The 122,277-nt window shown below is 43.8% G+C and overlaps 3 protein-coding genes across 5 annotated transcripts; 2 read left to right on the top strand and 1 right to left on the bottom strand.

The window, feature by feature from the left end:
- The first annotated feature begins 972 nt into the window (after positions 1 to 972).
- On the top strand, positions 973 to 68,603 carry LOC106590644 (rho GTPase-activating protein 29). 2 transcript variants are annotated; one of them, XM_045710914.1, is made up of 23 exons: positions 973 to 1,177; positions 5,173 to 5,614; positions 28,753 to 28,896; positions 37,408 to 37,504; positions 40,521 to 40,596; positions 40,948 to 41,008; positions 43,461 to 43,616; positions 44,787 to 44,851; positions 45,004 to 45,114; positions 45,267 to 45,347; positions 50,384 to 50,545; positions 51,175 to 51,312; positions 51,557 to 51,759; positions 52,788 to 52,951; positions 54,183 to 54,311; positions 55,968 to 56,066; positions 57,741 to 57,904; positions 60,328 to 60,516; positions 60,697 to 60,834; positions 61,258 to 61,493; positions 66,139 to 66,463; positions 66,628 to 66,736; positions 66,823 to 68,603. In XM_045710914.1, the coding sequence occupies exons 2-23, from the start codon at positions 5,269 to 5,271 to the stop codon at positions 67,731 to 67,733; spliced, it is 4,104 nt and encodes a 1,367-aa protein (XP_045566870.1). In that variant the 5' UTR covers positions 973 to 1,177; positions 5,173 to 5,268; the 3' UTR covers positions 67,734 to 68,603. The 2 variants fall into 2 exon arrangements, with proteins under 2 accessions (XP_045566870.1, XP_045566869.1); XM_045710913.1 differs by having other exon boundaries at positions 973 to 1,261.
- An 18,630-nt stretch (positions 68,604 to 87,233) lies between these two features.
- LOC106590656 (very-long-chain enoyl-CoA reductase) lies at positions 87,234 to 101,553 on the bottom strand. 2 transcript variants are annotated; one of them, XM_014181795.2, is made up of 14 exons: positions 101,449 to 101,553; positions 98,623 to 98,640; positions 98,143 to 98,163; positions 93,969 to 94,019; positions 93,794 to 93,845; positions 93,361 to 93,405; positions 90,927 to 91,030; positions 90,646 to 90,761; positions 89,750 to 89,855; positions 89,055 to 89,205; positions 88,935 to 88,978; positions 88,674 to 88,823; positions 88,499 to 88,544; positions 87,234 to 88,308 (listed from the first exon to the last, which is right to left on the bottom strand). In XM_014181795.2, exons 1-14 carry the CDS (start codon positions 101,470 to 101,472, stop codon positions 88,181 to 88,183), a joined length of 1,056 nt encoding a protein of 351 aa, XP_014037270.1. In that variant the 5' UTR covers positions 101,473 to 101,553; the 3' UTR covers positions 87,234 to 88,180. The 2 variants fall into 2 exon arrangements, with proteins under 2 accessions (XP_014037270.1, XP_014037273.1); XM_014181798.2 differs by having other exon boundaries at positions 89,133 to 89,205; positions 101,449 to 101,533.
- A 1,027-nt stretch (positions 101,554 to 102,580) lies between these two features.
- On the top strand, positions 102,581 to 105,352 carry LOC123731546 (histidine-rich glycoprotein-like). The gene is made up of 3 exons (XM_045710822.1): positions 102,581 to 102,591; positions 104,267 to 104,393; positions 104,435 to 105,352. Exons 1-3 carry the CDS (start codon positions 102,581 to 102,583, stop codon positions 105,350 to 105,352), a joined length of 1,056 nt encoding a protein of 351 aa, XP_045566778.1.
- The last annotated feature ends 16,925 nt before the right edge of the window (positions 105,353 to 122,277 follow it).

The raw sequence follows: 122,277 nt of genomic DNA, 5'->3' as shown, positions 1-122,277 counted from the left end.
TCACAATTTACCCATGATACATTACAGCTTTGATGCTCTCTAACACACAGTAGGCTGTCGTTGTAAATAAGAACTTGTGCTTAACTGACTTGTCTAGTTAAATAAAGGATAAATAAATACAATAAAAAATAAAAAAAACACGCCTATTTTTATATGAGTGCAGTGTGTCAGCACACGTCTACCACTGGGTGGATTAAAAGGCTACTATGGCATTCATTGGGTCAGGAAAAACTCAACCAATATTTCAACTGTTTATTCTGCTCACTAGGTGTCATTCTGAGACAATACTGGCTAGACCAAGACCACGCTGTTAAACAGTCCACACTGTAGCTTCTTCAATTCTTCTTCTTTTAACTGAATGGAATGGGCATTAGACTATTTCATGATCTAAATGCATTAGGCCTATCACACCAATAACAATGTTTTTATTTTTTTATTAGCCAATTCATACAACAATAATTTATTGTAGCCCTGCACCATGTAACTGAATAAAAATTATAATTTTGCATAATAACTTTAAATATATAGTTATATACCAGATAACAATGTGTTGATTTCTGAATCATTCACCATATAGGGCTGTATCAGGGTTTCCCAAACTTGGTCTTGCCCCCCTCAAATAATCAAAGCTTGATGATGAGTTAGATCTATGAATGAGCTGTGTAGTGCTAGAGCAAAAACCAAAATGTTCACCCAGGGGTGGTCCCAGGACTGTGTTTGGGAAACCCTGGGCTGTTGGAGTGTAGGTTATATAGGCTACATGAATGGTTTTTATTTGGGGAAATTCAACAATGCCTCTTTCTCCCTTCATCCGTACTGTTCAGTTTAATTAGACACTTAATGAAACACTAGTTAGACGAGACCAATTGAGTCCCGACACACCAAAACATAAGACAGCTGATGTTAAAACCTCTTCTTCACAAGTCCCCTAGACCAACCAATCACAAGTTGCCCACGGAGTCACGTGAGAAGAGGAGGAGGAGGATATTGGTGCCCGGAGAGTGAGTGGAGAGGCGGAGAGGTGGACGTCCGAACAAAATCACAATTTAGGGAAGTTTTAGTAGCGGCTCAGACAGAGAGGCTTTAGGAACGAAACATTGATTCTGTTGTGCATTTGAAGAGTAATCTAGGACAGCGGGGACTTTCCAAGGTGCCATGTTTCAGGACCGTACAGCAGTTGAGTGGACGAGGCTGCTCTAACAATTTGATGGAACAGTTCTGACTGACGGCGACTCTTAGATTGACTGAACCGTCGCTCGAGGTGAACAAGTGGATACTTCTATATAAAACTGATTTTTTTTTTTTTTGGTTAAATATTGGAGGAAAAAAATACAAAGGAAATGCATTTTATCTCAGCAGTGGAATTACTTTTTGTCTGCATGATGCAGACATTTCTGTACAGTTAGGTCAGATCTTTTGGATGAGGAGATCCAGGAGAATTTGTGTAAAATGTTATAACCAGAAAAGTGTTTATAAAACATAAACGTGTTCATATTACCGTAATAACTCATACAAATTAGATACAATGTTCCCTTTAACAATAATGCAGCCTATCAAGACATTGCTAGGCTATAATTCTACTGTTGTCATTTGCAAGGTGTTACAGCGTTAGAAAGTGTGATATCAACAAAAATAAGACATGTCTGCGTATTGAATAATAATAATTATAACTTTATTTGATTGTCAAAGATAAGGTGTCGCCCGAGTGGCACAGCGGTCTAAGGCACTGCATCTCAGTGCTGGAGGTGTCGCCTCAGACCCTGGTTCGATTCCAGGCTGTATCACAACCGGCCGTGATTGGGAGACCCAAAGCGTGGCGCCACAATTGGCCCAGCGTCGTCCGGGTTAGGGTTTGGCCTGGGTAGGCCGTCATTGTAAATAAGAATTTGTTCTTAACTGACTTGCCTAGTTAAAGGTTAAATAAAACATTTGAAAATTAAAAATGCATTATTATGAACAAAACACTTTCCTTAGTTATATGATCATCTTTATGCGTTTAAAAAAAAAAATCTTTATACGGGACAGATTGAAAATTACTTGGAGGGGCTAGTCCAATTTACTGGGGGGGGGCTGATCCAACTCAAATATTCACCCTCATCAACTTTAAAAATATTTTCACATGACCCTCATCTTGTACTGTCAAATAAATTGAACACCCTCCCCCCTCACATAATTAACTGAAAATAATGTTTATGATCAACAAATAATAACTAGCGTCCCTGTGTTTATAAACGTGGATAACAACTTTGCCACTTCAGCGTTCTTTTGTGGCACAGTCGATCCCACGGAGGGCTACGGGCCAGAAGGTTGAGGGTTCGCCAACCACCATGGGCGAGCTCAGTCTCAGATTTTCAACATTTTGATGCCATATTTATAATTACAGTATATTCGGAAAGTATTCAGACCCCTTAACTTTTTACACATTTTGCGACATGCTACAATGCCGATTTTTTTATTATTTGTTTTATTTTATTATTATTATTATTTTTTTTTATATATATTTGTAATAATGACAATTACAACAATACTGAATGAACAATGAACACTTTTATTTTAACTTAATACATCAATAAAATCAATTTAGTCTCAAATAAATAATGAAACGTGTTCAATTTGGTTTAAATAATGCAAAAACTAAGTGTTGGAGAAGAAGGTAAAAGTGCAATATGTGACGTGTAAAAAAGCTAATGCTTAAGTTCCTTGCTTAGAACATGAGAACATATGAAAGCTGGTGGTTCCTTTTATCATGAGTCTTCAATATTCCCAGGTAAGAAGTTTTAGGTTGTAGTTATTATAGGACTATTTCTCTCTATACCATTTGTATTTCATATACCTTTGACTATTGGATGTTCTAATAGGTACTTTATTATTGCCAGCCTAATCTCGGAAGTTGATAGGCTTGAAGTCATAAACAGCGCAATGCTTGAAGCATTGCGAAGAGCTGCTGGCAAACGCAGTAAAGTGCTGTTTGAATGAATGCTTATGAGCCTGCTGCTGCCTACCACCGCTCAGTCTGACTGCTCTATCAAATCTTAGACTTAATTATAATATAACACACAGAAATACGAGCCTTAGGTCATTAATATGGTCAAATCCGTAAACTATCATTTCGAAAACAAAACGTTTATTATTTCAGTGAAATACGGAACTGTTTCGTATTTTATCTAATGGGTGGCATCCATAAGTCTAAATATTGCTGTTACATTGCACAACCTTCAATGTTAAGTCATAATTGCGTACAATTCTGGAAAATTAGTTCGCAACGAGCCAGGCGGCCCAAACTGTTGCATATACCCTGACTCTGCGTGCAATGAACGCAAGATAAGTGACACAATTTCCCTAGTTTAATATTGCCTGCTAACATGAATTTCTTTTAACTAAATATGCAGGTTTAAAAATAAATACTTCTGTGTATTGATTTTAAGAAAGGCATTGATGTTTATGGTTAGGTACATTCGTGCAACGATTGTGCATTTTTCACAAATGCGCTTTTGTTAAATCATCCCCCGTTTGGCGAAGTTGGCTGTCTTTGTTAGGAAGAAATAGTCTTCACACAGTTCTCAATGAGCCAGGCGGCCCAAACTGCTGCATATACCCTGACTCTGTTGCACAGAACGCAAGAGAAGTGACACAATTTCCCTAGTTAAAAGAAAATCATGTTAGCAGGCAATATTAACTAAATATGCAGGTTTAAAAATATACTGTACTTAATATATACTTGTGTATTGATTTTAAGAAAGGCGTTGATGTTTATGGGTAGGTACACATTGGTGCAACGACAGTGCTTTTTTTCGCGAATGCGCTTGTTAAATCACCCATTTGGCGAAGTAGGCTGTGATTCAATGATAAACTAACAGGCACCGCATCGATTATATGCAACGCAGGACAAGCTCGATAAACTAGTAATATCATCAACCATGTGTAGTTAACTAGTGATTATGTTAAGATTGATTGTTTTTTATAAGATACGTTTAATGCAAGCTAGCACCTTACCTTGGCTCCTTGCTGCACTCGAATAACAGGTAGTCAGCCTGCCACGCAGTCTCCTCGTGGAGTGCAATGTAATCGGCCATGATCATCGGTGTCCAAAAATGCCGATTACCGATTGTTATGAAAATTTGAAATCGGCCCTAATTAATCGTCCATTCTGATTAATCGGTCGACCTCTAGTCTACAGACCCCAGTCAAGCTCAGTCAGTCAGTCAGACAGGGTCTCCAGACCTCAGTCAGTCAGACAGGGTCTCCAGACCCCAGTCAGGCTCAGTCAGTCAGTCAGTCAGTCACACAGGGTATCCAGACCTCAGTCAGTCACACAGGGTATCCAGACCTCAGTCAGTCACACAGGGTATCCAGACCTCAGTCAGTCACACAGGGTATCCAGACCTCAGTCAGTCACACAGGGTATCCAGACCTCAGTCAGTCACACAGGGTATCCAGACCTCAGTCAGTCACACAGGGTATCCAGACCTCAGTCAGTCACACAGGGTCTCCAGACCTCAGTCAGTCACACAGGGTCTCCAGACCTCAGTCAGACATCCCCTAGTCAGACAGGGTCTCCAGACCCCACCTCAGTCAGTCACACAGGGTATCCAGACCTCAGTCAGTCACACAGGGTATCCAGACCTCAGTCAGTCACACAGGGTATCCAGACCTCAGTCAGTCACACAGGGTATCCAGACCTCAGTCAGTCACACAGGGTCTCCAGACCTCAGTCAGTCACACAGGGTCTCCAGACCTCAGTCAGTCACACAGGGTCTCCAGACCTCAGTCAGTCACACAGGGTCTCCAGACCTCAGTCAGACAGGGTCTCCAGACCTCAGTCAGACAGGGTCTCCAGACCTCAGTCAGGCTCAGTCAGACAGACAGACAGACAGACAGTCAATCAGTCAGTCTGTCAGTCAGACAGGGTATCCAGACCTCAGACAGACAGACAGACAGGGCCTCTAAAAGACCCTGGTTGCCTTGTTACTGAGCACATTCTCTCGGCTGTTGATTCGTTGTTAGAGAAGTGATCACATGATGTTTAGCTGCAGTATGAAAGTCTATTCATGGTGCCTAGATAATAGATTCTATATATATTATTAACCACAACAAGGGTGATAATGAGTCATGATCCTTCTTCTTGCTTAATCCTGGTGGTCTTTCTAAACACATATCTCTCTCTCTGCACAGGATCATCCATCCGTGCTCTGAAGCAGCGTGGAATCTAAGTAGGAGAGCCAGGCAGACTACAGGTACACGGCCAGGGGGCTACTTGGACTGGAGGGCATGCTGGCTGCGGTTGGGATGTTGAGGCAGAGCAGTGGTGGAGGAAGTGGTGGAGGCAGTGGAGGGAACAAACGATCGCTGGGCATCTCACGCATCTCCAACTTCCACTTCTTCCCCTTGTCCACTGGCATGGGCACTAGTATGGGCACTACGGCGACTTTTGGGACAGGGGGCAGACGAGCTAAGAGCAGCTCCCTGAGCTCCATCAGCTCTGGATCGGACAGCCTGGATGCCCCTGCTCCCCCTGCCGGGACCACCAACCCAGACTACATCATGCAGCTGGTCAACGACGTGCGCAAGTTTGCTGACGTCCTCCTTCATTTCAAGGAATCTTTTCACTCCAAAGGTGAGTTCAGAGTTCAAAGTTTGGACTGGGGAAACAAAAGGGTAATTGGGATGATAATGAGTGGTTACAATGCTTGCCTGGATGTGGATGTTTTCTCTGGTGTATCATGGGAAATGTAGTGTAATGGAACTCCAGGTTTAGCTTAGGTGTCAGTCAAAGGCAGTGTACACAATTTGTCCCAGTCCACCTGTTTTTCTTCCGTCGTGGTCTGTCCTTGACTGTGCGGTCACTCACCCTTTTTTTCTCTCTCTCATGGGGTGAATGTCCTTGTTGGTTGTTTTCTAATCTTTTGTATGGGAGCGCTGGTTACTTAAAGTCCACATTGTAGTCTTTCACACCCATGTACTAGAGGGGAATGTTTGCAATGTGTTTTAAGCCTTAAAATCTGTGGCTTTTATCACTCACATGTGATTTAATGTGTCTTTTTGCATAGAAAAATTTGACCAATTTCCTAATATATCTTGTAATTCTAGATGTTCTACTCCACATTATATTTTAGGGGGCTGGGATAAAGGGAGGGTATGGGGAAGATAGACATGAAAGTGGGTGACATCTGAAGGAATTTTGTTTCTCCCACTGAGTCTATCATCGTATATATTCTATACGGTCTTCCTTGTAGGTCCTTTAAAAAACAAACACTTCCTCCTCAGATTAAACACAGAGTGAACAAAACATTAGGAACACCTGCTCTTTCCATGACATAGACTGACCAGGTGAATCCAGGTGAAAGCTATGATCCCTTATTGCTGTCACTTGTTAAATCCACTTCACTATCAGCATATTGTTTTTATTTACTTTCCTGCTCTTTTGCACACCAGTATCTCTACATGCACATCATCATCTGCTCATCTATCACTCCAGTGTTAATCTGCTAAATTGTAATTACTTCGCTACTATGGCCTATTTATTGCCTTACCTCCTCACGCCATTTGCACACACTGTATATAGACTTTCTTTTTTTCTATTGTGTTATTGACTGTACGCTTGTTTATTCCATGTAACTCTGTGTTGTTGTTGTTTGTGTTGCACTGCTTTGCTTTATCTTGGCCAGGTCGCAGTTGTAAATGAGAACTTGTTCTCAACTAGTTTACCTGGTTAAATAAAGGTAAAATAGATGAAGGGGAGGAGACAGGTTAAAGAAGGATTTTTAAGCCTTGTGACAATTGAGACATAGATTGTGTATGTGTGCCATTAAGAGGTTGAATGGGCGAGATAAAATATTGAAGTGCATTTGAACAGGGTATGGTAGTAGGTGCCAGGCTCACCGGTTTGAGTGTGTCAAGAACTCCAACGCTGCTGGCTTTTTCAAGCTCAACTGTTTCCAGTGTGTATCAAGAATGGTCCACCACCACAAAGGACATCCAGCCAACGTGACACAACTGTGGGAAGCATTGGAGTCAACATGGACCAACATCCCTGTGGAACGCTTTCGAGACCTAGTAGAGTCCATGTCCTGATGAATTGAGGCTGTTCTGAGGGAAAACGGGTGGGGGGGTGTGTAACTCAATATTAGGAAGGTGTTCCAAATGTTTTGTACATTCAGTGTATTTGATAGTGAAAGTCAGCATCAGTGTTTCAAAGGGCCCATTTTCACACCAGCTTCCATCCAGACTATAATACACTCCTTCAGTAATGTATGGTCTTTCCTCCTCAACCCATCAGTGATGTATGGTCTTTCCTCCTCAACCCATCAGTGATGTATGGTCTTTCCTCCTCAACCCATCAGTAATGTATGGTCTTTCCTCCTCAACCCATCAGTAATGTATGGTCTTTCCTCCTCAACCCATCAGTAATGTATGGTCTTTCCTCCTCAACCCATCAGTAATGTATGGTCTTTCCTCCTCAACCCATCAGTAATGTATGGTCTTTCCTCCTCAACCCATCAGTAATGTATGGTCTTTCCTCCTCAACCCATCAGTAATGTATGGTCTTTCCTCCTCAACCCATCAGTAATGTATGGTCTTTCCTCCTCAACCCATCAGTAATGTATGGTCTTTCCTCCTCAACCCATCAGTAATGTATGGTCTTTCCTCCTCCTCAAGCCATCAGTTATTAATGGTCTTTCTTCCTCCTCAAGCCATCAGTTATTATTCTTTTTTTTTTCCCAAGATGGCGTAGCAGTTCAGACGTCCTCTACCCTCCTCTTGTCGTGTCCCGTGTATGTATATATATATATTTACATATTTTTTTTCTTCACTTATCTTTTTATATATATATATATATATATTTTTTAATTCTAAAAACTCAACCTCAAAGCACTCTCCTGCAACCCGCCTCACCAATTTAAAAAAGAAAGTATTATTTACCTCATCTGAATTCCACAACAGAAGCTAGCAAGTGTTTAGCCATTTTCACTGGCTAACGTTGAAGTTCAGCTAGCCACGGTTAGCTGTCCTCAGCTATCCATTAGCTCGAAAAGCTATCGCCAGTTTTTGTACAGCGCGACTCAGACCAGAGCATACCGGACCTATTCTCTCTCCTTTCCCCGATTTCTACCGCAGGCTCTGGACATTTACACCTGGATCTTGCAGCTAACTAGCTGCTACCTGAGTGACTATTGGCAACGTTGGTCACGGAATTAACACACATTATTACGGAGCTAGCCAGCTAGCCAGCTGAAGAGTTCCGTCAGCCACTCCTGGGCTATTCCTGAGCTAGCCAGCTGAAGTGTCTCCTGGGCTACAACTCACCTATCCTGACCCGTTTTACTGCCGATGCGGAGCCCCATCGGGTCTTCACGACTGGACCACCGACGTTATCTGCCCGAGGGAGTTATCCAACTGGCCCCTCCGTCGCGACGTAACCTGATCGCCCATCTGCGGCCCGCTAATCGTTAGCTGTCTTTTCGGCTGCGATCTGAATAGGTCTATCGGACACTTTTCTTGGGCCACTATAACTAACTATTTTGCCAACTTGGACTGGTCCCCCCTTCCACACGGAACCCCACTAACCCACAGACGGAAACGCACGAGGTGGCTAAAAACAGACCTCCCTCCCATCTTCCACCAGCTTGCTACCTATGGCCCGGCTAGCTGTCTGAATCTCACTGGACCCTTTGATCACTCGGCTAAGCATGCCTCTCCTTAATGTCAATATGCCTTCTCCATTGCTGTTCTGGTTAGTGTTTATTGGCTTAATTCACTGTAGAGCCTCTAGCCCTGCTCATTATACCTTATCCAACCTCTCAGTTCCTCCACCCACACATGCTATGACATCTTCTGGTTTCAATGATGTTTCTAGAGACAATATCTCTCTCATAATCACTAAATGCCTAGGTTTACCTCCTCTGTACTCACATCCCACCATACCTTTGTCTGTACATTATACCTTGAAGCTATTTTATCGCCCCCAGAAACCTGCTCCTTTTTCTCTCTATTCTGGACGTCACAGACGACCAATTCTTATAGCTTTTAGCCGTACCCTCATACTTATTCTTCTCTGCTCCTCTGGGGATGTAGAGGTGAATCCAGGCCCTGCAGTGCCTGGCTCCACTCCTACTCCCCAGGCGCTCTCTTTTGATGACTTCTGTAACCGTAATAACCTTGGTTTCATGTATGTTAACATTAGAAGCCTCCTCCCTAAGTTTGTTTTATTCACTGCTTTAGCACACTCTGCCAACCCGGATGTCCTAGCTGTGTCTGAATCTTGGCTTAGGAAGTCCACCAAAAACTCTGAAATCTTCATCCCTAACTACAACGTTTTCAGACAAGATAGAACGACCAAAGGGGGCGGTGTTGCAATCTACTGCAGAGAGAGCCTGCAGAGTTCTGTCCTGCTATCCAGGTCTGTACCCAAACAATTTGAACTTCTACTTTTAAAAATCCACCTCTCCAAAAACAAGTCTCTCACCGTTGCCGCCTACTATAGACCCCCCCTCGGCCCCTAGTTGTGCTCTGGACACCATATGTGAACTGATTGCCCCCCATCTATCTTCAGAGCTCGTGCTACTAGGTGACCTAAACTGGGACATGCTTAACACCCCAGCCATCCTACAATCCAAGCTTGATGCCCTCAATCTCACACAAATTATTAATGAACCCACCAGGTACAACCCCAAAGCCGCAAACACTGGCACCCTCATAGATATCATCCTAACGAACGTGCCCTCTAAATACACATCTGCTGTTTTCAACCAAGATCTCAGCGATCACTGCCTCATTGCCTGCACCCGTAATGGGTCAGCGGTCAAACGACCTCCACTCATCACTGTCAAACGCTCCCTGAAACATTTCAACGAGCAAGCCTTTCTATTCGACCTGGCCCTGGTATCCTGGAAGGATATTGACCTCATCCCGTCAGTAGAGGATGCCTGGTTATTTTTTAAAAATGCCTTCCTCTCCATCTTAAATAAGCATGCCCCTTACAAGAAATTTAGAACCAGGAACAGATATAGCCCTTGGTTCTCCCCAGACCTGACTGCCCTTAACCAACACAAAAATATCCTGTGGCGTTCTGCATTAGCATCGAACTGCCCCCGCGATATGCAACTTTTTAGGGAAGTTAGAAACCAATACACACAGGCAGTTAGAAACGCCAAGGCTAGCTTTTTCAAACAGAAATTCGCTTTGTGCAACTCCAACTCTAAAAAGTTCTGGGACATTGTAAAGTCCATGGAGAATAAGAACTCCTCCTCCCAACTGCCCACTGCACTGAGGATAGGAAACTCTGTCACCACCGATAAGCCCACTATAATTGAGAATTTCAATAAGCATTTTTCTACGGCTGGCCATGCTTTCCACCTAACTACCCCTACTGCATTCAACAGCACTGCACCCCCCACAGCTACTCGCCCAAGCCTCCCCCATTTCTCCTTCTCCCAAATCCATTCAGCTGATGTTCTGAAAGAGCTGCAAAATCTGGACCCCTACAAATCAGCTGGGCTTGACAATCTGGACCCTTTCTTTCTAAAATTATCTGCCGAAATGATTGCAACCCCTATTACTAGCCTGTTCAACCTCTCTTTCGTGTCGTCTGAGATTCCCATAGATTGGAAAGCAGCTGCTGTCATCCCCCCTCTTCAAAGGAGGTGACACTCTTGACCCAAATTGCTACAGACCTATATCCATCCTACCCTGCCTTTCTAAGGTCTTCGAAAGCCAAGTCAACAAACAGATTACCGACCATTTCGAATCCCACCGCACCCTCTCCGCTATGCAATCTGGTTTCAGAGCTGGTCATGGGTGCACCTCAGCCACGCTCAAGGTCCTAAACGACATCGTAACCGCCATCGATAAGAAACAATACTGTGCTGCCGTATTCATTGACCTGGCCAAAGCTTTTGACTCTGTTAATCACCACATCCTCATCGGCAGACTCAGTAGCCTTGGTTTCTCAAACGATTGCGTCGCCTGGTTCACCAACTACTTCTCTGACAGAGTTCAGTGTGTCAAATCGGAGGGCCTACTGTCTGGACCTCTGGCAGTCTCTATGGGGGTACCACAGGGTTCAATTCTTGGGCCAACTCTTTTCTCTGTATACATAAATGATGTCTCTCTTGCTGCTGGTGAATCTCTGATCCACCTCTACGCAGACGACACCATTCTGTACACTTCTGGCCCTTCTTTGGACACTGTGTTAACAACCCTCCAGACGAGCTTCAATGCCATTCAACTCTCCTTCCGTGGTCTCCAACTGCTCCTAAACACAAGTAAAACTAAATGCATGCTCTTCAACCGATCGCTGCCTGCACCTGCCCGCCTGTCCAGCATCACTTCTCTGGACGGTTCTAACTTAGAATTTGTGGACAACTACAAATACCTAGGTGTCTGGTTAGACTGTAAACTCTCCTTCCAGACTCACATCAATCATCTCCAATCCAAAGTGAAATCTCGAATTGGCTTCCTATTTCGCAACAAAGCATCCTTCACTCATGCTGCCAAACATACCCTCGTAAAACTGACCATCCTACCAATCCTCGACTTCGGCGATGTCATTTACAAAATAGCTTCCAATACCCTACTCAACAAGCTGGATGCAGTCTATCACAGTGCCATCCGTTTTGTCACCAAAGCCCCATATACTACCCACCACTGCGACCTGTACGCTCTCGTTGGCTGGCCTTCGCTTCATAATCATCGCCAAACACATTGGCTCCAGGTCATCTACAAGACCCTGCTAGGTAAAGTCCCCCCTTATCTCCGCTCACTGGTCACCATAGCAGCACCCACCTGTAGCACGCGCTCCAGCAGGTATATCTCTCTGGTCACCCCTAAAGCCAACTCCTCCTTTGGTCGTCTCTCCTTCCAGTTCTCTGCTGCCAATGACTGGAACGAACTACAAAAATCTCTGAAACTGGAAACACTTATCTCCCTCACTAGCTTTAAGCACCAGCTGTCAGAGCAGCTCACAGATCACTGCACCTGTACATAGCCCATCTATAATTTAGCCCAAACTACTACCTCTTCCCCTACTGTATTTATTTATTTTGCTCCTTTGCACCATATTATTTATATTTTATCTCTGAACTTTCTTCAAACTACAAATCTACCATTCCAGTGTTTTTCTTGCTATACTTTATTTACTTTGCCACCATGGCATTTTTTTGCCTTTACCTCCCTTATCTCACATCATTTGCTCACATTGTATATAGTCTTATTATTATTATTTTTTTTCTTCTACTGCATCATTGATTGTATGTTGTTTTACTCCATGTGTAACTCTGTGTTTTTGTATGTTGTCGAACTGCTTTGCTTTATCTTGGCCAGGTCGCAATTGTAAATGAGAACTTGTTCTCAACTTGCCTACCTGGTTAAATAAAGGTGAAATAAAATAAAAAATAAAATAAAAATTAATGGTCTTTCCTCCTCAAGCCATCAGTTATTAATGGTCTTTCCTCCTCCTCAAGCCATCTGAAGTGGATTGTTTGTAACCCATGGGGAAAACACTTTTAAAATGCAAGACTAAGTGCAGATTAAAAAGGGGAGGATTGCTCTTGCGTGTGGGATTATTGCATTCCTGTGCTGTTGGGTCGGGCCCTTGGCTTGGACCAGACCCAGGTTCACTTATCTCTCTCCTGGGTAAGGGTTGTCTGAGTTGGGGGGTTGGCTGAATGTGATGGTTCTCCTCTCCTCCCTTCCCAGTAGAGCAGTGCCATTTCATCCAGGCCTCTGGGGAATCTGAGCCTTTGTCTGGAGAGGAGAGAGGGAGGTCAGGCAGGGTGCTTGACCTGGCTGGATTGGCCGGGTGTTTGGAGAGGCAGGATTTGTGACTGGTGTTTCTCAGCTGGAGGGATTTCTGAGTGGGGCTTTCGGCAAGTTCACTGATCAAACTAATACATCAGCATGGTGAAGAGGAGTACATCTGTTTAGGATTGTGCTGCTTCATTTAACCCTAAGGCTACTACCAACATATTTCACAGATTAGTAACTGAGGTAGTTATGACATCTCAGAAATGACCTATTGAAAATTAATTTTTGTTTTCAGCGTAAGTAATTCACTAATAACTAAATAATAATAATGAGGTGTCCTCTACATATGGAACAGACTTGGTTTTTGTCTGTCTGAGGTGAACTTCCTGGTTTATGTCACTCATACAAATTAGTGTTAACAACAGATGCTCAGGCTGGCACTCAACTTTGTGACACGTTTGCATTGCTGACATAGTACACATTTGTGTCAGTCAGCAGCTTGCTTCATTGGTTTTACTGCATCAAGTTAGTCAGTTCATGGAACCAGTTCAGAATGCCTGTCTGTGCTACAAATACCAACCTATATAACCTGTCCAGTACCTGGGCTATTACAAACCTTTTTAAGTCGTATATCTTCAGTGAGTTAGCAAACCTTTATTTACGCTGCAGTGTTGAATTGAAACCCTCTGAGGCAATGTTCATGACCTGACTCTACCACTAATTGAACTACTTTTGCACGGTGCTTCCAGCCCAATATACACATCATTTTTTAAATATTGGGGTATTCCAGTAATCAACCACAGTTAGGCTACATACAGGACTGTGCAGATATGTGAAAGGAGACCAATTGCCCTGTAGGAACTTGAATACAGAGCAGTGGCGCGAGAGAAGGAAGCCCTGAAATCCATGTTACTTCAAACAAAGATGAACTCTTGAGTGAAGAGGAATGAGAAACTACAAGGAATGTATGACAGGAAAACGAGTAAAGTTATTTCTGCGAAGTGACAATGAAGATGCAAACCACAACATGCTAAATATTTTGGATTGCATCCTCGGGGCGGCAAGTAGCCTAGTGGTTAGAGCGTTGGGCCAGTAACCGACTGTTCTGCCTGCGGCTATGGAACCCTGACCTGTTCACCGGACGTGCTACCTGTCCCAGACCTGCTGTTTTCAACTCTCTAGAGACAGCAGGAGCGGTAGAGATACTCTCAATGATCGGCTATGAAAAGCCAACTGACATTTACTCTTGAGGTGCTGACTTGTTGCACCCTCGACAACTACTGTGATTATTATTATTTGACCATGCTGGTAATTTATGAACCTTTGAACATCTTGGCCATGTTCTGTTATAATCTCCACCCGGTACAGCCAGAAGAGGACTGGCCACCCCTCATAGCCTGGTTCCTCTCTAGGTTTCTTCCTAGGTTTTGGCCTTTCTAGGGAGTTTTTCCTAGCCACCGTGCTTCTACACCTGCATTGCTTGCTGTTTGGGGTTTTAGCCTGGGTTTCTGTACAGCACTTTGAGATATCAGCTGATGTAAGAAGGGCTATATAAATACATTTGATTTGATCGAATACCCCGAGCTGACAAGGTAAAAAATCCGTTCTGCCCCTGAACAAGGCAGTTAACCCACTGTTCCCCAGTTTGCCGTCATTGTAAACAAGAATTTGTTCTTAACTGACTTGCCTAGTTAAATAAAGGTATTAAATTAATAAAACATTTAAATAAATATGAGGATGCAATCAAAAACATGCTAAATTAGACAACTTGTTTGGTAAATCTTTTCTATAAAATCTAGGTTTGGATGTGATACAGCCTGGATTCAAACCAGGTACTATAGTGATGCCTCTTGCACTGAGATGCAGTGCCTTAGACCGCTGCGCCACTCGGGCACAATGCAAGAATATTGACGTCTTGATTTTGTCCAAAGTAAAGGTAAGCAAAATCTGTTAAATTGACCTTCATGTCAACTTGTTTTGACATTGCATTGTTGTTTTTAGCTGTGTAGATTATATATTTGGATGTTTTCAGTGTATTTTGAACGCTTACAGACTGTGATTAATTGGGATAAAAATGTAAATTCCAAAAAGTTAAGTGATTAACTCTGACAGCTCTAATAAAATCATATCATTGTGGATGCTTGCTCTAACTCTGAAACAGAGTTAGAATTACAAAGTTGTGTCGTAGTGTCCAGATTTAGCTGTTGTTGAAGAAGTCAGATCAGTTTAATAATGGCCCTGACAGTTTGGCCATGTTAGCGGCCATGTTAGCGGCCATGTTAGCGGCCACATCCGAGTGAGTCACTGGCCACAGTTTGTCATTTGTACTCTCTACAAATAGAATTGAGGAAATGAACTTGCACAAAAGCGATCATATCAAAATGATTCGTGTTTCGTGTTTACTGACTGTCTCCAAAGTGTGATTGTTGGCGGTTGGGAGGGCAGGGTTGGGCTTTAGCGTAGTAACACGCTGCTGTTACGAATCACTGGTTTATGGTTAGAATGGAAGTGATTTGAATCCCTAATCCAATTTATGACTCTATTGTCTCTGCTACGTGTGACAACAGCTAGGCTTTCTCATTACCCTGGTCATTAATGAAGAGAGGGAATCCTCCTCTCCCTCTTTCTCTCTCCAGCTCCTTGCCACGCATAGCATAGCATAGCATTGCATAGCATAGCATTGCATAGCATAGCATAGCATAGCATAGCATTGCATAGCATAGCATAGCATTGCATAGCATAGCAGACCCAATAGTCAAGAGTTATGTTCAGGTCTGGACTCTTGTGACCTTGCCAACAGAGGGCTGTATTCACGATCTAATACCCTTTGTTTCAAGTAGAAGCTTCTTCAGACTAGCATGCTTGTAGCTAACTGGCAGTGTCGGATATATACTTTCCTATGTAAGAATAACAGTGGCCTTAGGACCGATCCCTGGGGAACCACACGGCAAGTTTCAGTTATTTTTTGTATTTATTTTTTTTATGCCGGTTTTCTTTTTTTTTTCTTTTCTGCATGTCACCTTAAATGGCGATTTATCAGTTGGTTGCAGACAGTTCCGATTTAGTTTGGATGGACTGGCGAGGGAAACCTACTTCTCTTTACAAATCTTTGTAAGCATTTGTCAGTGGGTGGGGGAGGGGTTGTTTTATCTTGTTTCGGTTGTCCAGGGTTTGAGTTGGTTTTCATAATGATGTGTTAACAATGTGGGGGGATTTGTTTTAAATATCCTGAGAGGTTATGACATTGTCCAATAGCCTCTTTTTGAAGGACATGTCAGTAATCGGTTGGGAGTACTTCTGTGGGGTTCGCCCAAGGGTCACAACAGCCATTTGGTGCTCTGGCCAGTCATGGAGGTCAGTGAGTGCAAATACTTTGTGGAATCACTGGTAAGAATGGAAATGTATTACGTGTTATCATCAATAGAATATTTTGCATGGTTAAAAACAATGTCTGTATGATCTGCCTTCTAGTGAGTGTGATCTAAGAACAGCTATATCGTGATATCTGTCCTTTCTTCTTGTTCTTCATCTTAGTAATGGACTGACTGTTCTCCCCAGAGGTTGACCCCATTCAGGGTCTCTGTTCTCCCCAGAGGTTGACCCCATTCAGGGTCTCTGTTTTGGAGGGAGCCTGATTTTATCTGGATTTTTTTAAAGACTGTGTGTCACGGAAATAACAATGCACAATTTTTTTTTTGTATCACTATTTAAAAAGTAAATGGAGAACAAGCTATGAAGGAAAAAATGCTGGAGTTTTGGTGCACGTACAGCCAACTAGCGTAAAAATAATATTGCACTAGTGTGTACTGTAATCTACTGTATTTGTGCTCTGCTGGACAGGACAGGTGTGTCACTAGTTATCTCATTCTCTCATAGCTCCCTGAGGCAGAATGATGGTTGTTTTGTGTGTCAGACATTTAAGAATGGAAAAACAACACCGACAGAAAATGACTTGCTCATGCTGAAGAGAACAGGGCGCTATGGGAGAAATAGAGGCATTAGACGTGCCTCAGCTATGACCATACAGTAACTGTTCACGTAGATACGACAGCTTTACATGTACAGACAAATATCCATATTCCATGCAAATCAGTTCTATATGTTGATGAATATCCTGTGTCAGGTTAGCTTGTTCAGAACTGTGTAACTCATGTTATTTATAGAATATTCATGTGCAGTGTTGTAGACCACTATGGCAGTGTGGAGGCTTGCTCCAATACGTGACCCTCCTGGCAGTGTGGAGGCTTGCTCCAATACGTGACCCTCCTGGCAGTGTGGAGGCTTGCTCCAAGACGTGACCCTCCTGGCAGTGTGGAGGCTTGCTCCAAGACGTGACCCTCCTGGCAGTACTGAGGCAGTGGAGGCTTGCTCCAAGACGTGACCCTCCTGGCAGTACTGACCCCTGGCAGTGTGGAGGCTTGCTCCACGACGTGACCCTCCTGGCAGTGTGGAGGCTTGCTCCAAGACGTGACCCTCCTGGCAGTACTGAGGCAGTGTGGAGGCTTGCTCCACGACGTGATCCTCCTGTCAGTACTGAGGCAGTGTGGAGGCTTGCTCCAAGACGTGACCCTCCTGGCAGTGTGGAGGCTTGCTCCACCCTGTGAGGGGCAGTGTGGAGGCTTGCTCCAAGCGCGCGAGCCAGCGTGACCCTCCTGGCAGTACTGAGGCAGTGTGGAGGCTTGCTCCACGACGTGACCCTCCTGTCAGTACTGAGGCAGTGTGGAGGCTTGCTCCACGACGTGATCCTCCTGGCAGTACTGAGGCAGTGTATGTATGGATAGCTAGGGCGAGGAAGTTTTTCCTGACCACCAGATATGTAAAGCCTCTCCTCCTGTCAGTGGTGTGATCCAGGCCTTCAGCATCACTCTGTCAGCGGCGTGATCCAGGCCTTCAGCATCACTCTGTCAGCGGTGTGATCCAGGCCTTCAGCAGCACTCAGAGGGGAGACAGGACAGTCTGTTAGTCTGGGTTGGTATGCCTTTGTACGCCCTGGCCAGGAGGGTCTGTCTGCCCGTCTTTGTTTAAACTCTTCAATCAGCCCATATGTGAACTACAGACAAGCTCTGGTCAACACAGTGTCACTTTTGGTAGTGTCTTACAGGCTGACCACACCATTCGCGTCACGTGCGCGAGCGTTGCAAAATAAATGTAGATTTGCAGACCACGCTGCAAGTCCTGCCTCTCCCATCTCCTCGTTGGTTTATAGAAGCAGGTACCCACGTGCCATCTCCTCATTGGTTATACCCACGTGGGTGACTGAAAGACGAACGAGGTCAGTGGCGGTAATGCACCTAATTTATGAAAGTTGCCAATCGCAATATAAAGTCAAGAGAAGAAAAAGCCTTGAAGGAGGAGAGATGACTAGAAACGATTCAGTTGACTGTTTTATGTGTGGATTAATTGGTGGAGTAGAGGACCTTGTGCATTTCAAGTAAAATATCAACTCAATGTTTATATCCCAGGACAAATTAGCTAGCAACAGCAAGCTAGCTAAATAGGACGAATTAATGGCAATGTTTTTGTCTTTTTTACTGTAGCACCTGCCTTATTACACTCTAAAGTTCATGTTGTTTTTAACTAAACACATGCAAGTGTTTTATCTCTCCTTCTCTTCTCATGTGACATATCTTCCTTATCGTGTGTTTTACAGTAGAAGTTGGAAGTTTATATACACTTAGCTTGGAGTCATCTACTTTGTGCATGACACAAGTCATTTTTACAGCAATTGTTTACAAACAGATTATTTCACTTATAATTCACTGTATCACAATTCCAGTGGGTCAGAAGTTTACATACACCAAGTTGACTGTGCCTTTTAAACAGCTTGGAAAATTCCCCAAAATTATGTAATGGTTTTAGAAGCTTCTGATAGGCTAATTGACATCATTTGAGTTAATTGGAGGTGTACCGGTGGATGTATTTCAAGGCCTACCTTCAAACTCAATAAATCTTTGCTTGACATCATGGGGAAATCAAAAGAAATCAGCCAAGACCTCAGACAAAAAATTGTAGACCTCCACAAGTCTGGTTCATCCTTGGGAGCAATTTCCAAACACCTGAAGGTACCACGTTCATCTGTACAAATAAAAGTATGCAAGTATAAACACCATGGGACCACGCAGCCGTCATACAGCTCAGGAAGGAGACGCATTCTGTCTCCTAGAGATGAACGTACTGTGGTGCGAAAAGTGATAGTCAATCCCATAACAACAGCAAAGGACCTTATGAATATGCTGGAGGAAACGTGTACAAAAGTATATATCCACAGTAAAACAAGTCCTATATCGACATAACCTGAAAGGCCGCTCAGCAAAGAAGCCACCGCTCCAAAACCACCATAAAAAGCCAGACTATGGTTTACAACTGCACATGGGATCAAAGATCATACTTTTTGGAGAAATGTCCTCTGATCTGATTAAACAAAAATAGAACTGTTTGGCCATAATGACCATCGTTATGTTTGGAGGAGAAAGGGGGAGGCTTACAAGCCGAAGCACACCATCCCAACCGTGTGGCACAGGGGTGGCAGCATCATGTTGTGGGGGTGCTTTGTTGCAGGAGGGACTGGTGCACTTCACAAAATATATGGCATCATGATGTAGGAAAATTACGTAGATATAGTGAAGCAACATTTCAAGACATCAGTCAGGAAGTTAAAGCTTGGTCGCAAATGGGTCTTCCAAATGGGCAATGATCAAGAATATTTCCAAAGTTGTGGCAAAATGGCTTAAGGACAACAAAGTCAAGGTACTGGAGTGGCCATCACAAAGCCCTGACCTTAATCGTATAGAAAATTTGTGGGCAGAACAGAAAAAGCGTGTGCGAGCAAGGAGGCCTACAAACCTGACTCAGTTACACCAGCTCTGTCAGGAGGAATGGGCCAAAATTCACCCAACTTATTGTGGTAAGCTTAAACAATTTAAAGGCAACGCTACCAAATACTAATTGAGTGTATGTAAACTTCTGACCCACTTGGAATGTGATGAAAGAAGTAAAAGCTGAAATAAATCATTCTCTTTACCAACTGTGGCTCTGTTGGTAGAGCATGGTGTTTGCAACGCCAGCATGGTGTGTGCAACGCCAGGGTTGTGGGTTCGATTCCCACGGGGGGCCAGTACCAAAAAAAAAAATGCATGAAATGAAATGTATGCATTCACTACTGTAAGTCGCTCTGGATAAGAGCGGCTGCTAAATGACTAAAATGTAAATTATTCCGACATTTCACATTCTTAAAATAAAGTGGTGATCCTAACTGACCTAAAACAGGGAATATTTTACTAGGATTAAATGTCAGGAATTGTGAAAAACGGAGTTTTTAAATGTATTTGGCTAAAGTGTATGCAAACTTCCCAACCGCAACTGTATGTGTTCACACTCTCGAAGAATCCTTTGTTATATTTTCAACCATTTTCATCTCCTGCTTGTCTGTCTGACAGGTACAGTAGCTCTCCCCCTCTCTGCCCGGTGAAAGCTACTGGTGGATTACCTGTGTGTATTTTTAACTGTTGTATCAATATTGACTTGTACCATGTCGGTCAGTGCCACAGGCACAGCTAATCATGTTGATAGTGGTGGAGGGGGGGAAAAATCTTTCTTTCTCGATACTGTAGGCAGCTCTTTCCTCTGCATGCCCTGCATTCCAGCAGAACAAATGCTCACTTGTTGCTTTAGTGCCTTAGATCAACAGTGGACAACAAAAAAATGGTGAATGTCTTTTGTGAAGTCTGTTCATTGCCAAATGGTAGTGCCTTGACCCGTTGATAAGTATGAATATTTTTTTTTTGCCATGGTTGGGGGTGTTGTGATGATGACATTAAGGAGTGGAGGGTCAATGGAGAGGGGTGAAAACCTCTATAGAAGCTGATGGTGTGACTGGTGTCCATACGGCTGACGGTTGCTTCACTCCTAATTTAAAATGGTTGCTGTCATCACACATTTTATGGTTGATTTATGGATGAAAGCTTATTTCCCTTGTCTATGTGTACATTGGGGTTCTGAGAGTGTGTGTGCAGTGTATGTGTTTGAGTGTTTGTCTTTTAAGAGGAGACACTCCACACACACTGTGGGTCACAGAGCAGACAGAATCGATGGAGAGGGATTGAAGACCTCCCCTACCCCAAGCTGCACCACGATATGCCATAGAGATGGGGTCCCGGTCCCTTTTCTGCTCCCCTGTGCAGAGTGTTTTGAGGAGTAGGTAGTGTTATAGCTTTACCTACTGTACATGCAGTACCTCACCATATGATCACACATTTACATGGTTGTTTTCGTTATCAGTTATGTCACAATATCCCCACTTTTGATGGATTTAAAGCGTGTATCCCTCATGACTTTGTGTTTTTAACTACTCGTGCTACTACGTAAGGATGTTTCTCAAAGTGGGAATGGTTGTTGAACAGGTACTGTAGCTAGCTGTTGAGAACAGCTATCAAGGTGAGGGTTGTTGAACAGGTATTGTAGCTAGCTGTTGAGAACAGCTATCAAGGTGAGGGTTGTTGAACAGGTATTGTAGCTAGCTGTTCTCAACAGCTATCAAGGTGAGGGGTTGTTGAACAGGTACTGTAGCTAGCTGTTGAGAAGCGTCTCCAGATGATTCCTCAGTTAAACATTTGTGGCCGCTGAGAGTGGATCCGTATTTAAAGCCATTATAAATGAACAGTCAGACAACCCCTTTTGAAGATTTAGTTGCAGTTACTCCACATTTGAAAACCACAAACGACCAGAACATGAGAAATAGTCCCATTCATTTCCAGCCTGTAAATGTTGTATTATTGTGTGATTTTTACCAACTTATTTTGAAGCATAACCTACTCTACACTCAACTTCATGGCTAATAAGCTGATTGAAATGTCTTAAATTAGCTTTTTTCCCCCAGTTTTGTATAAACCAGGGCCTTGGCCTAATTATCACGTATAACGGCTGTGCAAGATTCACTTCTCAGTAGGGGATGGAAGTTTGGACCGATGACTCAAAAATACATGCCTTCTGGGAGTACTTTAAATTCCCAAAGTTATGGGCAGAGTTAGAAAGTTGGCTGTCAGATATATAAGTTTACTTTTAATTCATCGATCTGCATATTTCAAAATAAAATCTAAAGTATTAAAAAAAATATTAGAAAAATAGAAGTGTGGGCGGAGTATTTATTTACATAGATGGAAACATGTTAAACAGAGGAAGCGGGGTCACATCTGCCTGTAGAAGAAGCAGCAGTGGGTTGACACCCCTGTTTTTGTTGGTTACGTCGTCGTAGTGTCTAGGAGGGCATATTTGAGAGGGAATGCTGTCACCTCCAGGTAGGTGTTTGTCCCCCTGTGTGCTAAAAGTGTCAGGTTCTTGTCCAGTTCTTGCATTTAGGTCCCAACAGACTAGTACATGTCCCTGAGCCTGGAAATGGTTGATCTCCCCCTCTAGGATAGAGAAGCTGTCATCGTTAAAGTATGGGGATCCTATTGGGGGGATATAGGTAGTCTAGGATAGAGAACATGCATCATTAAAGTATGGGGATCCTATTGGGGGGATATAGGTAGCACACATGAGGACATTTTTCTCTGTTGAGATCATTTCCTTATTAATTTCTAGCCAGATGTAACATTTTCCTGTTTTGATTAATTTAATAGAGTTAGGTCTGCTCTATACCAAATGAGCATACCCCCTGAGTCTCTTCCTTGTTTCACACTTAGTAGTTTGCTGTATGGGACTACCTGCTCTCTGTAACCTAGAGGGCAACTATTGGGTCTGTCTCCTTTGTACCATGTTTCTTGTTGGATGACCAATGTCTGTATTTCCAATTCATTTGATGAAGTCTGGGTTCCTGCTTTTTAAGGCTAAAGGCAGATGACCTCAGACCTTGTATATTCCAGGATGAGATGGTAAAAGCTTTGTGTTCCGTAGTGTCTAGTGTTGTTTGTGTTTGTGTGGTTTAGGCCTGGACCATCACAGTAGGTGTGAGTAGAGCATGTTGAGTGTCTGGTACATACAGTACGTCTTAGGTTGCAGGGTGGGATTGATTCCACCTGTTGAAAAAAGAAGGATTGTTTTTGGTTAGTTTAAAAAAAAAATACCTATTGATAAGCTATTGTCAGCCTAAATTGATAATTCAGTCAGATAAATGCTGTCAACTCCTGACGTTGAACCTCTGTAATTAGTTTGTTTGATTGATCGAACTCGAGCCTCGATACATGAGAACACTAACTAGATTTACTCTGCCACCACAGTGGACACATTGTGGTCGGGCGCAAACATGATTTGGTTTCTGCCTGACCAAGTGAGCCCATGTCTCCTGTAGTCAACAGAGTGAGCAGGGTGGTTGGAGCAGACAGCAGGATATCAATCTACCTGGCCAAACATTTAGTCACCTGTTGACTGTTACCCATCACAGTACTCCAGTTGATGAGTGTAGGAACGGATGCAGATCATACCTTATTCAGATCGTTCCCTTTTGAAACCGGACATGTTCAGATCATTCCCTTTTGAAACCGGACATGTTCAGATCATTCCCTTTTGAAATCGGACATGTTCAGATCATTCCCTTTTGAAACCGGACATGTTCAGATCATTCCCTTTTGAAACCGGACATGTTCAGATCATTCCCTTTTGAAACCGGACATGTTCAGATCATTCCCTTTTGAAACCGGACATGTTCAGATCATTCCCTTTTGAAACCGGACATGTTTTTGGTATTTGCAACACAGTTCTTTATTTATCCTGTTTTTAAAGCTGTAATCTGTAGCGATGAAACTGACACATCCGTTTGTTACTTTGTTGTTAATGTATTTTCACAAACAGTTTCTGCTTTGTCTCAGCTTTAACAATCATTTAATATCTTCATAACTATTATGTATGGACAAGGACAGTATAACATCTATTTACACAATCACACATTTACTACCGAAAACAAAGGATGGTCAATTTGACTCTTAGATTACATTCAACAGAAACCTTCCTTCAACCAACATATGACTTCCTGTATGCCTCCCATCTTGGATTAATGCCCCGGTCGTTGGCTATCGGAAACTCACAATCTCCGAGTTAAAATGAATGTAAGTTATTTGCGTAGAGCTTCTGATTTTAATTTCCAAGTGAGGAACTAAGGATCATCTTTCTACAAGTTAGTAAGTTGGATCATTTCCTGTTCCGACCGGAACCTGATCACGGCGTAAGGATTTGAAACCAACATGGCAAATGTATCCATTAGATTCAATTAAGAGACCCCTCCAATTTGCCACTCCCAGCACAATGCTGGATCAAAGGACCAGGCAGAATGAATCTGAATCTGACATCCTGCACTATGTGCCAACATGCATGACGGGAACCAGGAAGGGCTAATCTTTTCCTTATTAACTCTAAATACACGTGAGTGAATTGAGTCTGCTAGCCAAACAGTAGCTAGTGGTTAGCTCATTCAGTGGGATGTTATGTGTCCGGTATGATTGTAACATATACTCCGGAAGTCAGGAAGCAGGTGCAGAAGGTGAGTTTAATAATAATAATCATGAAGGGTGGTGATGGTCCAGGTTTGCATAACGACGGGGAGCAGGTGTGCGCAATGATGGTTGCCAGGTGGGCGCAATGTGGGTTGCCAGGTGGGCGCAATGTGGGTTGCCAGGACCGGTGGCTAGTAGACCAGCAACGTTGAATGCCGGTGTGGGGGAGCAGGAGACAATAGTAAGAAAGTGATGTTGGCATGTTACTGCGTACAGTACATGGTGTCTCTTAACTTGGTGCTCAAGTGTGTTTTATGATGTCCAGAATAATTAGCCTTGTTTAGCATCTAGGAAGCTTGCATGTGGTGAGAGAGGAGCCACGCTGTGAAGTACTCATAACTGGTTATCGTCAGGCAGACCTGAAGACTGGAGAGACTGGTGGGAGAACTGGGAGCTGTCATACTCCCTGGAGCCAATGGCAGGTGTTCTCCCTGGAGCCAATGGCAGGTGTTCTCCCTGGAGCCAATGGCAGGTGTTCTCCCAGGAGCCAATGGCAGGTGTTCTCCCAGGAGCCAATGGCAGGTGTTCTCCCAGGAGCCAATAGCAGGTGTTCTCCCTGGAGCCAATAGCAGGTGTTCTCCCAGGAGCCAATAGCAGGTGTTCTCCCTGGAGCCAATAGCAGGTGTTCTCCCTGGAGCCAATAGCAGGTGTTCTCCCAGGAGCCATTGTTGTGACAGTCTATTTAGCACAAAGAGGACTAATCTACATCATAACGGACTGTGAATGGAGACTGGCTGTGGTTGGTCTGTACTGTATGGAGTGGGGCGAACCTGATTCCCTTTACCATAAGCAGGGTAACCAGGGGCGACCCTGATTTCCTTTACCATAAGCAGGGTAACCAGGGGCGACCCTGATTTCCTTTACCATAAGCAGGGTAACCAGGGGCGACCCTGATTTCCTTTACCATAAGCAGGGTAACCAGGGGCGACACTGATCCCCTTTACCATAAGCAGGGTAACCAGGGGCGAACCTGATTTCCTTTACCATAAGCAGGGTAACCAGGGGCAACCCTGATTTCCTTTACCATAAGCAGGGTAACCAGGGGCGACACTGATCCCCTTTACCATAAGCAGGGTAACCAGGGGCGAACCTGATTTCCTTTACCATAAGCAGGGTAACCAGGGGCGACCCTGATTTCCTTTACCATAAGCAGGGTAACCAGGGGCGACCCTGATTTCCTTTACCATAAGCAGGGTAACCAGGGGCGACCCTGATTTCCTTTACCATAAGCAGGGTAACCAGGGGCGACACTGATTTCCTTTACCATAAGCAGGGTAACCAGGGACGACCCTGATCCCCTTAATAACCATAAGCAGGGTAACCAGGGGCGACCCTGATCCCCTTTACCATAAGCAGGGTAACCTGGGGCGACACTGATCCACTTTACCATAAGCAGGGTAACCAGGGGCGACCCTGATCCCCTTTACCATAAGCAGGGTAACCTGGGGCGACACTGATCCACTTTACCATAAGCAGGGTAACCAGGGGCGACACTGATCCCCTTTACCATAAGCAGGGTAACCAGGGACGACACTGATCCACTTTACCATAAGCAGGGTAACCAGGGCCACCGTCAGCACAAATGTGGCTTTGACAGGCCTGTGTGTTGGTGTGTGTGTTGACTCTGACCTTCTCTGTGGCGCACAGTTTCACTGGGTTCTGGGTAAAAAGCGTCATGGGTGTGTCCTACTAGGCTGTCAGCCGGTGTTACTATCCTATTGACTGGCCTGCAGTGGTGAATTAAAGCTTTGAGGGAGTTGTACAAGCATCTGGACACTGTTAGATCATTCTGTCCTCCCATTCAGCTGCTTTCTAATGAGCTCACCCTCTAACTATGTGATGTGTACATTATCAAGCTGGTTGAATACTAAAGTAGTCTTGTTCTTATCATCTATAGAGCCAGGCAGCACTGTAATTACTGAAGCATTAGTAATGGTCTGTTTTATTCTGGATGGGTGTACACACTACTACACATATAAGATAGGATGTCTAACTGACTAACCACTAGTTACAGAAAGACCACTCCAGGTCATGTGTGTTTATACATTAGTTATCAGGTAGTCACATTTACAGTCTCCACTGAGTTTGCTAAGGCCTCTAAAATCACAAAGGTGTCTCTACTTAATGTTCTGGTGGCCAAGCACATACCCTTCTATGTGGTCAGAAAGCAACTGTCTCTCAAATTAGTATGATTTATTTAACCCTTATTTTACCAGGTAAGTTGACTGAGAACACATTCTCATTTACAGTAACGACCTGGGGAATAGTTACAGGGGAGAGGAGGGGGGATGAATGAGCCAATTGGAAGCTGGGGATGATTAGGTGGCCATGATGGTATGAAGGCCAGATTGGGAATTTAACCAGGACACCAGGGGTTAACACCCTTTACTCTAATGATAAGTACCATGGGATCTTTAGTGACCACAGAGAGTCAGGACACCCGTGTAATCACCCATCCAAAAGACGGTACCCTACACAGGGCAATCACTGGCATTGGGATTTTTGGGGGGACCAGAGGAAAGAGTGCCTCCTACTGGTCCTCCAACATCACTTCCAGCAGCATCTGGTCTCCCATCTAGCAGTGGGATGCAGGGTGTCTCTCTCTAGGCAAGTCAAGCAAGAACAAATTCTTATTTACAATGACTGCCTACCCCGGCCAAACCCGGACGATGCTGGGCCAATTGTGTGCCGCCCTATGGGACTCCCAATCACGGTTGGATGTGATACAGCCTGGGGTATTGTGTGTAGTAGGGTATTGTGTGTGTGTGTGTAGATTGATGGGGGGAAAATCCATTTTAGAATAAGGCTGTAATGTAACAAAATGTGGAAAAAGTCAAGGGGTCTGAATACTTTCAGAATGCACTGTAAGTAGGCTCAGTCATTATTATAATTGGAATTAAACCAAAGTGCCTTAAAAACATGTAACACAGCCTACCAAGGTGCAGCCTGTATCCAAAACATTGTTTGGTCCAGTCATCAACGGTGATGGCCTTTAGCGTGTTTGGTCCAGTCATCAACGGTGATGGCCTTTACCGTGTTTGGTCCAGTCATCAACGGTGATGGCCTTTACCATGTTTGGTTCAGTCATCAACGGTGATGGCCTTTAGCGTGTTTGGTCCAGTCATCAACGGTGATGGCCTTTAGCGTGTTTGGTCCAGTCATCAACGGTGATGGCCTTTAGCGTGTTTGGTTTAGTCATCAACGGTGATGGCCTTTAGCGTGTTTGGTTCAGTCATCAACGGTGATGGCCTTTACCGTGTTTGGTTTAGTCATCAACGGTGATGGCCTTTACCGTGTTTGGTTCAGTCATCAACGGTGATGGCCTTTACCGTGTTTGGTTTAGTCATCAACGGTGATGGCCTTTAGCGTGTTTGGTCCAGTCATCAACGGTGATGGCCTTTACCGTGTTTGGTCCAGTCATCAACATGCACACTGATTGCTCCTCATTCAGGCCCCAGGCGGCTAAAGTTTCTCTCAACCCCAGAGACATGTTTTCTCCCTGTGATCTTCGGGCAACTAGCTTATGATGTCCTCAAGCACAAACCTTTCAGTTGAAACTCCTTATCAATACAGTGTACTGTCAAACTACTGTAGGGCTCTGTTGTTCTACTTGACCTTTCAACTCCCTTAATTGTGTTAAACAGTGTTGGGATGGCGACTTGGGAGAAATATCTGCGAGATGGAATCTTGTATCTCCTGTCCAGCTTGTTGATCATCTTCTTGAAGCAGTTTTTTTGCTGACTGTGTAAATAGGAACCAGGTCTTTGGCCTCGGTCATTTCTATGGGTCTGTGGGATGTTTTTTATGTAGGGAGTTACAATGAAAACACATCGGCGATCAATGCCTGTTTAATGTAGATGGCTGGTTGTCGCTGAGGGGCTTTTTTCACCTTGCAATCGTTGTAAAGTAGGGGATGGTTCTTCTTCAAATTGATTGAATAAATGTGTCGTGTTGCCTCTTGTCGTCGCCACAACTCTGAGACACTTTTTGCACAACACTTAAATTTGGTTGACATCGGTTTGCCTGTAGCCCGAAATAATGCCATACCACTAAAGATGCTCCCTTCTTCGGCACCAAATTGACTTTCTCGTGAGCACGAGCAGCACTCATTTTTCCGATCCTCACTGTGAAGCCCTTTCTCTCCTCACCAGCATCTAACTGAGCACTCTTAAGTGTAGACGATTTGTGATTGACCAGCACGTGCATGCCATGCAGAGAGTGAGAGAGCCCACTTGTGATTGGTCAGAATCCTCTGTGCATGTAGAGAATCTAGCCCATCTCATTGCAGGAGGCACCACAGTCTAGTTGTTGTTGTATTAACAGTGTCAAAGGGAGGATTTTGCACATGTCAATATCACAATTTAGACCTAAATTCAATAAGTCATGCAGCCCTAGGACAAACACCTGTTCTACAGTGTTACTGAGATGAGATGGGTCACTAACAGTCTCTGTGGTAGACAAACACCTGTTCACAGTGTTACTGAGATGAGATGGGTCACTAAAAGTATTGTGTCTGTTTGTCAACCAGATCACCAGGACTGTCTTCACCAGGTGGTCCATGAGCGTCTGGGGGAGCTTCTGCGTGTGCTGAAGGCCGTCATCAACAAACACCAGACCCTCAACTCTGTCGACATCCTCAGTGCTGCAGGCACCGTCATCGCACAGGTCAAAGGTGAGCAGCACTCGCTAGGGCATATAAACACGTTTCACGCACACCCTCCCGACTCCGTATCTCCCTATCTCCCTCTCTTACATGGCTCACACACCCTGTCTCCGTGTCTCCCTATCTCCCTCTCTTACATGGCTCACACACACCCTGTCTCTTGTCTCCTTGTCTCTCTGTCTCTCTAATTCTCTCTCTATTTCTGTCTCCCTGTCTCTCTCTTTCTGTCTCCCTGTCTCTCTCTTTCTGTCTCCCTGTCTCTCTCTTTCTGTCTCCCTGTCTCTCTCTTTCTGTCTCCCTGTCTCTCTCTTTCTGTCTCCCTGTCTCTCTCTTTCTGTCTCCCTGTCTCTCTCTTTCTGTCTCTTCTATTTCTGTCTCTCTGTCTCCCTGACACTGTCTCCCTATCTCTCTAATTCTGTCTCTCTAATTCTGTCTCCCTGACACTGTCTCCCTGTCTCTCTGTCTAACAGCTTACACTCTGCAGTCCTAACTCCCTCAGCTGGTCAGGTCTGGAAGAAGGTTTGTGCTCGAAGCATTACAGGGACAGCATTTATGTCTCTGTAGCACAACTAGGGGTTGTATTTGCAGCAGGCCTTTGGGGATGAATTGACTTTAAACTTTGCTCAAATATCACCCACAGCATGGATTCAAACCCCCGACTTATAAATACAGAACATTTTATTATTGTCATTTAAAAAAATCTGAATTCCTATAGGTCGTTATCAACAAAACGTCACAATAGCATTCAATGTAGCTGCTGGGGGGGGCATGGAGACCCCCAGCTCCGCTACAACCATTGTCAACTACTGTATGTGCCGTTTTCAAGGGATTGTTTTAATACATGTTGTAACTATTTTGGTTTTAATATCATCACCTCTTGAAGAGCAGAGTCAGAACTACACAGTTCAGATTATTCCACATTTAGATCTATCATCAGAGTTACACAGCAAGTCACTGCATGATTTATGATCTATCATCAGAGTTACACAGCAAGTCACTGCATAAATCAAGCAGTAACTTGCTGTGTAACTCTGATAGATCATAAATCATGCAGTGACTTGCTGTGTAACTCTGATGATAGATCATAAATCATGCAGTAACTTGCTGTGTAACTCTGATGATAGAGCTAAATGTGGAATAATATCACATGTGTAGTTCTGTACTATGTTCTTCAGTAGGTGATGGTATTACAACTGAAGAGTATATGTATTTTGTTAACAATGCCTTGAAAAACGGCACGTAGTTGTCATTAGTTTTAGCGGCGCTGCGGGTTTCCTTGCCCCCCAGCAGGCAAATCGAAAGCTCCTCACCTTATTGTGACATTATATTGATGATCTATTTAATCCACCCACACAGGAAAAAAAAAAATTAAAATATTTGAAATGTATATTAGTGCGTGACATACATTTGTAAATGTATTTGGAATACATACATTTGCATGGAAATATAATATTTGGCCATTTAAAAAAAAATAAGAATGTTCACATTTTTTTTGTGGTAGGAGGGGAGAGGAGTGTGTTTGACTCAAATACTCTTTAATAAGTCTTTGTGCTTTGTCTTTCTGTCCTGATGGAACATGAATAATTCCACTCCTCTCCTTCCTTCTCCCAGAGATTATGATCAGCCACGGAGGGCAATTCTTTACTTGGCCTGTGCACAAGAATCTCAGTGTAGAGTTTAACTTGGCTCAATTTGCATTGCAAAGCAGACTGGTTTGGCTGCATACTTTTGGCAGAGCAAAGTACGGTGACTCTGACCTGGGGAAAAAAGGCTGGGGAGGTGTGTGTGTGTGTGTGTGTTATCAATATCTCTTTTTTCCTTCCACTCTAAATCTATTCTTGTTGAACCCAAGTGGATCCCAAGGCTTGGTTTACACCTCGGTATGCAACCTGGGTTCATTTCAATTAGAACTGAAGGAACTATTGTGTGTTGGTACACAGAGACGGAGTGAATGTTAGGACCGAGTTTGGGAAACCCTGCCGTACGTAGTTATAATTGGCCAGTAAAGGTGTGGTTACAATGAGAAAATGAATTAAATGTATACAAAGAGAATACTTAGTCCATTATGCAAAGTCTAGTATCACCCATCAGCTAAGATATGTCCTTCTCAGATACCTTATCACATAACATCTATCATCACGACCTGAATGAAGACATGGCACATGAGGTGTCCTTTTCCCCTTTACATCTGTCCAATCTAGGATTGCAACATTCCAGTAGCTTTCCCAAAATGTCCAGAAATCCTGGTTGGCAGGAAATCTGGACATCTGGAAGGCTGTAACCAGGATTTCGGGAAAAACATGGACATTTTGAGATGGTACTGAAATTCTGCAACCATTGTCCAGTCACATCATGTATATGGGTCTCTGATGGATTCACAATCCCATGATGCCCCCTCTGTCCAGATGCCTCCTATAGCCCGATGCCTCCTATAGCCCGATGCCTCCTGTAGCCCGATGCCTCCTATAACCTGATGCCTGTGTGCTGGCTAAGTCATGTGTTGTATGTTTGCTCCCATCAATATCTGTTTTGTCAGCCAGCTTCCCCCTGCACCGGGCCGAGAGGTGGAGTTGATTAATGTTCGTTCAGTAGTGTTGTGCTTTCAAAGTGAAAACATTGTCGTTTTTGCCTGTAACATCCACGTTTGGACTGTGGTTGGACAGAGCGAGTGCTAGCATTGTTTTCTAGTGAGCTTCAGGATGTCCTGTGTTGGGGGCAGGAGAGGGGGGGGGGGAGGACGTAACTGCCAGATAGACGCATCGATAGCGTCCAATGTCATGTAGCTAGCTAGCTAGCTGGGTTCACAGACAGACCCTCCCGGGACCAAACTACCTGGAACCACTAACTGTACTGTGCTGTCTAAGAGGGTCACTCACATCGAAGCTTCTGGAACTAATGGAATCGCCTTAAACCCTGTATGGGAGACGCTTCACCACTCTTCCCTGGAAAGATGAGTTTTTGGATGCTCGAAAGGAGGTAAAGGAAGAGATGTCTGCTTCCTTTTCCCCTGTGGCCGTTGGAGAAAGCTTTAGCACATTAAACAGGCTGTAGATCAGCTTGACCACTAGAGGCAGTTCCCCTTTGGAACTTCTGAACCACAAAATACCTACTGACCAAGGAGTGGTTCTGGGGTCAAGGAGTGGTTCTGGGGTCAAGGAGTGGTTCTGGGGTCAAGGAGTGGTTCTGGGGTCAAGGAGTGGTTCTGGGGTCAAGGAGTGGTTCTGGGGTCAAGGAGTGGTTCTAGGGTCAAGGAGTGGTTCTAGCGTCAAGGAGTGGTCGTACCGTACAGCCAGGAATACCGACAGAGAAGAGCGAGAGAGAGAGAGAGAGAGAAGTTCTTGAAAGCAGACTGGATGCTAAGAGTTCAGCCACTGGAAGGGAAGCCTGGTTTTGTGTGTGTGACTGGAGAGTTCATCTTGTGGTAGACAGGAAGCCTGCACTGTGAGAGCATAGGGAGCTGCTGTTCTCTCTCTCTCTCTGGGTCTCCAAAATCCTTTATCGCTCGAAGAGAAATCTAAAATGGAAAACCATTTGTGACCTCTGAGGAAAACTTGTGGTTTATGTGGTGAGCTCTTGTGCTGCTGAATGTTTAAACTAATTGGAACTAAGTCTCCAACTAACTACAACATTCAACCTGGACTACCGATCGTTTAACTAGAGTGTTCAAATAACTTAGACGTTAACCTCTATGGGCTAGGTGGGACGCTTGCGTCCCACCTACTCAACAGCCAGTTGAATCCTGTGGCGCGTTATTCAAATACCTTAGAAATGCTATTACTTCAATTTTTTTTAAATATGACTATTTTACACCATTTTAAAGATAAGACTCTCGTTAATCTAACCACACTGTCCGATTTCAAAAAGGCTTTACAACGAAAGCAAAACATTAGATTATGTCAGCAGAGTACCCAGCCAGAAATAATCAGACACCCATTTTTCAAGCTAGCATATAATGTCACATAAACCCAAACCACAGCTAAATGCAGCACTAACCTTTGATGATCTTCATCAGATGACAACCCTAGGACATTATGTTATACAATACATGCATGTTTTGTTCAATCAAGTTCATATTTATATCAAAAACCAGCTTTTTACACTAGCATGTGACTAGCATTCCCACCGAACACTGCCGGTGAATTTACTAAATTACTCACGATAAACGTTCACAAAAAGCATAACAATTATTTTAAGAATTATAGATACAGAACTCCTCTATGCACTCGATATGTCCGATTTTTAAAATAGCTTTTCGGTGAAAGCACATTTTGCAATATTCTCAGTAGATAGCCCGGCATCACAGGGCTAGCTATTTAGACACCCAGCAAGTTTAGCACTCATCAAAGTCAGATTTACTATAAGAAAATTTTATTACCTTTGTTGTCTTCGTCAGAATGCACTCCCAGGACTTCTACTTCAATAACAAATGTTGGTTTGGTTCAAAATAATCCATAGTTATATCCAAACAGCGGCGTTTTGTTCGTGCGTTCAAGACACTATCCTAAACGGTAAATAAGGGTGGCGAGCATGGCGCAATTCGTGACAAAAAATTTCTAAATATTCCATTACCGTACTTCGAAGCATGTCAACCGCTGTTTAAAATGAATTTTTATGCCATTTTTCTCATAAAAAAGCGATAATATTCCGACCGGGAATCTGCGTTTAGGTAAACAGACAAAGGAAAAGAAAGCATTCGGTCGACGCGGGCACGCGCCTAAGCCCATAGTACTCTGAGTGGCCACTTGCCAAAAGCGATAAAGTGTTTCAGCCAGAGCCTGCCTCGATATCGTTCAGCTTTTTCCCGGGCTCTGAGAGCCTATAGAAGCCGTAGGAAGTGTCACGTTATTGCACAGATCCTGAGTCTTCAATTAAAAAGAGCCAAGATGAAACACTACTTCTCAGACAGGCCACTTCCTCCTTGAAATCTTCTCAGGTTTTGGCCTGCCATATGAGTTCTGTTATACTCAGACACCATTCAAACAGTTTTAGAAACTTTAGGGTGTTTTCTATCCTAAGCCAATAATTATATTCATATTCTAGTTACTGGGCAGGAGTAGTAACCAGATTAAATCGGGTACGTTTTTTATCCGGCTGTGTCAATACTGCCCCCTAGCCCTAACAGGTTAAGGAGGACAACTCAAAGAACTGTGTGGTAAGAAGAAGAACAAGAGGAAGTGCTTTCTAGGAGCCTCTTTCCTTGGATCATTCTCTTGATCTCCTGCTCTAGACATCTCCATTGTTAGGCAGAGAGGCCTCCTGGTCTATAGACATCTCCATTGTTAGGCAGAGAGGCCTCCTGGTCTGTAGACATCTCCATTGTTAGGCAGAGAGGCCTCCTGGTCTATAGACATCTCCATTGTTAGGCAGAGAGGCCTCCTGGTCTCTAGACATCTCCATTGTTAGGCAGAGAGGCCTCCTGGTCTATAGACATCTCCATTGTTAGGCAGAGAGGCCTCCTGGTCTATAGACATCTCCATTGTTAGGCAGAGAGGCCTCCTGGTCTGTAGACATCTCCATTGTTAGGCAGAGAGGCCTCCTGGTCTGTAGACATCTCCATTGTTAGGCAGAGAGGCCTCCTGGTCTATAGACATCTCCATTGTTAGGCAGAGAGGCCTCCTGGTCTATAGACATCTCCATTGTTAGGCAGAGAGGCCTCCTGGTCTCTAGACATCTCCATTGTTAGGCAGAGAGGCCTCCTGGTCTCTAGACATCTCCATTGTTAGGCAGAGAGGCCTCCTGGTCTATAGACATCTCCATTGTTAGGCAGAGGCCTCCTGGTCTATAGACATCTCCATTGTTAGGCAGAGAGGCCTCCTGGTCTATAGACATCTCCATTGTTAGGCAGAGAGGCCTCCTGGTCTATAGACATCTCCATTGTTAGGCAGAGAGGCCTCCTGGTCTATAGACATCTCCATTGTTAGGCCGAGAGGCCTCCTGGTCTATAGACATCTCCATTGTTAGGCAGAGAGGCCTCCTGGTCTGTAGACATCTCCATTGTTAGGCAGAGAGGCCTCCTGGTCTGTAGACATCTCCATTGTTAGGCAGAGAGGCCTCCTGGTCTATAGACATCTCCATTGTTAGGCAGAGAGGCCTCCTGGTCTGTAGACATCTCCATTGTTAGGCCGAGAGGCCTCCTGGTCTGTAGACATCTCCATTGTTAGGCCGAGAGGCCTCCTGGTCTGTAGACATCTCCATTGTTAGGCAGAGAGGCCTCCTGGTCTGTAGACATCTCCATTGTTAGGCAGAGAGGCCTCCTGGTCTGTAGACATCTCCATTGTTAGGCAGAGAGGCCTCCTGGTCTGTAGACATCTCCATTGTTAGGCAGAGAGGCCTCCTGGTCTGTAGACATCTCCATTGTTAGGTAGAGAGGCCTCCTGGTCTCTAGACATCTCCATTGTTAGGCAGAGAGGAGAGAGACCTGGTCTATAGACATCTCCATTGTTAGGCAGAAAGGAGAGAGACCTGGTCTATAGACATCTCCATTGTTAGGCAGAAAGGAGAGAGACCTGGTCTCTAGACATCTCCATTGTTAGGCAGAGAGGAGAGAGGACGTCGACAGCCTGGGGGAATGGCGTCACTGGGATTACATACCAAGGGCCCTTAGGGAGCTCCCATAGAACTTTGTTCAAAAGTAGTCTACTATATAGGGAATAGGGTGCCATTTCAGACGCTGGACAGCGCTGCCTGCTCTAATCCTGGTTTATTTTCTCTCCTCCCCAGTGGGACTGGGACAGGAAGTTTATTGTGGAGAATGATTATAGACCTATTTACATTGGTCTTTTTCCCCTTCTCTTTTTCTGTCATCACTCTGTTTAGACTCAAGGCAGGAAGGAAACTGTGTGCCTTTCCAGATTACACTTCAGTCAAATCGCTACTCTGTAAAATCTCTGCAGTTTCAGTCAAATATATACTGATTTAGTCAAATCTCTGCTTTTTCAGGCCTAACTACTCTGATTAAGTGTTTTAGGGATTAATGACCGTTGGTTTCTCATGACTCATGTTATGTAGACTCTCAATTTGTATTGAAACATATTTGGATAATGATGAGTATCATGTTCATGTTGGATATATACTGAACAAAAATATAAATGCAACATGTAAAATGTTGGTCCCATGTTTCATGAGCTGAAATAAAATATATTTTTTTGTAAATACTTACAAAAACCTTATTTCTCTAAAATGTTGTGCACAAATGTCTTTACTTCTCTGTTAGTGAGCATTTCCCGTTTGCCAAGATAATCCAGCCACCTGACAGGTGTGGAATATCAAGAAGCTGATTAAACAGCATGATCGTTACACAGGTGCACCTTGTGCTGGGGAAAATTAAATGCCCCTCTAAAATGTGCAATTAACATGCTGACTGCAGGAATGTTCACCAGGGCTGTTGCCAGAGAATTTAATGTTCATTTATCTTCCATAAGCCGCCTCTAACATCATTTTAGAGAATTTGGCTGTACGTCCAACCCGGCCTCACAACCGCAGACCACATGTAACCACGCCAGCCCAGGACCTACACATCCGGCTTCTTCACCTGCGGGATCGTCTGACATGCTGACCAGCGTTGCAAAATAAATGTACACATACATGTTATTCAATCATTGCACCTACACTTCTCAGGGGCGTCAACGAGCGTCTGCATGGCCAGGCGCTAAAATAGAAATTGGTCCTGCCTCTCCCATCTCCTCATTTGTTTTTTAGGAGCATACACTGACGTGCCATCTCCTCATTGGTTTTTTAGGAGCATACACTGACGTGCCATCTCCTCATTGGTTATACCCACGTGGGTGACTGAAAGATGAACTTAGGTCCACACTCCGGTCGGTTGTAGTAATGCTGTAAAGTTGGTTGACAACCACCATATAAAGTCCAAAGGAGAAAAAGAAGGAAGGAGCAGAGATGACGAGAAACAAATACAGTTTACTGTGGATTTTATCTGTGGATTAATTGTTGGAGTAGAGGACCTTGTGCATTTCAGGTAAAATAACAACCCAATGTTTATATACCAGGACAAATTAGCTAGCAACAGCAAGCTAGCTTGCTAAATTGCCATAAATGTTGAATGCTTTTTGACCTGTCCCCAAATTAATATAATTGGTTCAGAGTTTTGATATTTCAACCTGCATGTCCTGATCGCTTCTGGTGTGGGTGAACAAAATCAACTTGCGTGCAATGGCCCACGTGGACGGACGGACGCACGCGTGCAGTTTGGTTAGCATGTGAGACAGCCACCCAGACAGCTGATGAAACTGATGAATCTTTCAATCTGTAATAAATCCCTTTTGTGGGGAAAAACTGGTGTCTCCACCCATCGCTGCGCCCTTGCCCAGTCATATGAAATCCATAGATTAGGGCATAATGAATTTATATGAACTGTAAAATCGTTGAAATTATTACATATTGTGTTTTATATTTTTGTTCAGTATTCATGTATTCTTTTAACGTACATTTGACATCCGGAACATACTGTAGATAGCATGTCAGTTATTTAGTTTCACAGCCAAACTTTATCCCTTTTGACAGGTGTTAACTTCAAAGAAGTGAACGAAGAGAACAAGCAGAAGCTTTTCGGAGAGATATACACTTCTATCGACACACTGGCATTCACCTTTGGAAATATGTAAGTATTAGTGGTTTATTAGTGATTTATTAGTGGTATATTAGTGATATATTAGTATGTTAGTGGTATATTAGTATGTTAGTGATATTAATATATTAGTGATATATTAGTATGTTAGTGGTATGTTAGTGATATATTAGTATGTTAGTGGTATATTAGTGATATATTAATATATTAGTGATATATTAATATATTAGTGATATGTTAGGGGTATATTAGTGAGTTAGTGAAATTAGTATATTAGTGATGTTAGTGATATTAGTATATTAGTGATGTTAGTATATTAGTGGTATATTAGTGATATTAGTATATTAGTGGTATATTAGTGATATTAGTATATTAGTGGTATATTAGTGATATTAGTGGTATATTAGTGATATGTTAGTGATATTAGTGATATGCTAGTGATATTAGTATATTAGTTATATTAGTGGTATGTTAGTTATATTAGTGATATTAGTGATGTTAGTATATGAGGGATATTAGTATATTAGTGATATGTTAGTGATATTATTATATTAGTGATATGTTAGTGATATTAGTATATTAGTGATAAATGCAGGTGCTTTGTTTTTCTGACTCTTCAAACTATATTTGATATTGTCTTCATACCAAGTATTTCCATCACCATAATACATAAATGCAGTGATAACAGACGTCCTTGTCTTACACCCCTCGAAAATGTAATATTCTCAACCTTAAGACTATATATCATTACATAATGGCTGCCTGTGTTGGCTCTCACAGAGAGAGAGGTTTTTAGGTTTTATTTATTCGCACCAAAGAAAAGAAGTGAAAGACAAAACAGTACAGATACAACAACAAAAATGTTGTGAAAACGGTGTGCAGGTGAGTTTGGAATCCCAAAAGGGCTGATATGAAAACCACACCATAAATATAAGTTTAAAAAAAGTTTGTTCAATCAGTTAAGCAAACCGTCTGAATTATAATTGTACATAATATACTCAGTAAACAAGAAAAACCATGTTTGATTATGTGTGTGTGCGCACATGTGTGAGAGTTAGCCTACAATTCAGGCCTGGTCAACTCCAGTCCTCACAGATCTTCATTGTAAAGGGTTTAAACACTGTTTCCCACGCTGAACTATAAACAATTAATGAACATACACCTGTGGAACGGTCATTAAGACCTTAACAGCTTACAGACGGTAGGCAATTAAGGTCACAGTTATGAAAACTTAGGACACTAAAGAGGCCTTTCTACTGACTCTGAAAAAGGTGTGTTTGCTAGGGATGGGGGAAAAGTGACACCAATCAGGCCCCTGAGGACTGGAATAGCCCAGGCCTGGGCTACATGGAGGGGATTATTGGGTAGTTTGGTTCATCAGGCTGACCCCCAGTCTTCATGGAGGACATTACCGAGTAGTTTGGTTCATCAGGCTGACCCCCAGTCTTCATGGAGGACATTACTGAGTAGTTTGGTTCATCAGGCTGACTCCCAGTCTTCGCTTGAAGTTATTGAGGGATGATGATGATGTTTTGGCAATGTGAAGATAATAATTCCAGAGTATGGTACCTCTGTATCTGATAGAGTATCGACGATGTGATGTGTGGCAGTGGGGAGGGTGAAGGTTATCACAGCGTCTTGTGTTATATAGAGGATGTAGCCCACAACCATTGATCTAGGAACACAATCATTGATGTTTGCCCTACCCCGATTCATTCCCTAACCATTGTGCTAAATACAACACAACTGACCCCAGACCAGTGCTTAAAGGGTAGGAAGCATGAGTTTTTACTCACCAAATAACAACACAGTGTAGTCAAAGAATTAGTGACTTATTTGTAGTCATGATCTGGTTACCTATAACAACAAACATAGTTATGTTTTTGTGTTATTACATATTTATTAACTTATTTCCAGATATTTTCTAAATTACCCTCAATGCACTATTTCTCAAGGTCATATAGAGAATCTACTCTGTGATACCAAATTCGTATGCTAGCTCGGTAGCTATGTCAAGCTGGCTAACGTTAGCATCCTCATGCTCGTCATGGACTTTGTGGCTGTGTTATCTAGTGGGAACCTGTAAGCACAGCAGACTTGTGCTTTCTTGCTGTGGGCTCAAAACGTGAGAGAAAATCATAGCTGTTTGTTCTAATTGTGTAGTAGCTCATCTGTTCTCTTTTTTTTGTTTTGTCAACTTTTCGGCATGTTCTCTGTGAATTAGGCTACGGTAGTTTTGTAACTTTTTCCACCTTGGTGATGGCGCACTAGTTGCCTGACATCTGGAATCTTATCTATTTTGGATTTTAGCTAGCTATTAGATTTCCCCCACTGACTCTCCTTCAGCGCTGTGAGCGTCCCACCTCCCCTCGCTTTGGTAGCCAACTCAGCCTGCACTCTTTTTAAAAAGTTTTACCATCAGATGGGCCTCAGCCAACCATCTGTAAGTCTCTGCTCTCTTTTTGCTTTTGATCTGCAGTTATGTTTTAGTTGTGTTAGTTGTGTTCTAGCTAGTCATCAGTAGTTGGGCTCTAGCTTGCCAACCATAACCGTGGTGATTGGCTAGGCTGGCTAGGCTAATAGCTAGTTGTCTAAATAGCTAACATTAGCTTGCTGGCTAAGATAATTGCATATAGCTAACATTCTTTGATAACTGGTTAGATGGCATTATGTTTTTCCAAAACTTTGGTTTACTTTAATATAGGCTAGTTGGCTAGCAACCTTGCATGTTGATTTGTAACAAATTCATAAAGTATTTGCTTGTAAATTGGCTGAAAGATTACATTTAAACCAATAGTCATGAGTGCAAACGTTTTGGTTTAATTTGAAGTTATACTTTTGAAGTTATTCTGTTGGCGTTATAGGTCGGCTTGCCTGGTCCTTATTATATTACATCACACTCCTGATTTTTTTTCTTCAGAATTCTGGTCATTGTATACTAATGCAAATCCATATGTTACATGTAGTTATGTTTATGCTTCCTACCCGTTAAGAGTCATTCCCATAGTCTGTGTGTGCTTTTCATTGTCGTTGTGTGTTCGTCTTTCAGAGTGTCTGACTTCCTTATGGGAGATATAGACAATGGATCACCGTTGGTGCTGAACCCCCTGACTCCGAGAAGCAGGGTAAGACACACACACACACTTCCCCCTACACAACAACTGTCTGTCTGGACATTATGTATGTGTTTACAGTAAAGCCAGGCGATACACTGTCTGAAGATACCCCAGGATGGGGATGTCAAAGGTTATGCGGCTCTCAGGCAACAACATAACACTGTATGATGATTGTTTCCCGTTTGAAGTGGAGGCTACTCCTGAAATCTCTTCTAGTGATTAATTCATTACAGCGTGATTTAATGTGTTGTTTCTTACCACAAAGGGATATATTTTTTTATTATTTGTTAGCCATGTCATATACAGGACCCTCCTGTTCCTTATTCATCACCATGCTCTGTCTGTCTGTCTTGTTCCCAGTCGTTCGAGAACCTTTCTGGGGAGTCTGGAGGCTCCGATCTAGAGAAAGATGTTCCGCCAGGTAAGATGCACTAAAATCACCATGTCACTTTACTACTCCATCCACTTAACAACTGATAGCTCTTAACAAAAAAAAAAAAAAAAAAAAACAATAGAATATGTTAGCAGGTAGCCTAGTGGTTAGACCGTTGGACTAGTAACCGAAAGGTTGCAAGATCGAATCCCCGAGCTGACAAGGTAAAAATCTGTCGTTCTGCCATTTGAACAAGACAGTTAAACCACTGTTCCTAGGCCGTCATTGAAAATAAGAATTTGTCCTTAACTGACTTGCCTAGTTAGATAAAGGTGAAACAAATATATATATATAATTTACTCTTTGACTGCTTGGCTTGGAAGTCCCTTATAAAATCATTGCACAATGACATAAACCAGCCCTCCCTCTGTGAATGTTTTGGATTTTGTCTGTGGTGAGGTGTCATTGTGTTGAAGAGCTATTTGTCCCGGGGTTGACAGTAAAGATATTCACCAGCCAGTTTATTAGGTACACCATCTAGTACCTGGTCAGACTCCCCTTAGCCCCTAGAACAGCATGAGTTCTTCGGGACATGGATTCCAGAACAGCCCGAGTTCTTCGGGACATGGATTCCAGAACAGCCCGAGTTCTTCGGGACATGGATTCCAGAACAGCCCGAGTTCTTCGGGACATGCATTCCAGAACAGCCCGAGTTCTTCGGGGCATGCATTCCAGAACAGCCCGAGTTCTTCGGGGCATGCATTCCAGAACAGCCCGAGTTCTTCGGGGCATGGATTCTACAAGTCGGAAACATTCCACAGGGATGTTGGTCCATGCTGACGTGATGGCATCACGTAGTTGCTGCAGATTAGACGGCAGTACACCACTGCCACTAGCCTGTACCGTTGACACCAGGCAGGATGGGTCCATGGACTCATGCTGCTTACGCCAAATCCTGACTATGCCACCCGCATGACGCAACAGGAACTAGGATTCGTCGGACCAGGCAATGTTTTTCCACTCCTCGGGTTCCACTGTGTTGGTGATCGCGTTCCCACTGGAGCCGCTTCTTCTTGTTTTTAACTGATAGGAGTGGAACCCGGTGTGGTCGTCTGCTGCAATAGCCCATCCTTGACAAGGATCGACGAGTTGTGCGTTCCGAGATGCCATTCTGCACACCACTGTTGTATTATGCCATTATTTGTCTGTTTGGGGCCCTCCTGTTAGCTTGCATGGTTCATGCCATTCTCGTTCGACTTCACTCATCGCATCAACCAGCTTTTTTCGCCCACAGGACTGTTGCTGGCTGGATGTTTTTTGTTTGTTTGTCACACCATTCTCAGGAAACCCTAGACACTGTCGTACCTGGGACCGACGATCATACCACACTCAAAGCTACTTAGGTCACTTGTTTCGCCCATTCTAACATTCAATTGAACAGTTACTGAATGCCTCGATGCCTGTCTGCCGGCTTTATATTCCAAGCCATGGCCACGTGACTGACTGTCTGTAGGAGTGATCCATTTTCGTGAATGGGGTACCTAATAAACTGTCTGGTGACTGCATGTTGGTTTCTATGGCTAGGGTAATGGTTTCTATGGTTTCTACGGCTAGGCTATTTCTATGGTTTGTACAGTTTCATCTATCACTCCAGTGTTTAATTGGTAAATTGTAATTACTTTGACACCATGGGCTATTTATTGCCTTACCTCCCTTATCTTACCTCATTTGCACACACTGTATATAGACTTTTTTTCTACTGTATTATTGACTGTATGTTTGTTTATTCCATGTGTAACTCTGTTGTTGTATGTGTCGAACTGCTTTGCTTTATCTTGGCCAGGTCGCAGTTGTAAATGGGAACTAGTTCACAACTAGCCTACCTGGTTAAATAAAAATAAATAAAATAAATATGGAGTCTCTGTGGTATAGTTAGTGGGCCTATATAAGAGCTCCATTCACACAGTGAGTGACCTGTCGGCTTGGTCTAATTAATACATACAGGAGGCAATCCCTGTTCTGTCCAGTCTACTTAGTATTACAGTGTATTAATAACACATAACCCAAGGTCAACAATCTCTGTCCAGTCTACTTAGTATTACAGTGTATTAATAACACATAACCCAAGGTCAACAATCCTTGTCCAGTCTACTTAGTATTACAGTGTATTAACAACACATAACTCAAGGTCAACAAGCTCTGTCCAGTCTACTTAGTATTACAGTGTATTAATAACATGTAACTCAAGGGCAACAGGGACTTTACTCTCTGACAGATCTGACACACACGTTCACACACACGTACACACAAACACACACACACACAGTCATACACACTTGTACACAGACACACACACATACACACACATCTGATAGAGGGATCTTGTCCATAGCTAGTTGCCAGTTAGCCGTTAGCCAGTAGGTAGCGATGCTCAGTGTCAGGCCTAGGTCAACTGACTTCTTTTTCCCCAACCCATGGCTTGTTACCGTTACCATCACAGGTCCGTCGCTGCCGGCGAGGTTGGAGGAGGTGGACGGTGTGGACGTGGCGCTGCAGCGGAGTGAAGGCGGGGTGGAGTCGGCTCTGCTCTACACCAAGGCCTGGTCCATGTACACCAAGGAGTTACTGGCCTGGGTGGATAAACGAATCAGTATGGGTCAGTCGCTCTTTCTTTCTCCCTCCCCCCCTCGTCTAACACACATAGGATTCATACAGAGAAACACCTCATTACGGGTGAGTCGGAGCCACAGAATTAGATAGAACACTGTTATAAGATATTATACAACTAGTATTATATGGTATCTGTATGGTCTGAGCTACAGTCCTCTGACATACAGTGTTTATGCTGGGATCGGTGTATGCTGTGACACCGTTAGGGGTCTTTAAGGTTGCTAACCTTTAACTCCTTTTACCTCAGCTCGGGAAGTTTTTGTCTTGGCGTTAGTCTAGCCTTAGCTTTATTAGCCTAGTTTGTGTTAGCATTAGCCTTAGCTTTATTAGCTTAGTTTGTTCTAGCATTAGCCTAACCTTAGCTTTATTAGCTTAGTTTGTTCTAGCATTAGCTTTATTAGCTTAGTTTGTTCTAGCATTAGCTTAGTTTGTTCTAGCATTAGCCTAGCCTTAGCTTTATTAGCTTAGTTTGTTCTAGCATTAGCTTTATTAGCTTAGTTTGTTCTAGCATTAGCTTTATTAGCTTAGTTTGTTCTAGCATTAGCCTAGCATTAGCTTAGTTTGTTCTAGCATTAGGCTACTTGTAGACATTAATAGATAGTTTCACACCTGTGCTATTTTGCCGCAGATAAACACAAGGACAAACTTGCATGGGTTGAATATAACTCTGATAAGGGTTTGTCAATACAGTAAACTCGAAACTTACCTAAACACAGTGTAGAAGTGTGTTCAGTCATTTACCGTTAGCTCCTCTATTTGCATTAATAGGTTACTGGGCATTTGTAGTCTGTCCTGTACTTAATCACTGACTGTCATCATACTACACACAGTAGCTACTTAATCCTGCTGTATTGAACATATATGGTATCTATGGCAATCAGTGGAGCCTGCTGAGGGGAGGACGTCTCATAATAATGGCTTGGAATGGAGCGAATGGAATGACATCAAACACATGGAAACCATGTGTTTGATGTTGATCCCTTTCTGCCTATTCAGCTCCAGTCATTACCATGTGCCCGTCCTCCCAAATTAAGGTGCCACCAACCTCCTCTGATGACAACCAGGCTAGCCATTCCATTTGTTCAACACTTGCACTTTAGTGGACTGTTATGTCTTGCCTTCGGGACATGTCGTAACGTTGAGTGTCTGATTCCAGATATCGAGTGTGCGAGGAGCTACGCCAAAATGGCAGAATCAGCGAAGACAATCGCAAGTCATCAGGTGATTATGATTAAATATGTTTCTGCTCAGCTTGGTATAATAACTATTCACCAGTCAACCGTTATCTCAAGAGGACAGCTGTCATAACATAGTCATTTTAAAGCCTCATTTTGAATTGTGATTTGTAACTGTAGTTGTCTTCCCATCAAAAGGAGTTCATGCCATTCCGGGACATCTACATGTCTGCGTTCAAGAACGATATTGAGTACAGCCAGCTCCTACTGCACACAGCAGCTGCCCTTCAAACCAACAAATTCATGCAGGTATAGACATCTGTCTGTGACTTTTCTACAGTATGTCATGCTCTGATCTGCATAAACCAGACTGAGGTCGTTGATGGATATGTTAGCATTGACTCACTAGAGCGTGTGTATGTGTGTGTTTATGCGTGTGTTTTTTTTGGTTGGTTCTCTAGCCTCTCCTCGCGCGGAAGACCGAGCTGGACAAACTGAGGAAGGAGGTCAAGGAGCAGTGGCAGAGAGAACAGAAGAAAATGGTGGGTGGAACTTCAAAAGGTCACTTTAAAAGAAAATGTTGGGTGAAATGTCAATACTTCAAAAGGTCACTTTAAAAGAAAATGATGGGTGGAACTTCAATAGGTCACTTTAAAAGAAAATGGTGGATGGAATTACAATGCTTCAGAAGGTCATTTTAAAAGAAAATGTTGGGTGAAATGTCAATACTTCAAAAGGTCGCTAAAAGGAAATGGTGGGTGGAACTATAACACTTCAAAAGGTCGCTAGAAGGAAATGGTGGGTGAAACTTCAAAAGGACACTTTAAAAGAAAATGGTGGGTGGACCTTCAACACTTCAAAAGGTCAATTTAGTTTATAGTAGATTGACCATATGGTTCAAGTGAAAATAGCCTAATTAATGAAAGAAGCATCTAATCAACAATTATTTTCAATTAACTCTGCAACTCTACCAACTATTTACTTTTTTTGACAACAGCCACCATTTTGACGTCAACATTGACAACAAATACATATTGACATAATGAAATAAATATATAAAGGATATTTCATGCTGAAACCCTCATATTGAACTTGCCTACTATCCAGCAACTGACCCGTATAGTGTTGAGTCATCTGCATACATAGACACACTTTTACTCTTACTCAAAGCCAGTGGCATGTCATTAGTAAAGATTGAAAAAAGTACGGGGCCTAGACAGCTGCCCTGGGGAATTCCTGATTCTACCTGTATTATGTTGGAGTGGCTTCCATTAAAGAACCCCTTCTGTGTTCTGTTAGACAGGTAACTCTTTATCCACAATATAGCAGGGGTTGTAAAGAAATAACACATACGTTTTTACAGCAGCAGATTATGATCGATAATGTCAAAAGTCACACTGGAGTCTCACAAAACAGCCCCCACAATCTTTTTATCATCAATTTCTCTCAGCCAATCATCAGTCATTTGTGTAAGTCCTGTGCTTGTTGAATGTCCTTCCATATAACCGTGCTGAAAGTCTGTTGTCAGTTTGTACTGTAACATAGCATTGTATCTGGTCAAACACTATTGTTTCCAAAAGTTTACTAAAGGTTAGTAACATGCTGATTGGTCGGCTATTTGAGCCAGTAAAGGGGGCTTTACTATTCTTAGGCAGCGGAATGACTTTTGCTTCCTTGCAGGCCTTAGGGCAACACACTTTCTAGTAGGCTTAAATTGAAGATATGGCAAATAGGAGTGGCCATATCGTTTGCTATTATCCTCAGTAATTTTCCATCCAAGTTGGCAGACCCCGTTGGCTTGTCATTGTTGATAGACAACAATACTTTATTTACGTCTTCCACACTCACTCTACGGGAATTCAAAATGACAATCCTTGTCTTTCATAATTTGGTCAGATATGTACCTAAATTTGCTAATCTTACCAATGAAAAAATCATTGAAGTAGTTGGCAATATCAGTCGGTTTTGTAATGAATGGGCCATCTGATTCAATAAATGTTGGAGCTAAGTTGAATTATGGAGCTGAGTTTGCCTTTTTTTTTAAATGTAATTGAAGGTGCTCCAAAGCTTTTTACTATCATTCTTTGTCATTAATCTTTGTTTCATAGTGTAGTTTCTTCTTTTTATTTATATTCGTCGCATGATTTCTCAATTTGCAGTACGTTTGCCAATCGGTTGTGCAGTCAGACTTATTTGCCATTCCTTTAGCCTCATCCCGCTCAACCATAAAATGTTTCAATTCCTCATCAATCCACAGGGATTTAACAGTTTTTACAGTCATTTACATAATGCTGCATCCTTATCAGTAACTGGGATAAGCAATGTCATAAATGTATCAAGTGCAATGTCTGTTTGCTCCTCATTACAAACCACAGACCAACAAATATTGTTTACATCAACAACATAGGAATCACTACAAACTTCTTATATGACCCTCTTATACACTATATTAGGCCCAGTGTTTGGAACTTTGGTTCTTCTAGACATGGCTGCTATATTGTGATCACTACATCCAATGGATTTGGATACTGCTGTAAAGCAGTATCCAGCATTAGTAAAGATGCAGCATTAGTAAAGATGTGATCAATATATGTTGATGATTTAATTCCTGTGCTGTTTGTAACTACCCTGGTAGGTTGACTGATAACCTGAACCAGGTTGCAGGCACTGGTTACAGTTTGAAGCTTTTTCTTGAGTGGGGGAGCTTGATGAAAGCCAGTCAATATTTAAATCACCCAGAAAATATACCTCTATTTTGATATCACATACATTATCAAGAATTTCACACGTTGTCTAGATACTGACTGTTAGCACTTGGTGGTCTATAGCAGCTTCCCACAATAATCGGATTTAGGTGAGGCAGATGAATCTGTAGCCATACTACCTCAACAGTATTTAACATGAGATCCTCTAATCTTTACAGGAATGTGGTTCTGAATATAAACAGCCACACTTCCACCATTGGCATTTCTGTCTTTTCTATAAATTTTATAACCTTGTATTGATACCACTGTTTCATCAAAGGTATTGTCTAAGTGAGTTTCAGAGAAAATACGAGTCATCTGTTACTAGCAAGTTATTAACTTCATGAACCTTGTTTCTTAAGCTACATATGTTAATGTTGGCTTTTTTTTAGCATTTTTCTGGGATGCTTGCTTGTTTTCGTTGCTTTACTGGGAAGCTTAGCAGAAGTGGATATTCTCATGTTATTTATGTTAGTACCGGCCGGGAGAGCTGCACACAGTGTCATTGGCTTTGAGACTCTGATTGGTTAACGATTATCCAATCGCTGTTGCCTTTGTTTTGTACAACACCCCTCATTTTGACTTCATCACAAACGACTTCAATGATGTCAGTCTCAGACTGAGGTATGTAGCTAACATAGAGCAGTGGAAGAATTCAGTTTGAGTTGTCAGGCAAATATTAAACACCAACGCTATTCACTAAGTTGATGGTTTATATTTAGGATAATGTTTTACAGCTTTGTCATTCTATTTTTTTAATTTAGAAAATCTTCTTATTCTTATATTTTACACATGATAAGGCCACATAGAGGGCCAGAGATTATTTCAGACACTTGAGATAATCTGAAGTACTTAAAAGGGCCACTAGATGTCTTGTGAGAATTTACATAAAATCTTTGAAAGATACCAACATTCTTGTAGTTTACTGGTAAACTTAGGTTTCCAGTAATATCCACTCCTTATCAGTGATAGCTCTTCATCTGGAAGGCTGCACAGTTTAACACCTCTGCACAATGGAGCTCAGGATGTGAGTGAGTGAGTGAGTGAGTGAGTGAGTGAGTGAGTGAGTGAGTGAGTGAGTGAGTGAGTGAGTGAGTGAGTGAGTGAGTGAGTGAGTGAGTGAGTGTCTGGGCTGGCTAATGTACAGTTCCAGTCAAATGTTTGGACACACATACTCATTCAAGGGTTTTTATTTATTTTTACTATTTTCTACATTGTAGAATAATAGTGAAGACATCAAGTTGAGGTCGGGTGATTGTGGAGGCCAGGCAGCACTCCATCACTCCCCTTCTTGGTCAAATAGCCCTTACACAGCCTGGAGGTGTGTTTTTGGTCATTGTCCTGTTGAAAATCAAATGATAGTCCCACTAAACATAAACCAGATGGGATGGTGTAGCACTGCAGAATGCAGTGGTAGCCATGCTGTTTAAGTGTGCCTTGAATTCTAAATAAATCACTCAGTGTCACCAGCAAAGCACCCCCACACTATCACACCTCCTCCTCCATGCTTCACGGTGGGAACCACATATACGGAGATCATCCATTCACCTACTCTGCGTCTCACAAAGACACAGTGTTTGGAACCAAAATCTCAAATTTGGACTCATCAGACCAAAGGACAGATTTCTACCGGTCTAATGTCCATTGCTTGTGTTTCTTAGCCCAAGCAAGTCTCTTCTTCTTATTGGTGTACATTAGTAGTGCTTTCTTTGCACCAAGTCAACCATGAAGGTCTAATTCATGCCGTCTCCTCTGAACAGTTGATGTTGAGATGTGTCTGTTACTTGAACTCTGTGAAGCATTTATTTTGGCTGCAATTTCTGAGGCTGGTAACGCTAATGAACTTATCCTCTGCAGCAGAGGCAACTCTGGGTCTTCTTTTCCTGTGGCGGTCCTCATGAGAGCCAGTTTCATCATAGCGTTTGATGGTTTTTGTGACTGCACTTGAAGAAACTTTCAAAGTTCTTGACATTTTCCAGATTGACTAACCTTCATGCCTTGAGGTAATGATGGACTGTCGTTTATCTTTGCTTATTTGAGCTGTTCTTGCCATAATATGGACTTGGTCTTTTACCAAATAGGGCTATCTCCTGTAAACCACCCCTACCTTGTCACAACATAACTGATTTTAAGAAGGAAAGAAATTCCACAAATTAACTTCTAACAAGGCACACTTGTTAATTTAAATATATTCCAGGTGACTACCTCATGAAGCTGGTTGAGAGATTGACAAGAGTGCAAAGCTTTCATCAAGGCAAAGGGTGGCTACTTTGAAGAATCTGAAATATAAAATCTATTTTTACGTGTTTAAGACTTTTTTTTGGTTACTACATGATTCCATATGTGTTATTTCATAGTGTTGATGTCTTCACTATTATTCTACAATGTTGTAAATAGTAAAAATAAAGAAACTCTTGAGTAGGTGTGTCTAAACTTTTGACTGGTACTGTATGTCTCTCAGGATAGTTTCCATGTTTTTCCTTTGCAGTGTGAGAGAAAATTGAAGTTGAACCATGAACAATGATTAGGACTGATTCAGCACATGTTTGTCAGTGGGTTTTGAGTTTCAAGTTTTATTACTTGTATGTACAGGGTACACATGGCGTTCACCGCCCAACGAAATGCTCAATTGCAGTCGACTAGAAGGTATACTGCGTATGTCAGAATTGACATTTTGTAGCAGGTTAGGATAACTTATACAGCAGGTTAAGGTTAGGAAAAGGGTTAGGGTTAGCTAAAATGTCAATTTGACATCTGTATCCCATCTAGACATAACTGTTAGTGTGTTTGTTTGCCTTGTGTTTCTCTTGTGTTAATGCTGTGTGTGTTTTCAGTATGAAACGGATAGTGCCCTGAGGAAGGCCCATGTTCTGCAGGCCCAGAGACAGGAGGAGTATGAGAAGGCCCGAGTGTCCACCAGTCGAGTAGAGGAGGAGCAGCTGGGATCAGCCAAGCTGGAGAAGAGACGCAGGCTGGAGGAGGAGGCTCTGCAGAAGGTAAGACATCGTCCCTGAGGCCCATAGCTCGTCTATTATTTCATTACATTACATTATAGTCATTTAGCAGACGTTCTTATCCAGAGCGACTTACAGTAATTAGTGCAATACTTTTTTTCGTACTGGCCCATAGCTCGTCCCTGAGGCCCATAGCTCGTCCCTGAGGCCCATAGCTCGTCCCTGAGGCCCATAGCTCGTCCCTGAGGCCCATAGCTCGTCCCTGAGGCCCATAGCTCGTCCCTGAGGCCCATAGCTCGTCCCTGAGGCCCATAGCTCGTCCCTGAGGCCCATAGCTCGTCCCTGAGGCCCATAGCTCGTCCCTGAGGCCCATAGCTCGTCCCTGAGGCCCATACATCCTCCCTGAAACCCATAGCGTAGCCCATGAGGCCTTAGTTACTCACTGAGGCCTATAGCTTGTCCCTGAGGTTCAAATCTTACCTATGAGGCCCAAAACTAATCACCGAGGCCTAGTCTTCACTCAGATACACAATCAAACAACAGTTAATAACTTCTTAGCAACTAACCCTAAACTGCTAAATTAGAATCCACATTCACATACTGAAGATGTTACCATTTTGATCAGTGGATTGTAGTTGTGACATGTTACCCCCCCCTGCCTTGTTCCGTAGGCGGATGAGGCCAGAGACCACTGCAAGGCCTGTCTGACAGACGTAGGGGTGAAGAGAGTGGACCTGGCCAACACAAAGAGTGAGATCCTCACCCAGTTACGAAAGCTGGTCTTCCAGTGTGACCTCACTCTGAAAGCGGTATGTTGAGGAATACAGTATCCAAATATTTTCAGAAATGTAGTAGAATTGTGGACTGTATAGAGACGATTTAACTTCTGAGCTTATTTGACTATAAAACAAGTGTGTCATTGGTCCCTCAAAGTTTTTTTGTCAAGGTAGTTCCTAGATTTCCACTGGCCGTCTTTTAAACATGGTGTCTAGTTATTCTATTTCCATGGGTGCTGTATCTCAGGGGCTGTCTTGTGTCTGTCTGACTCCCCAGATGACTGTGAACTGGTTCCAACTGCAGCAGGCCCAGGTTGTGTCTCTGCCTGTCAATCACCAGTCTCTGTGTGAGAGCTCCAAGCTGTACGAACCGGGCCAACAATACATCGACTTCGTCAGGAGTCTTCCTGCCCATTTGGACAGACCCAGGGTGCAGTCCTACTCCTTCGATGTTACCGTCTCGCACTGTAACAATGCAGGGTGAGGGGGAACACTGGATGGATGCTGTGATTTTGATTATCCTACTACTGCGGCTTCAATTTATTTACACCTGAATAGCGTGTCTAAAAAAACATGTGACGCGTCATCCTACCTAAGAGTCATTATCAAAACAAATGAGTTATTCTCTGTGGGAGAGTAGGGAGATTTTAATAACAGAGAGCTACTGCTTTAGATGGAAAAAGGCTCGGAGAGAATAGTACTATATTTAGTGATTTGCTGAGAAGGAGTGACTGGGAGGGAGGGAGGGAGGGAGGGATTGTGTTAGAGAGGGTAACACTATTGAGTTTAGCCTGCAGGTCTTCCTGAGGAAATGACTGGTCATGGGGGAAAGAGGGAGAGAGAAAGAGGGGGTGGGTATAAGTGGAGAACTCTGGTTTTATATTTCTGTTTAGGCCATTTCTTCTGACTGAAACTCAAATCAAAGTTGTTAAGCTCTTTTGCTGATGCCACAGATATAAAATAGGCCCAAGATGGCCGTTCTTAACTCCACCTATTTTCGCCCTTACTTTCATGAGTGGTCGTCATAGACTCTGGTGTCGTGGTGTACTAGTGACAAAGACAGTGGATGACAGAGATGCTTTGTTGTTGGTTGGTTTACCTCTCCTCCCAATCCTTCCCCCTGATCAGAAGCAGCGACAGGGAGGGGAAGCGCAGGTTAAATATAGACCTATATCCTATAGACGGCCCATATGCACGTCCTTATAGCAGGGCCCATTGATTAGTATTACATCCTTTGATTATTAGTAGGCCATTATCAATTTCCACATGTATGCGAATGGACATGTTGATTGGGCTGTTCATTTCAGGTTTGTATTGATGTTAATGGGATTAGTCAATTTGCTCTTTCAGCTACGGAATTGGGCAATCATGTATGTAAATGCTATGGACCCATCCATGTGAGTTCATGTTGATTGATTACAGTACCCTCACCAGACACTAGATATCCTCTCTATGTTTAAAGCCTATGATGTGAGACGTCAGGTTAACTCTTCTCTCCCTCCTTCCAGGTTTCCTCTCGCCAAGCGGTCGTTGAGCAGCACCCACTGCAGTACCCACAGTTCCCACGGTAACCTGTCTCAGATGTCCGCCACCTCTGGAGACTTCCTGGGGACCGACAAGGTGGACAGCCCGTTCCACACGCGGCCCGCCAACAGCAGCACCGACATCCAAGGTAACCTAGTTTTGTGACGAGGGTGACCTGGTCGTTTACAGAGAAATACATAGGGGTTTCTGATGACGGTTGATTCTGTAATTCAGGTTAAAAGGGAAAACCTCAGCAATCCGTTTAGATCACAGTAGACTACAGCTAATTATCTCCTTGAAACACATTGACATTCTACTTTTCTTATGCATGCAGATGGGTTTTAGTCTGGCCTAACAGCTCTAGATGGTATCTGTTGATCTGACAAATGCTAGGTTCTCAGGGCCTGATAACTTTGTTTTTCATAGAGGTGAAAAGGCTACGTTGTGTGTGTGTGTGTGAAGCATCCAGATTGATCCAGTGCTTTGAGATTCATCCCTGTCCCCATATGACTGTCTGTCATTCAGGGAAACAGACATATCCTCACACTCATCCCAGCTCTTTCACATCAGCATATAAAGTTGTTTTTTTTGACAAAAATTAACTTGTCAAATTGTCACTTTTCCCCGAGGTTGGAGTAATACCATGTTCAACTACTTAAGACATTGGCTCGTATCTAAGTTGTAGATTTAGAGAAGATGAAGAATTTTTCACTTCTCTTATTGATTTTCCTGGCCTAGTCTGTTTGATCTGTTTCCCAAGCATTCCCAGAGGTTTTGTGATGTTGTGCCTCTGGGTTTAGGAACTCTGTGACAAGTAGTTTATTTTTTTGTCGGCATAATTTCACCATGTTTTAATCTGCGGAAAGAGTTCAATTACTATCTCAGTTTGGTAATCTCTGTCTATTTCATATCCAGGTCGTCAAAGGGATTGAAAAGAAAATCACATTTTGAATGTTAAATTCATGCTTTCATAATCAACCCATTCATGATAAATCATTGTTGTTTGTATTGATTTTATTGGAATGATATTGTTATTTTGTGATTCTCAAGTGTTTCAATGTGAACCACTTGATACTAAATGAATGTGCTCCTCTTTCCCACATGACCCACTCATTATGCTATCTAGGAAAAAATTAGCTATCTCGTTCAGTCTATGATTACTTTGGATGGTTACTGAATTTCTATGACAGAATTTGCATAAAATGAATTACTAGTCTATTATTTTTTTTCAAATCTTTTGATTTAAATATAAAATAAACATGCATTAAAAACTCAAGCAAATCCAAGTTCAGTATTCTACCATTGGATTATATCAATACTTATACATGTGTCTTCTGACAGTAACAAATGACATGACTTTTCCCTTTTGTTTGTTCCAGCTCTGAGGTTCCAGGGCCCGTTCCGAGCCTGGGGAACGGGTAGTCAGGGCAGGGAGATGTGCAGTGACTCAGAGAGCACCGGAGGCAGCAGTGAGTCCCGATCCATGGACTCCCCCACCGCCAGCCCAGGTAAGGCCTTGTCTACCCACCCTTCCTAGCCCAGGGCCCTATCTCCACACAACCTACACTACACTAGTCTGTGCAGGCCAGTCAAGTTCTTCCACATAGATCTCAACAAATCATTTCCGTATGGACCTCGCTTTGTGTCATGATGAAACAGGAAAGAGCCTTCCCTAAACTGTTGCCACAAAGTTTGAAGCACAGAATCGTCTAGAATGTCTTTGTATGTTGTAGTGTTAAGATTTCCCTTCACTGGAATTAAGGGGCCGAGCCCGAACCATGAAAAACAGCCCCAGACCATTATTCCTCCTCCACCAAACATACCTGGGGCAGGTAGCACCCTCTAGACATGACACAGACAGACAGCAGGATAGCAGACAGACAGACTCCTAGATGTGACGCAGGCAGGCAGGCAGGCAGGCAGGCAGGCAGGCAGGCAGGCAGGCAGGATAGCAGCCACCCTCCAAGACATGACACAGACAGACAGACAGCAGGATAGCAGCCACCCTCCTAGATGTGACACAGACAGACAGACAGCAGGATAGCAGACAGACAGCAGACAGCCTCCTAGATTTGACGCAGGCAGGCAGCAGGATAGCAGCCACCCTCCTAGACGACAGACAGACGCCACCCTCCTAGACGTGACACAGACAGCAGCCACCCTCCTAGACGTGACACAGACAGACAGACAGACAGCAGCCACCCTCCTAGACAGACAGACAGACAGACAGACAGACAGACAGACAGACAGACAGACAGACAGACAGACAGACAGCAGCCACCCTCCTAGACGTGACACAGACAGACAGACATTTGGATAGCAGGATCATGCCTGAGTCCTGATGGTGTGTCTATAATACCCCTGAAGGACTTCTGAACTACAGGCAGGTTTAACGGTGACATTCTCTGGAGTTTTGTGTTCTTCTGGTCGGTGTTTAACCATGTGTTGTATTCTGTGGATTATGTAACATGCTGATTCCTGTTGTTTTGGTTTTCATTACGTGTTATGATAGGTTTCCTTTAAATGACTTATAGTGTTACCGTTACTCTCATGTTGCTATCATACACAACAACAGTTCCTGAGTGAGATGTTTTAATTAACTAGTTACAATTAACTTAATTGGATTAATCAATCTGACTCATTAGAACCTTTGAACTCATACAAATCTAGAATGATTGGAATGAGTGTTTGCAATCTAGCCAGTCAGTTAATTCCTTCTTTCCCAAAGAGCCCCAATGTCTAGAGAAATGTGCCCTGTCACTGAGATGGGTCTCTTGTCCAGGCCATTATCAGAACAATAAGGGAATCAAGCAGAGGGATTGATCAGTGAATGGAGGTATGAATTGCCCAGAACGTCTTGTGAGTGGTCCCTTGCTGGTCTCCTGACCACTTGCCATTGGTGGGCCCAGGGGTGCCACGCCCCTCAGTCTCAACCATGTCTTATAATAAGTGGACTCTTTGTCAGTCACTCAGTTCATAACAATCAAGGCTTGAAGCTATGGCTAGAAAGGAGCAGACACTGAGATAACCTCCCAAACCAGGGATCTAGTACTATTACTAGACCAGGCCTCAGTTAGACAGGCCACGGTAGTAGTGAGTAGCTAGACAGTACTATTGATAAGATACAATGAGGATCTTTTGTGTGTTCACTGCCTCCTGCTCAGGTGACTTCAACAGGAGATTACGCAGAAGCCCGTCCACGGGGACCATGTCGTCAGCTGATGACCTGGATGAGAGAGAGCCACCCTCGTTGTCAGACAACGGTGAGTCAGATAGTTCATTCATTTGATATGGCGCTATATGTTTGCTTTGGAAAAGTATGTTGTCACACTTTTCATGTCAATAAAGTTTTGGGAATTTAAATTTGAGTTCAGAGAAGGTGTGTGTGCGTGTGTGCGTGTGTGTGTGTGTGTGTGTGTGTGTGTGTGTGTGTGTGTGTGTGTGTGTGTGTGTGTGTGTGTGTGTGTGTGTGTGGTAAAACTGTTGGTCATACTTGAATTGTCCTAAGAGTATATTGTAACAGTTCAGAATGTGTAATAACAGTCTAGTGGAGAGGTAATCTCTTCAGCGGCAATACAAAAGTAGCCTGGCGGCTAGAGCATCAGACCAGTAACCTAAATATTGCTATTTAGAATCCCAGAGCCGACAAGGTGAAAGAGAACTGTCTATGTGCCCTTGAGCTAGGCACTTAACCCTAATTGCTCCAGGGTTGCCATTGATAATGTCTGACTCTGGCTGTGACCCCAGTCCCAGGGGGTGTTGGAATATGTTTAAAAAAATATATAATATTGAAAAAAGATAAATATAAGCACCCAAGAAAAGTATCATCATAAGTACACTGACTGAGAAAAACACGGTTTGGAATAACAGCAGAACATACACATGACCAAAGTATGTGGACACCTGCTCGTCAAACATCTCATTCCAAAATCATGGACATTAATATGGAGTTGGTCCCCCCTTTTACTGCTATAACAGCCTCCACACTTCTGGGAAGGCTTTCCACTAGATGTTGGAACATTTTTGCGGGGACTTACTTCCATTCAACCACAAGAATATTAGTGAGGTAGGGCACTGATGTTGGGCGATTAGGCCTGGCTCGGGGTCGGTGTTCCAATTCATCCCAAAGGAGTTTGATGGAGTTGTGGTCAGGGCTCTGTGCAGGCCAGTCAAGTTCTTCCACACACCGATCTCGACAAACCATTTCTATATGGACCTTGCTTTGTGCTTGGGAGCATTGTCATGCTGAAACAGGAAAGGGCCTTCCCCAAACTGTTGCCATAAAGTTGGAAGCACAGAATGGTCTAGAATGTCATTGTATGCTGTAGCGGTCCAGCTTTACACCACTCTAGCCAACGCTTGGCATTGCGCATGGTGATCTTAGGCTTGTGTGCGGCTGCTCGGCCATGGAAACCCATTTAATGAAGCTCAGGGCAAACAGTTATTGTGCTGACGTTGCTTCCAGAGGCAGTTTGGGACTTGGTGAAGAGTGTTGCAACCGAAGACAGATGATTTTTACTCGCTTCAGCACTCGGCGGTCTCATTCTGTGAGCTTGTGTGGCCTACCACTTCGCGGCTGAGCTGTTGTTGTTCCTAGACGTTTCCACTTCACAATAACAGCACTTACAGTTGACCAGGGCAGCTCCAGCAGGGCAGAAATTTGACAAACTGACTTCTTGGAAAGGTGGCATCCTATGACGGTGCCACGTTGAAAGTCACTCAGCTCTTCAGTAAGGCCATTCTACTGCCAATGTTTGTCTATGGAGGTTGCATGGCTGTGTGCTCGATTGTATACACCTGTCAGCAACGTGTGTGGCTGAAATAGTCAAATCCACTCATTTGAAGGGTGGAAGCATACAATGACATTCTAGACCATTCTGTGCTTCCAACTTTATGGCAACAGTGTGTGTGTCTCTCTCAATGTATCGCCTCCCCAGGTCTGGATGAGATGGTGACAGAGACGGCCAGTTCCCCAGGTCCGTTCCATGACATCCAGATGTCCAAGGCAGCCCAGACACACAAGCTGAGGAAGCTGAGGGCCCTGTCCAAGTGCAGAGAGTGTGATAGTCTGGTGGTCTTCTATGGAGCTGAGTGTGAGGAGGTGAGTGCTCTGTCCAACACTGGTTCTTAATCTGGGCTATTATACCCGTGGAAGTATCTGGCCTATTCACAGGGGGTGATGATAGTACCTGGCCTAATCACAGGGGGGATGGAAGTCTACCTGGCCTAATCACAGGGGGGATGATGAAGTACCTGGCCTAATCACAGGGGGGATGGAAGTACCTGGCCTATCCACGGGGGGATGGAATAACCTGGCCTAATCACAGGGGGATGGAAGTACCTGGCCTAATCACAGGGGGGTGATGATAGTACCTGGCCTAATCACAGGGGGGATGGAAGTACCTGGCCTATCCACGGGGGGATGGAATAACCTGGCCTAATCACAGGGGGGATGGAAGTACCTGGCCTAATCACAGGGGGGGATGGAAGTACCTGGCCTATCCACGGGGGATGGAATAACCTGGCCTAATCACAGGGGGGATGGAAGTACCTGGCCTAATCACAGGGGGAACAGGGGGATGGAAGTACCTGGCCTATCCACGGGGGGATGGAAGTACCTGGCCTATCCACAGGGGGGATGGAAGTACCTGGCCTATCCACAGGGGTGATGGAAGTACCTGGCCTAATCACAGGGGGATATGGAAGTACCTGGCCTATCCACAGGGGAGATGGAAGTACCTGGCCTAATCACAGGGGGATGGAAGTACCTGGCCTAATCACAGGGGGAGATGGAAGTACCTGGCCTAATCACAGGGGGAGATGGAAGTACCTGGCCTAATCACAGGGGGATGGAAGTACCTGGCCTAATCACGTGGGGGATGGAAGTACCTGGCCTATCCACGGGGGGATGGAAGTACCTGGCCTAACCACGGGGGGATGGAAGTACCTGGCCTAATCACAGGGGGATGGAAGTACCTGGCCTATCCACGGGGGATGGAAGAACCTGGCCTAATCACGGGGGGATGGAAGTACCTGGCCTAATCACAGGGGGAGATGGAAGTACCTGGCCTATCCACGGGGGATATGGAAGTACCTGGCCTAATCACAGGGGGAGATGGAAGTACCTGGCCTATCCACTGGGGGGATGGAAGTACCTGGCCTATCCACGGGGGGATGGAAGTACCTGGCCTATCCACAGGGGGGATGGAAGTACCTGGCCTATCCACAGGGGGATGGAAGTACCTGGCCTAATCACAGGGGGAGATGGAAGTACCTGGCCTAATCACAGGGGGGTGGAAGTACCTGGCCTAATCACAGGGGGAGATGGAAGTACCTGGCCTAATCACAGGGGGATGGAAGTACCTGGCCTAATCACAGTGGGGGATGGAAGTACCTGGCCTATCCACGGGGGGTGGAAGTACCTGGCCTATCCACGGGGGTGGAAGTACCTGGCCTATCCACGGGGGGATGGAAGTACCTGGCCTATCCACGGGGAGATGGAAGTACCTGGCCTATCCACGGGGGATATGGAAGTACCTGGCCTAATCACAGGGGGAGATGGAAGTACCTGGCCTAATCACAGGGGGTGATGGAAGTACCTGGCCTTCCACGGGGGATGGAAGTACCTGGCCTAATCACAGGGGGAGATGGAAGTACCTGGCCTATCCACAGTGGGGAATAGGACTCACAGGAACATAGGCACAATAATCAGTTGCACATTAGGAGGCACTTCAGGTAGAGCAAAATGTGTTTGGGGGTACGGTAGGTAATTGTGTTTGGGGTACGGTAGGTAAATGTGTTTGGGGGTACGGTAGGTAAATGTGTTTGGGGTTACGGTAGGTACATGTGTTTGGGGGTACGGTAGGTACATGTGTTTGGGGTTACGGTAGGTACATGTGTTTGGGGGTACGGTAGGTACATGTGTTTTGGGGTACGGTAGGTACATGTGATTGGGGGTACGGTAGGTAAATGTGATTGGGGGTACGGTAGGTAAATGTGATTGGGGGTACGGTAGGTAAATGTGATTGGGGTACAGTTAATCATTAAAACAGGTTATGAAGTACTGTTCTAGTCCCAATAGGAAACAGTCTATAGACCACAGAACACCATCATCCACCACTGGATATTTGGGACTTTTTCTGGGAGCCTGTACTATCCTCCCACTAGAATCTTCTCTCCACTTTGCTTATTTTACACAGAGTTACATTACATATTTATTAAACATTGAGATAATATTTGGATACATTGGAACAGGACAGTGAAAGATGGTTACTTGAGGGGAAGGGTTATTATTATTATTATTATTCAGACGATTATTATTCAGACGATTATGTATTGCTGTGGCTCTGTGAGAGCGTGGCGCTAGCAACGCCAAGGTCGTGGGTTCAATTCCCACTGTCGATAGCATACACTCACTGTACTGTCAGTCACTTTGGATAAAAGCATATGCCAGGTGGATTATATACAGTAGTGTTGCTAGCTGACATGGATCTTAACTATTGGACTCCTCTGCTGTTTTCCCAGTGCTTCCTGGCCTGCCATAAGAAATGTCTGGAGACTCTGGCCATCCAGTGTGGTCATAGGAAGCTACACGGTAGACTGCACCTCTTTGGTGTTGACTTCACCCAGGCAGTTAGGAACAACCCAGATGGAATCCCTTTCATAATCAGGAAGTGTACCTCTGAGATCGAGAATAGAGCGCTGGACATGAAGGTAACATAATGCTAGCGTTTTCAAGGAACATTATATAGCCTAGCTTGTTTGGAAAATCTTCTCCATTGTTTCAGATGTCACCCACCCCTGAAGATGTTCTGTTTTTGCATGGAAATTATGCTTGTTAGGAGAATAAAATGGCCAAAATCTGAGCTGATGTGTTGTGTCTTGGTTGTCCAGGGGATCTACCGTGTGAACGGGGCCAAGTCCCGTGTGGAGAAGCTCTGTCAGGTATTTGAGAATGGCAAGGACCTCGTGGAGCTATCTGACCTTTACCCCCATGACATCAGCAACGTGCTCAAACTCTACCTGAGACAGGTGGGTCACACAGACAGACCAGACAGACAGACAGACTTCTTCATGACAAGATAGTTGTTATCCAGAACCTTAAAGTGTTCTTCGGCTGTCCCCATAGGAGAACCCTTTGAATAACAATTTTCGGTTCTAGTTCGAACCCTTTTGGTTCTAGATAGAACCAAAAAGGGTTCTACCTGCATCCAAAAAGTTTCTCCTATGGGGACAACCGAAAAACCCTTTTGAAACCCTTTTTTCTAAGAGTGTAATTACAGAGTACCCCAGGCAGACAAGATGGCACACTAGCCCAATAATATTGACTTATCTTCCTTGTCTTCATTCATTGCTAGTTTATAACTTTTCTCTTTGTCTCCATTCCTGTCTGTTGTATATTTGTCTTCATTCCAGTTTAAAATTAACTTCCTTGTTTATTTTCTCTCCCTGTAGCTTCCTGAGCCTCTCATCCTGTTCCGTTTCTACAATGACTTCATCGGCCTGGCCAAGGAGAGCCGGAACATCATCGTGGATGAGTTGGAAGCATCCAGGGTCAGCCCCGCCTCCATGACCCCGCCGCAGGTCAGTGTGGAGCTCAACCGGGTCCTGTTCAAGATCAAAGACCTTCTGAGACAGCTGCCACCGGCCCACTACAAGACCCTGCACTTCCTCATCCAACACCTGCACAGGTACCGACTCTATTCAGAGAATTTAGATGAGTTGACAAGTGCTGCACAATTCTGACTTTCATGTAAATAATGTATTGATGTCAATGGGAGACTTTGGGTTAAGTCAGTGGATCTCAAGGCAGAATACAACCCTATTAATACAGATACCCAGCTTAAAGGCCCAGTGTAGTCAAAAACATGATTTGGGGACAAAGATCATACTTTTTGTAAATGTCCTCTCGTCTGATGAAACAAAAATAGAACTGTTTGGCAATAATGACATCGTTATATTTGGAGGAAAAAGGGGGAGGCTTGCAAGCCGAAGAACACCATCCCAACCGTGAGGCACGGGGGTGGCAGCATCATGTTGTGGGGGTGCTTTGCTGAAGGAGGGACTGGTGCAATTCACAAAATATATGGCATCATGAGGTAGAAAAATTATGTAGATATATTGAAGCAACATCTCAAGACATCAGTCAGGAAGTTAAAGTTTGGTCGCAAATGGGTCTTCCAAATGGACAATGATCAAGCATACTTCCAAAGTTGTGGAAAAATGGCTTAAGGTCAACAAAGTCAAGGTATTGGAGTGGCCATCACAAAGCCCTGACCTCAATCCCATAGAAAATTTGTGGGCAGAACTGAAAAAGTGTGTGCGTGCAAGGAGGCCTACAACCCTGACTCAGTTACACCAGCTCTGTCAGGAGGAATGGGCCAAAATTCACCCAACTTATTGTGGTAAGCTTGTAGAAGGCTACCCTAAACGTTTGACCCAAGTTAAGCAATTTAAAGGCAATGCTACCAAATACTAATTAAGTGTATGTAAACTTCTGACCCACTGGGAATGTGAGGAAAGAATTAAAAGCTGAATGTGAAATGTCAGAATAATCGTAGAGAGAATGATTTATTTCAGCTTTTATTTCTTTCATCACATTCCCAGTGGGTCAGAAGTTTACATACACTCAATTCGTATTTGATAGAATTGCCTTGAAATGATTTAACTTGGGTCAAACGTTTCGGGTGGCCTTCCACAACCTTCCCACTATAAGTTCTATTTTTGTTTCATCAGACCAGAGGACATTTCTCCAAAAAGTACAATCTTTGTCCCCATGTGCAGTTGCAAACCGTAGTCTGGCATTTTATGGCGGTTTTGGAGCAGTGGCTTCTTCCTTGCTGAGCGGCCTTTCAGGTTATGTCGATATAGGACTCGTTTTACTGTGGATATAAATACTTTTGTACCTGTTTCCTCCAGCATCTGCACAAGGTCCTTTGCTGTTGTTCTGGGATTGATTTGCACTTTTCGCACCAAAGTACGTTCATCTCTAGGAGACAGAACGCGTCTCCTTCCTGAGCGGTATGACGGCTGCGTGGTCCCATGGTGTTTATACTTGGGTACTATTGTTTGTACAGATGAAGGTGGTACCTTCAGGCATTTGGAAATTGCTCCCAAGGAGGAACCAGACTTGTGGAGGTCTACAATGCTTTTTCTGATGTCTTGGCTGATTTCTTTTGATTTTCGCGTGATGCCAAGCAAAGAGGCACTGAGTTTGAAAGTAGGCCTTGAAAAACACCTACAGGTACACCTCCAATTGACTCAAATGATGTCAATTAGCCTATCAGAAGCTTCTAAAGCTATGACATTTTCTGGAATTTTCCATTCTGTTGAAAGGCACAGTCAACTTAGTGTATGTAAACTTCTGACCCCAGGAATTGTGATAAAGTGAGTTAAAAGTGAAGTAATCTGTCTGTAAACAATTGTTGGAAAAATGACTTGTGTCATGCACAAAGTAGATGTCCTAACCGACTTGCCAAAACTATATTTTGTTAACAAGAAATTTGTGGAGTGGTTGAAAAACGAGATTTAATGACTCCAACCTAAGTGTATGTTAACTACTGACTTCAACTGTACATGCACACACAGACACACAGCTCTGGAAAGAATTAAGAGACCACTGCAAAATGATCCGTTTCTCTGGTTTTACTATTTATAGGTATGTGTTCGGGTAAAATGAACATTTTTGTTTTATTCTATAAACTACTGACAACATTTCTCCCAAATTCCAAATAAAAATATCGTAATTTAGATAACAAAAAAAATGCAGTTTTGTCAGACCTCGAATAATGCAAAGAAAGTAAGTTCATATTCATTTTTAAACAACACAATACTAATGTTTTAACTTAGGAGGAATTCAGAAATCAATATTTGGTGGAATAACCCTGATTTTCAATCACAGCTTTCATGCGTCTTGGCATGCTCTCCACCAGTCTTTCACATTGATGTTAGGTGACTTTATGACACTCCTGGCTTTGTTTGATGGCTTGTGACCATCCATCTTCCTCTTGATCACATTCCAGAGGTTTTCAATGGGGTTCAGGTCTGGAGATTGGGCTGGCCATGACAGGGTCTTGATCTGGTGGTCCTCCAGCTACAATGGGGTTCCGGTCTGGAGATTGGGCTGGCCATGACAGGGTCTTGATCTGGTGGTCCTCCAGCTACAATGGGGTTCAGGTCTGGAGATTGGGCTGGCCATGACAGGGTCTTGATCTGGTGGTCCTCCATCCACACCTTGATTGACCTGGCTGTGTGGCATGGAGCATTGTCCTGCTGGAATAACCAATCCTCAGAGTCAGGGAACATTGTCAGAGCAGAAGGAAGCAAGTTTTCTTCCAGATCATCACCGATCCTCCACCAAATTTCACAGTGGGTGGAGACACTGTGGCTTGTAGGCTTCTCCAGGTCTCACACCCACTGTGAAATAACAATAGCGAGACTATATACGGGGTTACCGGTACAGAGTCAATATGCGGGACACCGGTTAGTCGAGGTAATTTGTACATTTTTTATTTGTTTTAAATGAATTTGACCTTTTATTTAACTAGGCAAGTCTTTTAAGAACAAATTCTTATTTTCAATGATGGCCTAGGAACAGTGGGTTAACTGCCTTGTTCAGTGGCAGAACGACAGATTTTACCTTGTCAGCTCGGGGATTTGATCTTGATAACTTTCGGTAACAAGTCCAACGCTCTAACCACTAGGCTACCTGCTGCCTCTACGCTCTAACCACTAGGCTACCTGCCGCCTCTACGCTCTAACCACTAGGCTACCTGCCACCTCTACACTCTAACCACTAGACTACCTGCCGCCTCTACGCTCTAACCACTAGGCTACCTGCTGCCTCTACGCTCTAACCACTAGGCTACCTGCCGCCTCTACGCTCTAACCACTAGGCTACCTGCCACCTCTACACTCTAACCACTAGACTACCTGCCGCCTCTACACTCTAACCACTAGGCTACCTGCCACCTCTACACTCTAACCACTAGGCTACCTGCCGCCTCTACACTCTAACCACTAGGCTACCTGCCACCTCTACACTCTAACCACTAGGCTACCTGCCGCCTCTACGCTCTAACCACTAGGCTACCTGCCGCCTCTACGCTCTAAACACTAGGCTACCTGCCACCTCTAAACTCTAACCACTAGGCTACCTGCCACCTCTAAACTCTAACCACTAGGCTACCTGCCACCTCTACACTCTAACCACTAGGCTACCTGCCGCCTCTACGCTCTAACCACTAGGCTACCTGCCACCTCTACACTCTAACCACTAGGCTACCTGCCGCCTCTACGCTCTAACCACTAGGCTACCTGCCACCTCTACACTCTAACCACTAGGCTACCTGCCGCCTCTACGCTCTAACCACTAGGCTACCTGCCGCCTCTACGCTCTAACCACTAGGCTACCTGCCGCCTCTACGCTCTAACCACTAGGCTACCTGCCACCTCTACACTCTAACCACTAGACTACCTGCCGCCTCTACAGTCTAACCACTAGGCTACCTGCCACCTCTACACTCTAACCACTAGGCTACCTGCCACCTCTACACTCTAACCACTAGGCTACCTGCCGCCTCTACGCTCTAACCACTAGGCTACCTGCCGCCTCTACGCTCTAAACACTAGGCTACATGTAGGTAGAGTTATTAAAAAGTGCCTATGCATAGATAATAACAGAGAGTAGCAGCGGTGTGAAGTGGGGGGGGGGCAATGCAAATAGTCTGGGTAGCCATTTGATCAGCTGTTCAGGAGTCTTATGGCTTGGGGGTAGAAGCTGTTTAGAAGCCTCTTGGACCTAGACTTGGATCTCCGGTACCACTTGCTGTGCGGTAGCAGAGGTAACAGTCTATGACTAGGGTGGCTGGAGTCTTTGACAATTTTTAGGGCCTTCTTCATGACCGATTCTGCGCTTGGTTAATGATTGTCTCTCATGAGACACTGTAGACATGGAAGTCTATTTCATTTCCTCAACATCCCCAGAATAAATCTAAGATAAATCTGTAATGAATTGTGATGTTGCTGCACGGCAGGTCTGTCTGTCTATTCATTTACCTGTTGTGACACACTGAGGTTCCAAACTCCATTTTTAGACAACACTGACTTTATGACCAAAATTATCCTATTTACACTTTGTGGTCAATGTTGACACTATAATCAAATGTTTCTGACTCATATCGATGCCACAGGCCATTTTCAGAGGGTATTCGTTACTTTTTAAAGGCATTCGCTCTTTAAAACTCACATCCCACAAAGTAACAACAAAAACCTGCAACAGCAGTAACAATGAACCAGAAGTCCACCTCCTTATTTCATCATTCCTCTCCCCTGTAGGGTGACCGAGCAAGCGGAGGAGAACAAGATGACAGCCAGTAACCTTGGCATTATCTTCGGCCCCACGCTCATCAAACCCAGACAGACGGACGCCGAGGTGTCCCTGTCCTCCCTGGTGGACTACCCCTACCAGGCCCTCATCGTGGAGCTCCTCATCAGACACTATCAGATGATCTTCGATGCCCCCGTCAGTCCCCTGCCACGGCCCCAGGGCCCCCCAGGCCCCTCTGAGGAGAGCTTCTCCCTAGAGGATCAGGACCCATACCCCTGCTTCACCACTCAGGAGAAGCAGCTCAGCAGACAGCCTCTTGTAGACATCAAGGAGGTGAGTGAGAAGTATGATGAAACCTGTGTTATGGATCTAGCTTCTACTGACTAGAACAGCAGTGATGACTCACTTTTCTCTCGCTCTCTCTCTCTCTTTTTGTCTCTCTTCTTTGTTTTTTCTCTCTCTCTGTTCCACTGTTTCCCATCCTTGGTCCATCGCAGCAGAGCTGTAAAGTCTTTAAGTGTCATTCCTCTATAGTCTCGTCCACCCATGCAATGAAGGGGGTCAGAGATGGGCACCCCACGTCTGATAGGAGGGACTCTACCCCTGGTCAGTATTACTCCACTATAGCCGTACAATAGTACACTGTATACACTGTTCACGTCCTGCTATTTTATCCTCTCTGTACTCTGTAGTAATTGACGAGGTCCCTGAGGTCCAGAGAGCAGGAGGAGAGAGGGGGGAAAGGAGGTTGACCCAGGCCCTCCACACCACCTCCCAGGTCCATCTCCGCCTCCCCCGCTCCAAGCTGGTCTCCCGGCCTGTCAGCATGCCCGCTGAACACCTCCTGAACCCGGCCCAAGGCGTGGACGAGAGGAACGCCAGGAACACCGCTGATCAAGACAACGGGAACGGTACCGGGAGCGTTACGCGGGACCAGTCGATCGAGGAGGTGTCGCAAGATGAGAAGCCAAAGTCGAGGGTGACCAGCCACTACCGGAACATGGACACAGGGACTCTACGCAGGACCTGGGACAGGCAGTACAAACCTTATGACATCACCCCCAGGACAGCTAAGATCAACCTGCCTACAGCAGACAAGGAGGAAGACTCGACCAGAAGCCTTTCCACATCTGTTCCATCCTCTTCCTTCGGGACGGGTGGCTGCACCGTCGCAGTGTGGCCGGGCAGGACTCTGAGAAGGGAGGAGAACGTCTGGGAGTATAGCCAAGTGCCCACTGTATTCAGACCCCCCCGCACTCTACAGCCACCCCCTGGAACCTTCTACAAACCCCCCACGGGGAGCATGGCCAATGCGCTAGGTGACGCGGGGCTAAAGAAGCACGCCACAGTAGCTAACAGCACTGAGGAGGAGGAAGATGATGAGGAAGATGAGATGGGTCTGGAGGTCTCTGTGGATGAGGACACTGTGGATGAGTACAGTGAGGCTCCGCAGCAGGCTGCAGGCCCCTCTCTGTCCCTGTCCCTGCCCCAGTCCCCCGGCTCCAGTCCTGAAGACCTCAGTCAGGAGGGCAAGCCTGTGTACCAGAGACTACGGCCCAGACGCTTGCAGGAGTTGGAGCACCGCGAGGCCCATTATGTGTGACCGTCTTTATCTCCATCACTCACTGGACGTCGTTACAAATCATCAAGTCATCTTTCTTCTATGACTTGAATTTAAATGTTCTTATCTGTATAATAGGTGCCATATTGTATAAGAAAACAACAGTAAATAATTTCATGAACTGTGAAATAAAATCCTCATGGAAGTGTAATATATTCCTTGTTGTCTGTTTTGGAGCCCCTTGTTGTCTGTCTGTTTTGGAGCCCCTTGTTGTCTGTTTGTTTTGGAGCCCCTTGTTGTCTGTCTGTTTTGGAGCCCCTTGTTGTCTGTCTGTTTTGGAGCCCCTTGTTGTCTGTCTGTTTTGGAGCCCCTTGTTGTCTGTCTGTTTTGGAGCCCCTTGTTGTCTGTCTGTTTTGGAGCCCCTTGTTGTCTGTCTGTTTTGGAGCCCCTTGTTGTCTGTCTGTTTTGGAGCCCCTTGTTGTCTGTCTGTTTTGGAGCCCCTTGTTGTCTGTCTGTTTTAGTGCTCCTTGTTGTCTGTCTGTTTTAGTGCTCCTTGTTATCTGTTGGAAGGAACTATTGTACTGCAGGTCTTCAAAATGAAGACAGGATGCACTTAGTTAACTACACAACAATGTGTGTTTGTAAGTTACTGTTGTAGGTTTCTCTGCAAAATGTCTGTATAAAGAAAGCCACAGAATCAAAACATGCTTCTTGTACCAATCACTACAACTGTTTTATGTACAACATTTGTTTCTATCTTTTAAACTGAGCAATTACTTTTACTCAAAAGACAGGTGGGTTGTTCCAGAAAAAGAGTGCCTTTTATGTCCCTTTGATATTGTATGTAGAAATTGTGCACCAATATGGAATTGTAAAAGCCTGTTATATTAAATGAAGTGTTGTTTTAATATAGACCACGGGGATAATTTAATCAGTCAAAATGTTGACATGTCCCTCCGTGCACCCTCTGGGACTTCTAGCAAGATGTTAACCCACTTAACCCCCAAAATGTCTCCTTGTTTTCACCATCATTGTAAAGCCTTATTTTGTTGCTTTGAAGATCATTATTTACATTGAGCTCCAAAAGTATTGGGAAAGTGGCACGTGCTGTTGTTGTTTTTTACTCCAGCACTTTGGATTTGAAATGATACAATGACGTTGAGGTTATAGTGCAGACTGTCAGCTTTAATTTGAGTTCAATTTCATCCATATCGGGTGAACCGTTTAGAAAGTACAGCACTTTTTGTACATAGTCCCCCCCCCCCATTTTAGGGGACTAAAAGTATTGGGACAAATTCACTTATGTCTATTAAAGTAGTCAAAAGTTTAGTATCTGGTCCCATATTCCAAGCACGCAATGATTACATCAAGCTTGTGACTACAGACTTGTTGGATGCATTTTCTGTTTGTTTTGGTGATGTTTCAGATTATTTTGTGTCCGATAGAAATGAATGGTAAAACATTTTTTTGTCACTTTTATTGTAAATAAGAATAGAATATGTTTCCAAACACTTCTACATTCATGTGGATGCTACCATGATTACGGATAGTCCTGAATCAATCATGAATAATGATGACTAAGACAGTTACAGACATTAATATCGTACCCTACAGGTCATGCTAACCTCTCACCATTACAATACCAGGGGAGGTTAGCATTTTATATCATACCCCACAGGTCATGCTAACCTCTCACTATTACAATAACAGGGGAGGTTAGCATTTTATATCATACCCTACAGGTCATGCTAACCTCTCACTATTACAATAACAGGGGAGGTTAGCATTTTATATCATACCCCACAGGTCATGCTAACCTCTCACTATTACAATAACAGGGGAGGTTAGCATTTTATATCATACCCCACAGGTCATGCTAACCTCTCACCATTACAATAACAGGGGAGATTAGCATTTTATATCATACCCCACAGGTCATGCTAACCTCTCACTATTACAATAACAGGGGAGGTTAGCATTTTATATCATACCCCACAGGTCATGCTAACCTCTCACTATTACAATAACAGGGGAGGTTAGCATTTTATATCATACCCCACAGGTCATGCTAACCTCTCACTATTACAATAACAGGGGAGGTTAGCATTTTTTGGGGGTATGATATTTATGCCTCTAACTTTCTCACAACAAATGTGCCACTGTCCCAATGCTTCTGGAGCTCACTGTATTTCATGTGATGAGCGATTCATTTACATCTGTCCCTCATGTTAAGGTCATCCCTGTTACGTGAAATAAACACTCATTTGAATATGGTGAAACTATTCCTTTTAAAATATTGAACATCTAACATGCTGATTACGCGATCAGGACACGCAGGTTGAAATATATATATCATTTTTTTTTTTTATCGAACCAACTATTTATTTGGGGACAGGTCGAAACACATGAAACATTCATGGACATTTAGATAGCTAGCTATTTATTTTGCAACGCGAGCGGTGTGGTCAGCATGTAATACTAAAATCACAGTGTAAAAGCAAGTGAGCTGGTTTAACTTTTTATGACCATTTTCTGATGTTTTGTAGTGGAAAACTGAAGCGGGTCAAGCATAACGCGTGAACCCTCTTACCCATATAGTTAGACAGGCTAGAAATGTTTTTACATTTGTTTGTCTTTTGTGAAGCTTGCATTTAATTGCCACTCCTTGTCGCAAACAACAAGCTTCCATTCCACCTGTCACAAAAGGTGATTTATGGCTGATTAAATAATCAATCCTGTTACTTTATTGTGCACTTTTAGTATTTTTTATTTATTTAACCTCTTGGGATGTTTTTCATAAAGTTGAACATGTGGTCTTTAAATGGTGGATGCACCCATATCGATGCACCCATATCTTAGGGTGCATCGACCCATATCATACAGTGGAACGACCCATATCATACGGTTGTCGTGTCTTTTGGCTATGCCGGATTAAGTGATATGACATGCTATTCTATAAAGTCATTTCTCTGTAATTAATATTACCTGATTTAAGCTAATCAGGTAAATGTAATTAACTAGAAAGTTTATAGAGCTGTTATCTTCCGAATACACTCTTAAAGACCTGGTAATCTTTTACCTCAATAGCAGTCAATATTTAATCGTCACTTTATTTAGTCTCATCTGAAAGTTGTAAATTCTTGGTCTTCTTTTGTAAATTCCTCACTTGGGCGGGGCCTCTGAGTGAGCAGAGTGGTGTTCTTATGACAAACCGTTCTCTCATTAAGAAGCTAAAAATTGCATTTAATCTTTTCACAAATAGTTTCATATTTAAACATTTTAAATTGCACAACAATTCCATGTGAATCTGATAACTAGAATGTGTCGACTTTCCCAGATACAGTTTATGTCATACTATCGTTAGTAGTAATGTCTCAGACAACAACTGATCTGATATCATATTCATTAAGTTCCAACGCATATTTTCAACTGGTTGGATTACTGAAATATAGTTCCGTTTCCCACCTTTTGATGTTCCCAGAATCTCTATGTTACAAAGGCTTTTCCTGAGTCAACTCTATAGAGTAGAGAGAGAGAAAAGGGGAAAGGTATTTATGGGGGTCATAAACCTCCCCAACAGGCGAACGTCATGACACGGTGTAACGACCCATATCATACAGTGGATCGACCCATATATGGTGGAACAACTCATATCATACGGTGGATCGACCCATATATGGTGGAACAACTCATATCATACGGTGGATCGACCCATATATGGTGGAACAACTCATATCATACGGTGGAATGACTCATATCATACGGTGGATTGACGCATATATGGTGGAATGACTCATATCATACGGTGGATCGACCCATATATGGTGGAATGACTCATATCATACGGTGGATCGATCCATATATGGTGGAATGACTCATATCATACGGTGGATCGACCCATATATGGTGGAATGACTCATATCATACGGTGGATCGACCCATATATGGTGGAATGACTCATATCATATGGTGGATCGACCCATATCATATGGTGGGTGGCGTGTATATGGTGGAACGACCCATATCATACGGTGGATTGACGTGTATATATGGTGGAACGACTCACATCATACGGTGGATTGACGTGTATATATGGTGGAACGACCCATATCATACGGTGGATTGACGTATATATGGTGGAACGACTCACATCATACGGTGGAATGACCCATATCATACGGTGGAACGACCCATATCATACGATGGATTGACGTATATATGGTGGAACGACTCATATCATACGGTGGAATGACCCATATCATACGGTGGAACGACTCATATCATACGGTGGATTGACGTGTATATATGGTGGAATGACCCATATCATACGGTGGATTGACGTATATATGGTGGAACGACCCATATCATACGGTGGATTGACGTGTATATATGGTGGATCGACTCTGTTCTATAAAGTGTTACAGTAGAGTGCATCGCCACTTTATCAAACATTTGTTTGATGTACTTACCTATGCTTAATCCAGACTTCCACAGATTTTGTGCATTACACATTTAGACTTTTTTGAAATGCAGTATTTTGTATACAGTATTACTTTTTGTATATAGTCATTTGAAAGGTTACATTGAATAATTGTACATGATGCTTTATCAAGCCTTTAACTGCTCGTGTTGCTTGTTTTAACGTGGATGAGTCCCTCGTCTTTATCTATAGCTTGATTGACATTTAGGCATTGTACTGTATAGGGAAGTGTCTGGATGTAAGTCAATGGAGGTGTGCTACAAACCTACACTTCAAACAAACATCAACCTTCTCCTTTTATGCATTTACCTGGAAGGTACTTGGTCAGGGAGGTGACCAAGAACCCGATGGTCACTCTGACAGAGGTCTAGATTTCCTCTGTGGAGATGGGAGAACCTTCCAGAAGGACAATAATTTCTGCAGCACTCCCCCAATCAGGCCTTTATGGTAGAGTGGCCAGACGGAAGCCACTCCTCAGTAAAAGGCACGTGACAGCCCACTTGGAGTTTGCCAAAAGGCACCGGATTTGACTCTCAGACCATGATAAACAAGATTCTCTGGTCTGATGAAACCAAGATTGAACTATTTGGCCTGAATGCCAAGCGTCATATCTGGAGGAAACCTGGCATTTATTTAATTGATTTTAGAATAAGGCTGTAACGTAACAAAATGTGGAAAAAGTCAAGGGGTCTGAATACTTTCCGAATGCACTGTAGTTTAGAAATGATCACATCTAAATCCTGAAATGGTGAAAGAAAATATGTTTTCAGATGTTAACAGAACGTGTAATTGATCCTATTAAACACAACAACTATGTTTCAAGTGAGGACTAGGAAGATCAGATTTTTTTTTTAAAGGACGTTCTTGCCTACTTCACCCATATTTTATTAAACAGAAAAAGTAGTGTATAGTTCCAGTTTTTAGCTGCAACACACACCAAAAAAAATATGTAATTAACCACTGAAAACACTACCAAGATAGGAATTTACGCTGCAAAAAATATACACGCAACATGTAAAGTGTTGGTCCCATGTTTCATGAGCAAAATAAAATAATCCAAAACATTTTCCATTGGCACCAAAAGTTTATTGATCTAAAATAGGTTTACATCCCTGTTAGTGAGCTTGTATCCTTTGCCAATATAAACCTTCCACCTGACAGGTGTGACAGGTGTATTCCTGTCTTTTAATAAAACCCTTTTGTAGTGAAACACTCATTCTGATTGGTTGGGTCTGGCTCCCCAGTGGGTAGGCCTGTGAAATCAATAGATAAGGTCCTATTGAATTTATTTCAATGGACTGATTTCCTTATATGAACTGTAACTCTGTCAGATCTTTGAAGTTGTTGCGTTTATATTTTTGTTCAGTATAGTACCACTACCACCATGCTACTGTAACATTCAGTTTGATTACTTGTTGAATTACATGTAGTTCACTACTCCCCAACACTGTAAGCAGCTTACTTTTACCACAGCAGAAGTGTTTATTTTGTGAGAAAACAATTCGAGTGTTTCCCTTCCTAACAGAACACATACTGTAAGCATGGTTCTATCTGGGACCCCACGCTAACATTCCCATGCTAATGGTTCTATCTGGGACCCAACGTTAACATTCCCATGCTAATGGTTCTATCTGGGACCCAACGCTAACATTCCTATACTAATGGTTCTATCTGGGACCCCACGTTAACATTCCCATGCTAATGGTTCTATCTGGGACCCAACGTTAACATTCCCATGCTAATGGTTCTATCTGGGACCCAACGCTAACATTCCCATACATTTAATTTTTTATTTAACCTCCATTTAACTAGGCAAGTCAGTTAAGAACAAATTCTTATTTACAATGACGGCCTGGGAACAGTGGGTTAACTGCCTTGTTCAGGGGGCAGAACAGCAGATTTTTACCTTGTCAGCTCAGGGATTCGATCCAGCAAACTTTCGGTTATTGGCCAAACGCTCTAACCACTAGGCTACCTGCCGCCCTTAATGATGCCTATACATTCTCATTCTGATCTGACAACTCCAACGACCACTCTGCTGGGAAAAAAAAAACCTTCCAAATGATGAATCTACTAACTAGAATGATGCTGAGGGCATTCCAGTTGGTGATTGATTGTGTAAGATCTGCCTCTCCCCGGCTTACCACCATACACACTGAGGACATTTCCCAGGGTTCAACCTTTATCCCGTCACTCCTCAGTGAGATGGACACTTCTGTCTTCCTTCATGTCTGGATGTTTCACATGTCAACGTCTCCCTCTTATAAGTCTCTTATTCTCTGGGTGTCAGTGTCTCCTCAAAGATTCAAAGGGATTATCTCGTAGTCTTCAATGTAAAGAAATACCGCTTCAATTTTCACTGAGGATTTTTCAAGTTTGTATCACCATCTCCCTGATATTATCAACTCAATGGTGCTTCCTTCTCCTCTTATCTGAGGTTTAAACTATTATTCTCTCTCTCTCTCTCTCTCTCTCTCTCTCTCTCTCTCTCTCTCTCTCTCTCTCTGTCCATTTTCAAATAAAAAATTTGCTTTATTGGCATGACGCATCGATACATATTGCCAAACACAATGTTACATTAGAAAATAGAACAATTAACAATATAAAATATATATACAGGTTATGGAAAACAACAAAATAATCAAATAATGCTTCTCTCTCACTCCTCTCTCTCTCACCCCCTTTCTCTCTCTCTCACCCCCTTTCTCTCTCTCACCCCCTTTCTCTCTCTCTCACCCCCTTTCTCTCTCTCTCACCCCCTTTCTCTCTCTCACCCCCTTTCTCTCTCTCACCCCCTTTCTCTCTCTCTCACCCCCTTTCTCTCTCTCTCACCCCCCTTTCTCTCTCTCTCTCACCCCTCTCTCTTTCACCCCTCTCTCTCTCTCTCTCACCCCTCTCTCTCTCACCCCTTCTCTCTCTCTCACCCCTTCTCTCTCTCTCCCCCCTTCTCTCTCTCTCCCCCTTCTCTCTCTCTCACCCCTTCTCTCTCTCTCCCCCCTTCTCTCTCTCTCACCCCTTCTCTCTCTCTCCCCTTCTCTCTCTCTCCCCCCTTCTCTCTCTCCTTTCTCTCTCTCTCACCCCTTTCTCTCTCTCTCACCCCCTTTCTCTCTCTCTCACCCCCTTTCTCTCTCTCTCACCCCCTTTCTCTCTCTCTCACCCCCTTTCTCTCTCTCACCCCCTTTCTCTCTCTCTCACCCCCTTTCTCTCTCTCACCCCCTTTCTCTCTCTCTCACCCCTCTCTCTCACCCCCCTTTCTCTCTCTCTCACCCCTTTCTCTCTCACCCCTCTCTCTCTCACCCCTCTCTCACCCCCTTTCTCTCTCTACCCCCTTTCTCTCTCACCCCTCTCTCTCTCACCCCTCTCTCTCACCCCCTTTCTCTCTCTCACCCCTCTCTCTCTCACCCCTCTCTCTCTCTCTCCCCCTTCTCTCTCTCTCCCCCTTTCTCTCTCTCCTTTCTCTCTCTCTCACCCTCTCTCTCTCTCACCCTTTCTCTCTCTCTCACCCTTTCTCTCTCTCACCCCCTTCTCTCTCTCACACCCCCCTTCTCTCTCTCTCACCCCCCTTCTCTCTCTCTCACCCCTTTCTCTCTCTCTCTCACCCCTTTCTTCTCTCTCTCTCTCTCTCACCCCCCTTCTCTCTCTCTCTCTCTCTCTCACCCCCCTTCTCTCTCTCTCTCTCACCCCCCTTCTCTCTCTCTCACCCCTTTTTCTCTCTCTCCAGGTCAAGGGCTGAAGGTAGAGGACATTCTGAAGGATGATGAGACTCTGACGTCCTTTCTTCTGAGGGACGTTCCTCTGTTAGTCTGTGTTCAATGAGCTGGTCAACACCAAGTTCAGGCCCAAGCTGGTGCGACTAGGCCTTACTGGACCAGGCTAGATATTAATGAGTGTTCTGCTCTGTTCCCATTTAGACAATCTGTAGCACACATTCCATCACCCTGACTTTCCCATCTGACTATTAGCTAAGGATTTATCCAGCCAGCACATTTTCCTGGCTGAATTACACAGCAGCCCTGAGAAAGACAGTTTGTGTTTATGAAAGTTCAGGACAGGATCTTTATTTTAAAGCTGTGGTCAAAAGGGGTATTGGGATACTGATGTCTATACACTGGGTTGTACTGTGAGCTTTGGGTTGGGATACTGATGTCATTACACACAGTAGTGGCACACCCTCAGGAGGCTGAAAAGATTTGTCATGGGCCCTCAGATCCTCAATAACTTTTTCAGCTGCACCATTGAGAGCATCTTGACTGGCTGCATCACCGCTTGGTATGGCAACTGCTTGCCATCCGACCGCAAGGTGAGCTCCCTGCCATCCAAGACCTTTATACCAGGTGGTGTCAGAGGAAGGCTCTAAAAAAATTGTCGAAGACTCCAGCCACCCAAGTAATAAACTGTTCTCTCTGCTACCGCACGGCAAGCAGTACTGATGCACCAAGTCTGGAGCTAACAGGACCCTGAACAGCTTCTACCCCTAAGCCATAAGACTGGTAAATAGTTAGTTAAATAGTTAACCAAATAGCTACCCGGACAATCTGCATTGACGCTTTTTGCACTAACATTTTAAAATCATGACATATGCTGTTACTGTTTATTATCTGTCACTTTATTCCTACCTATATGTACATATCTACCTCAATTACCTCGTACTCCTGCACATCCACTCACTACTGGTACCCTGTGTATATAGCCTAGTTATCATTGACTCAGTACTGGTACCCTGTGTATATAGCCTAGTTATCATTACTCAGTACTGGTACCCTGTGTATATAACCTAGTTATCATTACTCAGTACTGGTACCCTGTGTATATAACCTAGTTATCATTACTCAGTACTGGTACCCTGTGTATATAGCCTAGTTATCATTACTCAGTACTGTGGTACCCTGTGTATATAGCCTAGTTATCATTGACTCAGTACTGGTACCCTGTGTATATAGCCTAGTTATCATTGACTCAGTACTGGTACCCTGTGTATATAGCCTAGTTATCATTGACTCAGTACTGGTACCCTGTGTATATAGCCTAGTTATCATTGACTCAGTACTGGTACCCTGTGTATATAGCCTAGTTATCATTGACTCAGTACTGGTACCCTGTGTATATAGCCTAGTTATCATTACTCAGTACTGTGGTACCCTGTGTATATAGCCTAGTTATCATTGACTCAGTACTGGTACCCTGTGTGTATAGCCTAGTTATCATTACTCAGTACTGGTACCCTGTGTATATAACCTAGTTATCATTGACTCAGTACTGGTACCCTGTACTGAGCTGTCAGTCTCTTTTGTGCCCCTTCCCTGTCTCTCCTGGGACCCTTCATCTGAGTGGGCCTTCAGGGTGTGTGAGTGAGACCTCATGTCCCATGGCGTAGTAAGAAAGAGGTAAAAAGAGGGCACCCTGTTCCCCTCTCTCTCTGTGGATCTCATGCCCTCTCTGTGTTTGTCTCCTGTGAGGCTAACTGCGCTTCAGTGTGACAGAGGAAACCGGCCTGGTTGAGCCCGATTAGCTACAGGTGTCAGTGTGACCACCCTCCCTTTCAGCTCCGCTACAATGAATGCAGTCTACGGAATCCCATGGTGCTGGTGTACACAGGAACAGGAATGGGAGAACTGATTGAAGAGCTTAACACAAAATGTGTAATTGGATGCTACAATGTACTGTAGAGATGATGGTTTGCCAACTAATTAGTGTGTGTGATATGTTATGCAGTCTTATTGAGAGAATGTGTGTGTGTGTTCATCTCAGTTGTTCCCCCCTGGGCCCATTCATGGCCTCCACGGTGGTAATAGGCCGTGTTGAATGGCTCAATCGGGCACGCTGTGTCTGCAATAGGAAGCCTGATGGTGAGCTGTCAGAGGAGATGAGCCTGGGGCTGTTCCCATGTTCACATCCACACACACTTGGCCCCAAAAAGGACGTGGTGGTAGTGGTGGGGTGTGTGTAGACCATCGGGCCTAAGCAGGGTAGGCAGATGTACAGCTCAGCCCAGGATACTGACGGGCGGTGTATCTGCACGATGGTGGCACCTGAACAGAACCTCTGCTCCAGAGACGCCAAGGGAAGACAGCTCCGCCAGCTACTGGAGAAGGTCACACACAAAGCAATACAGACACATACAGTACATACTCTCTCTATCAGGGCCGGTTCCAGGCATAATCGACAGCTTAGGGCCCTGTGTCTGCTAGGGGGCCCCCAACCAATGCATGAGTGTGTGTCTCTCTGTCTGTTCTAGGATCAGTGTGTTTCATATAGAAAATATTACTCTTCCTCATAAAGAAACCAAAATGATATTGAAGTATACTGTTACTCCTTCCAGGTTCAAATATCTATTAATACCTACATGGCTTAGCAGCGAAATACCAAGGGTCTAGCTACAGACACTAATATATAAATACCAAGGGTCTAGCTACAGACACTAATATATAAATACCAAGGGTCTAGCTACAGACACTAATATATAAATACCAAGGGTCTAGCTACAGACACTAATATATAAATACCAAGGGTCTAGCTACAGACACTAATATATAAATACCAAGGGTCTAGCTACAGACACTAATATATAAATACCAAGGGTCTAGCTACAGACACTAATATATAAATACCAAGGGTCTAGCTACAGACACTAATATATAAATACCAAGGGTCTAGCTACAGACACTAATATATAAATACCAAGGGTCTAGCTACAGACACTAATATATAAATACCAAGGGTCTAGCTACAGACACTAATATATAAATACCAAGGGTCTAGCTACAGACACTAATATATAAATACCAAGGGTCTAGCTACAGACACTAATATATAAATACCAAGGGTCTAGCTACAGACACTAATATATAAATACCAAGGGTCTAGCTACAGACACTAATATATAAATACCAAGGGTCTAGCTATAGACACTAATATATAAATACCAAGGGTCTAGCTACAGACACTAATATATAAATACCAAGGGTCTAGCTACAGACACTAATATATAAATACCAAGGGTCTAGCTACAGACACTAATATATAAATACCAAGGGTCTAGCTACAGACACTAATATATAAATACCAAGGGTCTAGCTACAGACACTAATATATAAATACCAAGGGTCTAGCTACAGACACTAATATATAAATACCAAGGGTCTAGCTACAGACACTAATATATAAATACCAAGGGTCTAGCTACAGACACTAATATATAAATACCAAGGGTCTAGCTACAGACACTAATATATAAATACCAAGGGTCTAGCTACAGACACTAATATATAAATACCAAGGGTCTAGCTACAGACACTAATATATAAATACCAAGGGTCTAGCTACAGACACTAATATATAAATACCAAGGGTCTAGCTACAGACACTAATATATAAATACCAAGGGTCTAGCTACAGACACTAATATATAAATACCAAGGGTCTAGCTACAGACACTATATAAATACCAAGGGTCTAGCTACAGACACTAATATATAAATACCAAGGGTCTAGCTACAGACACTAATATATAAATACCAAGGGTCTAGCTACAGACACTAATATATAAATACCAAGGGTCTAGCTACAGACACTAATATATAAATACCAAGGGTCTAGCTACAGACACTAATATATAAATACCAAGGGTCTAGCTACAGACACTAATATATAAATACCAAGGGTCTAGCTACAGACACTAATATATAAATACCAAGGGTCTAGCTACAGACACTAATATATAAATACCAAGGGTCTAGCTACAGACACTAATATATAAATACCAAGGGTCTAGCTACAGACACTAATATATAAATACCAAGGGTCTAGCTACAGACACTAATATATAAATACCAAGGGTCTAGCTACAGACACTAATATATAAATACCAAGGGTCTAGCTACAGACACTAATATATAAATACCAAGGGTCTAGCTACAGACACTAATATATAAATACCAAGGGTCTAGCTACAGACACTAATATATAAATACCAAGGGTCTAGCTACAGACACTAATATATAAATACCAAGGGTCTAGCTACAGACACTAATATATAAATACCAAGGGTCTAGCTACAGACACTAATATATAAATACCAAGGGTCTAGCTACAGACACTAATATATAAATACCAAGGGTCTAGCTACAGACACTAATATATAAATACCAAGGGTCTAGCTACAGACACTAATATATAAATACCAAGGGTCTAGCTACAGACACTAATATATAAATACCAAGGGTCTAGCTACAGACACTAATATATAAATACCAAGGGTCTAGCTACAGACACTAATATATAAATACCAAGGGTCTAGCTACAGACACTAATATATAAATACCAAGGGTCTAGCTACAGACACTAATATATAAATACCAAGGGTCTAGCTACAGACACTAATATATAAATACCAAGGGTCTAGCTACAGACACTAATATATAAATACCAAGGGTCTAGCTACAGACACTATATAAATACCAAGGGTCTAGCTACAGACACTAATATATAAATACCAAGGGTCTAGCTACAGACACTAATATATAAATACCAAGGGTCTAGCTACAGACACTAATATATAAATACCAAGGGTCTAGCTACAGACACTAATATATAAATACCAAGGGTCTAGCTACAGACACTAATATATAAATACCAAGGGTCTAGCTACAGACACTAATATATAAATACCAAGGGTCTAGCTACAGACACTAATATATAAATACCAAGGGTCTGGCTAAGTGAAGGGTGAAGGGTCTACTGTGTGTCTAGGTGGGTGAAGGGTCTACTGTGTGTCTAGGTGGGTGAAGGGTCTACTGTGTGTCTAGGTGGGTGAAGGGTCTACTGTGTGTCTAGGTGGGTGAAGGGTCTACTGTGTGTCTAGGTGGGTGAAGGGTCTACTGTGTGTCTAGGTGGGTGAAGGGTCTACTGTGTGTCTAGGTGGGTGAAGGGTCTACTGTGTGTCTAGGTGGGTGAAGGGTCTACTGTGTGTCTAGGTGGGTGAAGGGTCTACTGTGTGTCTATGACGATGAAGGGTCTACTGTGTGTCTATGACGATGAAGGGTCTACTGTGTGTCTAGGTGGGTGAAGGGTCTACTGTGTGTCTAGGTGGATGAAGGGTCTACTGTGTGTCTATGACGATGAAGGGTCCACTGTGTGTCTAGGTGGGTGAAGGGTCTACTGTGTGTCTAGGTGGATAAAGTATCTACTGTGTGTCTAGGTGGGTGAAGAGAATCATCCTAGAGAAGGAGCTCATGCTCAAAGAGACTCTGAAGGCCATGGGGTCACCAACGGGCTCTTGGGGGTCACATGGTTCATAGACTCCTTCCTCGTGATGGCTTCCAGCACCTCCATGTCCACTGGGATCCTCATGGTGAGGAGAGAGGGAGGGAGGGAGGGAGGGATGGAAGTGTGGGATGGGAGAGATGGAGGTACCCCTGGTTCATAGCTTCCTTGTGATGTTTGCCAGCACCGCCCTTCTCACTGGGATCCTCACGGTGAGGAGAGAGGAAGGGACGGAGGGAAGGAAGGAAGGAAGGAAGGAAGGGAGGGAGGGAGGGAGGGAGGGAGGGAAGGAAGGAAGGAAGGAAGGAGAGAGAGGAAGGAAGGGAGGGAGGGAAGTGGGATGGGAGAGATGGAGGTACACCTGGTTCATAGCTTCCTTGTGATGTTTGCCAGCACCGCCCTTCTCACTGGGATCATCGTGGTCAGTCCTAGTTGTCCTCATGTTGTAAATGACCAAAATGACTAGTTGGTCAATGAGTTTCCTGCAGTCAAATTATCAAATATCCCTCCAGTGGCCTCATGGGTGGAATGTTATTTTTATTTACACCGAAAATCTGGTGTTTCTATGTCAAACAGTTTTGTTATTTTTCAGTCTTCTGTGATGTATATAAAGTGTAGTAATGGGATGAAAACTCAAAATGTAATACATTTCAACTCTATATCTGACACAGTACAGGTGTCTTCTTTTTGTAAGTCGTGTGTGTGTGTGAGGTGTATACTATTGTTTAAGACTACCAAGAAACACTCTGTGTGTCCCTGATTTAGCCCACTGAAGTAAAAGCTTGCGCAGCGGTCTAAGGCACTGCATCTCAGTGCAAGAAGCGTCACTACAGTCCCTGGTTCAAATCCAGGCTGTATCACATCTGGCCGTCATTGTAAATAATATTTTTTTCTTAACTGACTTGCCTAGTTAAATAAAAGTTCAATTAAAACATTTTTTATTTTTGTTTGACATTGCTTTACAGAGCAGAACCTTTTAGGTTGCAGTTTGGAGTGTACTGTTGTGACCTCTAGTGGAAGATTAGGGGAATGAAATGTTCAACTTTTGCCACCATAAATTTTTAATAATAACTGATGTGATGTCACCCTGTATATTCTTGTTTGTGAATCAAGTAAATAGGGACTAACTCTAAACACTAACAAAACCAATGGATTCTTTATTCTGTCGTCCAGGGTGCTAAGGTGTTGAACTACAGCAACCATCTGATCCCGTTCCTCTTCCTGCTAACAAACACCACGGCAACCATCATGCAGGGTTTCCCGCTGAGGACACTGAAGTACCAGCTGACGAGCCGCCATTACCAGGACCAACGAGAGAGGCTAGAGAAGGGGAAAACAGAGGAGGAAAAAGTAAATTGAGAAAAAGAGGGTAAATAACTTTCTTCAGGGAGTCAAACATTCAAATCATCCACTAAGTGGATTTATTTTTATGTACTGTACATATCAGGGCCATAGACTTTGACCCAGCATCTCAGATTCTCTCTCTCTCTCTCTCTCTCTCTCTCTCTCTCTCTCTCTCTCTCTCTCTCTCTCTCTCTCTCTCTCTCTCCGCAGCGAGTGTAGTGACTACTCTATCAGGTGACTATTAATCAGACCACTCTAGATCAGGTGACTGCTCTATCAGACCACACTAGATCAGGTGACCACTCTAGATCAGGTGACTATTAATCAGACCACACTAGATCAGGTGACTACTCTATCAGACCACACTAGATCAGGTGACTATTAATCAGACCACACTAGATCAGGTGACCACTCTATCAGACCACACTAGATCAGGTGACTATTAATCAGACCACACTAGATCAGGTGACTACTCTATCAGACCACTCTAGATCAGGTGACTATTAATCAGACCACTCTAGATCAGGTGACTATTAATCAGACCACTCTAGATCAGGTGACTATTAATCAGACTACACTTGATCAGGTGACTACTCTATCAGACCACACTAGATCAGGTGACTACACTATCAGACCACTCTAGATCAGGTGACTGCTCTATCAGACCACTCTAGATCAGGTGACTATTAATCAGACCACACTAGATCAGGTGACTACTCTATCAGACCACTCTAGATCAGGTGACTGCTCTATCAGATCACACTAGATCAGGTGACTATTAATCAGACCACACTAGATCAGGTGACTATTAATCAGACCACTCTAGATCAGGTGACTATTAATCAGACCACTCTAGATCAGGTGACTATTAGTCAGACCACTCTAGATCAGGTGACTACTCTATCAGACCACACTAGATCAGGTGACTACTCTATCAGACCACACTAGATCAGGTGACTACTCTATCAGACCACACTAGATCAGGTGACTACTCTATCAGACCACACTAGATCAGGTGACTACTCTATCAGACCACACTAGATCAGGTGACTGCTCTATCAGACCACTCTAGATCAGGTGACTACTCTATCAGACCACTCTAGATCAGGTGACTGCTCTATCAGACCACTCTAGATCAGGTGACTGCTCTATCAGACCACTCTAGATCAGGTGACTATTAATCAGACCACACTAGATCAGGTGACTGCTCTATCAGACCACTCTAGATCAGGTGACTATTAATCAGACCACTCTAGATCAGGTGACTGCTCTATCAGACCACACTAGATCAGGTGACCACTCTAGATCAGGTGACTATTAATCAGACCACACTAGATCAGGTGACTACTCTATCAGACCACACTAGATCAGGTGACTATTAATCAGACCACACTAGATCAGGTGACCACTCTATCAGACCACACTAGATCAGGTGACTATTAATCAGACCACACTAGATCAGGTGACTACTCTATCAGACCACTCTAGATCAGGTGACTATTAATCAGACCACTCTAGATCAGGTGACTATTAATCAGACCACTCTAGATCAGGTGACTATTAATCAGACCACACTTGATCAGGTGACTACTCTATCAGACCACACTAGATCAGGTGACTACACTATCAGACCACACTAGATCAGGTGACTACTCTATCAGACCACTCTAGATCAGGTGACTGCTCTATCAGACCACTCTAGATCAGGTGACTATTAATCAGACCACACTAGATCAGGTGACTACTCTATCAGACCACTCTAGATCAGGTGACTGCTCTATCAGACCACTCTAGATCAGGTGACTGCTCTATCAGACCACACTAGATCAGGTGACTATTAATCAGACCACACTAGATCAGGTGACTATTAATCAGACCACTCTAGATCAGGTGACTATTAGTCAGACCACTCTAGATCAGGTGACTATTAGTCAGACCACTCTAGATCAGGTGACTACACTATCAGACCACACTAGATCAGGTGACTACTCTATCAGACCACACTAGATCAGGTGACTGCTCTATCAGACCACTCTAGATCAGGTGACTGCTCTATCAGACCACTCTAGATCAGGTGACTGCTCTATCAGACCACTCTAGATCAGGTGACTGCTCTATCAGACCACTCTAGATCAGGTGACTATTAATCAGACCACACTAGATCAGGTGACTGCTCTATCAGACCACTCTAGATCAGGTGACTGTTAATCAGACCACTCTAGATCAGGTGACTGCTCTATCAGACCACACTAGATCAGGTGACTGCTCTATCAGACCACACTAGATCAGGTGACTACTCTATCAGACCACACTAGATCAGGTGACCGCTCTATCAGACCACTCTAGATCAGGTGACTGCTCTATCAGACCACTCTAGATCAGGTGACTGCTCTATCAGACCACTCTAGATCAGGTGACTACTCTATCAGACCACTGTAGATCAGGTGACTGCTCTATCAGACCACTACTCTATCAGACCACTGTAGATCAGGTGACTGCTCTATCAGATCACACTAGATCAGGTGACTATTAATCAGACCACTCTAGATCACGTGACTATTAATCAGACCACACTAGATCAGGTGACTGTTAATCAGACCACACTAGATCAGGTGACTACTCTATCAGACCACACTAGATCAGGTGACTGCTCTATCAGACCACTCTAGATCAGGTGACTATTAATCAGACCACTCTAGATCAGGTGACTACTCTTATATAAAAACTCACCTTGTTTCTCTTGCTCAACTTTATTGTTGAAAGTCTAGCTAGCAAGCCAGAGAATTTGGCTCATGAGATAATTACTAACCAGAAATTAATGGAAATATATTTTATGTTCTTTAATGATTTAAGTTTATTGACAAAAACCCCAGAACTCTATGGACTTAAGTAAACAATACAATTAAATAGAAAGAAGTATAAGCAGTTCAGAAAGGGGGAATTTGCACCGTGAAGAGCATGTGGTTGAGTAACTGATTATCCTTCCATTATTAACAAATACCCACCATAAAAGTTATTATGCACAGTAAATACAGCTGGAATTGAAACCATTGTATTCTGTCTCCTTAGCAAATTAACTCTTGCGTCACCCACATTCTCACACTTCAGCTGTGTGTCCAGTGTCATTTCAAAGGTTCAACGTTTAACAAGCGTCCATTTTTGCTCTTCATTCTGTGAAGAACATAGTGTTTATTCTCTGGTGAAACTGAGTCGTACCTGCTTTTCCAAACAGCTAGGCTGCCCACGACAGCTGAAACAGAGCAGTACCTCCTTTTCCAAACAGCTAGGCTGCCCACGACAGCTGAAACAGAGCAGTACCTCCTTTTCCAAACAGCTAGGCTGCCCACGACAGCTGAAACAGAGCAGTACCTCCTTTTCCAAACAGCTAGGCAGCCCACGACAGCTGAAACAGAGCAGTACCTCCTTTTCCAAACAGCTAGGCAGCCCATGACAGCTGAAACAGAGCAGTGCTTCCTTTTCCAAACATCTAGGCAGCCCACGACAGCTGAAACAGAGCAATACCTAGCCAACTGCTTTGCCCTAGTCTTTGGAAGGCCTGACCAAAAGTGTTCTTCTTGTTTTTAGCTGATAGGAGGAGAACCCGGTGTGGTCGTCTGCTCCCATCCGTGACAAGGGTTGACGAGTTCTGCATTTTGAAATGCCATTCTGCACACCACTGTTGTACTCCGCCGTTATTTGTCTGTTTGTGTTCCGCCTGTTAGCTTGCATGACTCTGGCCATTCTCCTTCGACCTTTCTCATCAACGAGCTGTTTTCACCCACAGGACTGCCGTTGACTGGATGTGTTTTGTTTGTCGCACACCATTTCCGGTAAACTCTACACCCCTCAAACTCAACTCTGGACCTGGAAGCCAGTTCCACTGCATTTTTTCATTGTTCTCTTCTAATCAGGGACCGAGTTAGACCTGGGACAATTCATTATCAGGTAGAACAGAAAACCAGCAGGCTCCGGATCTCGTAGGGTTGAGTACTCCTGCCCTAAACACTGTCGTGTGTGAAAAGCCAAGGAGGCCGGATGTTTCTGAGGTACTGGAACCGGTCAGCCTGGCACCGGCGATCATACCACGCTCAAAGTCGCTTCGGTCACTCGTCTTGTCCACTCTAACGTTCAATCAAACAGTAACTGAATGCCTCGATGCCTGTCTGTCTGTCTGCTTTATTTAGCAAGCCACGTGTTTCACTGTCTGTACAGTGAAATACACCGGCTAAATGACTGTTAAAAGCATTTGTTGTTATTGAATTCATGTTTAAATTATGATGTGATTTTGTAAGCCTATATGTACTGTTTAAACATGAAGCTTTCTTCTGTGCATACAATTTTGAGGTTTTATGCAAATGCAAGATAACGGATTTGTTTGCAAATGAGAGATTATTGAATTGTCTGAGATAATATTTTCTGTAACAATGATTGATTCTTTCTGAAATATGCACGACTCTTCTTTTAGATAAGACTAAGTGTCTTTTAAATGATCACAATTATTTATTTCATATGTACACTTTGTATACAAAACAAGTTTGTCTAAAAATGAGTTTGTCTAGAATTTGTACAGGATGCAACAGTACCGCTTACATCTAGTAACACCTGAGAATTTGACAGATTGTAGTTAGTTTGAACGATAGATAAGTAATGCATAACTAAATTAGCCTCAACTTTCTCCCAAAGTTAAAATCATCAGGTCGTTTTTGTTACTTTCAAACATATGCGGCTTCATTGTAGAGGTGAAAAATAATCAATTTGAGAACTTAGAACATCTGCTAAAGTTCCGTTTCTCTGCTTCTAGATCACTTCTTAGTCAACACATTCCATTTCCCCTTCTCTACTTACTCTGTAAACTGAAAATAACGCTGTTACACTTCAGCCGTAACAAATGTTGTTCCAAGAGGACTTCCTAAACAGGTATATCGTAACAAGTTACAAACAAGTTTCTTCTAGGAAATGCACAATAACTTATTACAAAATAATATGGTAGATTATATACACTCTAACACCAATCGTATATATTTCTAAATTCATAATTTCGGATGATTTCCACCTTCTGAAGAAGAAGAATGCCAACAGCATCTGATTTCTTCAGTAGCTGCATCGTAACAGTCAATCAATCATCCTGATCGGTTAAATAAATCATATAAATAACTTATCGTTATAGCTGCGTCTCAAAGATTGAATTAAACATAATCAATACACAATCCTTTCTGTGAATTCTGTCCTTGATAGTTGTTGAAAAGATAACAGACCAGATGCCATGACGCTAGATGAAGGAACAGCCAATGGGGTCTTGGTGCTTTGTGAGAAATACAGTAACCCATCAATCTCCAACAGCGTTTCAGGCAGGTTGATGCCTCTAATACTCCTCAGTCAGAATGGTAAACGTTTTCTCGTGTGGTCAGAGGAGGAGTGGGATAATTGGCATGCGTAGGTGTGGGTAGTCCTTGAACTCCCTGGTGTAGGCTTTATGCTTCCCATTGGCCCAGATGGTCATCTGGATCAAACCAAAGAAGGTGAACAAGGCCACTGTGGAGAGACGGATCAATAACAGATTGTACCTTAGTGGCAGCACAGTGCAACACACACACACACACACACACGTAGTGGGAATATAAATGCGTGAGTGAGTAAAATTGCCAAAGTATTCATTAAATAAAAAAAATAAATAAACCTGAAATGAGTGAAAATGTATAAAATAGGATCTGAATCAACGGACCTGGAAGACACTGGGTCATGACAGAGAAACTTGCCCAAGCTCCTACCTAAATGAATGAAATACCAATAACCTGTAACACCATCCATCATTTCAAAAAACCACAACCATATAGTCACAACATGTTGTAGCCATAGAAACGGGATCTATTTATATGGTTTATAGCCTTCATCCTTACCTCGTAGGTATAATTGGGGCAAGACACGAGGAAGAAGAGCCATGTGAATGGGTTCTTCGTCGGGCGAGGGAACTTTCTGCACTTGGGCCCACCTTCTGCCTTGAGGTTGTTGAGGGTCACGTGAATGGAGAAATTACCAGCCTCACAGAGCTGCAGTCAAAACACAAAACACATATCTCGTTTAACACACGTCAAAGTCATCTGTAATAATTATTTCTCGTGTTCATCACCCTCATCGGGTGTTTGTCAACCAATACATACCACAAATATAGCCAGTGCGTAGTTCACCTGCATGTCCCCATACGCTGTGGAGAGACATAAACCATTGGTTAGTTGGATGTTTGGTGGGAGATAAGTGATCTTGTTATTATTCAGATGTACCTGCGTATAAAGAGTTGAGGAGGGACTGTAAGTCTTGTTGAGGCACTGAGTGGTCGGTCTGAATGATAGAGGACTTACACGGAGGCGTGTACAGCGGATGGTTGATGTAGAAGGCCAACCATGCAGAGAAGGTCCAATAATACACACAGTTCTGACAGAAGAGAGGGAAACACCAGTAAGCACACTTTCAATTTGGTAGTGTTTCTTACCTTTATTTAACTAGGCAAGTCAGTTAAGAACAAATTCTGATTTACAATGACGGCCTACACCGGCCAAAACCCAGACGATGCTGGGCCAATTGTGCGCCGCCCTATGCGACTCTCAATCACAGCCGGTTGTGATACAGCCTGGATTCAAACCAGGGTGTTTGTAGTGACGCCTCAAGCACTGAGATGCAGTGCCTTAGACCGCTGTGCCACTCGGGAGCCCGATATACTGTATAAAATATTTCTATTGACATCTTGATGTTCTGCAGATAATACTGCAGTAGTAGCAGTGTATTAGAAACCTTTGATAGGACAAAGACAGAAGGTGACTGTATGTTTTGTATTGAGAATGTGAGGAGCAGTGGTTGTTGTCCATATACTGTAAATTATGACCCAAATTTAAAGTAGCACTGTAAAGTACGCTAGTAGGACTGTAAAATACATGGCTTGGAAGTAAAGTAGCCCAAGTGGAGCAGAGGAAGTCCGTACCCTGATTATAGTCCTGAGAGGCATGGTGCCATGGGAGAACCGGTGCACAAAGATGGTCTCAATCAATCTCTTGATGTAGTGGCAGGTGTGGCAGGCACAGGCTAGTCTGAAGGAGAGAGAGACGAGAGAGATGAGAGAAGAGAAAGACGACAGATGAGAGGTGGGGGAGAGAGAGAGAGAGAGAGAGGTGTGGGGAGAGAGAGAGAGAGGAGGGGAGAGAGAGAGAGGAGGAGGGAGAGAGAGAGAGAGAGAGGAGGGGGAGAGAGACAGAGGTGGGGAGAGGGAGAGAGAGACAGCGAGGTGGGGGAGAGAGAGATGTGGGGAGAGAGAGAACGAGAGGTGGGAGAGAGAGGAGAGAGAGAGGTGGGGAGTGAGAGAGAGAGAGAGAGGGGTGGGGGGAGAGAGAGGTGGGGAGTGAGAGAGAGGGAGAGAAAGAGGTGGGGAGAGTGGGGGAGAGGGAGAGGTGGGGAGAGAGAGTTGGGGAGAGAGGTGGGGGGAGGGAGAGAGAGAGGGGTGGGAGGGAGAGAGAGAGGGGTGGGAGGGAGAGAGAGAGAGAGAGAGAGGGGTGGGGGGAGAGAGAGAGAGGTGGGGGAGAGAGAGAGAGGTGGGGGAGAGAGAGAAAGAGAGAGGTGGGGGGAGAGAGAGCGAAAGAGAGAGAGGTGGGGGGAGAGAGAGAGAGGTGGGGGAGAGAGAGAGAGGTGGGGGAGAGAGAGAGAGAGAGAGAGGTGGGGGGAGAGAGAGAGAGAGAGAGGTGTGGGGGGAGAGAGATAGAAAAGTGAGGAAGAGAGAAGGGGACATTGGATGGAGGCAAAGAAAGAGAGAGACAGATGAATGTTAGATTGGATCTCATCTGAAGCCAATCAGTATGTTATTGGGTGTATTAGTGACTGACTTACGTGACCACTGAGTTGGAGCTGGAGGTGAAGGCATCCTGCTGTGAGTAGATATGGGGAACTCGGAAATAGAACAGGAGGTAAATAAACAGGGGGCCAATGTACTCCGCTAAAAACACCTGCCAACAGCGGAAGAGATGTCCAATGTATTCATTACGTCAAATAAACATGAAACTTGAACTTGATACCTGAAAGAAGAGGCTCTTGTCAAATGTTAAAGTCCATAAGAGTCCAATGGGGGACTGCAGTTTTAATCCATAGTACTGTATGTCACAGGCTCTTACCATTGTCCACCCGATCTGTGGACCCAGGTCCCTAAAATACATGGTTGCTGTGGTCCCAACGGGTAGGTTTTGTAATACATCGTCATCCTTAAGTGATTTTCCTTCTGAAAAATATATTTAAAAAAAACAAGATGTGAAAATAAAATGCAGAGTTTGGTTTTCCTGTTCCTCTTCAAACAGACCAAGGAATTCAGTTTCCATGTAAAATGGATTGTAAGAATACTTCTTACATGGATTTCTTTCTTAGAACCAATCAATGTTTCCTGTTCTCTTGTCCTAGAAGCTCAAGGTGACCTTACTCCTAACCTGTTTCTGTGAAGGAATAATTGAAAGTAATTTTAGTGTAAGCTCAACGGGGTAGATATTGACCCATTTAGTTTCAGCTAAATGAGATTGCCTTTCCGCTTCAAGTAACAAGCTATATTAAAGAGATTCTCTGCTACTTTTGTATTCTTTTTAGCCAGTAGTTCTGAAAGTAGCACTCAATAGCCAAGAGTGGTCCCCGAAAAATGCACACTATGTCACATATGTGCAGATATGCGCATCATGACGTTGCTCTCTCAGTCTCTGCTGTGTGAGCCGTTAGGCCTAACGTTGCGCAGACCTCGCTGTCACTCAAATGCGGTATCAGGTAGCCTAGCTGTTAAGAGCGTTGGGCCAGTAACCGAAAGGTGAAAAATCGATGTGTCCTTGAGCAAGGCACTAATCCCTAATTGCTTCTGTAGGTCTCTCTGGATAAGAGTGTCTGCTAAATGACTTAAATGTAAAAGCTCATTGGCTAGAAGTCGAATTGCTAGGGAGCATGTATGAACTACACATTGACACATTCAGCACAAAGCGGGAGTTTTCAAACATAATTTTCTTAGTCGCCAAAGTACTGGAGCATGTCTTTAAGAGTGTACATGCTGGGCCTCTCGAGTGACGCAGCGGAGTTAGCTGTGCCACTAGATGTTCTGGGTTCGAGTCCAGGCTCTGTCGCAGCTGGCCGCGACCGGGAGACCCATGGGGCGGCACACAATTGGCCCAGCGTCATCCGGGTTAGGGGAGGGTTTGGCCAGCAGGGATGTCCTTGTCCCATCGCGCCCTAGCGACTCCTGTGGCGGGCCTGGCGCAGTGCACGCTGACACGGTCGCCAGGTGTACGATGTTTCCTCCGACACATTGGTGCAGCTGGCTTCCGGGTTAAGTGGGCATTGTGTCAAGAAGCAGTGTGGCTTGACTGGGTTGTGTTTCGGTGGACGCAAGGCTCTCGGCCTTGTCTGTATTGTCTTACATATTGAAAGTATTCCAATGCAATCAAATGATTCAAAACAAATGAGGATGTAAAAAGCTGATTAACTCAACACTCTAGCAAATCGGGTGGCAGGTAGCCAGAGGTTAGAGCATTTGGCCAGTAACCACTGGTTCGAATACCTGTGCCGACAAGGTGAAAGACGTGTCAATGTGCCCTTGATCAAGGCACTTATAGGGACATTTTTTATTTATTATTATCCAGCACCACCCAAACATCAACACCTGTGAATGTTTCTATGTTCTGTAGTAAACAAAATAGAGGAAGAAAAGTGTTTCCAGTGACATCATCGGTGTACATCGTGTGATTTTAGCCAATCATGAGAAGGCATTGCTTACTGATTGGTGGATGACGTTAGAAAACATTTATCTTCCTCTATGTTCTTTACTACAAAACATGTTCATGTTAATGCTGGAGATGATGAATATGAAGTTGATAAAGAAAAATGATGCTCGTCGAACATCTCGTTCCAAAATCATGGGCATTAATATGGAGTTGATCCCCCCTCTTTGCTGCTATAACAGCCTCCACTCATCTGGGAAGACTTTCCACTAGATGTTAGAACATTGCAGTGGCGATTAGGCCTGGCTCGCAGTCGGCGTTCCAAATTATCCGAAAGGAGTTCGATGGGGTTGAAGTCAGGGCTCTGTGCAGGCCAGTCAAGTTCTTCCACACCAAACTCGACAATCCATTTCTGTATGGATCACGCTTTGTGCACTGGGGCATTGTCATGCTGAAACAGGGAAGGGCCTTCCCCAAACTGTTGCCATAAAGTTGGAAGCACAGAATTGCCTAGAATGTCATTGTATGCTGTAGCGTTAAGATTTCCCTTCACTGGAACTAAGGGGCCTAGCCTGAACCATGAAAAACAGCCCCAGACCATTTTCTCCTCCACCAAAATGTACAGTTGGCTCTATGCATTGGGGCAGGTAGAGTTTTCCAGGCATCCGCCAAACCCAGTAAGGCCATTCTACTGCCAAGGTTTGTCTATGGAGATTGCACGGCTGTGTGCTCGACTTTATACACCTGTCAGCAACGCGTGTGGCTGAAATATGTGACAATAAACATCAATAACAACGAAAAAATACACTTCAGCAACATTTAGACTAATAGTACCAGTAGTCTAAACACATTATTCACTTACTGGGGTCGAGCTTGAGGTCCTGTCTGGCTGGATACAACTGTTGATCTGACGCACACACACACACACGCAGACACACAACACACACACAGAGTTTAGTTTCAGGTCTATAGCAGTAATTCCTCACAACGGAGTTTTCCTCACAGCTGGAGTTCCAGGATCTCTAGACGTGTGCTCGGTCTGTGGCTGTTTTTCACGGATCCCTTGACTACACACACTAAACCGTTTTTTTTATCTGGTGTGATATTTTAGATTATGGCATTCATCAAACTAGCTCTCATTTATACTTTCATTGATCAAGTTGATCAATACTGTACAGCCGATATATTTTAATAGGTGATATGTGTTACCTTTTATGAAGTTATTGTTACTAGACATTCTATCATGACCGGTTGATCAATTATAGGATAATTACTAATGACACATCAATACTTACATGACTTGTGAAAAAGTCTCTTGATTTCTCCTATTGTAACGTGGGGCTCCACCTGGAAATAAAAACCAAATAAGTCAATACGCAAGAATATCGACTAGAGAAATTCAAGCTCAATCAGAATCATTTAACTTTGGAGTATCCATGTTGTGATTGTGCTGGATATACAATGCTGTACCTTATCTAGAAGACACAGCTGTTGCCTGGTCCTGCCATCCAGAACCTCCACCTGTAGGACAGAACATCTGGTTAGTTTCTGTGTTGTCGCCGTAGTGACAGCCTCGACCCCAGCCTCGACCCCAGTCTCGACCCCAGCCTCGACCCCAGCCAGCACGTTCTAGATTTCAGTGTGATTTCTGTCAGAGAGAGAGAGACACTACACTAGTGGTTCATCCCAGAATTCTTAGCGGGTTTTCTAAGCAATACATAAGCTACACCAGGCTTTTGTCCACTACTCAGTGTTAAATCATACCTTCATCATCGTCATGGACAGCCACGGAGGTTTTCAACCTTTTTTTATGCCCTCCAGCTGTCTTCTGACAGCACAAGAAATGGATTGTCTCAGCCGATAGCCTCGAGTCTTAGCCTGTCTTAACCTACAGTACATTGTCACATGACCACAAGAAATAAAAGCGGAGTGGGGAAAATAAAAAAAAGTTTAAACTTCCTTTTAAGAAGGGTGACTTTTTTTTTTGCGAACAGCTTCAAGTCATAAAGGACGCGTCGGTCTAGGGGAGGTTGCAGTGAAGGCAGATAATTTTTTCCCATCTTTAATTAGCCTTTTATTCAGGTGTTGATTTACATCACAGAAGGAGCTGTGTAAAACTGTGTAAAACAACCCTCTGATGGATACGCTGGAGAGAGAGAGAGAGAGAGAGAGAGAGAGAGAGAGAGAGAGAGAGAGAGAGAGAGAGAGAGAGAGAGAGAGAGAGGCTCACGAAGGATGGATAATGAGTCGATTCCTTCCTCACATGATGTGGTGTTAGGATGTTGCTATTGCGTTAGAGAGGCTAGGACATAACCACCTGGTGTGGTGACACTTCTCTGAGTCACAGGCGCATGTCAGGAATTTCTTTTCTGCCTACCCAAACTGCATTTTCAGGGGCGTTTGTTTGTTCTGCTGACTGTGTGGTAGGAGAGGAGAGTCAGGGGCGTTTGTTTGTCCTGCTGACTGTGTGGTAGGAGAGGAGAGTCAGGGGCGTTTGTTTGTCCTGCTGACTGTGTGGTAGGAGAGGAGAGTCAGGGGCGTTTGTTTGTCCTGCTGACTGTGTGGTAGGAGAGGAGAGTCAGGGGCGTTTGTTTGTCCTGCTGACTGTGTGGTAGGAGAGGAGAGTCAGGGGCGTTTGTTTGTCCTGCTGACTGTGTGGTAGGAGAGGAGAGTCAGGGGCGTTTGTTTGTCCTGCTGACTGTGTGGTAGGAGAGGAGAGTCAGGGGCGTTTGTTTGTCCTGCTGACTGTGTGGTAGGAGAGGAGAGTCAGGGGCGTTTGTTTGTCCTGCTGACTGTGTGGTAGGAGAGGAGAGTCAGGGGCGTTTGTTTGTCCTGCTGACTGTGTGGTAGGAGAGGAGAGTCAGGGGCGTTTGTTTGTCCTGCTGACTGTGTGGTAGGAGAGGAGAGTCAGGGGCGTTTGTTTGTCCTGCTGACTGTGTGGTAGGAGAGGAGAGTCAGGGGCGTTTGTTTGTCCTGCTGACTGTGTGGTAGGAGAGGAGAGTCAGGGGCGTTTGTTTGTCCTGCTGACTGTGTGGTAGGAGAGGAGAGTCAGGGGCGTTTGTTTGTCCTGCTGACTGTGTGGTAGGAGAGGAGAGTCAGGGGCGTTTGATTGTCCTGCTGACTGTGTGGTAGGAGAGGAGAGTCAGGGGCGTTTGTTTGTCCTGCTGACTGTGTGGTAGGAGAGGAGAGTCAGGGGCGTTTGTTTGTCCTGCTGACTGTGTGGTAGGAGAGGAGAGTCAGGGGCGTTTGTTTGTCCTGCTGACTGTGTGGTAGGAGAGGAGAGTCAGGGGCGTTTGTTTGTCCTGCTGACTGTGTGGTAGGAGAGGAGAGTCAGGGGCGTTTGTTTGTCCTGCTGACTGTGTGGTAGGAGAGGAGAGTCAGGGGCGTTTGTTTGTCCTGCTGACTGTGTGGTAGGAGAGGAGAGTCAGGGGCGTTTGATTGTCCTGCTGACTGTGTGGTAGGAGAGGAGAGTCAGGGGCGTTTGTTTGTCCTGCTGACTGTGTGGTAGGAGAGGAGAGTCAGGGGCGTTTGTTTGTCCTGCTGACTGTGTGGTAGGAGAGGAGAGTCAGGGGCGTTTGTTTGTCCTGCTGACTGTGTGGTAGGAGAGGAGAGTCAGGGGCGTTTGTTTGTCCTGCTGACTGTGTGGTAGGAGAGGAGAGTCAGGGGCGTTTGTTTGTCCTGCTGACTGTGTGGTAGGAGAGGAGAGTCAGGGGCGTTTGTTTGTCCTGCTGACTGTGTGGTAGGAGAGGAGAGTCAGGGGCGTTTGTTTGTCCTGCTGACTGTGTGGTAGGAGAGGAGAGTCAGGGGCGTTTGATTGTCCTGCTGACTGTGTGGTAGGAGAGGAGAGTCAGGGGCGTTTGTTTGTCCTGCTGACTGTGTGGTAGGAGGGGTGAGTCAGGGGTGTCACCAGTGTGTTGTCATTTTAAAACCGTGTGCACTCAGTGTCGTGGTGTCCTTGTAAATCTAATTATCAGAGATGTCTCTCCCCTCTCTAGGGACACAAGGCTCTGCTTATGGAGCACGGAGAGAGAGATGGAGGGGGAGAGAGAGAGACAGAGGGAACGAGAGACAGGGAGGGGGAGAGAGAGAGAGGGAACGAGAGACAGGGAGGGGGAGAGAGAGAGACAGAGAGAGAGATGGAGGGGGAGAGAGAGAGAGAGAGAGACAGAGAGAGAGATGGAGGGGGGGAGAGAGAGAGAGACAGAGAGAGAGAGAGAGACAGAGAGAGAGATGGAGGGGGGAGAGAGACAGAGACCGAGAGAGAGACAGAGAGAGAGAGATGGGGAGAGAGAGAGAGAGAGAGATGGGGAGAGAGAGAGAGAGATGGAGAGAGAGAGAGACGAGAGAGAGAGAGAGAGAGAGAGAGAGAGAGAGAGAGAGACAGAGAGAGAGACACAGGGAGGGAGAGTAACTGCTGATCTACCACATACAAAGAATAGTTGTAATGTCAAACCAATAATAACTGACCATACGGGAAGGACAGTTGTAATGTCAAACCATATAATAACTGCCCATACAGGAAGGACAGTTAACTTGAAGACACTAGTATGTGACATGCCGTCGCTCCCCTGGCCAGACAATGGTGGTTATTGTAAATCAGCTCTTTTTCCAATCAGGAGGAATAATCGATAAAAGCACTCAGTTGATTTCTGTGCTCTCCCTATTGACATCCTACCCTTAAATCTGCCCTAAACCTCCCCAGGCATCCCATATAGCCACTCTAGCCTCTCCTCCACTGTCGTAAATACACAAGTAATGATGAGTGATGGACAAGGCTTTCACAGCAATACACACTAAATCGTGACTGACAGATCCACTGATGAGTCTGAGTGCTAGTGTTTTAGCTGAAGATGCTTCAGTGTTCTAGTTTAAACACTGGGAGTGATGAATCAATTCATGAATGTTTTATTTACGCGTCAAGCGACCCATCCCTTACATAATTATTTGTCACATTAACCATATTTCCATCCAACCATTTTTATTCAAGTAAAATAGGCCTACATCTCAGGTAAATAACTAATGACAGGTCTGATGGAAACAGCTAATTGTTGGTAAGCGTTCCTAAATGTCGATAAAACAAAATACATTCGAGAGGGGTGGATCATTTTTTATCGGTTAACAGATCATTCGACAAAATGGCAGTGGAAAATATATATTTTTTCTTCATTTAATTGTTGATAAAATAACTATCATGTCACAGGGTGGTAAAAGTGCACAGTGATGAGCTTAACACTCCTTTCCAATACATATTGAGGGTCTTAATATGCTAGTCACATAATCAGTGTTTAAACTGACGTTTGACAGCTAACATTTATCTCATCTCTTAGTCCCGTATCCATAATCTCATCATGTAGCCTACCCTCTGTCTGCGGCCGGCTATCTAAAGAGTATGTGCCAAGACCAGAGTCCCCAAACCATAGATAGAGTTAAAAAAGGAAAGTTATATGACAAAGTACTTTTTATGTACTCTGCATCATTACGAACAGTTTTTTTTTCTGCAACAAGCCAGTTTGATGGAAACACCGCTTTCGGGTAAAATGTGCATATTTTTTTTAGGTGCCGATATTATAATATTTTGGTGGAAAATCTTTAGACAAAATGGATGGAAATGTAGCTATTGTTAAAGAAATGGAATATACATTACAGTGATTCTTCCGAAGTTCCGCTGCCCCGCATAAAGAAAGAAAGAAAGAAAGCGTATCAATGCATAGCAGCCGTAGTTCACCAAACAACAACCCTCAAACAACAATAAGTCAATAAAATAGATACATTTAAGTCAATAAAGCAGAAGACATGTCTAGACATGTTAGCATGGCTATTGATAATATCAGCCAATCAGTACAACACGAATGTGACATAAAACAAAGTATGAAATAATGAATGCCAGTCTGATGTCTAGGGGTTGCCTTCCACCTTGTGGTCCTTATTTTATGAATATCTTACGAGACAAATAGTTGATCGTGCTGGAGATAGTGTTTTAACTAAAGATGCTTTAGTGTTCTAGCTTAAACACTGGGAGTGAATTAATGATTTTTTTTATTTATTTACGTGTCAAATTGTCTATTGCCTATTCATCCCTTATGGGATTATTCGACACATTGTTAAACAAAAGTAATATAATTACAGTTCTTCTGATGTTCCGCTGCACCACAGAAAGAAAGAAGGAAATATCAAGCCATAATAATATACTTTACATTGACTGGGCAGACTCAGCCCAACTACCAAACCAGTAGATACAGTATAAAAGACGAAACAATAACCCTCAAACTAAAATAAGTACATAATACCAAGAGTTTATATCCACAAATTTTTCACATTTTGTGTTTTTTTCACCAGCAATGAATGCTTATGGGTACCTTTTATTTGTATTTCAAATATTACTGTTCTCAGATTTTTTAATTAATTGATTTCAGGTTTGTTTTACAATAGTTTTTGTTGCAAAACGCTATATATCCATTGTTTAGCTGGAATGGAATATTCACATCCTGTATTTAACATATACAATTCAACACATCATAAATCTAGCTTCATGCTATAGTGTTTGGTTAGAGTTAGCTCTCGTCCCAAATGGCACCCTATTCCCTATATAGTGCACTACTATTGACCAGAGCCTATACCTCATGTCACTGTATTGCTTAATTTTTAAATGTATATATTTTAAAATATTGATGTCACGAATGTATCATTTGTACAGCTATTTATAGAATGTTTAATTGTTTGTCACATTTGACTTTGCATTGCTGCTTTTTTCTCGGAGAGTGAGGCGGATATATCTCGTTTTGCAACAAAAATGTGATTTGCAAGTCTCTCTGAAATGAAACCATCAAGTGATAGATATGTATTTGAAATGTTATGTAATTAGAAATCTAATTTACCAACATTTATGAAAATGTATATACAGCGTTTTGAAATGAAATTCTTCATACAGATAAATACAAGTAAATTAAGCAAAAGAGGTGTCTAGAAATATAAGCATGGCTAATGCTAATGTTAGCCTGTTAACACTAACATGACCTAAATAAGTAAGCTAATGCTAATGTTAGCCTGTTAACACTAACATGACCTAAATAAGTATCAAGTAAGCTAATGCTAATGTTAGCCTGTTAACACTAACATGACCTAAATAAGTATCAAGTAAGCTAATGCTAATGTTAGCCTGTTAACACTAACATGACCTAAATAAGTATCAAGTAAGCTAATGCTAATGTTAGTCTGTTAACACTAACATGACCTAAATAAGTATCAAGTAAACTAATGCTAATTTGCTGCCGTTAGGAGTTGCCTTTCACCCTGTGGTCTTTATTTTATGAATATTGGTGGAGGTTTCTCTTCCTAATGTTGTTTGGCTGTAGACTAGACCACAGCAATGGGAATGTGTGCTAATTTGGCATGCCTTGAGCCTGCCTTGGGCATCCCTGAAACTCTGACTAGCGCTGAGAACAAGGGAATGTGGCTTCCCTGTAACTCTGGCTAGCCCTGAGAAGATGGCATAAATGTCAACTGGAGGCCTATAAATTGGCCTTAGATGGCAGATATGTTGCTCTAGTATTCAATTACACATGCACTTGTTTGTGGTTAGAGCACAGAAAGAGATCTAGCTAGCCTAACAGACATGCAGGCTATTAGAGTTAACACAGCAAGCCTGGCAGCAGCAAAATGCTGTCCCACCAAGTCAATGGAAGCTAAAGCTAATGACATTATTATTGACATTATACAGTAGGTGTGACTTGACCAGTCACCCCATGGCTCAGCGGGTCCTTCCAGGCTGCTGGAGGAAACTGAGGAGTTGTTGGCTCAGCGGGTCCCTCTAGGCTGCTGGAGGAAACTGAGGAGTTGTTGGCTCAGGGGGTTCCTGCAGGCTGCTGGAGGAAACTGAGGAGTTGTTGGCTCAGGGGGTTCCTGCAGGCTGCTGGAGGAAACTGAGGAGTTGTTGGCTCAGGGGGTTCCTGCAAGCTGCTGGAGGAAAATGAGGAGTTGTTGGCTCAGGGGGTTCCTGCAGGCTGCTGGAGGAAACTGAGGGGTTGTTGGCTCAGGGGGTTCCTGCAGGCAGCTGGAGGAAATGAGGAGTTGTTGGCTCAGGGGGTTCCTGCAGGCTGCTGGAGGAAACTGAGGGGTTGTTGACTCAGGGGGTTCCTGCAAGCTGCTGGAGGAAACTGAGGGGTTGTTGGCTCAGGGGGTTCCTGCAAGCTGCTGGAGGAAACTGAGGAGTTTTTGAGCTTTTGGTTTCACTGAGCCATAAAGGGGTTTCACAGAGTTATAATGAGATGACAGACTAAGGAGAATTTCTCAGAATATTAAAGTCAGGTTGTCGTGCCGTCCATTTTATTGTCACAATAGCTCTCGACATAGATGGAGTCTAGTGTGATTAGAAAGGATTAGCCAAAAAGCTTCATGTGTTTTTTTTTTCTTCTTCTGCAGAGCAACAATTTGAAATAACACACTCTTGCTAAGTAAATTACAAAAGAAACACAACGTATACATTTTGGAAAATCAAGGCAATCAATGGGCCGTGCTTCACTCATCATACACACCTGTCACTACTTGATCACTCTGTTTGGACTGATGTGACCCAGTATCATTCTAATGATCTGTCCTGACACACTTCTTCACCTACTTAGGTTTCTTGTCATTAGCGTTGACAAAAATAATCCTTCATTCAACTGAGGCCTCTTCTAAGAGGTTAACATTTGTGTTGTCGAGTGTCTCAACACTATGGTGTTGAAGGGGGCTCTCAAAAACACAAATCCAATAACTGTCCTAATATGCATAACGCGGACTTGGTGTAGTCATGATAATGGAAGAGCATATTTAACTGTATCAACGTAACAGTTTTCCACTTTTGACCACGACACTATGTAAGAAATGTATATAAAACACATCGCTTAAAAATGACTTCAATCTGTTCATGACCCCTATTACGCTCAAATATACGTCCAAACTCCAATCTTACCTCAAAGAAGGTGGTTCTGCTCATACTGTAGGTTTATACAGTATGTCCTCGCTTATGTTCCTTAGTTAAAGTACCCCTCACACACTAACACACACACTACAAAGGAGCAGCTCCTTCCTCCCTGTGACAATCCCAGAACTGACCCCTCCCTCCCTCCCTCCCTCCCTCCCTCCCTCTCTCTCTCTCTCCCTCCCTCCCTCTCCTCCCTCCCTCCCTCCCTCCCTCCCTCCCTCCCTCCCTCCCTCCCTCCCTCCCTCCCTCCCTCCCTCCCACCCCCCTCATCCCTCCCTCCCTCTCCCCCTCCCTCTCTACCCTCCCTCCCTCCCTCCCTCCCTCCCTCCCTCCCTCCCTCCCTCCCTCCCTCCCTCCCTCCCTCCCTCCCTCTCTCTCTCTCTCACCCTCCCTCCCTCCCTCCCTCCCTCCCTCCCTCCCTCCCTCCCTCCCTCCCTCTCTCTCTCTCTCTCTCTCTCTCCCTCCCTCCCTCCCTCCCTCCCTCCCTCCCTCCCTCCCTCCCTCCCTCCCTCCCTCCCTCCCACCCCCTCCCCCTCCCTCCCTCCCTCCCTCCCTCCCTCCCTCCCTCCCTCCCTCCCTCCCTCCCTCCCTCCCTCCCACCCCCTCATCCCTCTCACCCCCTCCATCCCTCTCTCTCACCCCCCATCCCTCTCCCTCCATCCCGCCCCCCTCCATCCCTCTCTCTCTGCCCTCACTGCTCATCTGTTTATCCGAGAGTAGCACCATAGGCACTCCAGAAACCCAACTCCCTCCCTCCCTCTCTCTCTCACCTCCCTCCCTCTCTCTCTCTCTCTCTCTCTCTCTCTCTCTCTCTCTCTCTCTCTCACCCCCCTCCCTCCCTCTCTCTCTCTCACCCCTCTCCCTCCAGCTCCTTCCTTTCTCCTACTTTATGCCAAGGAACTTGGGGAAACCCATGGTGGGGTATAGGCTAGCAAAAATAGAAAAAGGCCTCTCCAAGCTATGGTCAGGATGTGTCTAGGCTGGATATTACTGCTGCTTGGCCAGCTGTTAGAAAGATAAAGAGAGAGAGAGAGATGGAGGGAGAGAGACAGACATACGGGGAGGGGGAGGGTGGGGTGTAGTGTGTGTCTCTGGTCTAATATGGGTGTTACCTGACGACATGTACCTCCTGTGATGGATGTTATGTTTGTTTCCTGTTTGGTGACAAACTGTAGGTTGAACTACTTTTAACAAACAGAAACTTCAGCTAGCAATATCAATGTGTGTAGCCATGCAAGGCATACTCCCAACAACCTTGCCTGGGTGGCGCATTGCCTCCTGGGTAATGTAGTCTTAACGTTATTAACACATAACACAATGGACAGATCCGAGTGGGTGTTCTTTGACAGGGTTTGGGGTTAGATAAGGTTCACTCACAACAGACACACACATTTCCTAACCCTTAACCCTAAACCAAAATCCTAACCCTGACCCTTACCCTAACCCTAACACATTTCCCAAAACCTTAACCCTAATCCTAACCATGACCTGTACCCTTACCCTATCCCTTAACCCTAATCCTAACCCTGACCCGTACCCTTACCCTATCCCTTAACCCTGACCTGTACCCTAACCCTAACCCCAAACCTAACCCTATCCCTTAACCCTGACCTGTACCCTAACCCTAACCCCAAACCTAACCCTAGCTCTTAACCCTAAAACTATCTGTAGCTCCTAACCCTAAACCTAATCCTAACCCTGACCCTAAACCTAACCCGAAAACCTAACTTTAACCTTAACCCCAAACCTAACCCTAGCTCTTAATCCTAAACCTAACCCTGACCCGTGCCCTAACCCTAACCCTAACCCTAACCTGAAAACCTAACCCTAACCCTTAACCCTAAACCTAATCTTAACCCTGACCCTAACCCTAACCCGAAAACCTAACTTTAACCTTAACCCCAAACCTAACCCTAGCTCTTAATCCTAAACCTAACCCTGACCCTAACCCTAACCCGAAAACCTAACTTTAACCTTAACCCCAAACCTAACCCTAGCTCTTAATCCTAAAACTAACTGTAGCTCCTAACCCTAAACCCAGTGGTGGAAAAATTACCCAATTGTCATACTTGAGTAAAAGTATAGATACCTCAATAGAAAATGACTAAAAGTGAAAGTTAGCCAGTAAAATACTACTTGAGTAAAAGTCTAAAAGTATTTGGTTTTAAATATAGTTAAGCATCAAAAGTAAAAGTATAAATAATTTAAAATGACTTATATTAAGAAAACCAGACAGCACGATTTTCTTGTTTTGTTTAATTTACGGATAGCCAGAGGCATGCTCCAACACTCAGACCTCCTATACAAATAAAGGATTTATGTTTAGTGAGTCTGCCAGATCAGAGGCTGAAGGATGACCAAGATGTTCTCTTGATCAATGCTGAATTGGACCATTTTCCTGTCAAAATGTAATGAGTACTTTTGGATGTCAGGGAAAATGTATTGGGTAAAAAGTATATCATTTTCTTTAGGAATGTAGTGAAGTAAAAGTTGTCAACAATATAAACAGTAAAGTAAAGTACAGATACCCCCCAAAAAGTAGTACTTTAAAGTATTTTTACTTAAGTACTTTACACCACTGCCTAAAAACCTAACTCTAACACTAATTCTGACCTTAACCCTAAACCCCCTAGACATAGCAGTTGACCTTGTGGGGACTAACCAAATATCCCCAGTTGGTCAACTTTTTGTTTGTTTACTATTCTTGTGGGGAATTCTGGTCCAAACACACACAAACACACAACTCTTTCCACCTCTGCAACCTGGACTCCTTCCACCACAACTCCCTGGTCCCCTTCCACCACAGCTCCCTGGACTCCTTTCACCACAGCTCCTTGGACCCCTTCCACCACAGCTCCCTGGACTCCTTTCACCACAGCTCCCTGGACCCCTTCCACCACAGCTCCCTGGACTTCTTCCACCACAGCTCCCTGGTCCCCTTCCACCACAGCTCCCTGGTCCCCTTCCACCACAGCTCCCTGGACTCCTTCCACCACAACACCCTGGTCCCTTCCACCACAGCTCCCTGGACTCCTTCCACCACAGCTCCCTGGACTCCTTCCACCACAACTCCCTGGACGCCTTCCACCACAGCACCCTGGACTCCTTCCACCACAGCTCCCTGGACTCCTTCCACCACAGCTCCCTGGACTCCTTCCACCACAACACCCTGGACTCCTTCCACCACAGCTCCCTGGACCCCTTCCACCACAGCTCCCTGGACTCCTTCCACCACAACTCCCTGGACTCCTTCCACCACAGCACCCTGGACTCCTTCCACCACAGCTCCCTGGACTCCTTCCACCACAGCTCCCTGGACTCCTTCCACCACAGCACCCTGGACTCCTTCCACCACAGCACCCTGGACTCCTTCCACCACAGCTCCCTGGACTCCTTCCACCACAGCTCCCTGGACTCCTTCCACCACAGCACCCTGGACTCCTTCCACCACAGCTCCCTGGTCTCCTTCCACCACAACACCCTGGACACCTTCCACCACAGCACCCTGGACTCCTTCCACCACAGCTCCCTGGACTCCTTCCACCACAGCTCCGTGGACTCCTTCCACCACAACACCCTGGTCTCCTTTCACCACAGCACCCTGGACTCCTTCCACCACAGCTCCCTGGACTCCTTCCACCACAGCTCCCTGGACTCCTTCCACCACAACACCCTGGTCCCTTCCACCACAACACCCGGTCCCTTCTACCACAGCTCCCTGGACTCCTTCCAACACAACACCCTGGACTCCTTCCACCACAGCTCCCTGGCCCCCTTCCACCACAGCTCCCTGGTCTCCTTCCACCACAACACCCTGGTCCCTTCCACCACAGCTCCCTGGACCCCTTCCACCTCTGCACCCTGGATGCCTAAGGAGGGAGTTGCAGCATAGCTAGCCCCTCTGTGTGTTTTTCTGTCAGCAGAAGATTATCCCAGAGGACCAGAAGGAAACAGTTGCCCGTCGCCTGGCACTGGATGGATGCAGTCGTTCACTTGATCCTGCATACGCAGTAGATGTAACACATATAGTGCCTTGCAAAAGTATTCAACACCATGATGTTTTTCCTATTTTGTTGCATTACAACCTGTCATCTAAATGGATTTTTATTTGGATTTCATGTAATGGACATACACAAAATAGTCCAAACTGGTGAAGTGAAATGAAAAAAATGAAAAGTGAAAAGTGGTGCGTATGTATTCACCCCTTTTGCTATGAATCCCCTAAATAAGATCTGGTGCAACCAATTACCTTCAGAAGTCACATAATTAGTTAAATAATGTCCACCTGTGTGCAATCTGTGTCATATGATCTGTCACATGATCTCAGTACATACAGTGAGGGAAAAGAGTATTTGATCCCCTGCTGATTTTGTACGTTTGCCCACTGACAGAGAAATTATCAGTCTATAATTTTAATGGTAGGTTTTTTGAACAGTGAGAGACAGAATAACAACAAAAGAATCCAGAAAAACGCATGTCAAAAATGTTATAAACTGATTTGCATTTTAATGAGGGAAATAAGTATTTGACCCCTCTGCAAAACATGACTTAGTACTTGGTGGCAAAACCCTTCTTGGCAATCACAGAGGTCAGATGTTTCTTGTAGTTGGCCACCAGGTTTGCACACATCTCAGGAGGGATTTTGTCCCACTCCTCTTTGCAGATCTTCTCCAAGTCATTAAGGTTTCGAGGCTGACGTTTGGCAACTCAAACCTTCGGCTCCCTCCACAGATTTTCTATGGGATTAAGGTCTGGAGACTGGCTAGGCCACTCCAGGACCTTAATGTGCTTCTTCTTTAGCCACTCCTTTGTTGCCTTGGCCGTGTGTTTTGGGTCATTGTCATGCTGGAATACCCATCCACGACCCATTTTCAATGCCCTGGCTGAGGGAAGGAGGTTCTCACCCAAGATTTGACGGTACATGGCCCCGTCCATCGTCCCTTTGATGCGGTGAAGTTGTCCTGTCCCCTTAGCAGAAAAACACCCCCAAAGTGTAATGTTTCCACCTCCATGTTTGACGGTGGGGATGGTGTTCTTGGCGTCATAGGCAGCATTCCTCCTCCTCCAAACACGGCGTGTTGAGTTGATGCCAAAGAGCTACATTTTGGTCTCATCTGACCACACCACTTTCACCCAGTTGTCCTCTGAATCATTCAGATGTTCATTGGCAAACTTCAGACGGGCATGTATATGTGCTTTCTTGAGCAGGGGGACCTTGCCGGCACTGCAGGATTTCAGTCCTTTACGGCGTAGTGTGTTACCAATTGTTTTCTTGGTGACTATGGTCCCAGCTGCCTTGAGATCATTGACAAGATCCTCCCGTGTAGTTCTGGGCTGATTCCTCACCGTTCTCATGATCATTGCAACTCCACGAGGTGAGATCTTGCATGGAGCCCCAGGCCAAGGGAGATTGACAGTTCTTTTGTGTTTCTTCCATTTGCGCACCAACTGTTGTCACCTTCTCACCAAGCTGCTTGGCGATGGTCTTGTAGCCCATTCCAGCCTTGTGTAGGTCTACAATCTTGTCCCTGACATCCTTGGAGAGCTCTTTGGTCTTGGCCATGGTGGAGAGATTGGAATCTGATTGATTGATTGCTTCTGTGGACAGGTGTCTTTTATACAGGTAACAAGCTGAGATTAGGAGCACTCCCTTTAAGAGTGTGCTCCTAATCTCAGCTCGTTACCTGTATAAAAGACACCTGGGAGCCAGAAATCTTTCTGATTGAGAGGGGGTCAAATACTTATTTCCCTCATTAAAATGCAAATCAATTTATAACATTTTTGAGATGCGTTTTTCTGGATTTTTTTGTTGTTATTTTGTCTCTCACTGTTCAAGTAAACCTACCATTAAAATTATAGACTGATCATTTCTTTGTCAGCGGGCAAACGTACAAAATCAGCAGGGGATCAAATACTTTTTTCCCTCACTGTATACACCTGTTCTGAAAGGCCCCACAGTCTAAACAAGGGGCACCACCAAGCAAGTGGCACTATGAAGACCAACGAGCTCTCCAAACAGGTCAGGGACAAAGTTGTGGAGAAGTACAGATCAGGGTTGGGTTATAAAAAAATATCAGAAACTTTGAACATCCCACTGAGCACCATTAAATCCATTATTAAATAATGAAAAGAATATGGCACCAAAACAAACCTGCCAAGAGAGGGACCAGGCAAGGAGGGCATTAATCAGAGAGGCAACAAAGAGACCAAAGATAACCCTGAAGGAGCTGCAAAGCTCCACAGCGGAGATTGGAGTCTGTCCATAGGACCACTTTAAGCCGTACACTCCACAGAGCTGGGCTTTATGGAAGAGTGGCCAGAAAAAAGCCATTGCATAAAGAAAAACATTTGCAAACATGTTTGGTGTTCACCACAAGGCATGTGGGAGACTCCCCAAACATATGGAAGAAGGTACTCTGGTCAGATGAGACTAAAATTTAGCTTTTTGCCATCAAGGAAAATGCTATGTCTGGCGCAAACCCAACAGCTCACATCACCCCGAGAATCCCATCCCAGCAGCATCATGCTGTGGGGATGTTTTTCATCGGCAGGGACTGGGAAACTGGTCAGAATTGAAGGAATGATGGATGGAGCAAAATACAGGGAAATTCTTGAGGGAAACCTGTTTGTCTACCAGAGATTTGAGACTGGGGCGGAGGTTCACCTTCCAGCAGGACAATGACCCTAAGCATACTGCTAAAGCAACACTTGAGTGGATTAAGGGGAAACATTTAAATGTCTTCGAATGGCCTAGTCAAAGCCCAGATCTCAATCCAATTGAGAATCTGTGGTATAACTTAAAGATTGCTGTACACCAGCGGAACCCATCCAACTTGAAGGAGCTGGAGCAGTTTTGTCTTGAAGAATGGGCAAAAATTCCAGTGGCTAGATGTGCCAAGTTAATAGAGACATACACCAAGAGACTTGCAGCTGTAATTGCTGCAAAAGGTGGCTCTACAAAGTATTGACTTTGGGGGGATGAATAGTCATGCACGCTCAAGTTTTTCTTTTGTTTCACAATAAAAAATATTTTGCATCTTCAAAGTGGTAGACATGTTGTGTAAATCAAATGATACAACCCCCCCCCAAAAAAAAAAATCCATTTTAATTCCAGGTTGTAAGGCAACAAAATAGGAAAAATGCCAAGAAGAGTGAATACTTTCGCAAGCCACTGTATCCTTGTATTTTTCTTCTGACCTTTCTGAAAGGTTATGGTACACAATAGATGAGAGAGTTGGTGTTACACATGGATCATGGATCCCATAGTCAGAGAACGATTGTATTTGTAACCTCATTGAATATCTTGGAAATAAATATTTACCAATTATAATGCCCCACCACAGTACATTATGTGGACTCTTTGTTGTGCATGCCTGTGTCACCCTAACCCCACAATCCCCACTAAAAACCACAGTGTCAGCCGATTATCCAATTGGAATAGTGATATACCGTTTCTGTGTCTGACCAATCAGAGCAGTGATCTGACAGCAGGTGACGGTGAAACTAACACTGTGTTTCCCCCTTCTCTGGTTCCCTCTGTGTATTAAAAACCTGTTAGGGCTAGGGGGCAGTATTGACACGGCTGGATAAAAAAACATACCCGATTTAATCTGGTTACCACTCCTACCCAGTAACTAGAATATGCATATACTTATTACATATGGATAGAAAACACCCTAAATTTTCTAAAACTGTTTGAATGGTGTCTGTGAGTATAACAGAACTCATTTGGCAGGCAAAACCCTGAGACATTTTCTGACAGGAAGTGGATACCTGATGTGTTGTATTACCTTTAAACCTATCCCATTGAAAAACACAGGGGCTGAGGAATATTTTGGCACTTCCTATTGCTTCCACTAGATGTCACCAGCCTTTACAAAGTGTTTTGAGTCTTCTGGAGGGAGATCTGACCGAACAAGAGCCATGGAACGATGATGGCCCATTAGACACCTGGCGCGCGAGTTCATGTTGGGTACCCTCGTTCCAATACGTTATAAAAGAGTATGCATTCGTCCACCTTGAATATTATTCATGTTCTGGTTAAAAAGGCCCTAATGATTTATGCTATACAACGTTTGACATGTTTGAACGAACGTAAATATATTTTTTCCCCTCGTTCATGACGAGAAGTCCGGCTGGCTTAGATCATGTGCTAACAAGACGGAGATTTTTGGACATAAATGATGAGCTTTTTTGAACAAAACTACATTCGTTATGGACCTGTGATACCTGGAAGTGACATCTGATGAAGAGAATCAAAGGTAATGGATTATTTACATAGTATTTTCGATTTTAGATCTCCCCAACATGACGTCTAGTCTGTATCGCAACGCGTATTTTTCTGGGCGCAGTGCTCAGATTATTGCAAAGTGTGATTTCCCAGTAAGGTTATTTTTAAATCTGGCAAGTTGATTGCGTTCAAGAGATGTAAATCTATAATTCTTTAAATGACAATATAATATTTTACCAATGTTTTCTAATTTTAATTATTTAATTTGTGACGCTGACTTGACTGCCGGTTATTGGAGGGAAACGATTTCCTCAACATCAATGCCATAGTAAAACGCTGTTTTTGGATATAAATATGAACTTGATAGAACTAAAAATGCATGCATTGTCTAACATAATGTCCTAGGAGTGTCATCTGATGGAGATTGTAAAAGGTTAGTGCATCATTTTAGCTGGTTTTATGGTTTTGGTGACCCTGTCTTTGAATTGACAAAACATTACACACAACTCTTGTAAATGTACTGTCCTAACATACTCTAAATTTATGCTTTCGCCGTAAAACCTTTTTGAAATCGTAAAACGTGGTTAGATTAAGGAGATGTTTATCTTTCAAAGGGTGTAAAATAGTTGTATGTTTGAAAAATTTGAATTTTGACATTTATTTGGATTTAAATTTGCCGCTCTTGAAATGCACCTGCTGTTGATGGAGTGCACCACGGGTGGGACGCTTGCGTCCCACCTAGCCCATAGAGGTTAAGAAAGGCCAGGGTTGACTAGCCTGCCATGTAGACCCTTTCTTCTACCTGTTTATAGCTTCACATGCTGTCCCATGCTTTAGGTTTCAATCTCCTCTCTCTCTCTCTCTCTCTCTCTCTCTCTCTCGCTTTGGCTTTTCTTTCTTTCTTTCTTTCTTTCTTTCTTTCTTTCTTTCTTTCTTTCTTTCTTTCTTTCTTTCTTTCTTTCTTTTCTCTTTCTTTCTTTCTTTTTCTCTTTCTTTCTTTCTTTCTTTCTTTCTTTCTTTCTTTCTTTCTTTCTTTCTTTCTTTCTTTCTTTCTTTCTTTCTTTCTTTCTTTCTTTCTTTCTTTCTTTCTTTCTTTCTTTCTTTCTTTCTTTCTTTCTTTCTTTCTTTCTTTTCTTTCTTTCTTTCTTTCTTTCTTTCTTTCTTTCTTTCTTTCTTTCTTTCTTTCTTTCTTTCTTTCTTTCTTTGGCTTCTCTCTCTCTTTGGCTTCTCTCCCAGTCCACCCCAGCAGGCTATTTATTATTAGGCAGTGGGTCACGGTGCAGGCTAGGCTAGAGAGGGGGGGGGGCTTCTATCTGTCTTGTTAGCAGCCTCTATGCCAAATGCATGAAATGCCAAGACAGAAAGGTGTTGATCAGGGGGCCTGATTCATGTGCTTAGTGTGTGGTTCTCTGTAGCTCTGTTATTTTTTTTTTTTACTTACGATGGTATTAAGTTATAACATTTAGATAATTCTATCTTAAAGAGAGTAAGCTGTAGATATCTATATTTCTGGCCTTTTCTCAATTACTATAGATTCGCTCACCTCCTGCCTCCTCTCGCGTCCGTCCACTTGCCTTCTTTTAAAAAAGATCAAAGTCAATCAAGGAGAGATGTCGAGAAAGAACGTGGACGGAAATGAGACGGTCCTTCTCCACTCGCACGTCATCAGGCAAATTATATTTACATTATAAAAACAAATATAGCTAGTTGTGCAATACATTTTATAGATAAAAGGAGAAGTAGCATATTGTTTTTAAATACAGTTGAAGTCGGAAGTTTAAATACCCCTTAGCCAAAAACATTTAAACTCAGTTTTTCACAATTCCTGACATTTAATCCTAGTAAAAATTCCCTGTCTTAGGTCAGTTAGGATCACCAGTTTATTTAAAAAATGTGAAATGTCAGAATAATAGTAGAGAGTGATTTATTTCAGCTTTTATTTCTTTCATCACGTTCCCAGTGGGTCAGAAGTTTACATACACTCAATTAGTATTTGGTAGCATTTGCCTTTAAATTGTTTAACATGGGTCAAACGTTTCTGCTAGCCTTCCACAAGCTTCCCACAAAAAGTTGGGTGAATTTTGGCCCATTCCTCCTGACAGAGCTGATGTAACTGAGTCAGGTTTGTAGGCCTCCTTGCTCGCACACACTTTTTCAGTTCTGCCCACATATTTTCTATAGGATTGAGGTAAGGGCTTTGTGATGGCCACTCCAATACCTTGACTTTGTTGACCTTAAGCCATTTTGCCACAACTTTGAAAGTATGCTTGGGGTCATTGTCCAATTGGAAGACCTATTTGCGACCAAGCTTTAACTTCCTGACTGATGTCTTGAGATGTTGCTTCAATATATCCACATCATTTTCCTACCTCATGATGCCATCTATTTTGTGAATTGCACCAGTCCCTCCTGCAGCAAAGCACCCCCACAACATGATGCTGCCACCCCCGTGCCTCACGGTTGGGATGGTGTTCTTCGGCTTGCAAGCATCCCCCTTTTTCCTCCAAACATAACTATGTCATTATGGCCAAACTGTTCTATATTTGTTTCATCAGACCAGAGGATATTTCTCCAAAAAGTACGATCTTTGTCCCCATGTGCAGTTGCAAACCGTAGTCTGGCTTTTTTATGGCGGTTTTGGAGCAGTGGCTTCTTCCTTGCTGAGCGGCCTTTCAGGTTATATCGATATAGGACTCGTTTTACTGTGGATATAGACACTTTTGTACCTGTTTCCTCCAGCATCTTCACAAGGTCCTTTGCTGTTGTTCTGGGATTGATTTGCACTGTTCGCACCAAAGTACGTTCATCTTAGGAGACAGAACGCATCTCCTGCCTGAGCGGTATGACAGCTACATGGTCCCATGGTGTTTATACTTGCGTACTTTTGTTTGTACAGATGAACGTGGTACCTTCAGGCGTTTGGAAATTGCTTCCAAGAATGAACCAGACTTTTTTTCTTGTGGAGGTCTTGGCTGATTTCTTTTAATTTTCTCCATTATGTCAAGCAAAGAGGCACTGAGTTTGAAGGTAGGACTTGAAATACGTCCACAGGTACACCTCCAATTGACTCAAATTATGTCAATTAGCCTATCAGAAGCTTCTGAAGCCATGACATCATTTTCTGGAATTTTCTAAGCTGTTTAAAGTCACAGTCAACTTAGTGTATGTAAACTTCTGACCCACTGGAATTGTGATACAGTGAATTATTAGTGAAATAATCTGTCTGTAAACAATTGTTGGAAAAATGACTTGTGTCATGCACGAAGTAGATGTCCTAACCGACTTGCCAAAACTATAGTTTGTTAACAAGAAATTAGTGGAGTGGTTGAAAAACGAATTTTAATGACTCCAACCTTAGTGTATGTAAACTTCCGACTTCAACTGTATGTGCATGCTTTTATCCTCTGACAATACAACAGCTGTGGGATCGTACCCTTTTTTCAACTTTCACCTAAAATTACATACCCAATCTAACTGCCTGTAGCTCAGGCCCTGAAGGAAAGATATGCAAATTCTTGATACCATTTGAAAGGAAACACTTTGAAGTTTGTGAAAATTTGAAATGTATGTAGGAAAATATAACACATTAGATCTGGTAAAAGATAATACCCTCCAAAAAAACATGCATTTTAATTTATTTTTTGGTTCCATCATATTTGAAATGCAAGAGAAAGGCCATTATATCACTTTGAAGTCTCGGCACAATTTAGTATTTGGCCACTAGATGGCAGCAGTGTATGTGCAAAGTTTTAGCCTGATCCAATGAACCATTGTATTACTGTTCAACATTTTGTATCAAGTCTGGCCAAATGTGCCGAATTGGTCAAGTGATACTTTTTCAAGTACATAACTATAGAGAAAATACATTTTTAATTACCATATCATTTTTGTAAGTTTATACACTTCCAGGAAAATTAGCTTCCCTACAGGAAAGACACTAACCTTCACACATCTAGATGTGGGGGGCAGACACAGCAGCGGTTCAAACTGTAGAACCCAGTTTCTGCAATTGAACATATAAATGGATTTTATCAAACAAACTATGCTACATTTTATCTCTGGAACCCCAAAGGAAGACAAATCAGAGCAAGAGGACTGAATGTAAGTACATTATTTACCTTCAGAGGTGAATGTATGAAGCCAGTTGCCATGATAGTTGTTTGTTGTTGTGTGCACTCCTCAAACAATAGCATGGTATTTTTTTCACTGTAATAGCTACTGTAAATTGGACAGTGCAGTTAGATTAACAAGATTTGAAGCATTCTGCCAATATCAGACATGTCTATGTCCTGAGAAATGTTGTTGTTACTTACAATGTCATGCTAATCACATTAGCGCACGTTAGCTCAACCGTCCCACGGGGGGACACCGATCCTGTAGAGGTTTAAAAGGGGATAGATATCAAAACTCTTCCGCGGTAGGATATACTTGTGCTGCCTCGTCAAAAGGAGGCTATTGAGGAGTGGAGGACCGTCTTCCGCTTGCCTACTAACAAACTGACACACCAAACGACCACTTATCGCTTTCCGGGTCACGGAGGAAAGAGTTTGGAGGAGAGAGGATGGAGGACTGACTTTTTGATGAGAAATGAGAAAAGGCCTCTGTCTCTGTCTGTCGGTCCCTCTCTCTCTGTCTCTCTCTCTGTCTCTCTCTGTCTCTGTCTCTGTCTCTCTGTCTCTGTCGGTCTCTCTCTCTCCGTCTTTGTCTGTCTGTTGGTCTCTCTCTCTCTGTCTCTGTCGGTCTCTCGCTCTCCGTCTCTGTCTGTCTGTTGGTCTCTCTCTCTCTCTCTCTGTCTCTGTCTCTGTCTCTCTGTCTCTCTCTCTGTCTCTGTCTCTCTGTCTCTCTGTCTCTCTCTCTCTCTCTCTCTGTCTCTGTCGGTCTCTCTCTCTCTCTGTCTCTGTCGGTCTCTCTCTCTCTCTGTCTCTGTCGGTCTCTCTCTCTGTCTGTCTGTCTCTGTCTGTCTGTCTGTCTCTCTCTCTCTGTCTCTGTCGGTCTCTCTCTCTCTCTGTCTCTGTCTGTCGGTCTCTCTGTCTCTCTGTCTCTGTCTGTCGGTCTCTCTGTCTCTGTCTGTCGGTCTCTCTCTCTCTCTGTCTCTGTCTGTCGGTCTCTCTCTCTCTCTGTCTCTCTCATGAATTTCTGCCGTCACCCTCAGTCACTGTCAGTGCAGCACACAACTTTTCTCCTCCGATGGGACCCAAGCAGCCTGATGAGAGCCAGCCATGTAAATGAAAGTTACGAGGTCTGGATGAGAGTCTCCCATGTAACAGAGAGTTACGAGTTCTGGATGAGAGTCTCCCATGTAACAGAGAGTTACGAGGTCTGGATGAGAGTCTCCCATGTAACAGAGAGTTACGAGGTCTGGATGAGAGTCTCCCATGTAACAGAGAGTTACGAGGTCTGGATGAGAGTCTCCCATGTAACAGAGAGTTACGAGGTCTGGATGAGAGTCTCCCATGTAACAGAGAGTTACGAGTTCTGAGAGAGAGAGAGATGCAGAGTGAGAGAGAGAGAGATGCAGAGTGTGAGAGAGAGAGATGCAGAGTGAGAGAGAGAGAGATGCAGAGTGAGAGAGAGAGATGCAGAGTGAGAGAGAGAGATGCAGAGTGAGAGAGAGAGAGATGCAGAGTGAGAGAGAGAGAGATGCAGAGAGAGATGCAGAGAGAGATGCAGAGTGAGAGAGAGAGAGAGAGATGCAGAGTGAGAGAGAGAGAGATGCAGAGTGAGAGAGAGGCAGAGTTTGTGTGTGCTTGCATTTGTATGTATGTGTATGCATGCGTGTGAGCTTCAAGCTGAGCTGTCCCACATGGTAGAAGACTGACATCAACGCGACAGAGACCAGTTCATATCAGGAGGACTGTGTACTGGGAGGACAATCTGACGATTTCATCATTACACAGACAAACACCTTTATGTACCGCTAGGCTATATCATCAATGGAATATGCTCCAGCATTGCACTCATGTTAGCTTTAGCATTATAAAGAAACACAGGGTTACAGTGCCTTCAGAAAATATTCACACCCCTTGACTTTTTTCCCACATTTTGTTGAGTTACAGCCTGAATATAAAATCGATTAAATTGATATTTTATGTCATTGGTTTACACACAATACCCAATTATGTCAAAGTGAAATTGTGTTTTTACAAATTCATAAAAAATGAAAAGTTGAAATGTCTTGAGTCAATAAGTTTCACCCACTTTGTTATGGCCTAAATAAGTTAGTGTGCAAATGTGCTTAACAAGTCACATAATATGTTGCATGGACTCACTCTGTGTGCAATAATAGTGTTTAACATGATTTTTGAATGACTACCTCATCATGTACCCCACACATACAAGTATCTGTAAGGTCCCTCAGTCGAGCAGTGAATTTCAAACACAGATTCAACCACAAACACCAGGACGTTTTTCTAATGCCTCGCAAAGAAGGGCACATATTAGTAGATGAATAAAAATATATATCCTTTGAGCACGGTGAAGTTATTAATTACACTTTGGATGGTGTATCATTACACCCAGTCACTACAAAGATACAGGCGTCCTTCCTAACTCAGTTGCCGAAGAGGAAGGAATTGGCAGGGATTTCACCATGAGGCCAGTGGAGACTTTAAAACATTTACAGAGTTTACTGGCTGTGACAGGAGAAAACTGAGGATGGATCTACAACATTGTAGTTACTCCATAATATTAACCTAATTGACAGAGTGAAAAGAAGGAAGCCGGTACAGAATACAAATATTTCAAAACCTGCATCCTGTTTGCAATAAGGCACTAAAGTAATACTGCAAAAAAACATGGCAAAGAAATAAACTTTATATCCTGAATACAAAGCATTATATTTGGGTAAAATCCAATTCAACACATCACTGAGTCCCACTCTTCATATTTTATAGCATGGTGGTGGCTGCATCATGTTATGGGTATGCTTGTCATCAGAAAGGACTAGGGAGTTTTTTAGGATAGAAATAAATGGAATAGAGTTATGCACAGGCAAAATCCTAGAGGAAATCCTGCTTCATTCTGCTTTCCAACAGACACTGGGAGACAAATTAACCTTTCAGCGGGACAATAACCGAAAGCACAAGGCCAAATATAGTCATGGGTATCAACAAAACAAAGGAGATGATCGTGGACTTCAGGAAACAGCAGAGGGAGCACCCCCCTATCCACATCGACGGGACAGTATTGGAGAGGGAGGAAAGTTTTAATTTCCTCGGCGTACACATCACGGACAAACTGAAATGGTCCAACCACACAGACAGCGTGGTGAAGAAGGCGCAGCAGCGCTTCTTCAAACTGAAATTTGGCTTGTCACCAAAAACACTCACAAAGTTTTACAGATGCACAATCGAGAGCATCCTGTCGGGCTGTATCACCGCCTGGTACAGCAACTGCTCCGCCCATAAGCGTAAGGCTCTCCAGAGGGTAGTGAGGTCTGCACAACGCATCACCGGGGGAAAATTACCTGCCCTTCAGGACACCTACAGCACCCGATGTCACAGGAAGGCCAAAAAGATCATCAAGGACAACAACCACCTGAGCCACTGTCTGTTCACCCCGCTATCATCCAGAAGGCGAGGTCAGTACAGGTGCATCAAAGCTGCGACCGAGAGACTGAAAAACAGCTTCTATCTCAAGGCCATCAGACTGTTAAACAGCCATCACTAACATTGAGTGGCTGCTGCCAACATACTGACTCAACTCCAGCCACTTTAATAATGGAAAAATTGATGTAATAAATGTATCACTAGCCACTTTAAACAATACCACTTTATATAATGTTTACATACCCTACATTACTCATCTCATATGTATATACTGTACTCTATACCATCTACTGCATCTTGCCTATGCCGTTCTATACCATCAGTCATTCATATTTTTTTTATGTACATATTCTTATTCATTCCTTTACACTTGTGTGTAAAAGGTAATTGTTGTGAAATTGTTAGATTACTTGTTAGATATTACTGCATTGTCGGAACTAGAAGCACAAGCATTTCACTACACTCGCATTAACACCTGCTAACCATGTGTATGTGACCAATAACATTTGATATGATACACTGAAGTTGCTAACCAACACAACATTGAATGTTCCTGAGTGGCCTAGTTACAGTCTTGACTTAAATCAGCTTCAAAATCTATGGCAAGACTGGAAAATGGCTGTCTAGCAATGGTCAACAACCAACTTGACCGAGCTTAAAAATGTTTTTAAGAATAATGTGCACATTTTTTACAATCCAGGTGTGTAAAACTTTTAGAGACTTACCCAGAAAGACTGCTGCCAAAGGTGATTCTGACATGTATTGACTCAGGGTCAAGAATTAGCAAACATTTATAAAAACATGTTTTCACTTTGTCATTATTGTGTGTAGAAAAAAATACCAATTGAATCCTGCTGCAACACAACAAAATGTGGAATAAGTCATGGGTATGAAGGCATTGTATCAGGCCGTTATACCGCACTATGAGATGTGATTTGTACTTGCAAGTTATTTGGCTAGACATGTTGCTTGTTAAAACATATTTATTCATCAGCACTTTATATTATATTATATTTGGTAAAAGAAATATGATCTAATTCAGTCACTAAACCTTTCCCTTCGATTTGTACTAGAAGGCGTCTGCATGGGTATAGAAGGAGTAAGGTGTCTGCATGGGTATAGAAGGAGTAAGGTGTCTGCATGGGTATAGAAGGAGTAAGGTGTCTGCATGGGTAAAGAACGAGTAAGGTGTCTGCATGGGTAAAGAAGGAGTAAGGTGTCTGCATGGGTATAGAAGGAGTAAGGTGTCTGCATGGGTATAGAAGGAGTAAGGTGTCTGCATGGGTATAGAAGGAGTAAGGCGTCTGCATGGGTAAAGAAGGAGTAAGGTGTCTGCATGGGTATAGAAGGAGTAAGGTGTCTGCATGGGTATAGAAGGAGTAAGGTGTCTGCATGGGTATAGAAGGAGTAAGGTGTCTGCATGGGTAAAGAAGGAGTAAGGTGTCTGCATGGGTATAGAAGGAGTAAGATGTCTGCATGGGTATAGAAGGAGTAAGGTGTCTGCATGGGTATAGAAGGAGTAAGATGTCTGCATGGGTAAAGAAGGAGTAAGGTGTCTGCATGGGTATAGAAGGAGTAAGATATCTGCATGGGTATAGAAGGAGTAAGGTGTCTGCATGGGTATAGAAGGAGTAAGATATCTGCATGGGTATAGAAGGAGTAAGGTGTCTGCATGGGTATAGAAGGAGTAAGGTGTCTGCATGGGTAAAGAAGGAGTAAGGCGTCTGCATGGGTAAAGAAGGAGTAAGGTGTCTGCATGGGTAAAGAAGGAGTAAGGTGTCTGCATGGGTATAGAAGGAGTAAGGTGTCTGCATGGGTAAAGAAGGAGTAAGGTGTCTGCATGGGTAAAGAAGGAGTAAGGTGTCTGCATGGGTATAGAAGGAGTAAGGTGTCTGCATGGGTATAGAAGGAGTAAGGTGTCTGCATGGGTATAGAAGGAGTAAGGTGTCTGCATGGGTAAAGAAGGAGTAAGGCATCTGCATGGGTAAAGAAGGAGTAAGGTGTCTGCATGGGTATAGAAGGAGTAAGGTGTCTGCATGGGTATAGAAGGAGTAAGGCATCTGCATGGGTAAAGAAGGAGTAAGGTGTCTGCATGGGTATAGAAGGAGTAAGGTGTCTGCATGGGTAAAGAAGGAGTAAGGCATCTGCATGGGTAAAGAAGGAGTAAGGTGTCTGCATGGGTATAGAAGGAGTAAGGTGTCTGCATGGGTAAAGAAGGAGTAAGGTGTCTGCATGGGTATAGAAGGAGTAAGGTGTCTGCATGGGTATAGAAGGAGTAAGGTGTCTGCATGGGTATAGAAGGAGTAAGGTGTCTGCATGGGTAAAGAAGGAGTAAGGTGTCTGCATGGGTATAGAAGGAGTAAGGTGTCTGCATGGGTATAGAAGGAGTAAGGTGTCTGCATGGGTATAGAAGGAGTAAGGTGTCTGCATGGGTATAGAAGGAGTAAGGTGTCTGCATGGGTATAGAAGGAGTAAGGTGTCTGCATGGGTAAAGAAGGAGTAAGGTGTCTGCATGGGTATAGAAGGAGTAAGGTGTCTGCATGGGTAAAGAAGGAGTAAGGTGTCTGCATGGGTATAGAAGGAGTAAGGTGTCTGCATGGGTATAGAAGGAGTAAGGTGTCTGCATGGGTATAGAAGGAGTAAGGTGTCTGCATGGGTAAAGAAGGAGTAAGGTGTCTGCATGGGTATAGAAGGAGTAAGGTGTCTGCATGGGTATAGAAGGAGTAACTTAAGTCCCTTTGTCTCAGCTAGACATACAGGTCCATGTTGAATCTGTCCCCATTCAATCTGTCCCCATTAAATCAGACAGGTCCATGTTGAATCTGTCCCCATTAAATCAGACAGGTCCATGTTGAATCTGTCCCCATTAAATCAGACAGGTCCATGTTGAATCTGTCCCCATTAAATCAGACAGGTCCATGTTGAATCTGTCCCCATTAAATCAGACAGAAAAGACGAGACACCTGGGATGATTATTAATAATGACTCTCTCTCTCTCTCTCTCTCTCTCTCTCTCTTCTGTCTCTCTCTCCTGTCTCTGTCTCTCTCTCTCTCTCTCTCTCTCTCTCTCTCCTGTCTCTGTCTTTCTCTCTCTCTCTCTCTCCTGTCTCTCTCTCTCTCTCTCTCTCTCTCTCTCTCTCACTCTCCTACTCTCTGTCTCTCTCTCACTCTTCTGTCTCTCACTCTCCTACTCTCTTGTCTCTGTCTCTGTCTCTCACTCTCCTACTCTCCATCTCTGTCTCTCTCACTCTCCTACTCTCTGTCTCTGTCTCTGTCTCTCTCTCTCACTCTTCAGTCTCTGTCTCTGTCTCTCACTCTCCTACTCTCCTGTCTCTCTCTCTCTCTCTCTCTCTCTCTCTCTCTCTCTCTCTCTCACTCTCCTACTCTCCTGTCTTTGTTTCTGTCTCTCACTCTCCTACTCTCCGTCTCTGTCTCTGTCTCTCTCTCTCACTCTCCTACTCTCTGTCTCAGTCTCTGTCTCTCTCTCTCACTCTTCTGTCTCTGTCTCTCACTCTCCTACTCTCCTGTCTCTGTCTCTCTCTCTCTCACTCTCCTACTCTCCTGTCTCTGTCTCTCTCTCTCTCACTCTCCTACTCTCCTGTCTCTGTCTCTCTCTCTCTCACTCTCCTACTCTCCTGTCTCTGTCACTCTCTCTCTCACTCTCCTACTCTCCTGTCTCTGTCTCTGTCTCTCACTCTCCTACTCTCCTGTCTCTGTCTATGTCCTTGTTTCTCTCTCACTCGCCTACTCTCCTGTCTCTGTCTCTCACTCTCCTACTCTCCTGTCTCTGTCTCTCTCTCTCACTCTTCTGTCTCTGTCTCTGTCTCTCACTCTCCTACTCTCCGTCTCTGTCTCTGTCTCTCTCTCTCACTCTCCTACTCTCCTGTCTCTGTCTCTGTCTCTGTCTCTCACTCTCCTACTCTCCGTCTCTGTCTCTGTCTTTCTCTCTCACTCTCTGTCTCTGTCTCTCTCTCACACTCTTCTGTCTCTGTCTCTCACTCTCCTACTCTCCTGTCTCTGTCTCTCTCCTGTCTCTGTCTCTGTCTCTCTCCCTCTCTCGTGTCTCTCCCTCTCTTGTATCTCTCTCTCTCATGTCTCTCTCTCTGTCTCTGTCTCTCTCTCCTGTTTCTCTGTCTCTCTGTCTCTCTCCCGTGTCTCTGTCTCTCTCTCTCCTGTATCTCTGTCTCTCTCTCTCTCTCTCTCCTGTCTCTCTCTCTCTCTTTCTCCTGTGTCTCTCTCTCTTGTATCTCTCTCTCCTGTGTCTCTCTCGTCTCTCTCTTGTGTCTCTCTCTCTCGTCTCTCTCTTGTGTCTCTCTCTCTCTCGTGTCTCTCTCTCTTGTCTCTCTCTCTCATGTCTCTGTCTCTCTCTCTCTTGACTCTCTCTCTCTTGTCTCTCTCTCTTGTCTCTCTCTCTTCCGTCTCTCTCTCTTGTCTCTCTCTCTCTCTTGTGTCTCACTCTCCTACTCTCCTGTCTCTGTCTCTCACTCTCCTACTCTCCTGTCTCTGTCTCTGTCTCTGTCTCTCACTCTCCTACTCTCCGTCTCTGTCTCTGTCTCTCTCTCTCACTCTCTGTCTCTGTCTCTCTCTCACACTCTTCTGTCTCTCACTCTCCTACTCTCCTGTCTCTGTCTCTGTCTCTCTCTCTCTCGTGTGTCTCCCTCTCTCGTGTCTCTCTCTCTATTGTATCTCTCTCTCTCATGTCTCTCTCTCCTGTTTCTCTGTATCTCTGTCTCTCTCCTGTGTCTCTGTCTCTCTCTCTCTCCTGTGTCTCTGTCTCTCTCTCTCCTGTGTCTCTCTCTCTTTTTCTCCTGTGTCTCTCTCTCTTGTATCTCTCTCTCCCTTGTCTCTCTCTCTCTCGTGTCTCTCATCTCTCTCTCGTGTCTCTCTCTCTTGTCTCTCTCTCTCATGTCTCTCTCTCTCTCTTGACTCTCTCTCTCTTGTGTCTCTCTCTTATCTCTCTCTCTTGTGTCTCTCTCTCTCTCTCATGTCTCTCTCTCTCTCTTGACTCTCTCTCTCTTGTGTCTCTCTCTCCTGTGTCTC

The sequence above is a fragment of the Salmo salar genome, chromosome ssa29 (assembly GCF_905237065.1).
Source record: "Salmo salar chromosome ssa29, Ssal_v3.1, whole genome shotgun sequence".
In the NCBI taxonomy this organism is placed as follows: Eukaryota; Metazoa; Chordata; class Actinopteri; order Salmoniformes; family Salmonidae; genus Salmo; species Salmo salar.
Note: the sequence above shows the minus strand (reverse complement) of the source record. Positions and strands in the feature narration are given on the sequence as shown.

Excerpts from the sequence above, each read along its gene's own strand:
- LOC106590644 (XM_045710914.1), top strand. The coding sequence starts at position 5,269 with ATGCTGGCTGCGGTTGGGATGTTGAGGCAGAGCAGTGGTGGAGGAAGT. Across the intron at positions 41,009-43,460 it reads AGAGAAAGATGTTCCGCCAG|GTCCGTCGCTGCCGGCGAGG; the intron begins GTAAGATGCACT and ends TTACCATCACAG. Across the intron at positions 43,617-44,786 it reads GGATAAACGAATCAGTATGG|ATATCGAGTGTGCGAGGAGC; the intron begins GTCAGTCGCTCT and ends GTCTGATTCCAG.
- LOC106590656 (XM_014181795.2), bottom strand. The coding sequence starts at position 101,472 with ATGAGCAGAACCACCTTCTTTGAG. Across the intron at positions 91,031-93,360 it reads GGACCTCAAGCTCGACCCCA|AAGGAAAATCACTTAAGGAT; the intron begins GTAAGTGAATAA and ends TATATTTTTCAG. Across the intron at positions 89,856-90,645 it reads AGCTCCAACTCAGTGGTCAC|ACTAGCCTGTGCCTGCCACA; the intron begins GTAAGTCAGTCA and ends TCTCTCCTTCAG.
- LOC123731546 (XM_045710822.1), top strand. Across the intron at positions 104,394-104,434 it reads TCTTCCACCACAGCTCCCTG|CTCCCTGGACTCCTTCCACC; the intron begins GTCCCCTTCCAC and ends CTTCCACCACAG.